Source organism: Brachyistius frenatus, unplaced genomic scaffold (genome assembly GCF_029030835.1).
Source record: "Brachyistius frenatus isolate BFR_SWC_R1_liver_20210118 unplaced genomic scaffold, ASM2903083v1 Contig_18, whole genome shotgun sequence".
In the NCBI taxonomy this organism is placed as follows: domain Eukaryota; kingdom Metazoa; phylum Chordata; class Actinopteri; family Embiotocidae; genus Brachyistius; species Brachyistius frenatus.
Window position 1 is genome coordinate 906,697 of NW_027210617.1, and position 144,179 is coordinate 1,050,875.

The 144,179-nt window shown below is 40.0% G+C and overlaps 1 protein-coding gene across 33 annotated transcripts; it reads left to right on the forward strand.

Moving 5' to 3' along the window:
• The first annotated feature begins 12,415 nt into the window (after positions 1 to 12,415).
• Positions 12,416 to 109,013, forward strand: adgrl2a (adhesion G protein-coupled receptor L2a). Of its 33 annotated transcripts, none has more exons than XM_069694703.1 (27): positions 12,417 to 13,292; positions 32,947 to 33,120; positions 51,902 to 52,115; positions 64,082 to 64,191; positions 69,932 to 69,946; positions 71,047 to 71,847; positions 82,958 to 83,254; positions 83,896 to 83,999; positions 84,725 to 84,910; positions 85,556 to 85,594; positions 87,556 to 87,739; positions 88,421 to 88,543; positions 89,048 to 89,253; positions 89,905 to 90,078; positions 90,870 to 91,079; positions 91,857 to 92,077; positions 92,694 to 92,760; positions 96,701 to 96,792; positions 98,840 to 98,884; positions 99,191 to 99,217; positions 99,978 to 100,146; positions 100,371 to 100,499; positions 101,239 to 101,335; positions 103,020 to 103,148; positions 104,453 to 104,470; positions 105,747 to 105,799; positions 106,427 to 106,516. In XM_069694703.1, exons 2-26 carry the CDS (start codon positions 33,045 to 33,047, stop codon positions 105,782 to 105,784), a joined length of 3,771 nt encoding a protein of 1,256 aa, XP_069550804.1. In that variant the 5' UTR covers positions 12,417 to 13,292; positions 32,947 to 33,044; the 3' UTR covers positions 105,785 to 105,799; positions 106,427 to 106,516. The 33 variants fall into 33 exon arrangements, with proteins under 33 accessions (XP_069550810.1, XP_069550811.1, XP_069550808.1 ...); XM_069694704.1 differs by having other exon boundaries at positions 105,747 to 105,785; XM_069694702.1 differs by having other exon boundaries at positions 104,453 to 104,504; positions 105,747 to 105,785; positions 106,427 to 106,449.
• The last annotated feature ends 35,166 nt before the right edge of the window (positions 109,014 to 144,179 follow it).

A 144,179-nucleotide genomic window follows, 5' to 3' on the forward strand; every position in this document is an offset into this window, starting at 1 on the left:
CTTATCTGACACCAAGGGGCAAATTTGAGATGGTCCAATACCAGCTTAACCAATACACACCAGTGCACTCAAGTGAAATGGCAGCTGACTCCCACCTCTCAGGAGATGTCTTATCATATTGCTCCTCACTTTAAACAAACTACAAGTTTGTGAGGATTTAGAACGGCTTCAGCACAGGCATGTGACGAAGCATGAAGGCATGTGTTAGAGAGGATTTGTGATGATTAAAAAAAAGACCCTCAGAGATCCAACTTAATTTTAAAGTAAGTTCCAGCTAATTCAAAAAGATAAACACAAACAATGGTTTCTTTTTTCAACAAGGCAGACAGACGCACAAGGCCCAGACATTGTTGTGATAATTAAACGTGAACCCACAAAGTTTAATTACATTTTTCACAGAACAAACTGCTCCGGTGACTTGTGGTGATAGGATCCAGGTGGACCTTATGAAAATGTGAGAGAGGTCTTGAGTGATGAGGGGTCATGTGAAGATGTGCAGTCGTGACCAAAAACAAACCACGTCTGGAGAGAAACAGGAAACACAAATAAATATTTAAGTGGAAGTCGGCTCCTCTGTCATCTGGAGACGAGGTTTCTTTACTCGTGGCTTCTGAAGTGACAAGGTGTGAATTCTTCGATTTGATGACCTGCACTTGAGCCTCTCTGCTTTTGTTTAGTTAGCCTCTTTTGCCGTATTCGCATTCCACGTCTCATTTTCTAAAGCCGTACGCTGATGAGAATGAAGTTTACACTTTTACCATGCCAGGGTGCTTTTAACTGTCATTGTTGCCAGTAGAACAAATGTGGTGTTATAGCAGCTTTATTGTTACAGGTTAAGATTTCATGACCGCTGGTGGGCCGGCTTCTGGGATCCTAAAGCGTCAACTGTCAGCTCCAAAGCAAACACAGCCGACTCCAAGACGGAAAGGAAAAAGGAAACAAAGCACAAATCCAGAGTTCACTGCACCGAGAAAACCACTAGCAAATGAATACGTATGACATGAGCCAGGGACCCCCTCTTCTGGTTGTTTCCCAGCCACTCTTAAAGTTTAACAAAAGTGAACAAAAAAAAGAAAAGGATCCTCACCGACTGATGTCGCAGTTTGTAATTTTACGGACAAAGAACTTTTTACTGTGCTCTATCCATTCTATTATGTTGGGCACCATGAGATGTGGCATTTACATGAGAAATGGGACTGGTGGTGAGTCTGGGCTCCATCTCACAGTTAGCTGTCTGTCTAATCCAATCTACTGCAATGGTGCTGGCATTGCAGTACCAAGGCTGCAGCAGCAGGGGTCTGCTTTGTGAGGAGAGGAAGGGTGTTATAATTTTGAGACCCCCAAACCATAGAGAGGTCAACGGCTTTGCTTTTCTGGCTTCCTCTCGCTGTGTCGACATGAGGCATGAGATCGACTGCCATAGTGAATTCAAAGGCAGGGTTATCTTTGAATCAGTTGGGAATTGGACAAATAGCAAACAAAACGCATTGGAGTGGATTTTCCTCCATTCTTAGTAGTGATGTAATTTTGTACTTTGTGAAGCAACAAACAGGCTGTCAGCGAACAAGAACATTTTTATCTTGGACAAGTGGAAGCCTATTCAAATAAGACTTTCCTGTTTCCTCTCACTCATTTCTACACACAGAGTGGAGACAAAAACATAAATATTTACTAAGTTCTCAGAGACAAATTTAAGATACAATTGCTTGCTGTCAGGTCTCCACCCATCGCAGTCCTCCCCCAATCTGCTGCACATCTTCAGATGGAGTTGTAATGTTTGGGTGCTGGAAACGTTTGAGAAGAGTCCTCACCTCATTGTTCCCAACACAACAGCTGTGACTTAATGAGTCCATTCCAGTGCTCACCCTTTGCCCAAGTCTGAGCCGCTTCCACTGCCGCCTCCTCATTGACCACATGACCATTGTCGTCAAGGTATTCACTAGGTCTTAATGGTAAGACACACAAGAATGCAGCAGTGGCTGAGCCTTTGCCACCTCGGGGAGATGGTGGGAAAGCTGCTGAACTCAATTCCATCAGCTTATGTTTACCATGACAAACCAGTGACCTACAGGTTCACTCTAGTAATTTGGGGAGAACCTCCCACACAGATATATTCACCCATCTTTCTCATTGCAACTCCATTTAATCTGCCTTTTTTTCTCTCTATGTAGCCTAACAAGGACATTTACACACACACACACACACACACACACACACACACACACACACACACACACACACACACACACACACACACACACACACCAAAAAAAAATCAGACACTAACGCTGGTTCAAAACTGCAGTTGTTATTTTCATTTTGAGAGCTAACAGTGTCTGAAATGGAAAAGTTTGACACCCTCCTTCAACATGGACAAAATAACAAGGATGAAATTATTGGCTGTTTTTCTGTCAACAACATATTATTACTCCCCAAAATGCACTAGTTTTTTAAGTGAAGCTGGGTTCTCTCTGATCTCTGTGGCGGCAGTTTGTGGAAAGTTGAAAAGGAGTGAGACGTGATGCAGTACAAACCTTCAGCCTGGCAAGCGATGTTAGGATGTTGCCATAGCTATTGAGATGAAATCCACAAGTAGTTGTTTAATTAAATCCAGCCTCTTTTGTAGATTTGACAGTGAGTAGGGTGGCGACAATGGGGAGCCATAATATTAAAAGTCCATCATTAGACAGTTCTTGTGGAACCGTGCGAGTAAATTTATTTTATTTCCACAGTAAAGCGGTTTGACTGAGACTGCTGGAAACAGGCTTTTCACAAATAAATTATTCACACAGATGTGGTGATCTTGGTTCATAACAGGATTGCAAAACAGCCTTACATGATCATAAACCCTTCTTACTGTCTCTAATTCCACGCTCACTTCAGCATAGTTATGCTTATGTTACAAGGCTAATCATGTGGAGTGTTCAGTACCAGTTTATCCTTGGGGGGGGGAAAGTGTGCCTGTCAGCCTGCCCAATATGCATACAAAGTGCTGTGCTTCTTTCTTAAGGACTACACAAACACGACTGTATTAGGAGTCAGGAGCAAAGATGATGCTGAAGAGCCTGGAGTTACACACCCTTAACCCCAGGAATAACACAGCATGGAGCTGTCATTCGAGTCAGGTATCATTATCGCGGCAGGTCTGAGTTCCCAGTAAAAAGCTGACACCTTTATGATTTGATTCACTTACGCTGTGAAGTAATTAAAAATGAGGCTGGTATTGGAAAGTCTTGAATATAAAAAGTAGACAGCTGAAATGGTATCATTCATAAATTCTGTATTCCTGTATTTTGAAATGGCTCCATCCAGTAAATCTATATGTTTCAACTCATACTGTATATACAGTACAATATGCATTAAAATATATCAGTTACATGAACAGTAGTCCTACCAGCATGCTTAAATGACAAGCTCATGATTACCTTTTTTAAGAGATTTTAATAGATATCATTATGTGACTTTGTATCACACCAACATTTTCAGAAATCGTACTGTGAACTGAATTTCAGTCACGTGTCCTCCATACATACTCTGAATTAGCTCGGCATGTTTGACCCTGGACATGAACCTTAGGAAGGAAAAGCTTTTTGAAAACCAGTTGGACCAAATCTATGAGAACCTTCCCCCCATCCTGAGGTCTTCCTTGGGGTGTGTGTGGGGAGGTGTTTGAGGGGGGGGGGGGGGTTGCACTTCTCCCCATGTCTTCCACTCATCTCCTGGAAATGCCATGCAAAGTGAATGACATGATATTAAAGCACTTCCTCATCAAGATTGAAAAGCGTACATTCTTTTTTTGCCTGCAAGCAGTCAATTATTTGACAAGTACACATAATGAACAATGCAAGACTAGTCGGAATTTAATCAAAAGGCAGAGACAGGGGCCCAGTGCAGATGGGAAATGATTAACACAGTTAATCAAACATCCCAGCGTTAGGTTAAACATGGCAAGCCTATCCCATCATCTGAAATATGGATGGGATCCATTGCACATTTCCATTTTTCCATTTCCTTTAGCCTGTGGAACATTTTATGCATTTATTACGCTGACCCCTATTTATTCTACTTCTTTCATAAAGGTATTTATGTCAGTCCTCGCAGTGCTGACTAATTTGTTCTTTATGGTGAACCTGAATGCAAACAAATTTTAGGTAGCTTTGCAGGAATGTTCAACTGCAGTCTCATCCAAGTGATATTTTTGTAAAGGTTTTTTGGTTCTTTTTCTTCGGGCTCTGCTATTGATAATATTTGTGAAAGAAAAAAACAAACACCCACACAGTTTGTAACTCAGGCTCTCAAGAGAAAATTCAATGTATCGAGCAGGTCAAAGCATAATAGGTGAGAAACTGTACAGACACTGAAACTTTTAGCTTTTTTTCTGCATCAGTTAGAGAGAAACTCAAAAAAAAAGGTCAACTTTAACACATGTAGCCTACCTCACCATGCCACACTTTGAGTAATGGACTTTGAGTACTTCATTGGAGGTACTTCAACTTTACTTTAATGTTTTCATTTACTTTATACGTCTACTCCTCTGAAATGCGCAAGGACATATTGTGCTTGTTAACTTCTACTTCTACTTTGCAGATTAAGATTTTAAAGACAAAATGTACTGTACCATGAGCTAACAAATATTACACCTTTTATTAATTCACTCTCCTATAGATTACAGCAGTATTTATTAGTGTGTAAAAAAGTACACAAAACTGTCCCTTTGGGGAACATTTAATACTCTGACCAACAGTAAATGCTACTTACGCAGTACAGTTATACATCAAGCACATTTTCTTAATAACACAGAGTACTTTTACTTCCAGTGCAGTGCCTTTATTTGTATTTAAATGATTTATATTGCAGTATATCAATTTATCTTTAATGTTAATGCTTCTTCCACCACTGCACACTGGTATATTTGTTGTATACCAGTTCATTGAAGTCTTGTCTGGTACAATTAAAACAAATCAGGTTTGCAAGTTTTAACTCTCAGGTGTGCAGTGACGGAACTTTTGTAAACCTTCGATATATCTCTATTTTGCAAACTAACAGAAAAGTCTGGAACAACGACTATTGTTTCTTTCCCACTTTACCATGCAACAATAATTAGCCATGATTACAAAGTATCTCTTGAGAAATTGGGACAGAACAATTTAGTTCATTGTCCTCAGAAATTAGAGTTGCCCTTCCTTTCCTTGTCTTTTCCCCCTATTGGATTCATCTGTTCTTTAGTGTGCCAGGAAGAACACACCACTAATCAAGCAAACTGTTTGAGTGGTTTGGAAAGATTTCATTCGGACTAATTTGGCTTAATAAACGGTTGTGTCAAATGATTGTTACGGCTGCAGTTCCAGGCCTATTAAAGAATATGTATTAAAGGATATGCTTTTGGTATTGGCAACATTTACATACGACCTTGCACATTTTGCACACAGCTTGTGTTCCTTGAAGCGTGTGGCTGAAAACACACCTTTAAAAAAAAGTAATCAGACATCAAACAAGAGCAATTTGTTTAGTCAAGTTTTGACTTATTGAAAAACCTTCAACAATTGTTGTTGACTTTGTAATATATTTAAGCATCTACAGCAATAGCCAGCATCAATTTGGTAATTTTGTATGCCTTGGTGAGCAGCCTCTGTATTTAGAACAGTAATGTTTTATGGAAATAAGCTATATGTATTTAAAACTTATAATTGTGTTCCTTTATACTGGCACAAAGCAGTTACTTTTAAATTAGTAGAATTAATCGGAATGCAAAATTGAAGAGAGGAATGTCTGTCCACAATGATGAATGCTTAAGTAAGATTTTGCTTCAATTAAAATTTCAGGCAATTATTCTAAAAGATTATTGACCTCTGAAGGGACTGGTGAGGTCACGTATTTTCCTCTGTCTTTGCAATATAGTGTTCATCTTCATTAGAGAGAACAATTGCAGGCGTTTTCTGCTCATGCTGGACGGTATTAACGGCGACAGATTATCCTCTGCACAGTTCACTAATGAAGTTGATTTATATTATTGTCTGTCCAGGTAAAGGGAGATTCTGAAGCATTGTCTTCGCACTGACCTGCTCCTCCTCTTCATCAGTGTTTTTGACATTTTCTTGTCCCCTCAGCAGACACAGGAAAGTCATCTTTGTACCGGTGTGATCACTGAATAGCTGTTTTGTTCTGTCATTTCCATTTAGTTTTAGACTGAGAACTGGCCACTGCTGTCTGGTCCAGTTTTATTGGAAGTTAATGCAACCACCTTACTAGTCCTATCAGTCCATTAAATAGGTCACTGTTAACCCCAATCGTCTAACTGTCAACGGTTCAACGGAAACTGAGGAGCCCGTGTAGGATTTTAAGGCTATCCCTTGTGTACACAGTATGATTCATTCAACACAGTATTTACCTATTATTATTCAGTCATCATACCGCCAGTTATAAAAGGTGTATACACCACCTTCCCACCTTGTCCACACATGGTTTTGAGTAGTAGCCCTTTTTATGTATCATTATTTTATTTTTCTATTGAAATGTTCCAAAACCGCATGTTTTAAACATGTTTTATTTTTTCCACCCATCTCTTAGAGCTATTTAATTTGGTTGCTTTATTCTCTAATGTTTCAAAGGAAGAAAGCATGCTCGGAAATGCTAATTTGTTTGTCCAGTGACCTCAATCCCTCTCCTATGTCATATATTGTGTGTGTAAGAAAAATATTTGTACTGGGGCTAATCACAGTTATGTAATGCTGTTGTTTAACCCTAACCTGTTATATGTTGTTGTCACCCCCATAGCTATACTTCAGACTGGGCAAACTGCACCTACAATGCAACCTCAAGTGATAATAGTTATTATGATGAGAGCAAACAAGCAAGTCAGATAAGAGTGAGTGAAAATGTTCGCATAGCGAGGAGATTGGTGGCGTTTGGATGGATCACACACAGGACTTTAACCTTGCCAACTGTTTTTTATTGCCTGTGTTAAAAACGAAACTCAATGTTGACTTATTTCAAATAACGTGAATAAAGTACTTATTTGAATCCAAACCATGATCTTTTCTTAAAACTATATAATTTTGGTGCACAAACCAAACTGTGACCATGTCACAATGCTTGCTTATTATTGATATATAAACTTTTGATACATCTGGCGCCGGTTCTCTCTTACAGGCTGTGTTGTTGATAACGGCCTTCTGACCGACTAAAAGGTGGAGCAGGGCCTTACTAGCCATATCTATAGTCCAAATGACAACTGATAAGAGCCATTTAATGGCCTGATAACATTTGAAGTAGGTGATGCAATTCTAGATGTTGCACAAGATTGTTGTGCAATATGTAAAAGTTAATCCTGCAATTAAGCATTCTTTATTTATGTATTTGCTAAACTGAACCAGACATGTTTTGTGTTTATCATCTGATTAATAGCCTTAATGCAATTTCCAAACACATTGAGTCCTGCACTTTTATTGCTGCAGATATTTGGGGATATATTTATTGACTTTAAATCTACAATTAAAAAAAAAAATTGATGCCAAAACAAATTTTGTACAGTTCCTTGGAAATTTGGAAAGTGAAAAAATATCACAGATGTTCTCTGTTGTTGAAGAAGTGTGTTTTGAAATTGTAATAAATCTACATGATGAATTATAATTGTGATAACAACAATTGTGCTTGACAGAGAACCTTTGGTTTCAAATCTGTTGCAGTCATGAATAAATGGATTTTTCTTTCAACCAAGTCATTTCAAAGTTTAGAAAGCATTCGCTGGGTTCACAGTGCAAAATGCTACATCTTTGTGCTTGAAAAATATGTCCACATTTACACAACACAGAGTACCATACGGTAAAGTGAAGCAAATTGGAACTGCTGGCCTCTGCTGAACCATATTACTGGTGACCATATATCATTTTTTATAGGTCACAAGTGAAGCACATCTGTTTCCACTTGGCTAAGTTTCCATATAAAACATTTGAATAGAGATGCTTCACCTTGTGTCTGTTGCTGCCCTGTGCTTGTTTAAACCAACATGTGTCTCATACATCAAACCCCAGAAAGAGCAAAAGGCTATTCTGTATCAGAGAGTGTATTTTTGAAAAGGTTTGATTACCGAACAAAGTTTAAAGGGTGCTAAGATACTTTCATGTTTACACCATGACACAGCTTGCTTTAAAATGATTTGTTTACATAGTGTGGTCTTTTAAAAGTCAACTCATTTGACAGTTGTGCAAGCCAGAGACCAACATGCCCACACTGGACCTTGCTTTTTTCAAATTTGATCTCAAAGCCCCTCATGTGTTTGACTTCTTTTTAATTGCTTCCTGTCTGCTGAGTCAATTATAAGTCCCAGGCTGGGGGGCTGACTATGGCAGCATTTTTTGAGCAGACCGAGTGATTGAATAACGGAAATTTGAGCAGAATGATGACATCATTGGTTGTAACTTGATAATATTTTTACTACTTGCTAAACTGCAAAATATAAATGTCAACGTGCACTCTAGTTTTACAAACATATTGCTGGGTAATGTCAACACTGTTTCCAGTTTTCTGGCATCTCCTATGATACAATTTTTAATCTTAAAGCATAACTTTTAAAGAGAATTTGTCATGCAAACAATAACATGTTAATATTAAAGTATTGGTAAAATTCTTCATAAATAAAGCCTATTGAATAAAGGCAGGGTTCAGTTGTCCTATCATGTCAAAATCAATTTAAGCAAGACAAAGAACCATATTTCAGTAGGATCTAAATTATATATAAATGATCAAATCATTGAATTACAGATTGAAATTCTGCACAACTGAGAAACTACTTTGTAAAACCAAATTTCCATTATACACTAGACAACCTCAGTTTTTAAGACATCTTTATAATCCCTGTTGCTTCCTTAAATAAGCTCTGTGCCTAGTTCAACCAGTGCAGAAACAGGGCAGCTCCGCAAGGTGCTGCAGACATGAGGTCAAAGCTCCAAGTTGCATGGTTGCCCATGGCTACATAAATATTAACCGAGGCTCCACTGTGTAGGGAGACCTTCTTGACTATGAGTCTACTCCAAGAGTCTGATATCCAAGGAGACCGCTGAAGCCAACTTGACAAAATTGATGAGAGAATACGGAGTCAGGAGGAGTTTCACTTGATTTGGAACAGATTCATGCAAACGAAGCAGGGAAAGAAACACCACCAGTTCACAGTTCACATACTTGAAGTTTCCCTTTGAACTTTTCATCTAAAGTGGTTGGAAGAGATGTGACGAGAAGAAAAAAGGAAGCGCGACCCATTTTGGATCGCTAAAGCTGATGCTTTTATCTGCACTTTACTCTGACCAATTAAGTAAGAGAAAAAGTCCATGAGTGAGTTTAAATATGCAAAGCTAAACTTGTAATCTCCTCCTTCTGCTACTGAGAGTAATCGCAAAAACACTGTCAACACGTCCTCACATCACAGCCTCTGCTGTAGTCTAGTCCCATCACTATTTCAACTGTAAGATGATGGATGAATTGTTTTGAGTGTCACAAGCCCTGTAAAATGACTGGTTTCCAGTCAGAATTTGATCATTTAGGTCCAGTAACATTTGGAAAGTCTTGAAGAGCCCTACAGTTGAATTATTTTATCCACAATCAAGTAAGCACAGGGATAAAATAAAAAGTTATCTGGCTCAGACGGTGGAAGTCACATGCTCCTCCCATCGAGCATGCCCCGTTTGCATTCATCCAGCCCGCACGGGAATGTATCACCAGACACCAAGTTTAAAAACTCTGTAGACTGTGACATGAAGAGGGATTTGGCGGGTGGTGGCAGACTTTTTCCACATTTTGAACTCATTTGGTGAAGGCTTAAATAAAACAAACTTCTGTTTACATGTAAAACTATAGTTTAAATGATGGGGAAAATAGGCTTTGATTTTTTTTTTTTTTTTTTTGTCACTTCAGTAACAAAAGTAAACTCTGCTGATTTAATAATTCCATTGCTAGTTTTATTTATTCATTAATTTCATACTAAGTGCAGTGAGGAGAAAAAAAGTTCAAATTTGGTTTGACCTCCTGTTACCTGTAAAACAGCAGCAGTTGTTGCAGGTACACTTTGACACCGTTTGTTAAGGTAGTTGGCAGACAGGTTGTTCTGAGCCTCTTGGTGAACTTGGCACAGTTTTTCTGTGGATTCCGGCTGTCTCAGCTCCTTCTGTTTCTTCATGTAACCCCAGACTGACTACATGATGTTGAGATCAGGCCTGTGTGGAGGTCATGTCAGCTATTGCAGGGCTTCTATCTCTTCTTGTCAAAGACGATAAGTCTTTATCACTCTGGCTGTATGTTTCAGATCACTGTCATGCTGCAAAATGAATTTAGGACCAATCAGACGCCTCGCTGATGGCATTCTGTGATTGAGTAAGAATGTAAACACCTAAAACAACCTAATACACAGTACACAGTACTGTATGTGATTGTCAACCCATGTAAAATGTAATGAAATACGATTTAAAAAAAGATCAAAAACACTTAATGAACAGATGATTGAGTGATGGAGCTGAGACACAGCTTTTTGAATTGTGCTCTGGAGCGTACAACCTGGCCAAATCTTGGTCCGCCGTCATGAAAGGACGCAGATTTGTCGGGGTCAGCAGCGGTCTTGTGACTGGTCATGTGTGCCTGAGATGTCAATCATGTGCAAATATTTTGGGAAAGAACCAATAAGCATTGTTAGGTGAACAATTGAAGGTTAAGAGGCAGTCCTGGAACCACATGGGAAATGGGGCGACATGTTTGCTCTCACCATGGATGACTGAGGTCTGTCTGAAGCATCTGCAATCATTTTCAACTGATATGAAAATAGGAAAACACTCCAGTTACATCTTTACTGTGCTGCAAACATTTTTCATTTACCGTGTTGGCTAAGGATACATAAGTACTTAAAAAAAAAAAAATAAGCTTTAATAATTCTTCTCTGGTTTCTCACCTGCATGCTTTTGTGCTGCATGTGTATAAGAGCCATCAGTTATCCTGCAACATTTGGTGAGTGATTATGTGCAATATTGTACCACCTTTTCAAGATATGATTGCATCACAGTTTATCATAACAGTTGCACGTGAACAATTTATGTGCACCTGCTGTGTCTCCTTAAAGAAATGGCTGCATGAGCTCCAGAGAGCTCTATAATTAGAGAAATAAGTATGATTGATGTGTGGTTCAAGCTAATATTCTTGTCTTGTTTATGTTTTTATGTAGTGATTTTTACATTTCAGTGAATTGTGTACATTCAGACAAAAACCAATATAAGTCTAATGCCCTCTGTTGACTATCTGAGGAAACATTTAAATCAGTCCATATATAAATGGCAGTTTAAGATGTTTTTCTGCAGCCACAGACACCACATGTGTTTTTAGTCTGGGCTTATAAATAAACATTTCTCCAGATATGGATGCCTGTCAGTGGGTGACCTTTTATTACATCTGTTTTCTCTCCCCTTTTTTTTATTTTTTGTGCCTCACAGAAACGGCTATATTATTATGTAAAATTATGCTTATGAAAACAGAAGTCTGCCCCTCTCCTGCGTTCACCTTCACCTGGCAAGCATGACTCAACTTCACATTACCCCATAGCGGGTGAAAGGCAGTTTTTATTGAAGCCAGGTGTGTACCCACATTCTGCCTGATGTTTTCTGGACAGAGTTATGGACACATCATAACATGTTTAGAGTCTTCACAAAATGGCAAAATAAAACATGAATAATTGTGCATGTTTTGGTTATTCTTAGAGGTTCTGGTATAAAGATAAAGGCCCTAATCATATAAAGAAAAAATAACAGCTGCGTTGATCATTAGATTTCCTACCGAGCAGAATTATATATTTTTCAAGTTTTCATAAAAATTGAAATTACATATCGGAGCTCAGCTTCATTTCAAAAGGAATTCCCCCCCAGAAATCCTGTGCAAGAGGAACTGTAATCACCTGCGTTATACATATAGTGAATACAAATTGTGGATCACCAACGTAACATGCTGCATACAGTAAGGAGTGCAGGGGTCAAAACCACAGCAGCCTGACAAAACTCCCTCAGCTGCTGAATGGCGTCATGAATCATGTAGAATACAACTATGATGAAAAAAAAAAAAAAAAAAAAAAAAACTGAGAAGAGTTTCTCGGTTTGAAAAACTGCTTGGCACTGTACACACACACACACACACACACACACACACACACGGCCGTGCACACCAGCAGCAGCTTGACCACTGCTGCTCGGGCCAGTGTGCTCTCCTGTGGGGCCGGTTAGAGTGAGGGGTCTTGCCTGTACTTCCATGTTCCTTTTGATGCTAGGTAGAATTACAGTAGAATGAGTCCTCTGTCATTGGTTGAATAGGCTGCACTGCCTACTGTGACAAAGCATGGGCCTCTCATACCCAAAAGAAAGGCAGTGTTGCATCTTGAAACAGAAAACGGGGCCAAAATTAAAGGAGCATATAGCCTATTGATAACCTCCTTCCTGTCTCTATAATGTAGTTGAATCTTCCCTTAGTGTGGAAAAAAAAAAAAAGCTGTGCTGATCCTGCCGGGCATGATAATAAGTTGATGTGATTAGTCTCTCGCTCAGGTCTAGACTCCGAGTCCTCGTGGATCGGCACTCCATGTCAGGTTTTAGTGGAGTCCTGGGCTCAGACAGCTCCTGCAGACTGCAGCCTGCTCTCCACTGCACTGGCGCTGTTTACTGGAAGCCCGCTCCGCGCTGCTTCCACCAAGTGTCTCAACACTCTGAGCGGGATCTTTTCCAGAGGCGAGCCGCTGAAACTTGCCCAGCCTCCACAGTCTCGTTGAGAGGAGCCAGGAGAGCAGCGTCGGCGGCTAAAGTTGCAGTGACGGTCTTCGTTTTCTCCAGTTCATCAGACACTGAAAAGCCACACTCTTGTCTGTCTTGTCCCTCTCGGTCACTCAGTCTTCTTTGGTCCCCGAGCTCCGCGTCTCTTCTTGTTTGTTGTTGCCGCTCCGGGAAGTGAAGGCGCACGGGAGCGTCGAGAAACACATAAGCCGTTCCGAGGGCGCATGAGGTGTTGATGAGTTAGGACTGAGCAACACCTTGCATGCCATGGAAGTGTGCGCCCGGTGCAGGGGAATGTACGGGCTGAGAGGGGGACCTGCCGCCTGATAGCCAGCCGCTGTCCCAGATACGGGGAGCATGCCTCAGACCTGCAGACTCACTCTCTTCGCTGCAGAGGACTTCCTCCCATCAGACTGTCTGTCCACAATCTGACATTTTTACTATTCCCATTTGCTCCTCACTGACTTCGTTTTAGCCTTTGTTTGGCTTCACTGCTTTTCAAGAAAGGTAAGACTAGTTGAATTTTTTTTTTCTTGTGTAGTCTCATCGCCGCTTTATTAATCCGACCATAAACAGGAGGTTAAGTTCATGTGGAGTGCAGCAACTTTTCATTTCTTTCTTCGTCACGTTTTTTTTGTTGTTGTTGCTTTCGGGGCTCATTTTAATCGACATCAGTCAGGTTTTACAGCTACTTTTTCAAAAAAAAGAAACAAATTCAGATTTTTATCAGAGCAAACATTATGAAGTGTGAACAATGAGTGACTCTTTAAAAGTACTTGTTCTGATTTAAATCGTCCGACGGGTGCCGTGCTTAATTGAAAAGTGGTTTAATCAAAACATAGGCAGATGTGGATCGATTTGTTCGGCTGAATGGAAACTTTTTTTTTTTAGGTGTGGTGGGGGAGCAGCGCGTTTATGTGAACCAGAACATATAAAAGCAGCATTTAATTGGAATTTCTGCCTCCAAAGTTGAGATGGAGTTTGGTGGTGCTGCTGGTCACCGAGGCTTTTAAATCCACTGCTGGTCTTGTTGGTTTGAATGGGGATTTTTGCTGGAAGCTGTGACCTGAGGAGCGATGTCGGTGTGACTCCTGTGAGCGTTCACACACTAATCCATTTTAATTGGGGTTCGGCTAGTTTGTCCAAAAGAAAAATGAAAGGTAGGAAAAAAAAAAAAAAAATCTGTGGAGCCTCGCCTACCAATGAAATAATTAGTTTTGGTCAGAGATGGGTTGTGATGCAATGTACTCCCAGCGTGGAAAGTGACGTGGAAATCAATCAAAGGCAGAAATAAAAATGAAAACATAAATAAGAGGGGGCCTTATTCGGCTGCTTAAACTTAACTCAAACCCAGTCGGCGCAGAGTGGCAGTAAAATTAGATCCTTTTACTGCACATGTATTATTTAGGCTTACCGATTCCGAACGTCTCTTGTCAAGCATGTGTTAAAAGAGAAGGCAGCAGCAGCAGCGGACGCGCACATGCGGCGCGGTGTGCCTCTGTCTTGCTTGAGAAGCATACAGCGGCCAGCCGGTGATGCATGGCAGCCTGGAGCAGAGCAGCAATCTTCACTGATCGATCAGTGGATTGGGATAAATTTAGCTCTAGTCTTCCCATGCCCTCTCCTTCTTTTTATTTTGAAATTTTTTTTTTGGTTGAGGATCTGATCTTAAGAGAGAAAGCTACAAATTCCTGCCTGGATTAGGGTCAATGAATGTGCTTACAGTCTGTGTTTAGTCTTTAATATCTCTGGACAACACATTTATCATGGCTGTTCACAACTGAAATATAGTGTAACTCTAAACGTGTGACATTTGTTAATTTTTTAAAAATATTTTAATCTAAAGATTTAAATGATGTCTATTGAAAGGGACACAACCTTTTCTGAGACTATATTCTTGAGGTGCAATACTATATTCTTGAGGTGCATGTCCATGGAGGATGAAGTGGTTTTTATCTTCCTCATCCTACAAAGCAAAGTGATTGTTCAGTTATTTGGGAATAACTGTTGAGTCTTCAGGCATGTGTGCAGAAAAATAGGTTAATATGTTATTTCATAAGACTGCAGGAGCGTCACTCCTCCTTCAAGCCTTTTTATTGGGGAACTCCATTTTCACGTGTTTGTGCATTAAAAAAAAAAATGCTTGAATTAATGCAAGTGCAAATTCCAGCTGTTTGGAAGGAACATATTAGCATATCAAAGTGGTCAGAGCCTCTTACACAATCGAAGGAGTTGTATTTTCTGCCACTGGTTTTGGCTGAGCCTGAAAGGCTTCAGAAGGAGTGTGTGAGCTGCTGTAAAACTAAAAGACTTGTTTCTTCCCTCTATTCTTGTAAGCAGGTCCGTATGACATCTTGTGTATAACATAATCTCACTTGTATTTGTTTGTGTGGGAGAATAAGCCAAAGCTTTCTCAAAGCAAGGTAACTATGCATTGACTCACAAAGAGTAAATAGTGTAATGCGGAGGAAAAAACATTTGGTTCGTGTAACAAAAACACAACAGAAAATTAAAAATTCCTCAACATGTATTGCAAATGATTACTTTTTGGAATTCTGTAAAAACAGAGGCAAAATTGTATTGTTGTTTAGTCGGCGTTTAAAAAACAGGTCCGTCTCCACTCACTAGAAATAATGTGATCCACTTGTGAATGCGTTTTAAAGAAGGGAACTGTCTTCTCGGATGTCTTGTTGCTTTATATCTTTCGGCCGAGCCATGCCATTATGAGCATTTTACCAGTGAGTCTAGCACGAGAGTACCTTTTTCACTCTATAGGCTTGTTTCAGTGGAAGTGCGTCCGGTTTCAAAGAACTGCAGCAGCTCTTGATCTGCCAGAGCACCAGATTGCCTCTCTTTGCTCGTTCTTTCAGATCAATACAGCCCACCATACTTCTATATGGGTTTGAAGGAGACAAAAGTGCCACATATCACTCTCCTCTGAACTTTATATATCATACGGAACGCGAGACTCTCGAGCCAGTGAGCGTGAATGGGTGTGAATGCATCAGAATTTGGGACATTACGGATTGTTGCTTCATTTTCTGCTAGGATGTTTCCCCTCAGAACAGCAGCTGGGATTTTGTACTGTCTATGGATATTGGACTCAGATCATAACGCAGGTTTCATTGCCTCTCCAGATTTTTAAATTATAACAAAAAGCTAGGCAGTTCCGCTCTGGCTTTATTAAGGTAATTTGTTATTGATTTAATTCAATACGAGCGTGCACACACTGACCAGTGGCAACGTTTGCTCACTTTGTTTTTGTGTCGCATTCTCTCGCAAGCGTGGATATGAGCCTGTTGTCTGTGTGTGTGTGCAGCAGTTGGCGAGTCAATATGACTGATTTTAAAGGTTGCTTTGTGGCTGAATGGATTGTTTGTGCCAGCATTACACTATACCGCTGCTGTGTTTTTATCCACGGTGAACACCCCCAGATTCGAGCTCATCTTTTTTTGTCATCTTTTTTTGTCATCACATTCTTTGTTAGCCAACAGCGTGTGAGGAACGACGACCAATTTCAGATTGCAGTTCTTACAAATGATGCGTTAGCTGCTCCATAGCGGAATAAGGGAAATGGAGGAGGCTGTGAGTGTTTCAGTAGAAGAGGATTGCAGAGAGTTAAAGCGTTTAGATTTACATCCCATCGTTTATTTGGCGTGTAAATTGTGGGTTTGTGTTTTGCAATCTTTTCTCTTGCTAAACCACCTACATGGAGCCATACTGTGAGGATAACTGCTCACCATTAAAGGGAATAAACAAGGCTGTAAAAGAAAGCTATAGCAAATTTGATGTAACGTGCAGGCCTTTGGTGGGCCAGAATACCTCCCCTTTCATGACTGATTTTATTTTACGATTGGCAATCAGTAAAACGCTGTGCGCCAGTGTGTTCCCCTCCCTGCCATTTTGAGAAACATTTGTTTCCACTTGCCAAAGGCCTCTGGTGCAGCGGGGGATTCGGTGCCCCTGAAATGGCAGGTGAAACTTTCTGCTTGCCTAAATAATTTCCTGGCAGAACATTACTCTGCAAGTACATAGGCGGTGGAAAGTAAGGCTCAATTCAAACTCCGATGACAAGAAACAACATGGATATTAGCCGATGTCTCTCACATGGTTCTCTGTGCACTGGTTAAGTGGCAGCTTCCCTGAGCTTATCTGGCATCTCTTTTTTCCAATGTGTCAGTCATTTCATGCTCCTCTGAAAGGTGTTTGGAAGAAAACTAAGTGCAAAGTACAAAACTGGGTCATAAAAACTCCTGTCCTCTGGTCATAAAATGATTGGCTGTAACGTCCTGGGTTCTGATCGCAGAAAACGTATTTGACATTCTGTTGAAAACGCTACATGGGCTGTGGTGTGTGCTATTAGCAGTGTGTGTGTTTAGGGCACTCCTAAGACAAGTGAAAGAAATGTTTGACAGCATACTATTGAGGGGAATAAATACTTGATAGCATGGTGGGATTTCTTAAATATTTTTTACAAACAAAAATTCTAGTCATTACATTTTGATTTCATTTAAGATGGCAAAATTACAAACACATTTCAAGTAATAGAATGAAATAATTAAAAATAAAATCCATTTAATTTCATACTTGAGAGTTATTTTCATTTTTTCCTTTAATTTGTTACATTTGTTCTCACTATGATTTAACGAAGATTAAGGATATTGACAACACACACAGACAGACAGACAGACACAGACAGACAGACAGACAGACAGACAGACAGACAGACACCGACCCTGTCTCATTCTTTGTGCTATGTGAACAGGACTTGTCCTTATCTGTGCACAGCTGCAACACTATTTGGGAAAATATTCAATTTCTGTGTGACAGAGGAGAACCTGGGAGGCAAGGCTCTAAGCAAACAGCAGTTATTGCGGCTCTGCCATAGCAGCAGAGAGCAAGGCCTGGCTGGGAGAGAAGGGGGATCTGCGGACGTCTGCCAGGGGAAGGAGTAATGTCTCGGCTGGATTATAGGAGAGCGAAGCACATCCACACTTAAAAGCCCCCTTTCCAACAAGACAGGGCTGTTATTTAGGGATGGTGTGGGTAAACATGCCAGAGCAATATATTTCCTCCATATAGGCTGCTCCTGTCCTTGACAATTGTGACTCACTTCAAGTGAGACATTTTTTTCTCTCCATATCTTTTTTTCTAAATAATTTCATGTTGGGATGTGGGCGTCCTTCAGTAGATTCAGACTGACATTCTTCCAGACAAGAACAAAACTGTTCAACATTTGAATATCATTTAACTTTGGTTCAAGAGGAAGTGCTTCTTTTTTCCATTCGTTGTTCTGGGGCTGTATTTTAGATCAGTCAAATGATTTACATCCCTCTTGTGTCAACTTGCATGCTATTTAGCAGTTAAGCGAACTGTGATACTCTCAAAGAAAACTGTAAGAGAGCAGAAACATTACACTCAACAGCCCATCCTCCAATGGATAAAAATTCAACAAACAGGTAATGAAAATATATTTTCCTTGTGTGATGTACCGAGAGTTAATTCAGAAAATTACAGTAGATGCGCATCTAGATTGAAGGCTGTTTAATGCAGTTTAAAAAGCAACATTAATTTAAAGTGATCAAATAAACCAAACAATAAAGTCAGAAAATAGCAAGTAAATAGACTCCCAAACACAATGTCCTGGCTAATTTTCAATTAATATTCTGCCAGCCCCATATAACAACAATGTTTTTTTTAAAGTATACACATGAATGTATATTTTATTCTATATGCTTATCCTGTTATTTGTTTGATTTGGAAGTCTGAGGCTTTGATAAATAATATTTTATTGTAGAGCTCTTAGTTGGAACGTGTGGAAGCTTTGTTCTCGTAGTGTAGTTGCCAAGTCAGATGGAGTTGAGCGTCTGGTCTGGGAGTTTCAGAGGAATATCACAGGCGTGGTAAGTTGCTAAAAACTAAGCTAATCAACAAAATAATGCTCAATTGCTACCGTGCCAGAGACATCAAACACTGCCGGGGTTGAAAAAACAATCAAATTATCTCTTAATGATTGCTCACGCTGACACACGAGTGCTCGTGAGTTGGTGCTGTTACTAGGCGACATATGTGAGGAAAAGTTGTGTGGCTGCTCGCTCATAAATTGTGTGTACATTTTACTAGACGACACGGATATCTATCATCACCTGTAATGAAAACAATTTGATCTTATTGTGTGTTTTTTGGCATCGAAACAAAGACGACTATTAGTCTATTAATTTCCTGCAGTGAATCATGAATCCTGCTGCTTTTATCCCCGCAGTACCCTCCATGTGTGGTCCTCAAATTTTTTTTTCTATTTCCTCTCCAAACTATAGTTTGGCCCCAGTGCCTGCTCTCTCTCTCTCTCTCTCTCTCTCTCTCTCTCTCTCTCTCTTTCTCCCCCTCTTCTCCTCCCTCCTCCCTCTCTTTCTCTTTCTTTCTCTCTCTCTCTACGTAGATAATGTCTCTGCAAATGATTTAACCGCCCTCGTTGAGGCTCCTTCCAGTAATTGAACAAGCAGACACTGGGTGCTTTACAGGAAAACAATAGTCATATTATCTCAGATCTCCAACTACTCTGAGATTCAACAAAACACGGCGTTGGACTGGACTTTGCGGACTATACTTCGAGACTCTGAATTCAGGAAAACAATCAGGTTTGCTATCTCTCCTAAAAAAAAAAAAAAAAAAAAAAAAAAGCCATGACAAAATGGGCGCCATTGTGTTTTTGAGCTTGATATATTGAAAGTGTAGCATGATTGGATTGCATGTCTGGCAGGATTCACATGGGGGTAGAGTGCAGCCCTGGGTGGTGCTTGGTTGACTTAGGAAGCATGCTTGCAGAGAGGCTTGGCAATAATTAATCAGAAAAGATTTTTGACAAACTGACCATGCTTATAGCAAGAATTTGTGCAAAATGTATGATAATTATATAATTAGATGTCTGTAGAATTATTATTGAATTACATATGTTAAATTCAATATTATTATTATTATCATATAAATCCCTGGCCCGATCCTCCATATTTCAGCATGATTGCTTAAGGTTGGAATTGTTTTGTTTTTGGCAGAGCACGGCGAGCTTTGATTGTGTTGCTGTGGAGCAGAATTGACCTTGTGTGTCAGAATGAGCTTTTTCTGCGCGTTGTTTCATACAGAGCACTGTAAGACTGAAATGGCCTTAGGAGGAGTTGTTCTTGACAGAGATGCATTGTTTCAGGCAGCCAATAAACCACTGCACTGAGTGGCTACATCTGTGAACCTCATCTTGACTACAGTGTGGGGCTAGCAACAACACGGCAACTGTCACAGCTGCACCTGCTGCTGTCTCAGTACAGAGCCTCCCTCTCTGTTACCCACATAACCGCATCACTCTTTTCTCCGTGACAAGCCAGAGGCGATGGTCTCTGTTTGGGTCAACTGGAGAGAAGCTTTTTGGGAAAACATTTGAAAACAGAGGACAAAATGTCAGTCCCGAAAAGAGATGTTAAAATAAAATTTCTGCCCTGAGGGCTAGGATTTGGTGTCGTTGTGGAGCTTCGGTATAAAATTCTGTCTGTAAAACATAGTGCGGTTTAAGAGTGCTGTCTTAGTAAAACCTGAGTGGTCATTTGTCAGCTACAGTAACGGTCTGGGGTATGATATAACAGCAAGTTGTCGCTCCGTAATAATGTAAATGATGAATACAGATAAATGCAGCTGACTCTTCTGTACACACACACCGCCCTGCTTGTGTATCGAGGCCATTCAGAAGATGATCTGATCAGCTAAGAAGAGATTCAGGAGTATTAACGGCTTTCAAATCTCATATGTACTCGAATTTGCTGTGCTGCTGTTAAACGTCACAGAGCTGGGATCTCGTACAGGAATACACAAGCAAACCTCCACGCTTTGCTTGTTTCAGCGAGTACCTGAAAGGAAAAACAATAAGCAAGACATATTTAGCAGAAAATGACTACTGAATCAATTTTACATGATAACATTCTGTCTCAGAAAAAAAAAAAAGATTCTTGGAGGGGAACAATGCCGAGAGGTTTTTCAGCCAGGAGAAGTGATGCAACATGTCCACTTTCCTGCCAAACTGAACTTAGGAGTGTGAAAAGCAAAGCAGGGACACGAGGAGCGGGGCTGACGTGAATGCAGATAGTGTGGGATTAACACAGGGAAAGATTGAGCGACAGTGGCCGGTGACTTCTCTTTACAGCTTTGCTTGTACAGCTGTGCCAGCCCTGGCATTCACTGCTGCCTGTTAGATCCAACTCCTCCTCCACTGCTGTGGGGGTGAGCTAATGAACATCTTAAATACTGCAGATAAGTTGCTCCTCAACGTGCGTGCGTGTGTCGATGGAGACGTCAAATTATTCATGTATTTATAATGAAATTTGGAATGCTTCGTATTGACACCTCGCTACGTCTCTGTGCTGATTTGATCTTTTTGGCATTTGCACAGGAAAAACCATACAGGCTGCCCTAATAATTCATCATGCCTCCTTCTAAATGAGGTGTGAGGCGGCTCTGCTGGTGTGAATTCTGCTATAAATCACACATACCCTGACTGCTTTATCCATTAGACCAACCTGTTTGTCTAATTCAGCAACCAGCAAACTGGTTTTAGGAATGCCGAAGAGTGTGAGAACTGCAGCTTTTCCTACATCTGCTCTGTTATCACTGACAGTGACATGTGGAGAAACAAGAAGAAATGGAACATGTAATGACAATAAAATCTTAGCAGCACACACACTGTCGGCACGACTTCAATATTTAAGGCTAATATCAAAACGTTTAGTAGACACGTATGAGTATGACGGTAAAATATTTAATTTCCTGTCAAGACTAGGTGTCTCCAAAATGTCAGCTAATCTAATTTATCTAATCTGGTGTGTTTTAAATGGTTAATGAAGCTTAAGAAATAAGACAACCTTCTCAGATCATAAAGAGTCACTTAATCCTACTTAATCAAATCTGGAAATATGTGATGTTTGTAGTCCAATGAAAAGCCAGCAATTTACATTTTTCACGTTTTCTCAAATACCAATTTTTTTAAATAAAGGTTTTATTTTTTGGACACTGCCCAGTTACACCGTTACTCACTTAAAGAAAAAACAATTCTAGAATATGCTTTATTTAGATCATTTACATTTTTTTTGGACAGTTTCATGCAAACTTTATTTGGGGATATTTTAGACCTGCTGGTCGTCATCGGCCTAAAAAAAAAAGGCCATAAAATGCCACAAGCCGACATCGGCCACCTAATGTAATTTTTTTTTATCTTAATCGAAAGTATACCTCTGCTTTTGCTCTCATCCGAGCTTTAAAGCGAACATATGTTTATTTTCTCATAAATCACCCAGTGCACAAATCAAAGCAAGGTTAACTGATGACCAGACAGAAAGCTCTGAGTAAGCTGCACAAATTCTCAAGTACTGCATCTGTGCCCGACAACACGTTTCATTTTTAGCTTCAGCATCAGCAGCTGAACCAATGTGATGAGTGCTATTCTGTAATAGTTGATAGAAATGGGAGCAAAAACACGCTGTGTAAAGGGGACAGTCAGATGGGGGGAGATGGTGGGGGGCCAAAACGGGTGCATTTTTGTCATTGCAAAAAGTAGAGCTAGTGGCATTTCCGTCATTCATCAGCCCGAGCTGATTACTAGTGAGTCTGGAGTGAGCTGACAGGATGCGGCTCCTGCAGCCATTACCATCAGAAATAGGTCCAGCAGGCTTGAGGGTAGGCGAGGAGCTGCAGCTCAAAGAGGCCGAGACCTGCCTAAAGGACAGAAAAGTTTTCTCTGTGGTCCCCGATAACATCTCACTGAGTACATCGAGGCCTGGTGGTATATTTTGTTTAGATAGTTAGCTCGGTTTTAAAAGACCTCCCTGACAGGAACATTTGCACTTTAAATGGCGGTGATGAAATGGAGCCACCAGACACTGAAGCTGAATCTAACAATCAGCGAGAGATGTGAATGTTGCAGACGCCGCAACGCCTCCTCACTTTACACTTTACTGCAAGGGCCAAAAAAAGGGATCTTTTATTCTCTAACCTGAAAAGGCTCTTAGGCTCCTGTGCATAATGTTTGCAGTCCAGCGGAGGGAGGGGGTGTGCAGACGTTACTCAGGGACAGTGAGGACATTTTCTGAAGTCACTGCCATGGCGCTTTTTCAGGTGCACACTTGGTATTTGAACTTTTAATAGAAGTTAAAAATTTTGCACCAAGACAGAAATGTTTAATGAAGCTTTCATAACCTGATCCGTACAACTGGAGCATGCAGTGATAGCCCCAAACTACCGTGCTAATTGTCGCTGAAGATATTTTGGTGTATAACATGGATGGATGACAGCGAGGGAAAGTATTCACAGGACAGGACTGAATGTTTATCAGCTGTAGACAAAGATATCTCCTTTGAAGCTGCACTATATCCCTGTTTTAACTTCTTGTTGTGAGTCACAGTTTTTTTTTAATGTTTGGTCGCTTTTCAGTTAATCATGCAAATCATGACAGGGCCGCTGCATGTCTCGATTTTTCATTTTCACATCTTAAGTCATTAAGTCCTTAATATGTCCATTTGTTTTCAGAGTGTTGAAAAGCATATAAACGCTGTTCACAGTGAGGAGTGTTAGGTTCAACCTGCCAAGTCAACCCGCGCTTAACTGCTGCTTTTCCATGTTTTACAATGACTAACTTTTCCTTAAATTCACCGTCGATTGCAAAACATTGCAAATTACAACTCTTACTTACTAAGAAAGTGGTGTGTTACATTTAAGGCCGCGATTTGTCATCTACTTTAAAAGGACAGTATTAGTTGTGTAAAAAGCTGTTTTCACATTTGTAAAGTTTATTTTATTTTCTGACAGCCATTCTATACAATACTATTCTTGTTGATTATGTTAACAGAAACACATCAAATTCATGATATAATCATAAATCTTTCACCTACGCAGCTCAGTTCATTTTGTCGAAATGTTGTTAAGAAACTACGTCCCTGCCGACTCCTGTTGTGGTTCAGAGGAGAATTTTCCTCCACACCAAGAGCCCTTGTCAGAGTATTACCTTCTCTTTCACCATGGGACTTTGTTATCACACTCACTTCATATTCATAGTGAGTGTCATTCTCCTGTCATTATTTTGTATAACTTAGAACTGTAGCAATTACACTTCAGTGGATTACCTACGCAGACAGATGCAGATTAAGATCTCTTCATACTACCTTCAGTGCCGCGGTTCAAAGGTACGACCCGCTCCGCAATCCGCTATCGTTTGGCGGACCGCAGAATTGGTCAACCTCTCAGAGTTTGTTTGGGAATTTGAATCCCTTTGGTATTCAAAACAGGAGGGCCCTATGACAGGGAGATAATTTCCCAGTGAATGTTTTATCGCGGTCCGCTTGACAGTCTCCTGCATCTGCCTGCTCGCTCGCTCTCCTTGTCTCTTTAGATTCCCTGACTTTGGTCCAGTTATTCAGACGGAAAAAAAACACAAAAAAGAAAGCTCTGTTTGTCGCATCCCCGCCCACCTCCTCCTTTTTTTTTTTTTTTTGTTATCACAAAAGAGCAAACACATATTAAACATACACAAGGTGCAGAGGCAGTGATTGCTGTATCTGCTGTCCTGCGGTGGGTGGCAGGGGACGATAACATAAGCCACGGACCCATTTACATAATTTTTTTTAATCATATCACACCTGAATTGTGGTCAGTTGGGAGTGGGAGGGGATATTCTTGAATACATGGAACATTTACTGTTTAATCATCCTTCTCCTCTGGTATGCCATATGTTTGGACTAAGGCAAAGTTACAGCCGCACCTCTCATCTGCTTAATGTAAACTAAGTGTTTCCTCGATGACATCTCTCATCCAAAACTGTAGTGGAAAGTTTTTCTCTTATTTGAAAATCTCCTTAACCCTCTCTCTCTGATCTATTGTACAGTGAGCAGGCAGGAGCGAGAACCTATAGCACCTTAGTTATTAGCAGTTGGGGAGATGGAATGAGCCAATCTGAGCTTGTTTGCATCACAATCCCCCTCACAGTGCTGATGTTATGCAAATGAGCAGCGAGGAGAAAAGCTCAGCCCCAAAACTGTCCACTCTCTTTCACAGCTGAAGGTGGGGAGAGGGCAAGGACTAGTGACACTGCAACTGCATGAGAAAACCTAATGAAGCCGCCTGAAAAATCTAAGCAACTTAAATTACTCACTTGTGTCATGTTGCTGTGTAAGAATAGATGCTTTCCTTTTTTTTTCCTTTTTTTTTTTATCCTCTACAGCTTTATTCCTGTTTCATTTTTTTTATTGAGAATATGTTTTATGTTATTGTGCAGCAGAGCGTGTAAAGCATTCATTTCTGTGCAGCGGCAAAATGCCTTTTAGACATTTTCTGTGTCTTTGGAGGGAAAAAAAAGGCCAATATACCTTCATCAGGTTTAACAAGCACCATTACCTGTCAGGGCAGTACTGAAGGAAGATTTAGGGCTGACAAGTGATTGCATTCAGGGAAGACTACACCCACTTCTTTTGTCTGCGCTTCCTGACGAGACACAGCGCTATACCTTGTTTTAGCTTGACATACGCCGCTTCCCCTGTCTGACAAAGGCACTCATGCCATCTTTTAGATTGAAAATAGATACGGCAGCCCTGGGATAGAAATGTGCTTGGATGAAGTGGGCTACAGTAGATCCACTCCAACGCTGAAATAATTTGTATAGTATTGCTTTTGCTGTCAGGCCCTTGTGCTGTTTTCTATTTTAGTGACGACTGAGATTATGCAGTGGCCCTTATTTTGGCTGAGTCTGACCTTCCTCTGAGCCACAGAAAAGGTTAAAAGCCTCAATTAGACACAGAGCCAAGGTTAGCCACATGATGCACAATGCCTCTCATCTAAAAGAATTAGCACCCTTCAAAAATCTAAACATCCCCGCTCCAGAAACACAATCACTGCTTTCCAAGCTTGTGCTTTTTTAAGATTTTTAAGTGTCTCTCCTGATGCTTTCTTCCACAGCTGAAGGGAACTTGTGTTACGAATGCACAATGCAATGATAAGGTAAAAGCTTGTATTGAGACATTGTTAAATATACGAGTCACAAAGGAGGAGATGTAGCTCAACAAGCAAAGTAAACAAAGAAGAGAAGGATTTCTGAGCTTTTTAAACAATTGAGATGTGGAATTTAGCAAAATGGGCAATGACTCAATATTGGGATTGTGCATTCAGTGTAAGCTAAGGATTTACTTAGTGACACATCTTTCATTGAAGGTGGAGTTAAAACATTCCCCCAAAGATAATTGCACTGCTTCTCTTTTGTTTCTGGATGCTAAGATGAGAAAAGACAGATAAATGGCTTATTTTCCCACTTGCTCTCCTTCCATTTTAAATGTGTTTCTCACAAGTCATCTTCTCCGTTACCTTCTTCATGTTTTGTGTTGCTGCCCACTGCCTTAAAAATTAATCATCCTGTTTAATAACGCCTCACGATCACAGTGCATTATTGATGCTGGGGTCCTTAATTTAAGGATGGAGTTTTTTTTTTTTTTTTTTTTTTTAAACCATTCAGCTGCTCATTTTAAGGTGTGCGTGTGTGTGTGTGTGTGTGTGTGTGTGTGTGTGCGTGTGCGTGTGTGTGTGTGTGTGTGTGTGTGTGTGGGAGGGGGATGTGGGGGGGGGGTCACAAAAGCTGCTTACTGGTGCATATCCGAGTAGATACAGCACATTATTATCGTAGACTAAAAACTGGGCCCTGTGCATCCAAAGGGTCCTGGTCCCTGTTCTGCAAAAAAATACGTTGTTTTAGATGAGTGGTGACACGCACACACATTGAGTGTGCATGCCTCCATGTTTTTGTCTCCACTGCTTGACTTTGCTTTGCCACATTGCATTATTTTTGCACAAACAGAACAATGAGCAACTTGTGCTGAAACTGAGATGATGAGTTTAGGAAAGTGTCTTGGCCAAATGCCGAGCTCACTTTGTATAATCCCTGATTTGTTTGACTAATTTTGCCATGGCAAGCCGGATCACTCAATAAATTTGTCTTTTATGAGGCTTTAATGTGCTTTCCAGACATCAGCCCCACAAAGTATTTATGTGCACATACTAATGGCATTGGGTTTCTGGACAGTATACATTACATATTGCATGTGTTCTGTGTATTTCAAGGTGAATCATGCCGTGTCAAGGACTTATTGGACTTGATTGGCAGGTACTATCACCATGATATGTCCATATAATGGCAGGGCTCCCATTCCTGACCTACCTATTTATCTTGCTGTATTAATGTCAGCCTATTAATTCCTAAGCAGAGGAACATTTGGCAAAGACACCGTTTAACAGCCCTGGCTGAATCATTCTTATCTCAGCAGACCTGAAAGGAATAGTTTTGTGCTATCAGCAAGTGGAAATGACATTTTGAAATTTCATTCGAGATAACCCACTTCACTTCCCAGTAGAACATCAAAATTAGAACAAAAAAATGTATGGAACCTGTATTAAAACTTTGTTACCATGGCAAATCATCTGGCTATAATCCATCTGGACAGACAGGTGTAGGTATCTTTCACCGCTAATATGATTTTTGTTGCATTGCTAAAGTGATTATGAGGCTATGGATTTAATATATATTCAAGCAGAGGGCGATAGCACCAGAGTGTCCAGCAATGCAGTTAAAACAATTTCATGGGAGCTCATAAAAACACATTAGATATTGACGTTCTTAAATTAGGAACTCTTCACTGATAAATATGAGTCTCTTACATTTAAAACTGCGCCGGAGTTTTTTTTGTTTTGACAGTGTGTCCATTTTTTTTTTTTTTTTAATGTCTCTGTGACTGTATTGATGCCCTGCAGCATTCCAGGTTTTGGCTCTGATTGCTTTATTTAGTAGCCATATGTCCTGACCAGTGGGGGAGTACTCTAATCGATTAATTGAGTGGCTTATAAAAATGATGAATGGTGCGAACACTAAGAACAATGAGCATGACGAGCACCGCTTAGGTCACACGCTCTGCTTCTCTTGCTTGCGGCTGTATGCATCAGAGCTCGGTTATGATTAATTTAATTCAAACATTATGATTCAAAAATTCTAAAACAATTGTTTTTATGTGCTCTCTGATGATAAAGTGGGTTTGATCATACTGGGGAAATTTTAAGTAACTTTAAAGCCTCCTTTACAGTCTAACTAAGACTAGGACATTTGTTATTGTAATTCGCTTTGGATAAAAGCGTCAGCTAAATGAAATGTAATGTAATGTAGTATTCAGACATCTATGGCTTTAATAGGTTTATTGTCTTGAATAATATTTTTCATTAAAAAAAAAAAAAACCTTTGCTTTGTTTTCAAACATCGACTACCCCCTCCATCACCCACCTCTCGCTTTGCAGTCCTGTTGCGCAGCATGCATGTTTGACCTTGTATTTCACTGGCTTAACTCCTGTCAGGGTCAGGAACTGCGTTTGGGGCACCAGCAGTCACACAGTGTTTGGTTGGGTGTCATTCAGATCCTCTGGCCCTGTGCTGCTCTCAATCATTCCCTCAGCAGAAAGGGGTCAGCCTCTGATTCCTCTCTGCCCCATATCTGACTCAGTGGGGCTTCTAACTCATCTGATCATCAGCCCAATCTCTCCGCTCGGGAGTGCAAATTTGCGGATTTACGCTTGCAAATTGCACATCTTCAGCAGTGTCAAAGCAGGAACGCAATCGCTTTTGGGAATATATTTCCTCCACAGCTGAGTATTCTCTGACTGTCCCCAGGTAGTTCAGGTTTTTTCCCTCAAATCAGCCAAGAGAAACAGAGATAACAGGAGTCTTACAGTATATATGAATTCACGTATGAGCATACTGTTAGGAAAACCCAATAGAAACCAAATGTATTTCCCCCATTCAACATGTGGTGGTCTGTTGGTTGTGATTTACATTTCAGTGAATCTCTGGCCCCATATTTCCCCTCCTTTGCATCCCTGTGATGTTCTGTGACAATTAACATCCCAACTCTTTTTGGAGGTTTGTTGAAAGCTCAGGGGCTAATTCAAGGGTCAAGCAAGACTTGCAAGCTGTCAGTCTTTTATTGTAACTGGAGTCCCCTCCCCCACTCAGGTTCTTTATTCTGGGTCCCCCCTCATTCTCCCGGACCTTGTTTTGTAGAATGGCCCAAGTCTTCTTCTATTCTCCCGTGGCCCTCTAACAGCCAGAGAGAGACAACCAGGAGCTTTGTCTAAGAAGGCCGCCATTCTTTCACATCTGCCTCTTGTTTTCAGACCCCCGCTGCATTTAAATTTCAAACTGTCCTTTTCAATCAGCCCTCCTCCCCTCCCTCCTAATAACCCCCTTCCTCCCAGTTACTAAGCCTTTTATTTTCTTTCTTAAGAAGACCAACTGCTCCTGCAATTCCCAATTTTGTCACTCAGTTGTTGATTATAAAGCATTCTGTTGTATTGCGAGTATATCAGGGACACATATGTTTAAATCCTCTGGGGCTTCTCCATTTCTCAGAGTACTTAAACATCTGTCTGCAATGACTTCATATTTAGCCAAAACAGTGCGATGCCTGTTGACATTTTAGCAATCTGTGCTTAACAATCACACAACATTGCCTCGGTCATGTGCTTCCTGAATCAGAATGTTGATGATAATTCTATTCATCATCTGTGCAGCTCCGCATATAAAATGGCAGACTTCACAACAACAAAACGTTGTTACAGATGCAAAAACCTGTTCCGAGATCACATCGAAGTCAAGGGCTGTTGAAGGAAACAGCCCAGGTATGATCGCCGGCGGTTTCGAAGCGGAGCGAGAGAAGAGAACGCTCCAGCTGAAAGGGGAGACCTCCGCACGTTTAATGAGGAGAACGGCAGTCAGACGGTCTCCCTCCAGTCTGCGCCTTTGGTGTCTCAGCATGTTAAACACTCACAGCATGATACAAAATATATTAAAGTATAGGACTGTTATCATCGATTTACAGAACACCCATCCCTGTGTACTAGGGATCTACATTTTTTTTTCTCCGTGGCGGGGGGTCTCAACCGCCTCCGAGGCATAACTGTTTAAAGGCATCTTGTCTTTGTCTTCACATTCTGACACAGGAGGTCTGTTGGGCGTGCTGCCTCTTTTTTACACTAAGCAATGATGACAAGGAGGGAAGAATCATCATATTGACTCAATGCTGCTATCGCAGGCTGAGACTTCAAATAGTCTTACACACAAATATACTAAAATCCAGGTTTTTAACAGGTTCTGCAAGTAATTAATGAAATGGCAGGGTACATTGTATTTGCAAAAACGGAGGATTAAAATACTATCCAAGTTAATAGTTTAGGCAATATGATGTGAGAGAAGACTTTTAAGTGTTCTTAAAGCGAGTTTAAACAAGTTTTGGGTGCAGCAGTTATTACAGCGTTAATCTCAACAGTGAAGAGAAATCGGTGTATTTACAAATACTTCGATAATTCAGTTACGACCAGCGTAAGGCAGTACACCAATTGCTGTGCTTATCAGACCTTAACCAGGTTATGTTCTTCGCGTCAAGGTCGTGAGCCGAGCGAAGGCCCCGCACCAGTCTTTGAAATTGCACTTGGCACGTATATCCAACAGTTTCTGTGTTTTAAGTCTGTGCACGCACATCAGAGGTCACGGAGTGAACCAGATGCAAAGTGGGACTGAATTTGATAAAAGAGTGACAGGGCTTGGGATGGTGGGAAAATAAAACTCATTTTTTAGAGTGACAGTGAAACGGATTTAATGTTACAACGAACACCTCAAGGGTTAGAGCCTGTGTGAATCTGCTCTGTAAAACGATCTTTAAAAACACCAAACATGTCTCTCCATTTTACTCTTGGGTTTCTCTTTTCAATTAGAATATAGGCTCACACATTTTGTTGTTAAACACCCAAGTAAATTATGTGTATATTTTTAGGGAACCTGTGAATGAGCTAAACACCTTAGTAAAACTTATTTTAATCAGAATTTTCTCAGTGCGTTACTTTCTTCATGACAACATAACACGTGAATGGGATTATTGTTCTTCACATCTCAGCACATGTGAATGTATTAGTCCTCTCAGCATTGTCTTTTTTCCCTAGTGGACAAAATAGTAAGAGCTAAGACTTTGTGCGTATGTATGAAGATCCTTAAGCCTCTATGCTCTTTATACAGCTTTATTGTGGAGACAATCAGCTTAAGGTCTCATTATACTGTATGGACCCTGAGTGGAAGCTGATTATACGTCGCCACTTGCCTGATAAATTTAATTGGTGCCACATGCACTGATAAAAAAACAAGGGTTAGGGTTTTGTTAGAATGCAATGTGTTTGGTCTGTGATCAACTTTCATTTGTCATGTCTCATGACTGCATATTATTCCATTGAAACTAAATACACTGTGGCCGCATGTGTTCTGCTCCTGTTAACCTCTTTTAAATGACTCTAAAATTAGAGGTCTCAGGTGAGGCACAATGTCATCGTAGATGAGCTGATTATGGCAGGTTTAATTATAACTTTGTTTGCTAATGTGTGCGCGCTGCATGTTTTCCCGGTGATGAATTATTACACTGTCTGAGATCTCAGACAAAATAGATCAAAGACCCTTCAGGCCGTGGATATTCTCCAGTGTGGAGGAGGCAGCCGATGCTGATTTGTGCAGCTCTGAATGCACATGACACACAGAATTCCTCACCGTCTTTTCAGCTGAGCTTTCTTGTTAGGCTCTAGTATGATGGATAACATTCAGTCCCCTGAATCTTAACAAACAATTGCAGGCAGCCGACACGGGGGAAAAAAAAAAGGAAGGTCGTTTTTGAATGTGCTAAAAAGAAGAAAAAGAAAAACAGTCTCTAATGGGGTCCTATGTGCCTTGTTGCCGGAGTGATGCCATATCCCATGGTGAATGTGCTAATGGTTCATGGGAGTGAGAGGACTGAGCTTAGCCCGGTAGTGTAAACACACAGACAAAAGGGAGCTGTTAGTAGTGTGAAACGCATGCCTAGGCACGCAGGTAGGCATTGGGTTTCAACCTACACCGCTCCAGTACTATATCCATGACAGGGAGGAGGCCATTTGTCTTTGTAGCGAAAGAGAGCAAAAACAAACATTCAAACTGGTACTACAGAGACGGGAATGGATGAGGTGGGGAGACAGGAATTCTGGTTTGGAGAGATGTGGGGGGGTGGGAGGCTGCAGAGATAAGGTGGTTTGTGGTCAGTCACAACAGAGAGAAGTCACCATTTGCTTGGAAGTGTTTGTTTGGTGAGGGCGCGGGGGTGTAAAGACACACAAAATACCTGCCAAATAGAAGTACTGTTATTTTTGAACCTCTGCTTAAGAAGAAGTGCAACTCAAGTGTATCTATAATGCAAAATGTACGCAGGTAAATGTCACTGAACTACATAGATGTTCCCGAAATTATTCTCCACATACTGTAAAATATATGATGTTTAACTGGGCATGTAAACTTGTTCTATGTTCTCCAAGTTATTATAATGGGTAATTCTAACATAGTTAGTTTTAACATGTCCACCATGTGGTGGCCCAGTTTTGACGCAGTGTCCCTCTGCAGTTATTTAGTTCTTGATGCAACTCCTCTGAAGAGTCAACTGACTTTTTACGTTAGTTCATAGCTTTTGATGCACAGCGGAGAGTTAATTTCTGAAATGACAAGTCTCTGTACATGACAGTCAAATTACTGCTATTGATCAACATGCACGTAAAATCCCTACTGAGATGACCCTTTGTGCTATGGGACAGTAAAAAAATTATAACATTTAAAAAAGGTTAAAAGGTATGTATATGCAGGTAGAGAAAATATAATTAGACACAGCACTGATCAGTTTAGCATCAATTGGCTGCAGGTCACAAGGAGAAGGACAGGATGGGCCTCATCTGTTTGATGACTGCGCCGGTCCCACTTCGCCCCCACTCTGCCAGGGAAATGGTTAGCATTGAGCTGCCATTAAGGGATTTCCCTTCTCCGGATTATTGACCTTCTGGGCTTATTTTAGTGGTGTGCGTAGGTTTGTTGCATTTCACAGCTTAAATGTTTGTCACATTTTTGCTGTGGAACCTACACGTTGCATCAAGTGCCTTGTGACACGGGTGCTACAGGGTGAATTCCTCTGTGAAATCACACAGGGACAGAGCACACATGTGGAATAAATTTCCTCGCTGAAGTGAACGTCTCTTTTTTTTTTGGTCTGCTCTGCAGGTGCGAGGATCAATGATGAGCTTCTCTGAGACCAGTTGGCTTGGACTTTTCTAATCCAAACCTGTTAGTCACAACACAAACCATCAAAACCAGGCACCATGGCATGTTCCCTGTGGAAACTACACACCCTCTGCTGGTTTCTCATCACTCTAGCCCAAGTACACTCCACAGAGGGTAAGTATATATGAAATAGCTGTCTTTGTTTTCTCTAAAAACACAGTGATTTGTTATCATGCCAGTAGTACTTTTGAATAAGTGTTGTTTCAAGCTTACTGAAAGACATTGCCCGATTCCCCCCCTCCCCCCATTTTTCGCTGTTGTCTTATTTAGGAATATAGCATGATCACTGAAATAGTGACTCAAGCCAAATCTGCTCCTCTGAGTGCAGGCACTGCTTGTGTAAGTAATGCAGCTAGGAGGACAGTGGGCACAGGCGGATGGGGGATAATCTTGAGTGGTTTCATTAGTTGGTAAATTGTGATTTGTCTGAGATTTTCTGCTTGAAAGCGTCAGTTGCTCCCAGTGGCATCAGAGCTGGATCCATTTGTAAAGTCCTCACTAAAATGCTCCCTCTCATAGCAAGCACACGCAGATTTCACACCTCGAAAAATATAAAGCTTGAATGTGGTTTAATCACACTGCATTTAGTTTCGATTAAATCACTCTCAGCTGTATCGTAATTGCAAGATTTATGGGTCCAAGCCGTATCTCATAAACTGTATCCTGGACATATCAGTGTTTAATCAAAAGATGAGAGGTGTATTACCCAAGATGATTTTATGTTTGATGATTGGATTTAGAATAAACCAAAGTTGGCATCTTTTTAGTGCTACGTAAGAAGCGCCATTACAGATTTTGGTTAATCGCTGCCAACTGTTGAAGCTCTAGCCAACTGTTCACACTACCTGCTTTATTTGTTTTTTAAAAACTCAATAATGTTGGATTGCTGATTCAAGTTTGCAAGGTAATGATTTTTAAGATGCCTAATTTACACGGTAGCAAGTCACACAGGCCCAGTATGTAAGACTGTATGTGTTTCATCTGGGTTTGATTTGAGCTTTCACATAAGAAATATGAAACTTGCAGCTGTACATATTCATATGTTTTCTGGAAATGTCAGCACTTCGATAAAACATGTTCACCTGGCGCTCCACAGGCCTTGTTTGCAAGGTAGGAAAGGAGAATGGCATCTTGATGCTACACGAACGAATGTTCAAGGTACATCTACCGAAGGGGGTGTGATAGGGTTAACTTTACATGTTGTGAGAGTCCATACTGACTGGCCTCTTCATGTAGTTCAGAGGCGACACTTCTAAACCCTCCTCAGGCAAACAGAGAGAGTAAGAAAGCGTAGTACGCAAGGAATGCTCCCTCCAAACCAGGGGAAAGAACAGGTTAACACCACAGAGGAATAAGCTCGGTTATTATTATGACATTTGTCACTCACCTTTTCCTCTTCTTGGTTTGCATTCCCCCTCCCTCCCCCACCACCTTCCCGTTTGACATCTCAGTCAGAGATCAGCCCAGAAACAGTTCATTACAAACAATATCCCCAAGTAAACATGCTTCATTAAACTGACTCTGCCCCTAATATCTTTTTAATGCATTTTTATAATTGAATTAAATGGGTTAGTCGAATGCTGTAAATAGTTTAAAGTTATTTACTTCCTGGGTTTTTTTGCATCTGAAGGAAGAGATGCGTATACGCACAGCAAAGACTGACACTGTTGAAGGATTGTGAGCCTCTCTGACCTCCTTCTATATACGATACATGTCTCATTCTCCACATTTCACTCCACTGGTTAGACTCGTGTCCACAAGTGTGTCTGTTTGTTCAGCTGACTCACTGCCAAGGCTTTCATCTCCCATTTTCCATATTTACTTCACATATTTACCCCGAAAAAATGTCTTCTATGCATCTGCAACCCCAACAGCCCAGTCAGTGGCATTAGTTTCTGAAATTGATTTGTCTTATTATTTTAATTACATTATATATATATCATATATATATGATATATTAATATGATGATTATATGATATATATATATATATATATATATATATATATATATATATATTATATATATATATACACATACATATATATATCATATATATGATGATATATATGTGTATATATATCATATACATATGTATATAATATATATAAAATATATATGTGTATGATATATCTATATCTATATCTATATATATATATATATATATATATGATGTTGTAAATATCAAAGGAACCCTGAGGCATAGAGCTTTTAAAAGCTCATTTATATGGAATTAATCGTGTTATGCTCTGTTGTGTTACATTATGGTTGATGTAAGAAATCTATATAGTAGTAATGATGATGTAATTTATCCTCTTCTTGTTCCTTTTGTAAAAACATAGTCTTCAAATGCAATATTGTTTAGAGTCAAGGTACTACTGCTACAATTATAATAGTGTTTTTTTTTTAAATTTATAATGACTTTTAAATTTTGTGATCGTTTGAAAATCTCAGAACACAAACTTAAAGCAGTGCTCATGCACCGTGTCTGTCATTATACAAAAATCCAAAGGCTTTGTTATGACATAGATACTGTGATCACTCATAAGGATGTGAGTCCAAATATTGTCTGATATTTTAGTTATGATACAGAATTCAAACATTTTCTCAGTTTTTCTTAAAGGGTCTACAGTCTTGCTTCAGTTACATCAAAAGAAGCAGTGCTCAACCCGTTAAGACAGTTTTATAATATCCACTGGTTCTGAGTCCCAAAGTGAAACAACAGGAAGAATGGACTTAATAAAAACATCAAGGTATCTGATGTATTGATTTTGACTGATGTTCCTAAATCTGCCTCTTGAAGTTCCCCAAATTTACGGAAGTGAAATACTGAATTGTTAGACTGCACTTTTTAAGCAAGATTTATGTTTCACATGGGGCCAATGGGAGTGCTGCCACAGATACCTGCAGCACAGGTTTTGATTTATAGTTGAGTGTCAAGTTTCACCAATTGATATTCAATGCTGGATGCATGTTTTGGTGATCAGGCTGTGTTGTGTCTTGTATTTCCCCCAGTAATTGTGTTTACATTCATTTCATTTGCTATGTGATACAGAGCGAGGATGATCTACACACAATGTAGATGGCGCTGTTTAATTTCTCTGTGTCCCATTACTGAATAAGAGAATACCACTGTGCAGTCGCTCTGCTCGTGTTCATCCATTCATACAGGGGGACGATCGCAATGAGCAGCTGGTTAGCAGTTTGGCTTTTTTAGATATTTCTTACTGAAAAGAAAGTTGCTTCTGTCTTTAACTTCCTTTATGTTGTCTTCAGCCTCTACGAACTTGACCAGCAGCAGAAACACACTGGACTAATATTTAATCATTTTATTAGTTGCCACAGTGTTGTTCTTCAGAATGCTTAGTTGTCAGTCAAAAATAAACGGACAAAAAGGTTTTATATATACCAACTTCGCTAAACAATGAGCAGTTTTGCAAAGGATTTGCTGTATATGAAAGCAGTGAAATTGAGTAGTAATCAATACCCGACGCACTTATTTACTGACTGATTTTGATACAGATGACTTTTTAAAGGCAGGTGAGATAGGTTAGGAAGTAACAGAAATCTCTGTCAATCTTTGTGTCTCTGTTTATATCCTTGATATTGTTTTACATCAACACAAGTTTTCCCTCTAGCATTCAAGGGATATTCTTGAAGCAGCAGTTTTATTTCCTTTTGTCCTACTGGTGTCCCCCATGTGAATGTCACCATAGCAACGCACCAGAAATGAGGTGAGGGTGTAATTTTAAGAAGCAATAATATATTTTGTAAAAAACAGTAATGATTTACCCTTGGAAGATGTGATTATAGTGGCCCACATGTCTTCCAAAATAATTTAGTCAAGTCTGGTGGGGTTGAAAGGATTTGTATGTGTCAGTGTCCGAATAACAATTCACACTTAGGAAAAAACACTTACCTGCAGAGAAAGTGGATCAGCTTGTGTAAGGACTGATGTACACAATATAATCTTTCACATTCAAATCGTTTTGTTGTTAATCTTTTCCATGTGTTTACACTGCTGCATGCTCCTGTGTGTGTAACAAGCAGAGTGCATGCATGTTGTGCACCCGCCCATGTAGGCGCATGTTACTTTCCTAATAGAGTGGCCTTAAAATAACAGTATAATACTGCGTCATTGACTGTAGAAATCAGAAATCACTTTCTGCTGCCTCGAGATAGCGATACAACAACCATCCAACTGATGTTCATGATAACCGGCCGAAGGATTCTTCTTGTTCAACACTTGTGCTGATCACTCATTGATGTCAGATTAAAGTACACAATAAACAGAAATTAAGACACAGGAGTGAGTTGATTTTCCAACCCAACGATAATCAAGATTTATTATTAAAAAAAAAAAAATCTATTACATTTTCATAAGAATGGACAACATGTTTTGGAAACTCAACATTCTTATACCCTTCTTTCAGAGACTCCTCCTTTGGCCTACAGCCTGACTAAAACCTTCGCCAAACAGTATTTCTCCAGCTGAAACCAGACAATACAGGATCAGGCATTCTACTGTAGTCTAATTTCCAACTCTTTCCCAAAATGAAATTATTTTTCCAAAAAGCCCTTTTACATATCCCAAGAGGGACATGTGTCACTGACACTTCTTGAGAAGTTAAAAAAAAAAAAGCACTTTTACCAAATTTACACCCAACTTGTACCAAAACAATATTGTTTATCATCATTTGAGGCAGCTCCACCTGCCTCTGCGTGGATACACTCACTGACTTGGAATTCATGATTATCAAACTTGGATGTTGTTATAATTAAGGGTCACTCATGCACTAAGTTTAATTATTGGCTTGAACATTCTCAATATGTGCTCTTTAACTCTCCTACACTGACCACACCTCACTTAAAGACCAACATGCCTATAGGCGCTCAGACAGGTGCAGGTACTCCAGCTATTTAAACAACGTGGGTGCTGAAAGGCAAAGATAACAACTGTTCCAGTCTGAAACAAGCAAAGACACTTGCGTTGTACTTGGAGGCACTTTACACGGGTTGTAAAATAGGGACCAAATGTCAATTATAAAAGTAAAATATGACACAAGCAAAACAATGTTAACGAACCCATGAGGATTTTATGTAACAATAATTCAACAAATATTTTCTCAAGATTGCCTGTTGTCCTTCCATTAAATATAAAAGCTGTAATTCAGGGGTGCAACTTGTGTGAACAAGCCTGAATTTCTGTTCCCTCCACACACCCTGAAACCACATCATTGTTTCTCCTCAAGACTTGACATGTTTGAAGTACTCAGTATTTCTCAAGGGTAACAGGGAAGGGCACCTTTAAAAGTCCTCTTATTGTAACCCTGTGAAAGGGAAAGAGAAGAGACTTAAAGCCTTCATCTCAAAGTCAATGGAGTGAAATAGACAATCAAGGTGTTCTGAAATGTAATTACATGAAGTAAAAGCCCAGGGCTTAATGTGAGCCAGAACCTGCAAGGACAGGATCTAGCAACTCCCAGTGCTGGGCCACCACCTCTTGCATCTGGTTGGCCTTTTCTAAGCTTGTTATTTTAAAAACAAAAATAGAAATACTTTCTCTCTCTCGTAAGTATTTGTGGGACCATGGGCAGCAGACCTGGTCTTTTAAAGTACTCGTTTGTGCCAGGGTGTCATGTCCATGGAAAAAGAATAGTACCTCTCTGCGTCGGCACACTCCTGCTCCCTGATCACTTTATTTGGTATTTAACCCTTTGAAAAGTTTGGCCCATAACTAATTAGTTAATAGAAACAAATACTTTCTTAGGTAATAATTGTATGAAACACTTATTTGCTTTTATTAAGCTAAGTTTTTTTTTTTTTATAGCTTCCAAATTACTTAATGTTGGAAGCAGCACTAAAACTATAAAGGCTAAAGGGATGAATTTGTCTTTTGTCTTGTGCGTTTTAAGCAACTTTTGTTGGTTTTGTCTTTCTACCTCCCGCTTGATGTCATCCTGGTTGTTTGTGGCAGGCTGAGGAATCTAGCTTCCTGTGGAGCCAGGGAGGCGTGGGGTCTGTGTACGAAGGCCCACCATGCTGTCATGTCTCTTTCATCGCCAGCCAGGCTTGGCCAATAAGGAGATAAGGAGACAATGACTGGGAGAGCAAGCAATGGCAAGGTGTAACCACAGCCCCCGGGTCTCCTCCCTGCCGAGTACTTCAAATCCTCATTAGGATTTTCAGCAAAGGAAGGAGGGATTTTCTGGATTAGGGCTTTGTCACAGCTGGCTCCAGGTTGGTGTTTGTCATGCAAGAGCATAGCGGAGCTCTGACATCTTGCCACCCTCCACCCTCCCTCCCACCCAAACAGAGACGCTCCCTTCACCTGGCTACTGAGGCAGTTAAAAGATGTTCCAATAACCCCAAATCTATGAAGCTCATAATTATTAACTCGCTGCCCTTGCCAAAGGTTTCTAACAGCCTTCTAGTGGCCTGTGTTGGGTGTCTGTGGGTTTGGGCTGCTGCCTCAGCATTCTTCTTAATGGTTATTTATGCAGATATAACCTTGAGAAGCATCATTAGTTTCTTGTTTGCTGTCGCCATTCATAACTCGCGCTCGGATCTCGGCCGTGACACGGATGCGGCAGTTCAGACAGGACACACAATGCCTTGTTTCAACCTCAGTTACTCTCCTCCATGTGTCAATTGTGGCAGGACCACTAAATTGTATTTCATGAGGCCATTTGTCTTATAATTTCTCACTTGTTTCAAGGGTCCTATGTGTGTTTCCTCTTAAACCTGGGCACAGGTTTTTTTTCTCTGTTGCATGGATACGGCCATTTGTTTAATTAAGTCATGAGTCTTGCAGATTTTTCACACAAAACAACAGGAGTGTGCTTCTTGACATGTTGCCCAGCCTCTAACACAGTCTTTAATTGGGTTTCAGACTTGTCTGGGAGAGTGGTTCAGCGTGACAGAGCCTCAGACTTAGTGTGAAACCCACCTTCTCCCATCATTCTCAGTGCTGATCTTTGCGGATAATGGGCATTCACACGGGTCCCACGAGACCCTCGTTGGGTGGGATCTCACGCACCCTAGATTAGTCATCTACCCGCATGTTCCTATCTGCCTTGTATTTTACCGTTATGCTTTGTCTCACTTTGTTCTTGCCCAGGTAAAATCATGTGGGTACCTAACAAGTATATCCCAGACAATCTACAAAACATGTTCTGATAACCCATCCAGTCTCTTCTCTGAATCCCAAATATGAGAAAACAAACACAACTTATCAATCTCCAGTGCAGTGGTCTATAACTTTAAACTGATTATTCATGGGACATTTATTGTTTTGTGCTTTTGTTCCTTGTCTCTGATCTGACCGTGGCAGATGTGACTAGCAGTATATGGGCATCTTTTTATAAGCAGGTTTCAATTTGTCAGAGATATGCTTCTATTTTAAAAGTTGTGTTTTCATTTGCTCCTGAGTTTTAGATTTGTTGCTAGTGTCTTATACTCGGGGTGGGCTGCAGGATGTGAAGCTTAAGGCTCTGGTATATGCAGCAAAAACAACATGTGTATCGAGAGAAGACCTAAAGCTACCTGTATGATAACAGAAATAGAACAGGCTCTTTAGGTCTTTAATATTTTTGTGTTGCTAGAGCCTGTGTAGTGGACATCAAGGACGGCAGGCAGACCTCACGCAAGGACTGCTGATGAAGTGCTGCCTGGAAGGGGCGGATGAGGAGAATGTTTTTGATTATCCAGTGTAGATGGTATTTCAAACAGGAACCAGCATGTACACCTCGCGCCAGACAAATGAACCAGCTCAGCTGGTCAAAGGGCAAATGTAGCTTTGTTTCCTGTTTGCTACTGTAATGCTGTGGAATTTTAAGATGATTAGACTGCAGCATTCAGGTCACATGGAGTGCAGCATGGCAATGTTCACTTGTTCACTTCCTATTCATGAAGACTTGAGCTTTTTCTGTAAATTAGAGGTTGATGCCAGCTGTTATGAATGGACTTCTACCGTACACTCTCCGCAAGGTGAATTATATGTATTTATCAATGTGAGCAATTTAGTCCCACTGCATCCTCTGATTTCAACAACTAAGGAATGAATGCATCAAAGTGGTCTTGAACTGCTATTTGTGAAATCGTTGACTCGTGCCTCTTCCATAAAAAGCTGTAAACAACAACAATCTGCAGGTGTTCAAGGGGTAGGTAATCACGTTTTCATTGTGAGGACACTGTTTGAAAGGCATGTTCATGGGAAAGTGTGGTAAGGTTTTGGATGTCATGCAAAGAAAACTGATTGCAGGACATGTAATGATAGAGAACATAATATATCCGAAGGCATATGATTTCACAGATTTTACAGTTCACTCTCAAGAGTCAGATGTATGATATCCGTGCTTGCCCTGAGTGGAATCCTCTTTGTCCTCTTGCTTTCATTCCTGATTTAGAGCAGCCATAAATCCTCTTGTAAACGAGGGGTGGTGAAACTACGCCCATAAATATAAAGGATTTAGAACCAGGACCTTTTAGAAGGAGCTCTGAATGCCCATTTATGAAGCTTGTTAACTTAGAGTTTCACTGCTACGTGCAGTATTTTTTCCTCTATCATTCAAAGTCCTTGTCGTCCTCTCTTTATTGTGAAGCTGCTGGCTGCTTGACCACAGGCTGCTAAAACTATGCTGCAGTCATTAACGAAGTTGTTTAGCTCATTGCCCATTTTTGTAGGTCCTCATTTAGAGTGAAGCAGTCTTGACATGTTGGTTTACTTGCTGTCAAACTTAACACATGCCAGGTCAGGCCATTTGTGCTCTGTCTGCTCACAACGACTTGACCCCATGTGACTCAGCTTTTGACCTTGTGAGTCATTATGAGCCCAGAGTGTGTTTGCATGTCAAGGGCTGGGGCCTCTGATTTTAAGCCCCATTCTTGAGTAAATGATGGGCTGATAAAATAGTAATTAAAGACAGACTTACCCCTGTGGAAATATTACATTTTGAATCAACACCTCTTAGTGTATATATAAGTGTGTCTTTTATGATACTGACAGTTCAGCTGGACTGTTGCCTCTTGCCTAATAGTTGCTCTTGTAATCTAATTTCCATCACACACACACCCTCCCTCGAAGTCCCCAAATTATTTTTAAATAGCCATCAAGCAATGATTTACTCCGATAAGCATGAGAGACATCTGATAATTCCTTAAACAAGAACTTCAAAGTGCCCCTGCTGTCACGTGTGAGGGCTGGAAACAGATGGGGCAGTGAGAATGTTGGGAAACAGGCTTAGTCTATGGATTTGATTCAGATGAGCTTAATCCACATCTGAAAATGTCTTAAAAAAGTATTCTTTTGAATGCTATTACAATCAGTTCACTGGAAGAAATACTACATATAAGATGAAAGGTCATCAAGAGCATATTCAGCCTCTGGATTATTATGAATAGTGCCCAATAAATTCTTGATAAATTCAGCAAAATTGTATCTTAATTTACTTTTCAACTATCATAAAATGTAATCTTTGGACTACAGGAAACGAAACTATTGTTTGCCTTGTGTTGCATTTGTGAGATAAATACTCCGTAGGTGTGTGCAGTGTAACTTTGAGTGAGGTTAATATGTCTTGAGTAGAATAGCATTGTGTCACATGACAATCTGCCTAACCTGGAAGGCGGCAAGTATGCGGCCCAGTCTGAATAAGAGCTGCATAAAGAATTCCGTTGGACCAGCAGTCATGTCATCAGGGCATGACTACCCTGTTGGTCAGGGAATTTAAATGCCAGGTGGGGGTCAGTGGAAGCACTAGCTGAATAATGTGGCACAAATGCATACACATGAGAGGCGAGTCTTGGGAAGAGGAACCACTGCTGTGGTCTACTTGCGGAAGTGCACTTTGGGAATGCAAACCAAGCAGATGGACCCTTCTCATTTGTGTGTACTGCCACTGGTGACCCATTGGGAAATGCTTCTTTATTGAATCGAGGAGCATCAAACGCTTCATTGGAGCAGAGAAGGAAGTCTGGGCTACCCAGTGTATCTCAGTCCATTTTTTTCATTACTTGTAATGGAAACTGTGGAAATTATATAGACCAAAGTTGACATGCACATAGCAAATCCAGTCTGTTGCTAAATATATATACATATATACATATTTATATGACTCACATCCTTATCACATTTAAACTATGGATCATTTGATATCATCCGAAACATTGTCACTGATAAAATAATGAGGTCGAAAGAGCTCGCTGCAGCTAAAAGGCACCATGACTCTGTGCAGGGATCTACCTTATATCATTCTGAGGAATGACTCATCGAATCGGTCCAACACTAATCAAAGAAAGCACTTTAAAGTGCTGTCATTTCTTTTAAATTGCACAGTCACAGCTCAGATTATTCAGGAAAATCTTTCATTCTGCATCATTTATTAATTTAGTGTATATTTGGAGGATGTTTAAGTCTTGAATCTTTCAAATTTGCATTGAATTTACCTCAACAATGTCAAAATAAAATGGATAAAACACCCTGACCTCTCTTTGATAATCTCAAAATGTATTGTAATTTACCATTAAAATCTACCAGTGACAGTTTGTTAGGGACCATAAGACCAAATTTTACCATTTGATGGTCATCACAGCAGTTTCATTACCAGAAGATGTCCTTGCTTTTTGGAGTGACCTAAAAAGCTTTTTCTCTCTCACACTACACACACACACACACACACACACACACACACACACACACACACACACACACACACACACACACACACACACACACACACACACACACACACACACACACACACACACACACACACACACACACACACACACACACACACACACTGCCTGGCCCCAGGGCTATCCGATATTAGACAGTGAGATGACACTGCGTGCTTGTGCGAGTGCAGTCAGCCGACATGTGCAGATGATGTGAAGTCAATAATGCATTATGAAAAGAAAAAAAAGGATTTATGACCTTGATGAGCCCCATAGAGCTTAATTAGGCCTTAAGGTTGATTTACATACAAGTGTACATGGAATTTGATGAGACTGTGTTTTCCCGCTGGTGCAGGGCATTTTCATTTTGTCTGGCAGCAACACTCGATGTCTCGCATTTGTTCAAATTCTCATGGATTAGAAAAAAAAAAAAAAATCCCGTAAAAACATAAACCTTGCTTGGCTGCTACTCTCTCCAAGTGTCCATGTTTTTTCTGAACACAGTAAAATTGTCAAGTACTAAGCTACAGGATCATATTTCTTTCCTGTGCAATGATGGCATTTCCTGTGCAGGCTTATGTGTCTACAAGTGCTGGTTGGAGATGAGGAATAAACTAAATGGAAAAAAAAGTCTCTGACAGGGTAAATTTCTAAACACCTAAACCAAAAGGAGAGAAAAAAAATGCTCTTTTTCATAGTGTCTATTCAGAGAGAAATGACAAGATCTTTTTCAGTCATGTACCTATATCAAAGATGCTCCTGATAGCCCCCCTGCTGTTGCTATGGAAGTAGCGGAGATGTAAATGAACTGGAGTGAACTGGATGGTGGAGAATACAAATGAGGTTGAAATGCCCATTTTCCTGCTGCTTTTGCCTCTTCTTCTCCCAATATCTTTCTCTGTTCCTGTCTCCCTCTCTCTGTGCAAGTTGATTTCAAAGCCCGAGCACTAACCCGTATTGCACATATTTCAACACTACATATTGTAAGATGGGACTTTTTTTAAAAATGTATATTTATATTCAAATCAGAATGGCTCCTGATCTTTTAAACAAGACCACGATGGGTTTGTGCAAATTCCTTTTTTTCAGCCTGGCTCTGTGTATCGTGCTGATGGATTGATGAAATAAGAATAGAAAAATCAATGGTTTTCCCCCCACAGATGATAGTCTCTGATATAAATAAGAGCTACGATGTCATGTCAGTGTATTCTATGCCACATACGTCATAGTTTCAGCATCAATTCTCAAAGTGTTTAATAATCCACAGATGTTACGGGCTGAATTACAGAGAAGACCTCAACATATGCAACTGCTGTTAGCCGTGCCCAAGAATGACGTCAGCTTTCAACATGCAGAGCGGAAAAAACAGGAACACAGTCTTGAGCTAAAGTTAATGTGAAGAAATTCAAAAGAATGTTAATATCTGTCAAAGCAGAAGTGTAATTCTTCTTCACAATGGCCACACAGAGTCAGCAGTCTGCCTTATGCCCTGCTGTTTGCAGGATATATGCAATATTTTCTTTCTTCTACTCCCCTGCGTGGACCTGACTTCTTAAGAATACATGCTGTTGTAAAGGATATCTCTGGATTATAGAATCAGCACTGTGGGAAGAGTCTTGACTTAAAGGTTTCTTTTCCTTCACAGACTTCCTTTGCTTGTACCATAGATAGGAGAGAGGGGTGGCAGAACCTGGAGGACTCAAGCTGTGTCTCCTGTGGCTCCAAGCTAATGCTATAGGCCACACTTTTCTTTTACCCAAAATCCCCCCAGCAAGCGACCTTGTCGTCTCAGGAGCGCAGAATAATGGTAGGCCGAGCAGAGATGCTAGTTAATTTACAAGCAGCTGTTTAGCTCTCATCAGAGCAGCGAGGAAAATCAAAGGGATGCGTTAACGGTAGACGACAAGCATCGGGAGCGTCCTCGTCACACTTCTCATTGGCTCTCGACAGAAAAATTATCTGGTTTCACATCAAAATAATCTGGAGACCTCTTTTGTGCTCCGGGCACAATGATGACAGCGTGAGTGGCTGAATGGGCCTTTTGATCAGCCTCTGCTTTGCCCCTGGACTAACTGTGGAAGCATGTGTAACTCAAGTTGCAAAGGGCCATTTTAATATGAAAACCATTTACTGGATGTGAGATAGCTCTGATGAAAAGCAGAATAGTTCCTCTGTCATGTGTGCTGTATAATCAGAGCTAGGCAACAGTGAAATCATTTTATTTCACTGGGAGAGACTCAAGTTTGTTGGCCTGATTAAATATGCAGCTCTTTCAGGGGCTGCATATTGTCTGTCTTTAGTATCCGTGTCCCTCTGGGTTTGATCGTGTAACGTCTAGCTACGTCGGATCACATGGTAGACCGTCTCTACATGGGTGAAGAAGATCCTAATGACTCCTCATTTCTGTGAAATAGGAAGACATTTTGTTCATTACCTCTGCTTCAGTGACACTCATACCCTACCAGATGGTCACTTTCCAATTGATTTGGCTCATCTGTGAGAAAAAAAAATTAATTAAAACATTACCGCGCCAAAAAGACGGTGCATAATGGGTGTACCTTACATGTGGGGATTTCTCGCACTTCTTCAGCTGCAAATTCTGTATGGGCCTAATGTCATTGCAAAGGTTACACGTGGTAGTAAATGCCACCCTGGGAAGCTTTAAATAGAGGTTTGTCATTGGTGTAATCAAGTGCTATAAACCATGGAAATACAGGTCCAGTGCACCAATCAAATTCAATTACCAGCGTGTTGTAACATTTACAATGAGCATGTTTCAAAATGTTGAGTGACTCGCATGTTTTTTTTTTGTTTTTTTTTTAAAGGCAAACACATGATCCTAATGTTCACTTGTTGATTGTAAAATATAAAGTGATTCCAAAGCTTACAATCTAATTTCGGTCTGTGTAAAAAAAGAGTAGTGTAACTGAATGATTTGCTTGTGTATAATGGCAGTAATCATTGCTCAGTTCAGTGATTGCTACAGAGCTGATGTTGGGGAAAAGCTTTTCTTGTGGTGGTGGGCGGGATTGGTGAGTGACCAGAATGCCTGATTAGGAAGTGTGTCAACAAGGCCATGATAAGGGTCTGGTCAGTAATGTCTCTGCTGCACAACGTTGCCATGGTCACCGGATTGAGCTTTCCATATTTTATTTCCAATGACTGTGCCTTTATTCTTTGCTTCCTGCTGTTTAATTAGTGCAGAGGTTGAAAAACTGCCCCTTTTAGGTGTTGGATGAATCGACATCTCTCTCTCCAGCACGTGATGGTTTGCATGCACTGTCACAGCGTCAAAGTACACCCAAGCTAATGAAATAATATCTCATATTTCGATATGTCTAAAGTGTGCTACCTGTGAAAAGAGAGGATTCTCTTTGATTTTCAACTCCTAAACGTGTATGTATTACGCACACACAAAACACAACCCAGTTTGACTGTTATCAGACTATTGAATAGGCGGTTCATCGATGCACATCCGTTCCAAGCTGGGCTAACGGGTTCACTGAACAACAACACGTTCGACCATTGAGCAGTACCAGGGATAGGCGTACTGGACCTTTGTCATCATGGTAACAATAACAAACACACGGTTAAGTCAGTGACGTGGTTGCAGTTTGGTAAAGCACCAAAACTACTTGGTTAAGTTTAAGAAAAGGTTATGGTGTGGGTTCAAATTAGTAGGCGTAAGTTACGCATTACGTGAGTTTAATAGATTGCTAATTTTGCTTATTTTAAGTTACGTATGCAAGTTAATGTACGTAGGTAACTTAAAATAAGACAAGGTTGACTTTTGTTTTCACACGTGACACTAACCGCAGTCTCTTGGATAAAAATCCTATGTTCAATCCACCGAACCAACCTCAACCTACATCCCAACGCAGACCTCGTCACACTTCATGCTTTGTCAGTTGACTTGCTTCTTTGCTCCCGTCGTATTTACTACGGCCTCTAGAGGTCACTGTAGATGTAACCTTATGGCCTACTAGTAGGTGCAGTTTCCCCAGTCTTAACTCTGGATCAATGAAATAAATGGGTGATGAAGCCTTCCTAAACATTACCAGTAGCTTTAGTAGGCCCCTACTAGCCATTTTATTTGTGAAAGATCTGTGATAAAAACTGCCTGTTCAATAGTCTGATAATCACTGTAAAATGAGCACAACTAATAATTCCTCTCAGTTGCAGTGCTGTTGGTCTGATTTTGCATCTGTGCATCACTGGTGTACACCATGAGTGGTGCCATTTTGTTTTTATATCTTTGTAGAAAGCTCAGAGGTCCCTGAAACACAATATACCAATGAGTTTTCTCAGCTACTCCAATTAACTGTTGAGCTTTTTCTAGATGGGATTTTAGAAGATCAGGAAAAGTGCAGAGGAACACCAAAGCAAATTGCTTAACAAACTCAATATTTAAACATGCACTAAACATACATTGATATTCTCCAGTTGTTTTACTGGTACCATATGGAAAGTAAATAATTTTCATATCATGCATTCCCTGAATAATTATGCTAATGACCCCATGAGCAAAATAATGATTACTTTTCTGGCTCATTTGAATAATGAAATTATTTAGTTAAGTGAGACAGTAAGTACTGGATTTGTTTATGTTAGATTCACAGTGATCATATTATTCTGCTGTAATTGCAATGTATGATCGATGGTGTTTTGGTTTCTTCATATTATCTGTATGAAAACAGACAAAGAGGATTGATTTGAAGTAGTCAAACAAACCATCCATCATGCAATAGAATAGAACTGAAACGAAATAATATAAAAACAGAAGATTGTGATATGTGAGCACAGCAGTGTATATTTTTTTTTCTTTAGCTTTTTGTGACCGTATTGGCCAATATTTGGAAGTTATTTTTTGACCTTGCTGGAACACACCACCACAGTGTAAAATGTATATGTTCAGATCACATTTTCTGAAGAATCGTCCAAGAAAATTACAAACAGGATAAAAAAAAAAAAGGTAGTGAGCTAAACCTAAATGAAATGAAATGATTTCCCAAAGCATCAGAAAATAGAGTGGCATTTTACACATTTAATTGTAGGTCTTGGAATAAGGACTGGGATATGTTGCACTGAAATGTATTTACTGTCCTATGCGGTGTCCCTGTATTGATTCGACTGTGTGACTCGTCGCCCCATGAACCAAAAATACCATCTGACACCAGGGTGAGAAAGTAGTTCAGCCCCAGGCCTAATCAATGGGGAGAGGCTTTTGGAGGTTGTTTGCGACCTGGCTTTTGGTCCATGATGCACACACCCAGCTGGTGAATAAAGTGCGCTTAAAGGATGGCAATTTTGGTCAAGATCCAGAAATTTGAACATGAAAATGTACCATTATCACAGAGCCTGTCATCAGCGTGGTTGAAAGGTTCCTAGTGTATTTCTGCAGGAATATTTCTGTGTTCTTGAGCATACATTTATTTCCTCATTGCCGCCGTCTCCGTTTTCCTATTTAAGCAGAGAGACTGCATCAGCTCTGAATCATAAAACCAGAGGCAGAGGTTGTAAAGGCTGCGCAGAGTGATTTAAGTGTTTTAACAGTGTTCTTGGGATACACAGCATCAGCGGGATTGGCTGTGGATTTGAAGAACAAACTCGGAGGTCTTACACATGGCCAAAAGAACAGATCACTTCCAGCCACAAAGTTGCCCAGTGCAAGTTAATGTATCCCACCCAACCATACGTAACTGCCATCAAATTGTTCCATTTGAAGTCTATGTGACCTCTACAGTAAGACAAGCCAGACTCAAGTCCAGTCTTGGCAAGTTAGTAGGAACATTTTTTTTATTTATTGAATATATAAGACTTGTATGATTATACATTTATATGCTGTATTATTAGATATATTGTATAACATACTGTAGAACAGCTGTTGATTAGCAAAGTATGTAATTTCCTTGTCATTGTGTAGATTTTCAGTTCCCATCTTATGTATTTTACAATGATTTTATGTCTCTCAGTTGCACCATGTGTAGACCATTTGAAAGCTGTCTTGTTTTCCTTTGATAAGACAACTGATGAGAGAAAAGCAATAGATGAGTCTCCATTATACATCTGCCATTTTTATGTCATGGTTTGCATCAAAAAAATTGTAATGTGGCGTTGAGTGATGTTTTATGTAGATTATTGTAGTTACCAAATATTGTATTGCAGTCATTTGACAAAGCTATGCTGGAGCGCATTGACATGAAGTCAAGATTGGCTGTCAAATCCTGATCCTAACATGTTGTATTTTCATTTATACCACTTGGGCTTTTTCTCTCAAGCCAACATCTGTGATAAATTGTTTATCACCTTAAGCGTTTCTTTTAGACTCTAGAGAGAAAGAGGCTGCAAACCTGAAATACAGCTGAAACCTATCATGTTTGAAAGCCTTTACTTTTTCATGTCTATTGGTCACATGAGAAAGTTTGCTGTCAAAAAGCGCAAGTAGAGGAAAAAAGAGCCTTCCCTGATGATTGTATGCTCCCAAACAAATAAAGTCTTATAGAGGTTAGATAGGCCAGGGCAACTGCCCTCCTCCACACAGATATCCTTTGTTCACCCCGAGCTCTTCATCGAGCATTTCAGAAGTACGACTTTCACCTGATTGGTGCACAAACAGAGGATCAGGCAATACAAACTGACATTTATCTTCCTTTGTAAAATACCACAAGAGCATTTCCAGGCGAGGCGCACAATACAGAATGCTAATCCCGCCACTGTAGCTTAACATTTAATCAGACAAAGATAATTGTATTGGTAGTTAATTGATGAAGCATTCAATAGGGTAAAATGAACTCAGCCTTTCTTGGCCGACTTAGTCAGCGGCTTTAAGTAAACTGCCACCAAACAAAATATATCTTGCAAAACGCTCATATGGATCTGTCCGACTTGCCCAGGAGCCAAACAAATTAGTGCATGAGAAGTAGTAAGAACATTATTTTCTCCCACGACTGTGAACTAAACCTCATTAGGGGAATTGAGCTTTTGGAGACACTAACAGCACAGCCATCAACCACGTTGTAGGTAGTGACACTGTTAATTTAAGACCTCAAGGGCGTCACGGTGGTGCAGTGGTTAGCACTGTCACCTCACAGCAAAAAAGGTTCCGGGTTCGAATCCGGTCCTGGGCCTTTCTGTGCGGAGTTTGCATGTTCTCCCTGTGCTTGCGTGGGTTCTCTCCGGGTTCTCCGGCTTCCTCCCATCATCCAAAAACATGCACCTCAGGTCAGGTTACCTGGCGCCACACTAGTGGCAGCCTGCTGCAGCATCTCCCCCCTGAAAGCCCCCCTGCTGGAGTGAAGAAATTTCCCCTCGGGGATTAATAAAGTGTATAAAATCAAAATCAAAGGGATGACCAAATCACCACTAGATGCACAGAGGAGAAACTGGCAATCTTTATAAACTCTGTCAACAAAAAGCTGCTCTTACAAAAAAAAAAAAACATATATGGATTGGTATAGTTTATGTAGTTCACTCTTAGTTTAAGTATGGCTTTTGGCATTGTTCATATTTACAGAGCCATACTATTGATTTTTGCTTTCTATTTTTCCCTACCCCCTCACCCTCCCTGACAAACACTCACACACGCACATATTCACAAACTTGTCTTTTTTTCTAGCCTCCCTATAGCCCTCCCTTCGATTGTTAGCGCTGCAAAGTGGATTGAATTACACTCATGTTGTCATTCTTGTTGTTCTTTTTCATTTTGGGTGGAAAAAAAATGAGCATTGCAAGTAAACCACAAGTCGCCAGTGATAGACTCTGCAATGACAGTCCTTTGCCATATTGAAATGAATCACAAGACAGTAGTGACTTTGAAAAAACCCATTTTGTAATGTTTTTTTTTTCTTTTCTTAACCATCACATCAACTGTTACATTTTGATTTTGGTATTGTGTCAGTGTGCTTCCATAGATGGTCATGAGGGAGTAAAAGCCTCCAGACATTTAAGCCAACAAACTAGACTTTAATGACAATTATCGATTTATTTTTTTCAGGACCAGTTAAGGCACAAGGTTGACATACTAACACCATTAGCTCCCTGGTGCAGTTGAGATCTGAAATGTTCATTCAATATACTGATGTATGTCAGGCTAGCAATCCTAGCCAGGAGTTTTGCTCTATCGTGTGTCCTCTGCCTTTCCTAGCATCTTCCTCACTACAGCTCCACATCTCCCTTCGATTTGCACTGACAGAGCTCTTTCTCCCTCTCTTCTCCCGCAGGGTTTAGTCGTGCTGCCCTGCCATTTGGCTTAGTACGGAGAGAGCTGTCTTGTGAGGGTTACCCCATCGATCTGCGGTGTCCAGGAAGTGATGTCATAATGATCGAAAGTGCCAACTATGGCCGAACAGATGACAAGATCTGCGACGCCGACCCCTTCCAGATGGAGAACATCAACTGCTATCTTCCAGACGCCTACAAGATCATGTCACAAAGGTAAAACTGCTGACATCTCTGTGCAGTGCCAAAAAAAAAATATATTTCAAAATCGGGGATCTGGCAAAGTTACAGGACCCTTAGAACATTATTGACAGGGCACAGTAACAGCTCCATTGTTCTGGAGCACTGTTGACCCTTTTATTTTTTTCTGGTTGCCCTCGTCGGCATCCATTTTTCCTAAAAAAAAAAAAAAAAAAAGAAATCCTCTGCATTCCTTGTGTTTGAAGTAAAATCTTCTACCGAGGGGAAAAAAACAAGCTCACTGTTTGGATCAATTTGCTCGATCGAAAATAGCAAAATTAAATGCAAGTGTGAGATAAAAAAAAAGAAAAGGGTAACAGTAGCATGTCAGCATCAATAACCCACAAGACATTAACGCACCAATACTTAGACTGCTAATCCTGAACAAAAGAAAATTAGAAACTTCATCAGGACTTCAGAGGTGAACAGAGAGCAGATTAACAAACAAAACAACAACCAGAGCCAAAAAGTACAACAAATTCACATCACAAATCAACTTTTCGACAGCGTTCTCAAAAACAAAACTGTTCTTTCCTTTTTCATTTGACACCACTGACAAACTGCTGATCCGATCCGGCTTGCAGGAGGTAATTCCTCTGTCCATTGTAATTTCGGCTGATATATACATTACGTTGCAAATGTGCGATCTAGATTAAGTATGCCAACATTAGTCGATCAGTGTTAGCTTTATTTGCCGTATTAGTGAGGCTGAGCTACTTGCTCTTAGCAAAATCCTTTTAATGTGCTCCTTTGTGTGTGTGCGTGCGTGTGACACAAAGCAGTACAAGGATAAAGAACAAAATATATGTAACAAATTGCTCAGGTTCGACTACAATATTGAAGTAGTGCGTACATATGACAACATTAATGATACTAATAGCAGTATTAATAATACTTATAATGAGTACTTTCTAATTGGATACTTTAAGTACATTGATACGATGTCTGGACATTGATGCATGTAAAAAGTTGATTGCAGGACATTTAATTGTCATATGGTATGACTACTTCCGTGAATGTTCTGGATACTTCCTCCACTACTGGTATTTCCTTAACTTCAACAAACTGATCTTCTGTATTGGCTCTTTGGTAAATTCTGTTGATAAGATTAAAGCAGGCTGTTGGCAGGATTGACTCAAAGATGCTCCATATTTCCTAAATTCCCTCTGATTGACAGTGCTCCTTTCGGCACCTAATGTTGTTTTAGTTTTAGTCTTTTGACAAAAATGTGTATTCATTTTTTGTTTATCTGCTAGTTTTAACAACAAACATGAGACATTTGGGTTTAACTTTTACATTTATAATTTATATATTTCCCCAAGTATTTGACTCTGTAGCTGTCGCCATCTTTGTGTACAATTACCATAGTCACTTGTTTTATTTTCATGTACTACAAGGTTACTGTTAAAAGGCTCAGTATCCCTCTCCTCAGCAGTGATACAACAGACCCTCCTTAAGGAAATCACATTAACATTATCATTTCCAGACTGACTGTTTCATGTCACAATGGTAAAAGAAAATTTGTAGAAGAGTTTAGTTCATAAATCTGTTTCTTCCAAGAACCGTCTGATAACATTACTGATGGAAACATAATGTAATAATGTAAGGTGCTCCTTATTTACAGCAGTCCAATAAGTCAAACAGATAAATCTATATGAATAAAACAAACGTGTAACTGGAGTATCTGTGATTCCACATAAACTGCTGGTCACTGAAGAATACTTTGCATTAAAACAGTGTTTACTTTATCAGTACATTTCTCCATAATTTTAATTTAGTTTTTATTTGTTGACAAAAAAAAAAAACAAAAAAAAACATCTAAAACATTTCTTTGTTTTCATCTTGAAATATTTCATTTTGTTCACTTCTATTGTTAAAAATAGGCTGTCAATGTATATTTTCTACCATAGTTTTTGTAGATGAAAATAACACTGCTGATTGATCACTGACTGTACAGATGTCCCGCATTTCAAAGCTACTGTCCCTCCGGCTATCACTGACACGGAAAGACAAACCAACGGAGGTGCATGCACTTGCACACAAGCATGCAAACTCAGTAGGGTTCCTCCAAGAAACACTGTATACATGAGACTTAATACATGAGGCCAGTTGTCACATAGGGGATGCCATCGGAGCCAAAGTGCACAGGATGGAATGACATATGACTGCCACAGAGAGAGATATTGGACGGTATGAGACCGTCAGCAACTCTGGCGAGCCGCCGTGGGAAATAAAAAAATAATGAAATAAAACAGTCGAGCCCTTGTATTCAGGGGGTTTATTGTCACGTCCTATTTGATGAAGTCAGATAGCTGACTCACATTGTCTGTCTTGAAAGGCTGCAGCCCGCCTGCTCCCTGCTTGTGGCCCTGTGTATTACGCTGCCCTCAGCCTCGCTCACACAAAAACAGCCCACTGAAGCACAAATACTAACCCAGCAGGAGCCTGACAACAAATCCAAAACAGTCTCTTCGAAACGCTCTCCGCCAGTGTCTCAGTGACTCGGGTTCATTCCTAATATGCATATCCTGAGAGTGCCAGAGTCCGTAGTTCAGATGTTATTTTAAATGCATTTTTAGTATTCCGATGTCGGTGCTGAGCTATTATACTCAGAGCAGAGAGGAATCTGTGCACTTTAAGAGAAATCTGTGACATAAGAGGTCTCTCTGGTACACGAGTTCAAAAAATAACCTCACGAGTTTGCATCTGATAGTGCATGAAGAAGTAAAAAATAAAAAACAAGCAATAAAAAAAAAAAAAACTGAAAGCTTATATTTGCATAATGTGCCATATGTAGATTGTTTTCGTCATTGTGCAGGCTCTAGTGAGATATCACTATGGAAATGTGAGCGCACATTAATTCATTATTATTTAAGTGAGTAAGAGTCATAGATTTTATTTCTTAAATTCTTAATCAAGTCATGAATCGAGTCCTGAAAGTAGATTCCCTGACAGCTTGACAAATGCCCAGGATTGCACATGGACCTAATCAGTGATCCTTTGTCTCGTGTCTGTTCATTTACAGGAATAAACTAAAATAGGAAGCAAATGTAATGAAAGAATGTCCCCGCTGTCAGAATTAATCATCCTCAAATGAGAAATGTGATTTTTTTTTTTGCCTATTTGGAATTCAGAGTTTGTCTCATTGTTGTGAGGACTGAGCCCGTCACTTCACCACAAGTCCAAACTGTGGTCCGTCCTCCGGCTCCTGCAGAGGCAGCTGAGATTTTCCTTATGTGGAACAATTCACTGCGCACACACTGTATATGGAAAAAAAATGAATGTATTTGTTACTATACAGCGTCCATCAATCAAAGGATTGAAGAGCCAAAAATATTTGTCGCCATAATTGCTCTGGTCTACTAATTTAAGTGTGTAGGAAACATCACATTAGCACTTGCGTGAAAAACTGTGTTCACTTTTAAACATCTGAAATTGATGTGGCCCTGAAGTGTGGAGAATTGGATTGAGGCTTCACTGAGTTTGATAGATCCTGTTGGCACTCCAAGTTGTTTTTATATCTAGCTGGCATATTATATTCATGAGCACAATGATTTTATGAAAATAGCCTTAGGACTGTTGTGGCTCAATTAGAACATTCAGCTGCAAGCAATTAGTCGACTCAAGTAGGTAATAATCTGTACAGGAATTTTTCACGTGGACACCTCCCCAGCAGATGTGAAACTATATGGCAGTACAGTTTGAAATAATTAATTAATTGATACTAATAATCAGTGACGTGATTTCTATTTCTTTTTAGGATTTTTGTTTCTAATAATTCCGTTTCCTCGTCTGCGCTGATGATAATAATAATTACGGCAAACACATTCTCACCCCACAGATAACATCCACAAAATTAAAACTGTCATTTGAGTGTATTTAAATAGTATTCTGTAATGCATTTAGTTATGCATGCGCTCACCATCTGCTGCATGGTTGGCATTTATTTAAGTCTTATCTCAGTAGGAAGCGTAGCTAAAACGAAGGTGACTTGGACTCACAATTTTTACTAAAAATGACATATTGAGATATACAATATGAATAAGTGGCTTCCATCTATTGATTATTCTTTGACTAATGAGCTTCATTGTGAGTATTCAATAACAAGGTCATTGATTGCTGTAACGTAACATGGTTGGTTCCTGCCATGCCGGTGGATCATGGGTTTTCTAAGGAGAGTATCATTGACAAGAGTGATCAATGCAGATAGCTCTCTAACACAGAAGATTAAATTAATCAGCGGGATTACTGGACGACCACGAGTTAGACTGAGTTGAGTCGTTAATAATTATCATGGAAATTATTATTACCAGCCAACTTTTTTTTTTTTTAAATGATCTGTTTTTTTGATGACATATTAACAGCTTGAGTGCGACAGATTTTTTACAAACATTATGATGTTCATTAGGGAGATTACAGCAGCTTTGTTGTGTTAAAATGAGTAGTATTAGCATGTAATCAGCTGTATCCTCCAAGTTCTTGTCAATAGATGTGAGACAGTTCTGGAGACTAAATGATGCTACTTACACTATTTATATCAGTGACAGGTCTGCTTGCAAGGCTCTCCGAGGAGCTGCATTGTTGCCGGCTGACAGCACACCGCCTTGTTCTTCTTCTCTGTACATACGGTGTTTGTGTTTATTTAAAGCACAGCGGATTAAGATTTCATAAAGATCCAGATTCAGCCGGGGCGTTTCAGAGGGGTGTGCAAAAGTTCATGAGGCATGAAACTGCTCTCTAACCAATTGGTGATGATGATGCTAAATACAAAATAAAATGTATGAACAGTCAGCAGTGATTCTCATCAACCAAACAACTGCTTATACTGGAATTAAATTCCATTAAATGTTAGAGAAGTAGATTCACCAACACACACGTTACATCATGTAAAATTATTGTGGCAGTAATATATTGTGTGCACCTTTTTTGTGTTTTCTATGCTGCTGTGACGACTAAATTTCCCCACTGTGGGATTAATAATATCTAAATCTAATCTAATCTAATTTTTTTTTTTTACTGTAATCTTCAATCAGATTTTGCTGTTATCATTATCTGAATGTATTAGACAATTTTGCTCAATGAAGCAAACTGATTGTTTTAGGGCAGTTTTTTTTTATTTAAATCATTATTATTATAAATGTGACCCTGTATATTGATTTTTGTTGTATTTAATTTCATGAATTAACCAGTTAGGGTCAGGGTAATTTGATCCATAAACAGGGTGAGTTTCCAGAAAATGCACGATATCATGATGCGTAGTCACATTCATACTGCAATATAAAATCATAAATACCAATGTAAGAACTTTTCTCCGTATTACCCACTCTTGTTAGTATTAATAGTATCAATAATCTGTGACATGCAGTTTTCTTCAACAAAGTTTTTTTTAAATATACCTTTTATAATTTACAATCTGTAAATAATATTGTTAAAACCTGTGCAGTGCCTGGATTTTCAGATAAATTCTCTACAAACTTGCTCTGAAGTATCACAGTCTGTTTGTGTTAAAAAAAAAAAATTAAAAAAAAGGTCACAAACTGTTTTGACAAAAATGTGACATTGAATGAAAGAGGATTACATTTGATATTTCTGACTTGGATTTACAGAAAAATAACCTTTTCCTGCACAAAGTGATCTGAATGAACTGTCAACTATAAAATAGAGAATATTTGTTTGAATAAGAATCATCCCTTCCAAGCCAGTATTTCCGGTAGCTGTTGAAGCTTTGACTGTGTGTGGAGAGATCTCCATGTGATGTGCAGGGTTTTTTTCAGTTTTTTTGAAAACTCATCATGCTTGAGAGTGAGCAGCCTTTTTATTGTATTGAAATGTGGAGTCTGAGTCGATCACTTCAAGACATTAACATTGTTGTTTTTAAATCCATTCCCGTGCAGCTTTGTCTTCATGCTTGGGTGTTCAAGCTCGGCATTGTGTCGTTTTGTAAAGGTCACATTTCGACCAGCAGAAGGTCACAGTAGTATTTCCATTGACTTTTGTGGCACAATGATATACCTTTTCTGGTTTAAAAATCAATAGGCGAGATGGACGGATGCGAGTCAGACAGCCTTCCCCCTAACTCCTTCAAGAGCCTGGAATCCCCCCGTGGAGCACCATTGGCAGCTCCAGTAAATATAGCACGAACACAAGCATATGACAGTAATTACAAGTTTCTGGGATGTCGTACCCAGTTATTGGGTCAGACCTTAAGTTGAAAGCAGGATGCTAATGGTTAATTTCTAACGACCTATTTCCTGAAACAATATTGGGCCACCCCCTTAGAAAATGGTCCAAATATACTGATACTGGAAGTGATTACTTATAAAGTGTGTGTGTGTGTGTGTGTGTGTGTGTGTGTGTGTGTGTGTGTGTGTGTGTGTGTGTGTGTGTGTGTGTGTGTGTGTGTGTGTGTGTGTGTGTGTGTGTGTGTGTGTGTGTGTAGAGGATGTGTGTGTGTGTGTGTGTTGTGTCCTGTTTGCAACAGATTGTTTCTTTTGCTGCCATTTCGTGGCCCTGGAAATGATTTAATTTTTCAGTGGCCTCTCTGCTATCAACAGGCTTGCCTCTTGAGAGAGATGTCTGCCTTGATAATTGTGCCATGAACCTCATCAGCATTTCAGATGAAATGGAGCTAGACGGGTCACTTTGAGTTTAAGAGACGCTAATTTGATTGAAATTCAAACTGGGAGCACTAGGAAGTAGATTGTGCCTTTTTCTGTAATGTGCTCCCCTCACTCATGTCACTTCTCTCCTCCAGTTAGACAGCGATTGTTTTCTCTTCTGCTGCTATTTTTTATATTGCGAATTACAAATGGCTGCTTAGGCTTGCCGAGTGTTGAGGGATAGAAAATTGAGAAGTGGCAAAACAATCCAGGATTCCACAATTACGGGGCATTGTACCCTTTGTGTAAACTGCGCAGGTTACATGATGTTTCACGAGAAACTTCAAATGGGTTTAAACCACCAGTAACCTCAGTAACTTCACAGGTTCAGTTTGGAAGCTTTGAATTCAAGGATTTAAATCTATTTACAAATATTGTTTGTTTTAACATGAATATATATGAAATAATTCTATACTTAACATGCGAACTAGAGATTAAGATGTTTGAACTGTGAAGCTAATGTTCTTTGCATTAAAAACAATCAAGTTTTAACCATGTTACATTTCATGTAGCAAAATAAGCCATCCCATGCCTCAGCATTTCCAGCTTTTTGGAACAACAGTGACAGACTGACAGTCTCAAAAACATGGATTCAGACAGGCAGAGTTTCATACATCACAAACCTAAAGAACCAATGCCATTAAGTTGCAGGGTTGGGCTTTCCGTAACATCAGGCTGCAGGCGAGTGGCAGATGGGTGGGTGGAGATAGAGGTGGGAACTATTTCCATTTTCATCGCAAGTATTAAATGAAGGCAACGGTGTCAAATTACATCTATGCCAGTTTTAGACATAGGGGAATGAATTTATGATGATTTAATTGATGCAAGGACAGGAACTTTAAACAAGTGTAACCAAGCTCTCAAAACACTATTTTTTTTAATTTCCCTCACACGTATCCTGGAATTTCTGTTGTGCAATTTTTTTGTTATTCATTGGCTGATTTATTTTGATATTAAATTGATGATTCGCGAATTGATTTAAAATACAATTTTTTTTTTTTTAAAACAGTATAGCAGCTGACTGAATTATGACCTTAGAGTTGCGGCTTGACTAAAAAAGCTGAACTGATTAAAATGACATTGTGTCAGTTGAGAGATGGATTTGTGAAAAACATCTGAAATACAGTTCTACAGTATTTAAGCCAAAGAAACACTTTTTACTATATTTGATAGAAATGTTGCACAGTTTGTAATTTTCTGACTTGAGGCAATTTATTATTAAATTAGCACATTATCTTCATGTCCAATTATTCCTCTGACATGCTTTATGATAGCGGTGGAAAAGGTTAAATTGCATGTGGATACATGGTATCAGGAGTGCCATCAGTTACACCTTGTTGGCATCTTATTGCACACCATCCCACTATCAGCAGGGAGTACTCATTTTTAAAAGAGATTTGCATCAAATCCAAGCAACATTTTCTATGACACTCTAATTGTACTGATGTGTGCCGCTCTCAAAAGGTCAGAGATGTGAGAGGATTACATTTGGAATACTTCAGAGTGATTACCAGGCCGGTGGGAGAAATGGAGGCAATCAAAGCAGAATGAAGCTCCATGTTGCACTTATTTTAAGGAAAGAATTGTGTTACTTTTATTTTTGTCATTTTGGTACTATTTAGATCATTTTATTTTTCTAAATATTATCAGATTCTTTTTCTCTATTTTTTGATAATTAAAAATTTCTAAATAATTGTAGACATAGCTCCATCTATTTGCTGTAAAGCTTTTTGATTTTAGCCTATGACCCCTTGTCCTATGCACCAGGTCATACTAAGAGTTCAGAGTACTGTTCAATGTTTCATTGTATTATTTAATTTGTTTTATTTTCTATCAGGTCTTAACAGGCCAGGATTTGGTTAAAGCATGGATCTTTTAGACATATTTCCACCCAAAGAATGTGAACACACCTCTTTTCATTCAGATGAATTTGTATACTTTTCTTGATAAGAACTAAAACAGACACATCACCAAACAATTAGATAATACACCTGCTGAAAAAAGCTCCAACTTTCTTGCCTCAAAATTACTTTATATCAAGCTCCTTTTCCACACATTATTCTTTCTCTTGCATTACAAGTTAAATAAATGGGTTCTCTTTCCACTTTTGCTTCAGTGAAATCCAGTTAAGCAATCAAGGTATTTATAGAAGAAGAATGTTTCACTCTGGAGGAAAGTGGAGAAAAGCTTCCTTTGACTTAATATTCATTATGTACATGATTAATTACTTCATAGCCTCAGACTATCAAAAGATAGTCAGATATATCATATTTTACATGTATTTAATTAGTGTGCACTTTGAGACCTGTGCCCTGGCAAACCCCAATTCTGAACTTTTTATGGGAGGAATTTCAATTACATGCTCTCTTTCAAAATGAGGGCTAAGACTATGCATAGAAGAAGTCATTTGGGCTTTTTCAATTGGTCTCAGGAGATGCCCGAGGTTTCACAGATGAGATGGGAATCAGAGTCACAATCCCATAGATCAGGGCCCCCCCTGCTCCACTGCTCTAAAATTAGGGCAATATATCAGAAGCAGCTATCAACACTTATGTCAACATTGTTTCAAAAGAAATATGAGGTTTTTTTTTTAGTGCTTATGTACTGTTGTTTAATACATTTGCCTGAGTAATGGTGGCAGGTCTGTGTCTCATTAGTGTCACAAATTTTATTTTTGATGTCATTCTCTTTCATATGCCTAATATAAACTAGACATTCATTTCCCAGTCTCATTGGAATCTGGTAGATAAAGCACCGTAATTTATATTGCTCCTGCATGATATGCTTATGCATGAGCAAAGGAGACAGAATCATCAAAGTGACCATATAATATATGGAAAGTGCTGCAGATTCATGAAATATTGCCCACAAAAGCAAGCAGCATATTATGGTCCCAGCATGAGGCGCATGTTTTTAATTCCAAAACAGTAAATTAATTTCCATAAGAACAACTACAATACGCTGATATTTTCATCTGTTATCACACGTGGAGGTCATTATTAAAGGGAAATGCCCCTTGAGATCTCCACTAAACACTGATGCACAGTCTGATATGGATGCAAATATCTGTGTATGCTGTGTGATACGAGGTGGTGTTTACGAAAAGAAAAGAAACTCTCTTGTTTCTTTTGGTAAAATTAGGAAAGTGAACGCTTTTACCGATTGTTAGAAATAGCGTAGGAGGAACAGGGACATGCACTGCTAATGTACTTTTGTGAAGAAAAAAAAAATGTGTGTGGCTGTGTTCCCTGCTGTTATTGTGATTTTGTGCATTTTTCATCAGAACACAGCAGCAATATAAGTTTCTGGATTCTGGGTTTTGGCTGTAAACCACAACATCCTGCATACATTCATGATATTCAGCTAAGACATGGTTGTTTTCATTCCAAAACCAAAACAGCAGCAATTTCCAGCCCCCTGCATCCGTTCATAGCTGTGCACCTCAATGGCAACCAACCCTACCCTGTTCCGCTGCACTACCTAATATTATATTAATGACATTTGAGCACAGAGCAGTGATTACTTCTGCAGCCCCAAAAACAAAGGCAAAGCCCAAAGCACAACACAATGCGACCAGTAATACATTTTCCAATGATCTGCTGTAAATGGGCACACTGGTCTGTGATAAGAAGAAACAAATATTATCTCTGGGCCCTGCTAAATCAGCAGAACAGAGTTATTGATCGGGCTCCTCACATAGCCAATAGAATTTTAAGTCCCCTTGGTAGCAAAGACGGCTTGCTCTGGGTATTGATGTCATTATCGTGATTTCAGTGCAGCAAGAGGGTGGTCACCTGCAACTCCCTGAACCTCAGAGCACAGCACAGGCTCATTTACAATGGCTGCTCTCCAGATGTTGATGGCAGAGACCGAAATTCACTTCTGACACTGCAAAAAGCTAGTGGAATGAAGAACAAAATGCCTATATATGAAATCAGATTTTTTTTTTTTTCATGAACAAGTAAAACTTCTAGTATAACCTGCATGTGATTTGTAATATCTATAAATATATCTATGAACAGATCATCTTAAATTGAATCCTGTAAAAGTGCACCATAATGAGACACATTTTGCAATACACTGAAAATGGTATTTATTTATTTAATTTTGAAAAATACCCTGATTGAATTTCTAAAATTTTTGAAGCTACAGAGATCATTAATGAGACCTTTGATGGCATTTTGGGGGCCTCGTCTAGCTGCTCAGCATGTAGACCAATTCAGAGCAGGAGCAAGCTCAAATCAATGTCAGGACATTGGAGTGAAACACACACAGGTTGTTCATCAGTATTGTTGGGGGGTAAATTCCAAGATCACATGAAGTCCCAATGCAGTCATTCTCCAATATGTATCAGGCTTCATTTGTTTCCTCTGACATTTGTTGTTATATTGATTCATGCTGTTTATGTACAAATAATTTGATGCCAGATTTCACTTTATTCACAGAGTTTTAATTGCAAGAGAGCAGTTATATGTTTAACAACCTGCACCGTAACATAATTGTGACTGGTTCCAGTACAAATATTTTTCTGGACGCCTCCCCTTGCCCTAAACGCCCAAACAGGAGTGCACACTCATGCGCACACACGTACACACATTTAGCCTGTGCTGCTTACTTCTTGTTCATTTGATGAAGAGCTTATTTGAGCAAGGTCATTGGACAAACAAAGAACAATCAAATCAAAAAATCCAAAGTGATGGGTATAAATAATAAACTTTTTATTATTATTTCTATTAAACACAGCCATCAAAATCATTTCAATTCTAGTTATGTTGTTACCGGGCTATTTTGACAATTTAATTGGATTAAAACTGGTAGGATCACATTTAAAGAACAGATTGTATGTCAGATTGATTTCTAAAACTCTGAATTTAATAAATTGTTGACCAGTTACTGACCAAACAGGTAATAATGTATTATGATAAGGAAAACTACCTCACGCAGAGGCTTTTTGGATTCTTTCCTTGGCCTCACACACCTTCAGACAGATTATGCAATCTTCTGTAAAAGACATACAGAATAGTACAGAGCACAAAGGACCTCTTTTACACCATGAGACCCAATAGACCAGCGCTAAGTGAAAAGCAATGGAGTTGGCTGTGACTTTATTGCTAGTAGATTTAATAGGATTGTTACATCATGACACCAGTTCAGTATTATTTTTGCCGTCTGTTGCTCCATTCACTTCTTTGTTGGGGAATTTTAATATTTCGAAGAGGCTGGCATTATGGTATTCAGGCACAAAAGTAATTATTTCTTCTCTGTTGTTTTTTTTCTTGTCAGATGCAACAATCGGACCCAGTGCATTGTGATCACGGGTTCAGACGTCTTCCCCGACCCCTGCCCAGGGACCTACAAGTACCTGGAGGTCCAGTATGAGTGTGTGCCCTACAGTAAGTAATACCCTTCTGTCATGAATTGAAAACCCTCCTCCACCTTTTACCCTCCTACCCATCCTTTTCTCTACCCTCAGTCTTTCTTCTGTGTCTTACCATATCCTGTCCCATTTCTTCCCTGCCTTGTCCAGATAGCCTGTTCTCTCCGTCTGCAACACCTTCCAGCAACCTTTTCCCTGTCTCTTCTTCCATCTGTCACACTATTAACTTTTCATGAAATATGACCTGTAAAACCCTTTAGTCCTCTTCTGCACTGCGCTTATTATTGATGTGCTCACCGTATTCCAGCGGATCGACGTGCCTGGTTATGAGGTAGCAGAGAAGAGGGAGGGCAGAGGAAGTTGTGCTCACTCTCTGTGATGGCAAGCGAGCGTTTCATTACTCAAGTCTTCTACAGAGAAGTCTATCAGGCAAAAAGCAAAGCTCACCTTGATGGCTTAATATACATTCACACAACAGGTGTTGAAATATGTTAACAGATGTTTCATTATGTAACAGAACAGAATGGCTCCACTCGTAAGTCAACAAGGTAATATTTCATCTAAAGAGATAGTGTTAACATTTTGTCTGTTCCTCTGATGGTAAAATATTCATTGCCATTCAGCTCCCAAACAATCTTTAGATTGCCCTTTGTATTAAAATTCCCCTTTGTCCTTTAAGCTGCCATGCTCATTTGCAATTTGTGAAGGAAATTCCCCCGTGTAACCTTTACGAACTGATTAATGACAAAGATTTAGATGAATTGCCAGAATCACTAATCAGGTGGAACTGAAATAATTAGAGTGGGAGTGATAGGGTGATAGTATTTGGCAGCTCTTGTAGTTTTAAATGAGTATTTTGTAGACTAAAGTCTTTAGATGGCGTTCAGGTTATGAATGAGCTGAAACAGGAAATTCACGCCCAAAATATAAATAATGCACAATTTTTCTGCAGCTCTTTCCATTCCTACTTAACATGTCTGTTCTACATTGCTCATTACCAGTATACCTGTCCAAGCTGCTCCCCTTAGTGTTGAATCAGAATGCATTAGTGAACATCATTAGATGGTGAAACTCATTACATCTTAAAGGTTAACCTCTCTGAGGCTTTGAGGACCTGTAATTAAAGATGGAATAAGCAATAATGGGTGTTTGAGTCCAACTTAGTGAGTGAAGACTAATCCTGTAGCTTTTACTTCCTAACTGCTTGTGTTGGTGCTTTTTTTCTCTCTCTCTCTCTCTCTCTCTACTTGCCTTATAGTTAAGTAAAGTATTGATCCTATGTCTCGCTGTGTTACCTCAAACCTTAATAGTAGGATTAGCCTCAAGGTGCACTCATGTCCACCCGCTGTTATGATTGTCTTTTGCCATCGTCTTTTGCCTCAAGGAAACAGTCGAGACCGCTGTAGTGTGGGGAAAAACAAACTTCTGCCCAAGGACTCTCAAAGTCTAGCAAATAGAAATACGAACAGGTCCTCACTTCACTCTAAGCAGTTTCAAAACATGCATCTCTGTAGCCCCGTCTTTTTGCTTCTCAAGGTCCATGCCCAACCAGAATAGGACCAAGAACACAGAATGTTTCCTATCGCAACTGCCCTGGTAAGTGTTTAGTGTTCTCCCAGTTTGATTCAGCCCACACAAGCCCAGTCCAGCCTTTCCTGCTCAAGCCCTGACTGTGAACTGCGATAGATTTTGATTTATACACAAGTTCCCTGTTTTGTTGTTTCCCTCTTACCAATCCTCTGTCTCCTCTCCCCCGAAATATAATCCATATACGCCACATAATTTTGTACAATCAAGACTAATACAGAGATAAGCAAACATAGGGGAAGATTTACTGAGCTTTTCCATGCCAGAGCAAACTCTTAGCACAGTTTTCTAGTTTTCAGATGGAATAGATTATATGCCAAATACCAAGATTTGTGATTAAAAACATTGCAGTGGCCCAGGAGCTTAGGATCCCATGGATTTGTTGGGATACAAGACTTGAGAAGATGTTTTGCAAGATAATGTATTAAATCCCCCATTAAGCTGATCAATGACGGGACCACAGACAGTGTCCTCATTTTTACCAGGAACTTACTGCTCCTCAAAATCTTTGTTTTCCTTTTTTTTTTTTTTTTTTTTTTTTGCCACCGACTGAATTTATTTAGTTCATTCATTCTATTGTCTAAGCTTTTGCTTAGTCACACACACAATTTGGGATTTTTCACTTCCACGGTGCAAGTGGCCTTTTGCAACAAGTTGCCTACATTTCCAGCATTTCCATCCTTTTGGCTTTTTAATTTGGTTCTTGTCATGAACTGCCCTCATTAGTAACATTATCTTCATATTCCAGCCAAGGATGTAAATTTCGCCCTCACCTGGCACTGAGCCACCCTCTGAATTGGCTCCTGTTTGAATGGAGCAGCGATGTTTCTTTATTAAGACTGTTCTCAGCAAGCTATTTTGCAATTGTTTAAAAAAAGAAAAGAAAACAGTTGCCTCCCCTATTCTGCCTCGTAAAAGTGCCAAGTTGTGCCAGTGGGCATAAACAGGCCTGATTGCTAATATTTTCATTTTCATCACATGCTAATGCCAGTAAACGCTCAGCTCTATGTGACAGTGATGGCCAGATTATGAAAATGAGTGTTGGGTCCTTTTTGGTGTTTTTGTTTACCCCTCCTACTCCCACCCTTCCCCTTATTTATTTAATTTAGTTTATGTATTGCTTTAATTTAATTTAACACTGGAGCACTTAACTGTCTGCAGTTGACAGCAGACATCCATCTATATCAAGATGGAAGACCAGATTATTAACGGTGATTATTAATGGTCGTCACAATTGAATTAGTAGTAGTTCATAGAAAGTATGTAACATCTGCTGCAAGTTTAGGTTCTTGGGATTAATGTGGGCTGGGATGTGTCTCATGTTTGTTTTCATGTTGCTGTATAGAAACTGACTGACTCTCTTCCCTTCCCTGTGCAATCTGCAGGAAACCTCCTCGGCTATCTGACTCACTCTCTTCATCCACTGACCGATTTCTCATTACACTGATGGCTATTTTCTATTCTTACATTTCTACTAACGTCATCAGGTCTTCGGTCGTTTGTTCTCCTTTTCTTTCCAGATTTCCTTCACGCTTTGTCTATCTGTCCTCTTTTCTGTTGTTTTGTGGCCGAGGCAGCTTCTGAGAACATTTGTTAATTTGTTTTTGCTTCTTATCCATATTTGATCTCTTAGTCAGGTGCAACACACTGGAATTTCTTCTGCAGAAAGGAGCACATTCATTTATGGATCCTTCTCTTGTTTCCAGTTGTAGTTTTTGTGCCACTGAAGCCTCGGTCAGACTCAAAAGCTACTGACAGATTACTATTGTGACATGAACAGGAACTAATTGGAGCAAGAGGGTTGCAGGATTCAAAGAAAATAAATCAGATTTATGATGGCTCACATTACCCCATGTTGCAAACTGGCCCAAAATGTACATATTGATCCTTGCAGGCCTTCTGTGGGTTTTGAAGCCAGGAATCTGAGAAAGACGGACAAAAACCAATAGAAATGTAGATCTAGGGCAAAAAAAATTGACGTATGCAGCCTGCGACATTATCATCTACACCAGTAGTCAGTTATTATATTATATTATTGAAAGAATAGATTTCAAAGTGATAACAGATAGCAGTGTGCCAGAATCAGGCCATATTAGTAATACTGACGTTTTATCTCCAAATTAGTTTCATGACAATTAAATAAAAGATATTAGCTTCAAAGTAGTTGATCATTCTTTTTTGTCATTCCGTTTTTTCTTAATTTTTTTGAACACATAGTTGTAAATATCAGTGAATTTATTTATCTCTAATGCCCAACTTTGTTGCCTCACACATCAATGTTCTAATCCAATCCCATAGTCTGACCCAGGCTTCAGACTAACCTGAGAAAAATGTATATTATCCTGTACTATGAATCAATGTAAACTTGTTGTGGTAGTTAGAAATAAGCTGTTGTTTTCCATGCAAAGCTAAAACATGTGGCATTCTTTTTTTTTTTTACTTTTTAAGTCTTGTAATATGTTTTATTGGCCACTGACATCTCAGATTAATGGACTGGAAAAAGTTTTTTAGCACAGTAGCATTCAGAATGTCCTGTTTGAATGTGCCCGTGTTGGCTAATTTATGGCAGCTAAATCTACTCAGCAACTTATTTAAAGTCTTGTGGAATATACTGTATAATTAAATGCATTTTTCAGCAGTGAGTGCACAAAAGCTATAGTCATGTATTTTGTAACAATTGATAACCTACTTCACTGGGCCACAATTAGGTCATTTTTCTGTGTCTGTGGCTTCATCATTTTAAAAGTGGTAAAATAACCCAAATGTGTTTCAAAGAGACTTTTGTAGATATAAGGCAGGTGTTACTGGATCATAAAATGACATCTTTATTGAATTAGGAACTTTAAAAAAAATAAAATAATGCAACAATGTATGTAGTATCTATATATGACCTTTTTTTTTTATATAAAGGAGAACAAATTAATACTTTTTTTTTTTTAAACAAAATTGAGCATGATTTGTGGTGGTGGGTGGATTAAAAGAGCCACAGTTTGGCTTTACTCTGGTTTTGGTTGGAAAGTCCAACCAGAGTAAAATTACCTGAAGCTACATAAATAAAATGTATGCCGTAAATCACATATCACTTCTGTAGTATTTAGAGGATAGGGCTAGAGTGCCGTTGAGTCTCAGAAAATGTACTCTTTAATCAATAATCACTTTTACAATATTTACAACTTATACCTGTTGCCCTATCAGAATTGTTTTGCTATTTATCAAGGCAAAGTTGAGACTGTCCTCCTCCAAAAGAAACATCCATCGGTCTTTTATGCTAGCAGCTTATTATGACCCACAGTTATGTTTTAAAGTTAAGCAACCTTTAGCGGTCGTATAAATAACAACAAAACAACAATCTGGTTTCCCGGAGAAGTGCAGATCCAGCTCGGATGATATCGATGTACTGTTTGTAAATGGAAATACATGTACATGGAAAACCATGTTAAGATGGAGGAGGTTTGGCTGAATGTTTAGATACAACAGCAGACATGAGTGGAGGAGACCGATGTCCACATCCTGTTTTGAACTATTCGGTTTTTTTTAAACCGTATTTACTGTTGCCATGACAGCAAAGGCTGCCTTTTTTTTTTTTTAAAGAAGTATTACCTTTATCGCCGAACACAGTTTGAGTCATCCTTTTAACCCAAACCATTATATTTCTCTGACCCTAATTAATTGTTTTTTTGTGCCGAAACCTAACCGGAGGCGCTGAATAATAAAACACTCCTGTGTTTCATGTTTGAAGGTAGGAACAACCAAACTAATATGGTTGTATGGATTGGAAAATTTGAAATGAAATGTCCTTCACTTGTGGAGGCCAGACATTGAACTACAATGAACTTGCCATCGATGGTAGTACATATTCAATCCAAATAAAAAAAATCGTATACAAATCCACCCACCACTCTGCTTTAAACCATTAATGACAGTTGGTGATGATCACAAATGTGATCAGACCCTTTTCTGTGTTCTAATCGAACCCTTTTTCTCGGACAGAACCTTGGCAGCTGTGTCATCTTTCTCACTAATTTCCTGCTTTATTAGGTGTAGCCGTCTTTTTCCATGTCTCATAACATGTTTCTGCATATGTGATCGTAGCGATGACAGTTAATTCATATTAATCTCTTTTTTTCCCCTTGCACCCCTTTCATTCTCTCTTCCAACGCTTAAAATAGAAGTGGAGCAAAAAGGTAAATAACAGACACGATCCAAACCCTAGCTCCTTGTTTTGTGGCATCTGGTTGTAAATCTACCTATTTTCCCATGGTGGCCTCTACAAACGCATTGCAGACGTTATCGTCAGGACCCCCCACCCCCAACTGTAATTTTGACGGCCAGTGTAGAGTTACAAGGGAAGCGAAGCTGGCCATAAAAAAGACAGCACACAAGCAGCCAAAAGATGTAAATGGGGGTGTATTGGCTGCAGTCCATAGGGTCTTCCTCCTCTCATTCTCTCTGGGTGCTTTTGCTACTCAGCAGAATCTCATATTGCTTGGCTTCTAAACCCTTTTCCATAGCATGCCATGGTAACAGTGTTTCTTGGCCCTCGTTTCAAGCTATTGCTTTCTACTGTCCCTTTTCTGTCCAAGACCCCCCTTTTCTCCCCATTATTCTCACCTGAACACTTGCTGCTCTTTCCTCTGTTGATTCTTATGCCTCCTATGCCTCAGAGCAACAACCAAAACACCTCAAGAGACCCTTACTGAAAGTAAAAAAAAAAAAAATGTTTAATGGTTGTGATATTTGCACCACTTGGTAATGACAAGCTGCTCAGGTCTAGAAAAGGTGGTGTTACTGAGACACATCTAAGTACACACATTTTGCAGACTCCGCTGACTTCTGCTCTCTCATAACTTCTCCCGTCTGTTGCCAAGTGACTTTAGTTGGCTGCATTTTTTTTGTTTACAGGACCAATTGTTTTGTTAAGTTTTGTTTCTGTTCTGTTTCCCCTCATTTGTGTTCTACTCAACAGTACATGTCTATGAGGCCAATCTTCTTTTTGTTTCAGACTACTTTATATATTTAAACATTATGCTTAATAACGTTTCTATTTCTTTTTTTCTTTCTATGCACAAAACCAAAATCCTTATACTGCTTGTGAATATTGGCTATAGCTGTTAGTTGTGTTTTGGCCACTCGTTGATATGTGTTTGTACCCACTCCTATTGGACAACCTGTAAAACAAAGCGAAGACGTTAGAGATCATATCGGTATTTTTTTTTTTTTTTTTTTTTTTTTTTCACATTTTAATCAGTGTCATTTTCTCATTCTACTCTTCTCCCACTACTAGTTTTTCTTTGTCCCGGGACTCTGAAAGCTGTTGGTGAGCCTTCCTTTCTATTTGAAGCGGAGCAACAAGCCGGTGCCTGGTGCAAAGACCCACTGCAAGCCGGTGACAAAGTCTACTTCATGCCTTGGACTCCATATAGGACAGACACTCTTATCGAATATTCCTCCCTGGATGACTTCCAAAATGCCCGGCAAACCATCACCTACAAGCTGCCTCACCGGGTGGATGGGACCGGATTTGTGGTCTACGACGGGGCCGTGTTTTTCAACAAGGAGCGTACCCGCAACATCGTGAAGTTTGACCTGCGGACTCGAATCAAAAGTGGCGAGGCCATCATCAATAACGCCAATTACCACGACACGTCGCCCTACAAGTGGGGAGGTAAAACAGACATTGACCTGGCGGTGGATGAGAACGGGCTGTGGGTGATCTACGCCACCGAGCAGAACAACGGCATGATGGTAATCAGCCAGTTAAACCCCTACACGCTGCGATTCGAGGCTACCTGGGACACGGCCTACGATAAGCGCTCAGCTTCCAATGCCTTCATGGTTTGTGGAGTACTGTATGTTGTCCGCTCCACCTATGAAGACAATGAAAGTGAGGTCAGCAAGAGCCTGATCGATTACATTTACAATACCAAACAGAACCGTGGGGAATACGTTGATATCCACTTTCCCAACCAGTACCAGTACATCGCAGCTGTGGATTATAATCCGCGAGACAATCAGCTCTATGTGTGGAATAACTTTTATATCCTGAGGTACAATCTGGAGTTTGGCCCACCTGATCCAGCACATGGTAAGAACCCATTGCCCCAATAATTTCTTTTGCAGACAATAATGTTAAATTGCATTGCTAAGATTGTGATTTTAGTTGCTGTCAAGTGCACTTTGATATTCCTTTGGTATTCCCCATCTACGTGTCAAGTGTCACAGCTGACTGATTTTTAATTTAGAATCTAATATGTGCTAGATATGTTACGGGAAGGTTTAGAGTGCAGGAAAGCATCTCTAGGGTGGTGCTGGGGGGCGGGGGTGAAGTGAGCGGGACTCTGTGGTAAACAACACCTCGAAGCCAGTTACCATATCATAAGGGATCAGTATCTTGGGGATTTGGGGAGGTTTACCATCCGGGCGTTCCCTGAGTCCTTGGTGCTAAGGCTCCAGGGATCCCTGCTAGCATATTCCTTTTTTTTTTTTTTAGAGCGAGACAGATATACTCTTACCTCTGGAAATATACATGCCCGGACAGGTGCAAAGTCTGGCCTGGGGCAAGGTTAGATCATTCCCCCAGTGATGCTGAAACTCCAAATCTCCATCAACCCTTAAAAAGAGAGTGGAAAAAATGTGCTCTGTACCCCGAGTGTAAGGATTCAAGATTCTTCCTAAGAGAGAAGGAGATGGAAGACACAAGGAAGAAGGATCACTCATCCAGAGTCACATCAGCCGTGTATGTTTTTAATTTGGCTGTCAAGAGCTGAGCGGAGGCTAGCCTGGGCATGTGATAGTCCTTACATTGAGAATATAATAACAGTAATTATCCTAATCCCCTCCACACCCAGAGTCCTAAATCCACGTAATGCTCAAAGCAGCCAGTGATGAGCCAAAGAGGTCAGACAACTTTTCCACAGATTATCCAAGAGCTCAATATTTATTAATGTGTTCTCTCCTCCACTTTGGTATTGATAGGACGTGGGCCAGGGTGGCTAAATTGAGTTCAGCGAGTGGAACAGTCTGGTCAGACTAAGAAAGTGCTTTACTGTGACAAAGAATGTAGTCCAGGTCTGAAAGCAGAGGTAATATGCAAAAGGTTTACAGAGTAGAATACAGCAACAATCACACAAGGAACAAGATAAGAAGTGTCTTCTCTCTATATTTTAACCTCTGAATAACATGTTTAAAGTGTTGCCACTGCAAATAAGACAGATAACAAGGCAGTTTTAGTTAAATAATTGAATATGACAAGTAAATTTAGCGCACTCGAAGAATAAGCCACAGTCAAAATATCTTTTTTTTTTTTCTTTTTTTTTTAAACTTTCGTCATGCCCCCAAATTATTTCACACAATCACAGGAAGAAATAGGAAATTAGCTGATTTTAACCAGTGCCTTAAATTTGTTAAACATGTTTTTTCATGCCCCTATGTGTTTACAAACAGTAAACTGATTATGAAACAGCTGAGCAACAGCCTTTATTTTGCAGCACAGCTGATATAGACTCTTTAGAATAAGCTGTGTATAAACAGGGTGCACGCTCAATTGACTTATTCATTTTTTGAATGGACACTGATTACCAGTAGCAAAACCAGCGACTTTAAAAGGATATGCCCTGAAATAAGACTACATTCCTGTTATTTGTGTGCGTTGTGCCGGTGTGTATAAGAAACACACATAACAAGTGTGTTTATTCACACACTCAGGCCCCCCAAGCATCCAAAGAAGCCCACTTCCCCTCCTGTTGAGTATATTTAGAAACATGCAGTACCTGACATACTGTATTTGCTCCTTAGGGCTTCTGTATTCACACATCTTTATTTTAATGTCAACAAGGACTGTGCTCTCTCCCACTGACAAATGAGATGTGATCCTGGCCCTGCTGCTGACTAATATATGTTGAGTTACAGTCGATGAGTGCGAGGGAGAATGGTCCAGGATGATCATCAAAATGTCAATAAACTTGTCCTCCCACATGGCTGATGTTGACACATAAATGATGGCACTTTTTTTCTGCTTGTCACAGGACGCTCTCTCTCTGATACCTCGCTGCTCGTTTCGGTCCTTGCTTCACTAGACACTGAAATGACCTATCACAATGCTTTTGTGGTGTTAAAAGTTGATGGTATGCATTTTGATCAGTGCCAACAAAAAGCAGACTAAAAATGAAAAGAACATTTCAGCTTTGCTCGAACTCCAACTATCTCAAGCACATGTAATGGCTTAGCACACAAACACACAGCCCAGTTTGTAACGGAGCATAGCTAATTAACCCCTCGACACTTACCATCCTGAATATCATGAAAAATCTGCCACTGTATTTTGAATGCTATTGGCTCATTCTGAAACAAGCCTGACAAACTGCACATCAAACACTTCAAACAGACACCAATACCCACAGCAACAATACTCCAGGTTTGTACATAACTGTAAGTGTGCGTACATAGCAAAACAGTATTTTCAGTTATTTATAGGGGCACATACTTATCATATCACCATTTGCTGTACACTATTTTTGCCCTAAGCAAAATGCCTTCAAGTTTTCCCTCTTTTTCAGTAAAAAAAAAAAAAAAGAGGGGGAATGTTAAGAAGCCAAAAATGTAGAAGCAAGAAATGTGTTCATTTTTGGGCTTTTTTTCTTCAAAGGAAAAAAACAGATCTGCAGGTTTTTAATTTTCCTCTTTCAGATTTTTCTCCTTCAATTGAATTTCAAAGAATGCATACAGCTGTGCACTACTCTTCCTACTTCCTTTCTCCCTGTATCTCTCAAGTGCACAAACAACGGCGTCACTTGATTCGCTCTGTCATGGAATGCAGAACATCAAAGTGATGTTGAGACCCCGTGCTACAGACAGTTGGGTTCTTGTCAAGTCCTATAACATCGCTCATGTAGAGACGTGATCATCTCTTGTAGGATTATAGGGAAGTGGATGGGGTCACATCCAACAAGCAGCTCCACTGGAAGTAGACATAAAATGGGTCAGTAAGTCTCTCTCTTGGCTTTGACCAACAGCTCCATAATCCTTTGATTTAACTGCGGCTCCGTGCACATTTTCCTTCTTGCATATAGGAGCCCATAAAAAGACATTCTTTTGTCGCGTCTTGTCAGATGATTAAATTGATTTAAGTGAGGTATTCTCAGAGAAAACTCACAATGCACTCATTTCTATGGACAGTTCATTCAAGCCAAGCTCTGATATGTGGCCTCAAACCACTGAGTAAGCATCTTTATAGCTTATTTTTTACCAAAAAACAGTATGAACAAACAGACTCGATGGGACACAGGTGAGCTTTGGAAACATTTTATCTATCCCGTGTTGCTAAATCACCACTGTAAAAGCCCCCAGTGCTGCACTTAACACCCACACCAACCAAGACCTCCTCTTTAATTGTTCAAATGTCAATACATTTGCATACAGTTTCAATCTTTGCTGCAGCCTCAAATTTTACATTTGCGAGTGGGGATCGTAAGAAAGAAAATGACCCAATTTGTTTAAAATTATAAGGTGCGGTTCGATGTCGCGACTTGCCAATTAGCTCACAAAACTCTGCATGTGGTCACAACAATGTAGTTGTGTGTTGTGAAAAGTGCTTCACATTGCAAAAATGCTCAGCTGTTACAGATGCATGTGACTCATGTGCATTAGCAATCGCCCTAGAGAGCTTACCTCTTACAGTCTGATGAATATACATCTTTCTAATAAGCACCACCATGATTCATTCCTGTCTTCTGCGGCGCTTCCATAGAGGTCAACTTGTGCCTGGCAACATTTAGAGAGAAAACAAGGAGAGCCAGAAAGAGAGATGGATACTTTCAAAGTCCACATTAAGCTTTCACAGCTGTCCGCCGTGCTCAGGTAAAATGGCTTCTTTCTCCTACATGCTCACCAGTGGTAGGAGCAGGTATCAGGGTGTGTTAAAAATGGCCAATTTGTTTGTTTGCCTGAACAACAATCCTCCCTCTCCCCGGCCCCCTGTCAACTGCCCAAGTGGACACAGCGATGTGAAAGGAGAGGATATTGATGTGGAAAATCACCCTTTTTGGTTTTGTTTTCTTGTCCTCCTGTCATTCTCCATCCCATTCTCCCCTTCTCATTGTCACCTCCATCTTATTGTTTCTCTCTTTCATTATCTCTCGATTGCGTTCAGTTTTGCGGTTTCTGTCTGTCTTTCTCCTTTTACTCGCCCTCTTTGTCTTATATTTGTTTATGCTCTTTTTACCTGCAGACACCTATTTGTCTTCAAGTCCTCCTCCTCCTCCTCCGTGATTGCTCATGAGCAGAGCCTTACATCGGGATGTTTGCGTTTCTTTGCAAGCATGCATCTGTTTGATTTCCCTCCTGAAGTCCGGCGAAAGCCTCGGTCAGTCTGCTCAAATAATTCCTAGTGAGAGCAGTGCACACTAAATGACAGGATTTAAGTAAATCCTTAGCTCTGCCTCCGGGAAACTGTACACACGCAAAAGGAAAAAGATAATGAAGATGAAGATCAGGGATCACACGCTGTTCACTTTTTCATATCAGAAGTAATTGTTTTTTGGAACAGCTTTATGGGTAACAAAGTTTTCATTTAAGGGATTTGAAATGATGATTTGGGTTGTTTTTTTTAGCATGACCTTAATTTTCTCTTAGTTTAAATTTCATCTACTTTGAATTGATCCAGACGTCTTGACAAGTGGAGTGTCCTCAACCACCTATATGAGTGGAAGTCCTTCCCTGTTGACCTGATCTCCTGTTGGCTCCTGTCAGGATCACACTAACTCTGACTGACTGCTCAAGCAAAAGACTGCCAAGACCAGACCAAATCAAACACCTCTCTGTACAGTCTGCAGCAATATTTCAGAATCTGTGTAAAAATACCCCAAGGTGAGCTGAGGCCTGCATGCTTGTATCATAGTTGGGACAGCTTAAATCAGCAAGTTGCTTATTTTATTATTAACAATCCTTAAACCTCAGAATTTCTCGCTCACTGGTGTTTTGAACTGTGTAAGCTCAGAGGATATTTTACTAGTAAGGCACCATTGGGGTGTGTATCTTTAGTTAAAGGTCTCCTTCTTTACTATTGGACTATAAGACCACCCTATATGCCAGCTTCAATCCTTTATTTCCCCCCCATGTAGCTTTTTAAAAAACGTTTAGTTATTGTATTTACATCACGGCCGCTGGTCTCATTCTTGGTTACGATATCGGGGTGAATTTAACTGGGCTGATAAAAAGGAGAAATTCTGCTATGGGGATTTATAGTCTTGTTCACAGTGTCTCTGATTCTACGTTGTGGGATAATACCTAAACCCCCCAGTGTAGGGTGGCAATAAAAGCTATTCAGCACATGAGGTCAGTGGGTCACCTGTTCCCTCTGAAATCGGATCATGATCTTTTGCTGCTCCTTCAGTGCCAAACATCGTAAAGACATCCGGGCCAGTTGCTGCAAGATAAGGAAGACCGCCTTCACTTCTTATCCGAAAACACACCTCAACATATTGTTTTCTCACACCCCCAACCTGCTAGTTATCACTTGCTTTGCAACGTCTCACCCGCTGATGTTAAACTACTGTACACAGTGCGGCCAAATGATCTCCACTGACAGCTTACAAGTATGTGGGCAACAGCAAACCCGAGGTTATGATTTAGAGCGTCACAAAGAGTTGTTTTACATAAAAGGGGTGGGGGGGGGTGATTATGGTTACACTGAGTCCTATAGCCGAGGGGATCCACAGTCTCTTGTTTGATTACAGTCTTGACTGTGAGACAGGGCGTATTAAAAGAATTATTACTCAGACGTCACAATAGTCCCCCCATCACTAACTGACACACGCCTTTGAGGAGATTTATTTCACACAGGCCCGATTATTGTGTCTTTGGGAGTCTGTGTTTCTCTGCGCCGATGTGGGTTTACATGGGTTTGTGTGTTGCAGAACTTGTGCACACATGCTTGTGAATGTGTATCCGTTCACAAGTGTGTATGTCCACCCCAAAATAGACACCCTCCTGTGTGCAAGGCGTTACATGCCAGTCTGCTCAGCACACTTAGAGTTAATGCTTTAAATTTGAGGCACGTACAGTACAAAAAGCTGCAGGGAGGAGAAAAAAAAAAAAGAAGAAGCAGGCGTTAGTCTGGCAGCTGCTATGTTGCTTCTCTATACTTTGGTGTCATTTTGTGTATACGCACATGTGTTTATACGCATGTATAACAGGCTCGCCTGTGTCCTTATGAATCAATGCATCTGTTCTGTTGGAAATAGACATATTGGAGACAGCAGTAAATAACATAATCCAACTATTAGGTTTTGTTCCTTAAGACATGGATGTGTACAGTACACACCTCACAAGGACATGACTCGTGGGAAATTATATGAATTTTCACTCAGCTCTCTTCATATTTACTGCTGATACACAAGCAATCATACGCCGTGTTCCCCTCCATAGCGACAAATGCAGCGGAGAGCGAAAGACGTGTAATCCAATTTCCTTTGTGTATTATTGTTATTATTGGTAGATATCGAGATGCATCACAAACATGTTATAAATCATCACGCCATTTCATACTCAAGAGCAGCTCCATTTCCATATGAACTTAGATGCAAGGCTGCATCCAGAAATGATTGAGTGAAATGCTATGTTTGAAACGGAGGCATTTCAGCAGCATTAGCACAGAGAATTATTTCCACATTTTTTTCACAGTGCAACTCCTTATTTCAATTAACCTGTGCTCTGTGTCGAATGACATAAAAGCAGAGGGGGTATTCATTTATTTCCTATCCACCAGATTATCTTGGTGCCTTCACAAAGCCCAAACATGGCCCCCTTTTTGATGGCAGGAACAGACCTTGTATTGTTTGAGGTTTCATTGGCTTGTTAACTTTTGCTATTTCTTTTAGGATGTAATTACCACCAAGGGGAGATGTTTCAGTGTACAACAGACACAAGTCTTTTACCTTAACACAAAGTAAGTCTCCCACAAAAATGTGAAGAAAGAGGTAAACGTTTCTAAGCGGGCTCATTTCACATCAGCATGAGCTTCTTCTATGAGAGAGCAGGAGATACAGGAGGGGGTGAGTGAGATTTAGTAACTCGTTCAACTTTATATGGGGCAAATTAGCTAAAACAAGTGCTAACTGTGTGCTCTCTTACCATTTTCCCAGTACGCATAAGATAAACAGCACCTGATAACGGGTATGAAACATTATCCTGATGAACAACCATGCGGAGCCTACTGAAAGTGAGGCCATTAAACATAATATAAAAGATACACACGCTGTCGGTTTTCATTTGTCACCTCGGCATGAATACCCGAGTCCTGGTAAAGTCTAATCTGAGCTCTGTGAGTGTGTATGTCTGTGTGTGTTTGTGAGCGTGGGTGTTATGTGTGTGTGTGTGTGTGTGTGTGTGTGTGTGTGTGTGTGTGTGTGTGTGTGTGTGTGTGTGTGTGTGTGTGTGTGTGTGTGTGTGTGTGTGTGTGTGTGTGTGTGTGTGTGTGTGTGTGTTCCTGAGTGCTTACATGTATGCATATGCTCTGACAGCACTCGACAGGCATTGCTCCTCTCCTGGATTCCCTTCTCATTGTCTGTCATCAATCCCAGACCTGTAACCCCAGTGGTAATAACAGACCCACTGAGATACATTCAAGTGCAACAATGTGTGGGTGTTGAATCACACAAAAGAGGTTATGAATAAGTCTGTCCTGACTATTGGCAGTGCTTTGGAGAATATCATTCCATGCACTCACACTCTATGACAGCTAATTGAAGCCTCCCCTTGGGCTGAGTGCAGCAGAGACATAATAATCAAGGATCCTGTCCTGATTTCGCTATATAGCCCAAACGTGGGATTTGCTTCTTCTGTCATAATCAAAGGAATATTGCACAGGGAAAGTATTCAGTAGTGTCAGATGATGATTACCACAGCAGAAAACAGAAGTATCTGGTCCATGTTACGAATCAAAAGAAAGACATGGAGAAAGGCGTCTGCAGCACCAACCAACAGATCAATACCTATCCCTCAGTCTCTACTTATAAATGTATCCACTTAGACATCTTTGTGAAGAAGTGACTACCTGAGAGGAGTGTCCATTTTAATACTTGTGGGTTAATTCCGCCTAGCTTTCATTGGATTGAATTAGACCAAGCCATGGCATAAAGGTAATAAGATTATTGTGTTGCTGGCAGGATTACGGGCCGACACGCTATGTACACAGGAACAGCAGTGGTCAAAGAGGCGGCATTGTTTATGCACGGATCTCTCTGGGAAGTATAGCCTACATTCACATTAGCCTTTGTTTGACACAGGAAAGAGGATTAGTTTGCATCATAAACATGACATGAACCTGCCCCCCCCCCCCCCCCCACCCCCACCCGCAACAGGATTATTTTAGCCCTTTCATATAATATGGCCTCATATTATTACTCATTAATGAATCTCTTTAAAGTACAGCTGCATTTATATGATGGTGCACACTCAGAATATAGCAATATCTAGCAATACCAGCACAGCTTGTTTTGTTTTGTTTTGTTTTTTTTTCTCATGCAATGCAGACATTTTCAAATCCACCACACAGCTCTTCTCCAAAGCCATGCAATTTGCAATGGGGGAATTCCTGTCAAATGAAAAGCTTCTGGTGGGTCAAACCCATCAGTTATTAATTGAGTTTTACTTACATTATCTCACCAGTTTCTCCATTGATAGCAGGTGGCAACAAAATATGAAAAAAAAAAAAAAAAAAAAATTCCAAAGAGATTTAATTGTACATGTTGTAACTGGAGCATTGAGATCAACTTCCCAGCCAGCTATGACAAGCAACCCTGTTGAACGAGGGATGTTGACAAGATACAGTTGTTAGCTGACATGCTAAAGGAATGTGTTTGGATTACACAGATGCCTCTGTGATTTATTGGCTGTAGTCGTGAGCCCTTTATCTTAAATCATGCTGCTTTACAGCGATTCATTTTCATTTGATTTCTGTCTGGATTCGAAACCCACCCACCCACCCATGGAGACCGGGATGTTATCGTTATCATCTTTCATACTTTGGAAATGAGACACTTTTAAAGGGCCCCACAGTTTCTTGGGAACGTTGTGGAAGTCCGCCAAGCAACTTGGAGCCCAGATGTTTAAAAATAAACAATCCTAATAATTTATACACTTTGTGAACACACTTTCATTTCAACAGTACATGCTGTAGTGTGTATACTTAACCAGAAATTTGCATCGCTACATCTTTTTGGTGACAATTGCTTTCACCTCTGAGTCTTCTCAGTGAGTCATGAAAAAACAAGGGTTATAGCAATGAAAGGGTATTGGTGCAGAATAGAGACAGGCATTTCTCCCAGCCAGCTAAATGCTAGTGCTGAAAGGACACTAAGCACAGGTTGTCTCTCAACCGCTGTGACAAGCTGTGCAGCCGAGAATTTCACTGTGTTGAGTAAAAGGATACAGGTAGGGGAGGAGGGAGAGAAGAGGAGGAGGAGGCTGAGGTGAAGCCAGCCAGTCAAATCTGCCTTCAGCTCAGTGTCAAGACAGCCAGTCAGCTGTGTACACCTTCGTGCTTGTGTGTGTGTGTGTGCGTTCTTAGTTCTCTCGCCCCCAACAGGAGGGAGCACACAGAGTCATCTCCTCTGGTAAATAGAGCCTAATTCACCACAGGTAGCAGCCAGCCTCAAAGGCGATTTCCCTTCAGCTCAACTGTGCTGAAGCCTCTCATCCACACCGTGGGGCCCATGGTGATAGTAGCAGTGGTGTGTGTTGGGTAGGGTTGGGGGTTGCTATCAGCCAGACCCATTATCCAATGGAGGCAATAGATATGGAGGTGTTGCTGCCTGGAGTCTGGCTGCCTCTCCTCCAATCCACCGGAAGACAGAAACTGTCTTCTCCTTCTCCAGTGTGGCCCCATTGTTTCTGAATTTTCCTGTCATCATCCTCTAAGTGTGCCCATATTTTCCACCATCCCCCTCCACTGTCTTTGTTTCCCGTTTCCTGCGTCTACCCCTCACTCCCTCCTCTCTTTGACTTTCTGTTTCCTTCTCTCTCTTTCTGGTCCATGTTTTCACTACTGGTTGTAGCGCTAAGAACGACTGCTCAAGTCAAGCAGTGTAACAGCACCTCTTCACATTCTCTGCATGCTCTACAGGCAGCCTAATGGAGGAAATCAAAGTACTCAAATGCGATTAGATTCAGTATGCACATTGCATTCCAATCAGAGCTCCTTTGATTGATATAGCTTATCCTTTTGAATTCAGCCAACAAATATTTTTTTGAGATTGGTTATGCTTTGTTTTTGCACTTGGTGGTGTGGAGGAGATTTATATCAAACAGTTAGTGTTTATCAACATTTCATCTATGCAACTCCCTTATGTTCGACTTTTATGAAATGTAATTATAGTGTTACTTATACTCCTCTTGTGAATCACATGAAAAATGTCTTCATAGTTTTCCCTCAGTGGCTCATGTTAAATGTAAGGACTGCACTATTTTCTCTTTTCCCAGGTCTGAAATTTATTGTTTTTGCCTGGGGCATTGCATGAATTACTGCACACCTGCTTTATCAGCGTATGAGTTGTATAGGGAGAAACAACTGTGGCTACACATACTGGTTCTGTGTTGCTCCAGTGAAATTTAATCAGCCATGCCACAAAATCTCCCAGGCAAGAATGATTGCCAGGCAGAGGATGTTACTGTAATTATTGTCTTGTTCGCTTCAGACTGAGTGCCTTGGATAAGCCATAGTCAACGAGAAAGCAAATACGCTTGTTGCACAAAGCACTTAGCAGCAATTTACACAACAGGGTACTTGGATTTATAAGCATTACAGTGTTGAACATGTTGAGGGAAAAAAAAAAGTGGAATGTTACTTACAGGGGGCACTGCTAAGGTTTTGTGGTACATGACAACATCTGCCCAGCAGAAGGTCAAGCTTTGAAAACCTGCCAGTGTTCTTAGGAAGTACTTGATATACTTCACATTATGCCCACCAGGGGTGCCACACTAATGAACTGACCTCAAACTGCAACCACTATCATTTGGTTAGTATTTTTCATTCACCGCGCTGCAACGTGTTTCCATAAGACTGACAAATATGTGTCCCAGTGAGAATCAAACCTCATAAGTCATGGAAGTGTTTGTTGTTTCCCTTCTGGACTGCAAACATCACAAAACAATGCTCCACTCAAACATAATACCTCTTTACTCTGTGTCTCTCTCTGCAGCACCACCACTGTCAGAAGTCACCACGTCCCTTCAGCCTCAGAGAACTACAACCACCACTACAACAACCACAGTGCACTGGGGTGTGGCCAATACCACCACCACAACAGGGCCCAAGGAGGGCAGCAGGGGAGCGGCCAAGCCACCTCCTGTGATTCCACAGACTACCTCCCCTCCACCCCTGGAGTCCTTCCCTTTACCTGAGCGCTTCTGCAAGGCCACTGAGAAAAGAGACATAACGTGGCCTCAGACCCAGAGGGGCATGCTGGTGGAGCGACCTTGTCCAAAGGGAACACGAGGTAAACAGAGCTCGCTTTCACCTCAGGGCCGTGTGCATGCTGTGTTCTGTATGACCTCCAGCACGTGGAGTTTGTTAGATCTGTCTGATACTTTTGAATACAGGGATCTTTTTCTTTTTTTTTTTTTTTTTTAAATCCATATGGGGCATCAGTTTAAGTAGGTGTTTTAGGGAATCAAGGATGATTTTAGCTGTCATTCAGTGTCGAAACATGATTAAGCAATCTGTAACGGCAGAGGAGCGGGCTCCGTTGTTTCTCCCGGAGCTTGCGTGCAGACGTGCATTCCTCATTTGATTGTGTGTGAAATTGTGTTAGTACTCTCAGAGTTCATCAGACAGGGTGCTAATCAGGGAAAAAAACTGCACTTTTGTACCGAAAAAGACATCAGTTGATGAAAATATGTTCAGTAAATTCTTCACAACGTTCCTACAAAGCGAAAAAAAATCCGACAACTGTCTGAGCTGATGTTTCTATGTGCATGCACTTCTTCTATGTTATATAAATGATGAACTTGCTCGTGTGCATTTTCCTCCTTTGATCTCTATTCGTGTCCTTTGTTTTCCTGTGAACTCCTTTTTGGGAAACTCAATTTAATTTGACTTGATTTAACTTGACTATTCTCTTCTTGTTTTCCCTGTTAGGCACAGCGTCTTATTTATGTGTCCTTTCCACTGGGGACTGGCACCCGAAGGGCCCTGATCTCAGCAACTGTACCTCCCACTGGGTCAACCAAGTAGCCCAGAAGGTTTGTATGAGCTGTGCCTGACTGTTTTCCTCCTAATTCGAATGTGTGTCTCGAAAACATTGAAAGGGGGTGGACAAAGTCATGGAAAGACATACTTGTGAGGGACTTAAATAAGATTGCAGCAAATCTGGGTCAGATTATCTTGAAAGCAGCATTTCTCTGCTCTGACAGAGCAGGACTGATGTGTCCTGTGTGTTTTCAGAGGACAACTGAAAAGACTGCAAGCATCTGTATTCAAATTACAGGTACATCAGTCAACTGCAAAATTATATTTAAAGGAAAATTATGACACAAACTACATAAAAGTGAAAACCAGAAATATGTATGAAAGGCATATGCTGCATACAGGAGCAGAATACTAATGCTATTACAAAATGATTAATGTGACCCAACTTTGTAGAGGTGGTTATCATTTTCTTCAGGTTGAATAACTTTGATAAGAAATGGTAATATTTTCTACTGTCTGTATAATGTGTGCCATAGTTCTAACAGCTGATATTGCAAAGAGGTCTATTTGGGTTATTTTCTGTTACTTCCCACATAGTAAAACACTGCTACCACAGCACTGTCTCCTGCGTGCCGAAAACATTAGACCTCCTTCTCATAAGAGGGATTTCAAGGACTCATTCAAGTGTGATTTGACGTTAGAAACAGGGCTGTAAAGATCCCCGCAAGTCTGTCGTCTTGTATTCTCGTGAACATTATTCACTCTCTTCCCCCCGCAGATCCGCAGCGGTGAAAATGCAGCTAACTTGGCCAACGAGTTAGCCAAGCACACCAAAGGCCCCATCTTTGCCGGGGATGTCAGCTCCTCGGTGCGCCTGATGGAGCAGCTGGTGGACATCCTGGATGCACAGCTGCAGGAGCTCAGACCCAGCGAGAAGGATTCGGCAGGACGGAGTTTCAATAAGGTAGCCACATCCACCAAAAAAGAAAACGAACATCAACAACAACAAAAAAAACGCACCATATAAAGGAACATATTAACTCCATTTTCTCATCAATTTGCTGTTGTTTAATAGAGAGTTTACAGTCAGAGTTTACTAACAAGTTAATAGTTGTTTTTTGTTTATAAAATTGCAGAATTTCATTTTCTCCCTCAAATTAAGTCAGTAGTCTGCCTTTCTGTCTCATTCATTTTCAAGTTCAGGCAGGCAGGAAGACAGACAAAACCAAAACAGAAAAGCAGTTATAATATTTTAAACTCTGACAAAAGGCAGACATTTGACAGTAGTTGTAGATTTATTGTGATGGCGTCAATATGGCTGTACTAATCGTAATATATGTGTCAGGTGAGTGTAAACAGAAAATAGAGCATGTCATGATTATAAGCCAGAGAGCTGTTACTCTTAGACCTGCAGGTAAACATGTCAGTGGCACTCGAGACTCACCGGTATCACACCAGGCGATGGAGAGTGGCTCATTCTGTCATGAATTAGTTAGTTCTCGGACGTGCCTTGTTTCTACAGATCCTTTACTCAAACTCATGAACTTGTGCAAATTACATGTCTCAATTTTGTATCTGTTCTTTTTTTTTTCTTTTCTAATAAAAAAAGCTTCAAAAACGAGAAAGGACATGCAGGGCATACATGAAGGTACTGAAGCAATGCTTCTGCCCACTCTGCTTGCTGCTGTCCCCTCTATTCCTGTACTACTGTATATGCCCTCGCCCAAGTTCAGCAGCATGTACCCTCTGCACTGTCATGTACTCCCTCCTCCCTGTGCTTCCTGCTTTTTTGAGTAATTGCTTTACACACAGCCACAATCGTACTCAAAGTGCTTTCTAAGTCACAGAGAAGTCATCTCCATTCACCGAGGTGGCTTCTTTTCGTCAATGTGTATGTCTGTGTGTTTTTTTTCTCCCCTCTATGCGTTGACAGCTATGGTGTATTTTTGTTATTCATTTCGTTTTTTCCCCTATTGTATGTTTATTGTGTTTACTCGAGGTTGCACGCCTGGATGCAAAGCACCACAATTCAAGCAAACATCCTGTACTTACATCCATCTCATTATTCATTTAAGGAGTCACTGCTCTGTTACAGGTTTTTGCTCTTTCTTATGGGAGCGCACTTCACTATACAATGAATTCACTTGTTCACATGTGATTTATTAAAACCTTTTTTTTTATTATTTCCAAGGACCATCACCTGGCCTTTTACTGCTTGTTAAGTAAAACTGATGGCCTTTGTTTCACAAGGACACAGGTTTTAGGTCATTTGTTTCATAAATTAAAAGTGCAACTCTAGCTCTATCTGGTTAATAGGGTTAATGCAGGTCAAACTACTGTATATTTTTTCGTTGTTTTTTTTTCCTCAAATGCTGTCACGGGCCTCAGTTCAAACATCACAGTGTTTTGGCTGTATATATCCCTCCACCATTAGGGACACCAATGTCCTCCACCTGCCACCAAAGTCACCCCCCTTTAAATCCAGACCTCTCCTTCGGGACAGTATTAAAATGGATCCAGCTAATTAGCCAGTCAACGGCCGTGCGCTCATGTAGGAAGCACGGAAAAGAAAAATAACACATGTATGTAAACCACTCCCCAAGTCACATCATCCTTTTGTTTTCTAATGTCACAATATGTGGATCTGAACTCTGAGATAGTGGCAGTGTTAGAGGGGTTGTGTCGATGGAAATTACAACATTTATTTGACTAATGACAGTGCGAGAGGATCTGGGACAGGGATCGTTGACTCAGCAGTATCTGACATCTGCCATGCTTGACGCAATATCACATTAGCTTTCCCCCACCCTCTCCGCCAGCCGTCGCCAACATTGATTACCCGATTAGACACATTGATTTGATTATTTCCCGAAGAAAACTCGGCATTGTCTGGATCCTGCGCCCAATTTATCTTTCGTCCCTCCTGAGCTTTTAGGTGACAAAAACTGTGAGGCTGGAAAATCTTTGCATTCAGGAAACAGTTAATCTAAACAGTTTAATATGTTGTACACATCTCAGGGCGACTGAAAGATTTATTGTAAAGTATTTGAAAATGTTAAAGAACAGGAAAGTTGCTACATGCTGTACGCTGAACTTTGTAATTAGAGAGTTTTAATTGAGATCAGCTTTTGGTGCTTTGACTTCCATCAGGCCATCTCTTAATATCCTGTTATCGGACAGACCTAATAGGCTCAATAGCGTGACCCTAAGTGTCTGCCTTGATGTAGCGTCCTTGAAAATGAAACTCAATCCCCACCATCAATGATGCGACTGCTCATCTCTCTCAGCAGCTCCTCCTTCATGGTCAATACAGTTTAAAAATTCTGTCTTTATTATTCAGTAAATGTCTCTAATTAATTGTGCCTGTCATGTATACAATTAAGGAATTCATGTCCTTTTAGTTTTATAATTTTTTTTCTCATGTTCATTTTAATTCCTACAGATGTGATGCTTCGGCACTGCATTTCATTCATTCATTCATTTCAGTGTCTGCATGTCACTGCTAATGCCTGCAAACAAACTCCTTTTTTTCGGAGGTACTCAAGTGTCTCTTTTTCTTTTTTTGTTTGTTTCTTTGTGCGTTTGTTTTGGTTGTCTACTTTGACACAGGCCATTGTGGACACGGTAGATAACCTTTTGCGACCGGAGGCGCTGAAGTCCTGGCAGGACATGAACAGCACTGAGCAAACTCACGCAGCCACCATGTTACTGGATACTCTGGAGGAAGGGGCCTTCGTCCTTGCTGACAACCTCATGGAACCTGCTATTGTCAAAGTTCCTGCAGATAATATAAGTGAGTAAAGCAGAGTTTGTGGTGAGCGAAAGGCAAGCGTTCATGATTGATGCTAGCTCAGTTAATTTGATTACGTTCAGCTCATTGAAAGAGTAACCCTGTGATAGGAAAACAAGGCCGCCTCATAAAAAAGGACTTTGTTTTCATAATAAGCGTTTAAACCTCAGGGGAATAGGAAAACAACGCATATTAGGTTTAACGAGTCGCTTACTGACAAAGTGATGAATATCAGACAATTAAATAGACTGGATTCTCTGATTGCGCACGCTTACTTTATAAATGTATGCGTCTAGACCTTGTAACTCTATACATTAATGTGAACATTAGCCTGCTGTGGAGTCAGAAAACGCACATTGTTTATCCTCTGCTTTCCCTCATTTTTTTTTCCAGCTGATAGACCACATAAGGAGGACTTTTTGTTGGTTGTTTTTTTCAACACTGTTTTATTCACATTATGCAGAGCCTCACTTTGTGATTGATGTTTTTATTTTGTATCCTACTGTCACTAAGATTTAGTGTTTAAACTGTAACTGTGTGGAAGAATGTCATGAACAAAGCTCCAACTTAAAAAATGTCACTCCCTTTTATTTTTGTGCATCCAAGTCAAATACTCTGCAATGACCGATATCCTTTCCTCATCTTTCTTTACCAACCCATCCTCTGCCTCTCTGCACCTGGCAGTCCTGGATGTGTACGTCCTCAGCACTGATGGCCAGGTCCAGGATTTTAAATTTCCACAATCCAGCAAGGGCGGGATCTCAATCCAGCTATCAGCCAATACTGTCAAGCTGAACAGTCGGAATGGTAAGCTAAAAAAAAAAAAAAAAGAGAGAGAAACTTGGTCAAATTAAATCTGAGACAATCAAAGGGATAATTCAGTGTGTAACATACTGTAAAACGTTTTCGCATCATGTGTTCCTGTTCTTGTTGTTTTATTGAAATGTGAAGTGTATGTGTGTGTGTTGGGGGGGAGATGGGGAACTGTAGAAGCACAAGAGAGCAGTTCATCTCAAAAAGCCCCTAAGCCCTATGATTCAACTGAAAAATAAGAGGCCACTTGTAAAAGCTTTCAGACATGATCTCTCACTTATCTTTCTCTCATTCATTCAGGTCATTTGCTGAATATTTTAAATTCAATTACTCTGAAATAAATTGGAGTGTTGAAATATTTGTGGTCCTCTTGTCTTCTAGTAGTCTGCATATTTGTCACCACATTTTGTTTTATTCATACATTGTTTAAATTGTTCCGCTTACTTCATTTTATTTTTTCCCCTCCTCTTCCCTTTATTTCTGCCTTTTGGTCGACAGGAGTTGCCAAGCTGGTTTTTGTGCTCTACAAAAACCTGAGCCAGTTCCTCAGCACGGAAAACGCCACCATTAAGATGGCCAACGAGGCTTACGGCCGCAATGTGTCGGTGGCCGTCAATTCCGACATCATCGCCGCCTCAATCAACAAGGAGTCCAGCCGCGTATTCATTAATGACCCGGTGATTTTTACCCTGGAGCACATTGATGTGAGTCTCACTGCTGGAATGAATGGAGAGGTCATATTAAAAAACACCAGAAGGGAACATCCAGAGTAGACGGAGATCTGCCATTTGAATTGTAAATGTCTGGCTAGGTCAGTCGGCAGTTTATTTAAGTCACTGAACATCAAATTAAAGGAGTCTTTAGAACCTAAGTGAATTCTTAATGAAAACTAATTCTTTAATCAACATTGGGATATAAATGATACCCATTTTCTTTTATAGTGAGGGAAATTAACTCCTAGATTAGCCCTACAATCTAGGATGAAATTACTGGAGCACCAATTATCTTTCGTCTTTTAAAGTTGTCACTAGAGTTCCCATAGGACCATGCGTGACTCCATTCTTTATCAGAGAAACTGTGCAATTCCAAAGACATGCCGTCAAACAATTATGCTTCTCTGTTATTAAGGCCTCGTATATCCAACCATGCCTCGGTTGATTTGGCAAGCATGTGCCAAATGAGATACAACATATGAATTGCTTCATGAGAGCTGTGAAGCGAAAAATCCTCATCCATATCAGTGCAGAAAAATACTTTGTATGAGTAGGGGGTAAATGGCCTCTGTGTTCTACATGTGCTTCAATTTTAGGAAGTCAATTATTTGGACACTTAACCATATCTCTTGTTATCTGCAGATGGAGCACTACTTCAACTCCAATTGCTCCTTCTGGAATTACTCTGAGAGGAGTATGATGGGCTACTGGTCCACCCAAGGCTGCAAACTCCTGGACTCCAATAAGACACACACCACCTGCTCATGCAGCCATCTCACCAACTTTGCCATCCTCATGGCACACCGAGAAATTACAGTATGTCATTTCATATTTTAGATTCATCTCTAACTCACACCGTTTATGTGGTATTTAAGACTTTTGTGTGCATTGTGATTAGACCCATAACATTTTGGTTTCTGGTTTTCAATATCACCTTTACAGGATCGCAATGATCCCAATAAGGTTCAGAGAGGAGACACATTTATTCTGATGCTGCAGTGTGTGTTTTCAATCCATTGCCTCTTTCATTAGCTGTTTAATGTAAAATTCAAAATGACACCGGATCTTGTGCCTGTAAGCAAAAAAACGAGGTTGCAAGGTACAAAGATGTTTGTTTTGAAGGATATTGTCAAAGCCTGCATATGAGGCAATATCAATTTTACAGTCAGAATGAAATAAAAAGAAAACGTAATTTTGTATAAAAGAAAAAAACATTTTAACCAGTCATCATTCAGATATATCTTGAGACCACTCGAGGATACAGAGGTATTTACATATGGTATATTTTTGTCTCTGTGACATATACATGGGACAGAAACATAGTCCTTAAAAAAGTTGGGTCATGTTCTGCTCTGAGTCAGGGTTTGTTTTTCAGTTCCATAAGCTTATGTTGCAGTGTAAATAAAATAAGTACTATTTTTAGTTTCTCATTTATTATAAGATTCAAAGGGGGGATTAGTACTTTTGACAAGATTATCTATGATTTAATCTGACGTAAAATGCTTCCATCTGTCCTCACAGAGCTGAAAAAATGTTAGCTTCTTTCTCTTCACAAGCCTGTTTAGTTATTTTGCTATTTTTCTTATTTTCTTTCTTATTTTCTCCAGAACATCGGAGTGTATGACGAGCTGGTCCTGACCGTCATCACCCGTGTCGGCATCGTGGTGTCCCTCGTCTGCCTCACCATCAGCATCTTCACCTTCTGCTTCTTCCGGGGCCTGCAGAGCGATCGCAACACCATCCACAAGAACCTGTGCATTAATCTCTTCCTCGCAGAGTTAATATTCCTAATTGGTATCAATATGACGGAACCCAGGGTAAGCTGAAACGATTTCACCCTATTGATTTGGTTTTGATTCATTGCCTTTCACTTTATCTCCTCCCAGCCCCAAAACAAAGGACCCTTTCAGAGTGAAATGGATGAGACTTTAAGCATTGTTTGTTTCTAACCTCCCCTGCTTGTCCCTGACATGACATGAGTGGGACAGCACCATTAATATAGATTACTAAGGGGACATGTCTTCCTCTTGACAGGTCTTTTTTCCTCTTTCCCTTAGAGTTGCTATGGCTGAGCCTGCATCCATACCATTTTTAACCTTTTTTTTTTTTTTTTTTTCCAACCTGCACTTTCACTTCAGTCTCCAGAGTCACACATTTTTTTTCTGCATACAGCTGAGAATCAAAGCTGCCAACGCTGAGCTGTATGATTAAATCTATTAACTCTAACCTCACAATGTGAATGGCATTTAAATCACTACTGTGCTGGTGGAGCGCTAAAACCTGTGCATAGTCAGAGCCCATGTGGTAAATGAATATTCATCAGCATTTTTCATCAGTTTCACTGATATATGTTCGGCTGAGTGAGAGGCAGAAACAGTGAATATCACCTTTTCAGTGGGTTTTAATTAAAGATGATATACAATTTTCAATAAAGAAAGTGCCTTCTAGACACTGCTTGGCCTGTTTAAATCATCATTGATCTACAAGTTAATCTAATAACTCTTGACATTTTTTTTACATGTATAAAACTGTAACTGTATCCTTTGTCCTTGAGTCCTTATTCTTTGTCTAAATGAGTTGTGGTTGCATCTCAGATTGGATGTGCAATCATTGCGGGGATCCTCCATTTCTTCTTCCTGGCTTCGTTCTCCTGGATGTGTCTTGAGGGGGTCCAGCTCTACCTCATGCTCGTGGAGGTCTTCGAGAGCGAATACTCCCGGAAAAAGTACTACTACGTGTCTGGTTACCTCTTCCCTGCCATCGTTGTGGGAGTCTCCGCAGCTATCGACTACAGGAGCTACGGGACTAAGAAAGCGTAGGTGCAGCTCTTGTAAATGCAGAGCAGACATGCTGGATGCTACAATGTGTGGGCTCACCTGCCGTGTCTGTGTGTGGCACGTTTTGAAAATAAATCTCATCGTTTTTGCCAGCACCTTATGTGTCTCCCTGGAGATTATACCAAAACATTTGAGCTCCTTTTGCCAGGGATGGGCAGCTGTTCAATTTTTTATGTCATTTGAAAGTGGCTGACAGACTCAACACTGTGGTTTCAGGGGAGACGCAGCTACATTAATGCCTTTCTGCTCAAAGACCCTCCTGTGACCTCTTGTTTGTAAATGCTCTCTTAAAGAGAAGAGCACTGTGCAGAAAAACCTTTTACGTAGATTAATGGCCATATCTCAGCTAAGACTCGGTTATTACGTGGGGCTACTTGGGGTCCTCTCGCTGTTTGGTTCAACTGTATTAATGTTCAACCTGTGAAAGTGCTCCAAGTTAAACATTGATAAAAAATAATGGAGACTAAATTACACATTCAATGTCATTAGTCAAAGCTACCAAAATTAATTTAATTACATTAGTATTAGGCTGCAGGAGCATTTTATTTTTGCAGTGTGCTGCTCAAAGCTTAAGTGTGTATTTCTTTGTCACAGGTGCTGGCTAAGTGTGGATAATCATTTCATATGGAGCTTTATAGGACCTGTCACCTTTATCATCATGGTAAGCTGTTTTATTTTCCTCTGAATACGTAGACTGACAGAGTGAGGAAGGGACTGAGAGGGGGAGATGAAAGAGATGCGGCAGAAAGATAAAGAAAGTGAGATGGTTGAAGTGAAGGGGGCAAGTCAGCAGGATTTTTTTGCTCCGAATCTCTTCAGTGATGACAGGTTAATTTTGCGCCAAAGACAGATTTTGAGGCATCCAACAATTCCCTCTGCCTCTCAGCACCTGACAAGGATCAGGAGTTGATGGCGTACTTTAACCTCACGTTTACACAGCACCACATTACAGACATGACCTAATGGTCTTTAATTTACACGTCTTTTGATAAAAGGAAGAAAATATTCAAACTTGTCACGAGGTGTGCATTTTACAGCACACATTGTTGGATGGCAATGTTCGAGTTTATAGCTCCGTTTCTCCTCGGCTGCATCCGCCTCCTTGTGTGTTTGTCTGCTTGTAGTAAAATAGCAGATGACAGTGTCAGCGAGAAGAAAAGCAAAGGCACCTCTCTGTTTGGTCAAGGACTATCCAGGGTGAAGGACATATAGCATATCATATTGACATATGTCCCATTGAGGCATGCAATTATTTACTGGTCATGACATTATTATCTCCCGCTCCATCAGAGAGGCTCAGAAGAATGAGACCTCAGGGAGTCTTACTTCCCTGCACGAGGAAAAAAAAAAAAAAGAGGAAATAGCAGGTGGTATTCCTCACATATATCCTCTCAGCCTACCGCACCATGTATTGCTTTGCCCTCGTGCACACCAAGGGATGAGGAAGCTCTGCAAACTTGTCTTGCTGCTGTGCAGGGAGGATGGGTGGTATTTGTTCAGTACTGTGTTCATTATCCCGCCTAATGGTTGGTACTGTGTCTACAGATGCAGTGACCTCTGTTGAACATCAAGCTGACACTGAAAATATACTAGAGCGAAGGGCCAGCCATGTCAAATTCCAACGAGTCTCTACACACCATCGGCCGACTGCTAGGAGCTTTCTAAGTAAAGATACAGTACAGCTCTTTGTCTGTGTGGTAGGAGAATAAATAAAAGATCAATCTGCTCACTGGACTACATTTCACAGTTTTCTCCAAGACGGACGTTGTCACTCCATGCAGTGTTTACAAATGGAAAAGGAAGTGCACAGAGGACCCGACAAGGGTCTGTGTCGGATTGAAACGTCTCTGAGTAAATGCTGAAATACCTGTTTCTTGTTTTCATTGATTTTTTTTTTTTATTTTCCCTCTCCACACCCGCTTTGAACGTGTGAGCTTATAATTGAGGAGAAGCTAACATTGTATTAAAACAAACGTACATTTCTCCCTGTCTCAGCAAAAGCTCTGTCAGCCACACAGGAATTTGTTTCCTTTTCCCTAAATTGGGCCCTCATTGTTTTCCAATCGAGTGTTGCTCTCGTAATGATTTGCATGAAAAATATGTCTGCAGTGGAAATGATGCTCAGGATCCCGGCGGTGATGACCGGAGAGATAGAATTATGACCCTGTGAGGAGCTAATGTATTGTAGCAGAGCTAATGTGTGACAGGAATGAGGTTTTGTTCCACCGGCTCCGGCTTCGCACACTGCTCCTCTGATTCCGTGCAACAATTGACTCAACAAGACAAAGTACTGTGGAAAGGGGCGTCTCAGGGGAGCGTGCAGGAGCAAGGTTTGTCTGCACCATCCGTGACCCTGGTTTCTCTACAAATTGGCTTTGTCCTTGTCAATGAGAGAGAGGGATAGAAGGTGAAAAGGCACATGAGCAAGAGGAAAAAGAGAGAAAACGGTGCTGCTGTGGCTTATGTCTGGATCCCCACGTGCCACCCAAACCATGTTTGTGCCAAGTAGTGCTGGTTTTGACATACTGTAAGGTGGTCTAGTTTGTTTGATTTTTATTCTTTTATTTCTTCTCCTGTGCCTGAAATTATTCTTTTTTTTGCTCCAGGCTGAAACGGCTCCTAAATACTGACTCAAAACAAAACCAAGAGCAGGCATTTAGATCCTTGTTCTTAGGAAGAGGTTGCCCTGTCTCTGGGCACAGGAGGTATTAGCTCCATGAAAGAAGAACATGGAAGTAATGACTGGTGGGGGGAGCCATTAGTATGCTTGAGATAGCTTCAACACAAGGCCTTTTGGATCATGACACGTCGCGAGCAGTTCTTATCATCTGGACAGCTCCATCTGCACCTTTAATATTTTATCCCCAGCAGTTCATTTGGAGTTCAGTGTGTACACACACAGTCCACTTCAGAAAAAGCTTTCTCCTCAGTCCCAGTGTGGCGAGGTGCTTCTGCATGGCTTGCAGTGATGATTCAGAGACAGAGTGAAGGATAGAGGCAAGGCAGCTCCACTGTAGCACAAGGGATCCCCCGGGAAGGGCTGCGAAAGCATGTCAGTGGGGGTGGGAACATGTGCCATGCTGCTAGGTTACTTTAAAGTACTGTGTCCCTCTCCTCTGTCTCATTGGATCCATGTCACCACTCCAGGCTGTGTGAAAGGGTTTTTCAAAAGTCCTCGCCCTCCTGTCCCGCCCCCCATCCCCCCACTGTCTGACTCATGCAGGCAGCTGACAGAAATAATGGCTGATAGCTGCGAAACAAAACATAGTTTCAGTGCCGTCTGTGATATAAAAGAAGGTTCACGATTTTGCTCTCGCTCTTTCTCACTGGGTTTTTTCTTTTTTTGCAGTCGTCCCTCCCTTTCTTTTAGAGCCTGGCTTATTGTGCGCGGCTCCATGAGTTGATTGCATGTGGTGGGGTGATGTATTGATCACAGGCAGTCTTTTGATAGCACTGTGCACCAGAACACGGAGAATTTCTGCTCCACAATGAATGGCTGTGGTCTGGGTCCAGCTCACAAAGGTCCCTCGCATTATTTGTCTCCACTTTCCGTTTGCCAGTGTTTTGGTGTTCTAAAGGCAACACAATAACACTGTTTGAGAGGCTTTCCTGGGGAAAAAAAAAAAAAAAACTTCTGTCGTTGAAAAAACATTGTTTTGTTTTTTTTGTTACTCGCATGCCACTGATACAGTCGTGTATGAATATTTGTCTGCTGTATTTTTTTTCTTCGATATGCTCTATTGGAGACAAGCATCTAAATTTTTCTCTCTTAGATATCGCTTGACATTATTTATACATGCCTGGTTTGCAGTACAAGCACAGTTTGGTTCATGTGCGGTGAGTGCGTGTACATGCTGTGTCAGGAACTAGTTTGCTCCAGAATAAATGTTTTTGAAGTAAATTATTTGGAGGGCCTCCTCGCTCGACCATCCAGCCTTTGTGCTTCTAAATCACAGTATTGATTTTTAAGGTACCAAATAAATGTGCTCAGAAACACAGCACATAGTATCCGTGTCTCAGCCTGATGTGTGCCACTGGCTCCCTTAAGATTTAATACGTTAAAACAAGCAAGCAAATGCCTGCTCCTTCTCCTTCTCCCCTTCTCTTCCTCCCTCTCCTTTCATCTGGCCACACACAAGAATCAAACAAAATATATTATGTTCCCGCAAGCCTTTTTTGCAGCTGGTTATACCTTTATAATATTTCACTATGTGCATAAAATGATATGCAGTTGTTTTGTACAACAAGAGGCTCTCTTATTTCTCCTGCTACTTTTCATTCCCAGTCCGGCAGCCTGCTGCTGTGTGGCTGTTTCTTTTTTTTTTTTTTTTTTTTTTTTTTTTTTTTAACAGTGATGGATTTTAATGCATTTCCATGCTCTTATTGATATAGAATGACACAAAATTTGGCGCCAGTCGGCCCGTCTGAGACTAGCTGGAACGATAGATGTTTATTGGATTAGTCTGTGGACATGCAGAGAGTTGAAGGCTCTCCTCTTTTAATACTTAGAGACAAATTAACAGTTTTTTCTCTGTCCACTACAGTATATCTTCCGTCATACATCTTCATGTATTAACACTGCCATTACTCTGTTTTGACAGCTCAATCTCATCTTCCTGGTGATCACAATGTACAAAATGGTGAAGCACTCTACCACCCTGAAACCAGACTCTAGCCGACTGGAGAATATAAAGTAAGTGAAGCATCAGACGCTGATATCCCGTATTCTCCTTCTCATCAGTAATATATAATACTGCTGCCATTCTCCTACTTCCCTTTCAAAAACTATTTTACACTTGTGGTAAATGTTTTCTACTTCCCCTACTAACAGGTTTCAGTCTTGGACTAGCAAGTAACAAAAAATATATTTCCTTTTTTTGAGGCTCAATTTTTGAAAGTATCCAAATCAGATGGATTTATTATTTTGACTGAAATGTAACAGTTTTTTTTTTTTAATTATTCTTCAAAGTGTCATGATAAGTACTCCTACTTTGTGTGTCGTCTTTTTTGTGCCTTTGTTGTGTTGCTCCAAACCGCCAGCCGCAGAATTGCACTGGCATGACACACATCACTCTTAAGGCTGCAGCTTAACTGTGGACTGTTCTCTCTGGTAGGGTGGGGTACAGCACAACAGCTACCATGTGTGTTTGCCACTGGAACATGTCAAACCCTTTTTTATAGATCCCAGCTTCGGATCTCAGACAGAAAAGAAAAAAACCATTCCAAACACAGTCGCCACCACCCGACCATCCCCCTTCCAGTTGAGGCTTTCCGAGTCACCTCAACATTTTACTGTTGAGAAGAAAAGCAATATTTTCTGAAGTCCTAATTGTTTTTTTGTTGTTGTTATTTTTTTCACTTGTGTTGTACAACCAATATCTATTGTCATTTACAGCAGACTGAATTTCTTCCATTTAGGATCCTTTTGGTTGCAGCAGTGCATTCACATGTCACTTGAGTAACTAAAAACTTGTAACTAGTTAAATGTAATTAAATAAAAAAAAAAACACATGTAATTGTAATCAGTTACAGTTACTAAGAAAAAATATGTGATCTTGATAAAACAATTATATGTTGAATATAATATTAATTCTGTTGCTTTAAATCTTTTCACTGTGCAGGAATACGCTCATATCCAGACAGTCTCCATTCATTTGGCAGTATGCACTTAAATTCTGATCATTGTTTCTGATAGGTGTTGTTTGACTTCACACTGCCTCTCATCTGCCAATCAAATCAGTTGGCATTGTTGTAACCATCTGTGCCGAGGCAGCCGGCCATGTAGACAAAGAGGTCTTTCAAAAAAATTCAGGAATCGTTATCAAAAAACTGTGAACAGTACAAGCCATGTTGATAGTTCTGTCGTGACTCTGGATGGAGTTGGCCTAAAGATAGATGGTGGTTTGAGGTTCTGGGATATAAATGTCCTTCACTGCAGTCAGTTGTGATCTACATACGTGTGATTTGTTTTGGTGGTTGTACTTTAAAATCAAAACATTTCAATCTTAATTCAAGTTATATAAAGAACTTTTAATGAAACTTTGACAGTAACCAGAGAGGATTTCTGACGGGAGGTTTACCCTTCAGATGTATTGCCTGGTTTAAAACATTTGTTAGAAATGTAATTAAAACGTAATTAAATGTAACAAGTTTGATGGGGTAAATGAAATAGTTAAATAATATTTTGAACAGGGTTAATCCGTAACCTGTTAGATTTCAAAAGTAACCCTCCCAACACTGCACCATTATGTGATTATGTGTTTCCACTTCCCCACTGTGCTGCAACTATTTTTGCCCAGTGTTTGTTATTTTTCATTTTTTCCTAATGAATGTGTGCAACATTACAGCACTGTGGTAGAACCGCAATCAGGGAGAGCAGTCAGAAAAGGGCTTATTTAGACTTCCTAGTTTATTTGAGATTGACTACTCCCTTATCAAGGCGACCACAACAGAACACGTTTACCAAACATTGTGGTATTCAGATTGGTGTGCATTTTGTTCCTGGATGTTTGAAATTATTTCTCTCAAACTTGTTTACACTGCCGAAATTCACTGTGTATTAACAGCTGTTTTTCCATGTGCTCATTTTCTTTGTGTTCTTTGTGCCAAAGTTTGGTCTCCAAGTCAGTATAGCACATTGCTCATTGCATGTTGCATGTGAAGGCAAAGTTAACGCGCACCCTGTCCTCTCTTTTTCTCCGATCATTCTCCTCCTCTCTCTGTTCTGCGATCCACACCAGTAATTATCGCGTTTGTGACGGCTACTATAATACAGATTTGCCTGGGTAAGCTTTTACAATACACCTCAGATGATTTTACCCACACAACACCACCCACACATATAGTCGCAAAAATGTAAATTCCACCACAGAGAATGTGCCCTGACCAAATGCTTTACATCGAATTTTCTGATTGAATCATCAACAGCAAAACATAAAGTCTCAGCTCTTGTTAGACACGTGATTTCCTTGCCTCCCGTGATTACCCTTGAATCAAAGTTGACGATATCTTACTCAAATGCCGACTAACCCACGCTGTTATGCGCTCTAATCTAATTGTGTTTCTCTCTTCCTGCCTATCATGCTCTCTAGCTATGAAGATAATAAACGGTTTATCAAGTAAGAACATGTTACCCAGAAGTCTCCTCTTCAGCTTATAGTTTATTCTCTCAACTCTCTTTTATTCTTTCCTTCCTTTTTCCCCTCTTTCCCCTCTTTCTGTCTTTATCTTTCTTTCGCCAGCTCATCCTTTCCCAAACTGCAGCTTCAAAGCTGTCACTATCCTTGTGACTGGTCACTCTCACCGTGTCCATCATCTTGAAATCCAGTGTTGTTGTTATTGTCGTGTGTTTGAACATTGAACTGTGGCCGCTGTTGGTGTGTGAAGGCTCTTCAGGACCTTCACACACGAAGCGATGAATTTTCCTTGAACTCTTTCCACGTCTGCCTCGTTCTCCAGTTCTGATAACACACTCACTAGATACATATTTGGTATATTATAGTAGTTTTAAACATGCTGTGCTTTTCTAATTATGCTGTTTGGTATGTTCTAACACATTAAAAGTTATTTGCAGAAAAACAGGTCAAGGCTTCCTTCTAGCCTGTTTGAAGGCAGGAACTGCATGAGTTTTGGCTGACAGTGTGTGAGGATGGAGGGGTGGGGACATGTGGTGAAGGGGCTGCGAGGATGACATACGTGTTTTTGTCATTTTATTATTTCACTTGGTTTACGGCTTCTTTCAAAGTTTTCATTGTGACTGAATTGGGCAATCAAAAATTCCAGTCTTTATTTTGTCTCCGAACATTACTCATGTTTAATTTGTCCTCTCCTTGTTTTTTCTCTTGTGTTTTTTTTTTCTTTTTTTTTTCTGTTCCTCAGATCCTGGGTCATGGGTGCTTTTGCTCTGCTTTGCCTGCTGGGTCTCACGTGGTCCTTCGGTCTCTTCTTCATCAGCGAGGCCTCAATCGTCATGGCGTACCTTTTCACCATATTCAACACCTTCCAAGGAATGTTTATCTTCATTTTCCACTGCCTTCTCCAGAAAAAAGTAAGTTCTTTGTCCTCCGCAGTGCTCAAACGCAGTGATTTTCCTTACAAGGTGAAAGGAATGGGAATTTTGAGCAGTCAAGGCTGAACCTTAACTCCACAATGCTGAATTCACAGAGCACCGCATGCTGATATAAAGAACAAACACTGCTTGCTTTGGGATCTTGGCTAAGTCATATGTAAAGTCAACATTGTATGTAAACACTCGGCTGTTTGCTCATGCAGGTCCGCAAAGAGTACAGCAAGTGCTTCCGCCACACGTACTGCTGCGGAGGGCTGCCAACTGAGAGCTCGCACGGCTCTGCAAAGACTTCCACCACACGGACCAGCGCACGCTACTCCTCCGGTACACAGGTAGAGCAGCAACTTCGCTCAGTCAAAGACTCACCGAGTGCCACAAAAACAGAAGAACACAGTGTTTCGCGCACTCATCATACAGCTCATTTCCATCGTTCTGAAGCCCAAAGTTTAAACACTTGCTCAGGAGAACGTACTTTCATCATGAGTGTGTAAGTATTGCACACAAAAAAATGCACATTCTGCATTTTCAAGTCTGAGGTAGATCAGGAGACACAAAGTTTCCACATTTTACAAGCAGCATCTGCTGTACTGCATGAGTACCTTTCTTCTGTTCTGCCCCCTTTAGCACTTGCTTTTATCTTTTTTCTCACTAACGTCATGTGCATGGGAAATAGTATTGCATCAAAGGCACATTTTACTGCAGGGGGAGCCAGAATTTCTAAAAAAAAAACAACAACATAGGTGTGTGCTGTATCCCCTTCTTACTAAAGGCTAATAGGCCTTCAGAGACGATACCACCAGGTCTACTATGATGTAGATAAAAATCCCCATCACACTTTAACCTCCAGCTACATTCAAAGGAGTTAAGTCTGGAGCGGAAGTTGACTTGCGTAAAATTAGCTTTAAAAGACAGGCAGAAAGGATTACTACTGCCTTTGCCTCACTGGACATTAGTAGGCATGTGAGGAGTGATGGAGACTATAGTATGTACATACAAAATAAATGAAAGTTGATCTGAAAGGTGAGTGGGCTTGTTTAAAGTCCTAATGAATGTCCCTTGTTGACCTGACAGAGTCGTATCAGGAGAATGTGGAATGACACCGTAAGAAAGCAATCTGAGTCCTCCTTTATCTCAGGTGACATCAACAGCACCTCTACCCTTAACCAAGGTCAGTTCACACCTCATTTCTCTCCACATGCACACCTTTGCACACATTTCATCATCCAGCTAAAAAAAAAACTCCTTCAAGTTTCAATGATCTCACCAGCATGGTCTTTCTCTGGTAATCGTAATAAATGCTTTCAGCTTGAAAAGACAGAGCAGTGCGGTTTAAAAAAAGAAAAAAACGATTTAGGCCTTTAGTGTAGTCTCCCTTTTCTGCCAGCAAAGGATTACAAAAATCCATCCTCAAATACTCTGTGCGCTGTCATTCTGGCCGGTAACGTCAGTCTCAAATCGGGGCAAGGCTGAAAGAATGTTTTTTATTTAAGTGCTGGCTGTCCAAAGTTCATACCTAGGCTCAGGGGAAACGGAGACAAAACATGAGGGGGGAAAAAATAAAGTTTTATTTTCGGAAAATCTTAACATGCAGGAAAAGGCCATTTGTTGCCTGGCATATAAGGTGACCTCTGTTACTTTACAAGGGGATTTATGAGAGAGGGAGCAAAAAAAAAAAAAAAAACTGTCATTTATTATTTAGCTTGAGCACAAATATGATGATGAGTAGATGATGTTCAACTCTGGCTGACCTGGAGTGCTTAGTGTGTTGTTCGGCTTTCTGCTACCTCTGAAATGGCTTTCCAAGCATGCGAGGGGGAAAGAGGGTTTACACCAAGGTAGTTTAACGCCACGCCTTCCTCTCCCCTCCTCTGACTCCTGTCGCTGCGGCTCTTTGCCTTCTCTTTCTTTTTTTTGCTGTCACTTCCCACAAGGTAAAACATTACGCCTTGGGCTTTGAAGCACATTTTACCTTGCTGATACATCAGTAACAATATAGGAATCGGGCGGGGTTTTTTTTCCGTACAGTACCATTTTCTGGAGATGTTAATGTAAAGGGTGGATATTGATCACTCTGGGGTGTAGTAGCGTCGTTACCCCTGGAGAGTCGGTGCACTGAAGGAGGGCGATATCTCCTAGAAGCAAGTCCCTGTCATTAAAAACATCCCTGGAGACCTCTCAACATGACAGATGGCATTTAACACAGGTGATGAATGGCAACGGAAATACATTAGATCCTTAAAACACACTTCAAGCTGGGGGGGAAAAAATAAAATGGAGATGAGGTTTTTTTGAAGAAAATTACTGATTTTGAGCCTTAATAAAAAAAAAATAATTTTTTTTTTTTTTAAATGACGTGAAAACTTGGAAGGATTTTCCTTTCTCTTAAATTTGGACTAGGTTCAAACAGCAAAACCTTAACCTGCATAATCACAGAAACACAGGATGCTATTTAAAAAAAAAAATAATGCTCAAGATAGTAAGTAAATATGACTTAGGAAAAACTCTGATGCAATAATGAGCACAGTAGGTTGAAAACTCGGTGGGTTGGAAATTTCTTGCAGCACGCAAAACAAATGAACTGGGCGGCCAGCAGCAGAAGGCCAGCGAAAAGTAGAATATTTTTGGCACATGCAGATTTAGCTGGTTTCTTGCTTCTCCCTGGTTGCCTCTCAAACTTCATTCTGCATTCACTACTTTAAAATAAACAGCCTACTTTCAGATTTTGGCATACACCCACCACATGCCTCAAGACAAACCTGCTGAAGATTTTCTTCATTTCTTTTTTTCCATGACACTATCAATCACTGTCTACTGCCAAACTTATATGCTCCTCTTCTGTCTTGCCACTCCAGGAATGACCGGGAATTATCTACTAACAAATCCTCTTCTGCGGCCACAAGGCACTAACAACCCTTATAACACCTTACTGGCTGAGACAGTCGTATGTAACACCCCCACGGCTCCAGTGTTTAACTCGCCAGGTGTGCTTACTTAATACTTTCACCTGCATTCTGTCTTTGTCTCCTCTCTTTACCTCCTCTCTGTCTCTCCTTCTTCGTCTCTTCAGTTGACTATACAGCAGGCCAAATGAAAAGCAGGATGTTCTGCAGTATCACCTTTCCTTCTGAATCACTGTCTCCCAAATCCTTGATACACTACTTATTGTGTGTGTGTGTGTGTGTGTTTGTCGCGCATAGACCGTATACATTGTGTGTGTGTGTCTGTGTGTGAAGATACACACGCGTTTTCATGCACGACAGAGATCATTGCGGTTTGCCTCTATCCAGCCTCTGTGTTCTCGTATGTCTCTTATCCAAACTCTAAACGGGACATAATGATTTAAGATGGGAAAGAGATACTACATGTTCTGCCTGGAGATAATGTAAACAATGGTGTAGACCTGAAGCCGTAGAATAAACTGCATGATTATTAAGATTTATTCCCCTGAATGTATTAGGTGATTTGTTCATTTTTTTTATGCTTTTGCGGGAGTTTTCTCCTTAGAACACATTAAACTGCAAACACAGTCTATATACAGGGTTCCCACAGGTCAGGGAATTTCAGGGATATATCAATTTATTTTAAAACTCTTTTCCAGACAGCGAAAGTCAGGGAATTTGATCATTTTTTTTGTGCCAAGTCATGGAATATCAGAAAATTATGTTTGCATATTAAAATTTTAGTTGACATTTATCAAAATGTTATATTTTCCATTTAGCTATAACATTAGTTAGCTAGTTATTGTCAATGTGGATGTTTTGCAGCATTAGTGGTCACTGACTAAAATGTAGGTTATTAGGTTGCAAACTAATTACCATTATTGTTAGATAATTTTGTTGCCTCTGCAACAAGTATGTTGACATGTATTTAAATTCTTTCAATACCGGTGCAAACGGAGTACCATGTGCCAGCCGTTTTTTTTGTTTGTTTTGTTTTGTTTTTTAACAGAAAAGTCATTGTTTCTTGTCTGGCAGCTTTTTTTTTTCCTGTTCATTATAGGTCGTGTAATTTCAGCTTTTTAGTCAGTGAAAGTCAGGTTGATTTAGAGTGGAAACCCTGTACGTAGCATTACATTACACTATGCATAGATGGATAGATTTTATAGAGTATTTGGTAAAAGATAATACAATACATTGAAAAATCACAATATCTCAATTGCACATGACATTTAAGCATATATCACACTGTAAAGACTGTGCTGTGATTATATGTGTTATTCACTTTCGAAACTGAAATGGCATTTTTTTGTCATGTTTTGTGCTTTTCCCCCTGTGCTTCCCTCTAGTGACCTACAGAGAGACAAGTATGGGAGTAAAACTTAACTTTGCCTATCAAATGTAAATTTTTTTCAGCATGCTTATTTAAAACAACCAAACCCCCCTGGCACAATCACTGGTTTACTTTAGGCCATTAACACACACTCAGTGAGCAAGTGGTTCACAAAATTATCCAATCAAATTCTCCTCTAATCGGAAAATAAAATAAAAAGATTCTTTAAGTCATTTAAAGTAATCTTCCTGATCTGACAGATTTCTCGCAAATCCCCATTACTCTGCTTTTCTCTCTTCTGCTTAATTAGTGGTTTTAACAAACCAAAATTGTGTTGCTTTTTTTCTGTTTGAAAGAAGCTTTTATTTGAATGGTTTCTTTTCCTTTTTTTTTTTTTTTTTTTCCTTTTCTTCTTTTCTTTTTTCTTTTTTCTTTTCTTCCCAAATGTCTGTCCTCATGTGGCACTCAGCAGTTTCAGTGTCCAGTAGTATTCTCCTCGCACCTTTCCGGACAACACCTGTCTGGTCACTAAATTACCTCCGAGCAGGCATAAATACATGGATGTCATGGCCGCAGCTGTTCAGTTTCCCTTACTTTCTTTTTTTTTTCTTTTTTTCTATGACTTTTTCTTTTTTTCAATTTCACCTAATTTCTAATTAGTTCTGCAACTTTAATACACCTTTAATACACCTAGAATCACAATCAGTCCTCTCTTTTTTTGGACATTGACAAACATTACCATAAATTATTGCAGGTGCCTCCATCTTAATTTTTACATGTTATTCTACAAGGAGGCAAGATAGATAGCAGAGCACATTTTTGCCTTATCTCCTCTCTCAATCATAGCAAAACTAATATTTATCCTTTCTGCTGCTGCTTTCCATGACCTCCATGCTTTCAAAAATTCCTAACATGACTGCGTCTGACCTCTGCAGCGGCTGTGTTTTCTTGAGCTGTTCTGCTAGTGTCTAGGGTCTCACTGGGAACTGTTTCTGTGACGGATGCCAAGTGCCGGGCTGCGGGCAAGCTTTGACCTTTGCCAGCTTTGGGTACACAAGCTGCCAACTAATGGACAGCAAGTGTACCAACACAATGTCAATTCAAAAAAACAAAACAAAACAAAAATCCACAAAAAAGTCGCTGTTGGCATTTAATTCATAACAGTAAAAGCTGTTTAATGCTTGTTTATTTCATTTGCTGAACCCTTGCTCTTGCTAAGTTGCAGTTAAGACCTTTACTTTACATTTTGTTGTTCTTTTGAGTGATTCTTCATGTTACAATAAATCATTTTACTTTCTTTTGTACATCAGCTGCTCTTAGACCAGATAGACTGAGCAGACAGACATGATGTGAGTTGTCTAAAGTGAGTCTTTTCACCTGCTGTGTGTGGTGATGGTGGAGTGCTGCTTGTGGGCTCCCCTTGTAGTGAGAGCAAAGATGGCTGTCCCATGTTGAAACAATAATTCTTTCCCTTTTCTGTCTATGTCATCTTTTCCCATCTCCGTCCTTTTTGTTACCTCAGCACATCCAACCTATTAGTTGCTAGAAAACCTTTAAATGTTGTAGCTTGCCCGTTTGTGGCTTCATACTTGTGGACATCTACTTTTGCCCGGTGTGTTGTGATGGTGATTACTGTTTCAGTTTGTTTCTTAATGTTGTTTGGGATCTTTTTCATAGCTTTGTCACGTTTTGTGGCAGACTTTAACGCACAATGCCCAGTTTGTTTTAAAGCAATTTTGGAAAGGGAAAGTCAAAATGTATCTACGAGAAAGTAAAATGATTTCTCATTGCGAATAATGCATGCCTCTGTTTTGTATGTTAAGGATTGTGCCCAACTAACAGATTTTATGGCATGGCTTAATTTGACTTCAGTTTTCTACGTGAAACTGCATCCTAAACAGCATTAAACTTGTTCCTAACTAGTTCCTTCCCTTCATGGTTATTGGTGTCAACTAATGTAAAATCTCCTCACGTTTTCCTTTCTTTCCAGGGCACTCACTGAACAATGTGGTGAGGGATACAAGTGCAATGGATACTCTACCGCTAAATGGTAACTTTAATAATAGCTACTCGCTCCGCAATGGGGACTTTGGCGACAGTGTGCAGGTAGTAGACTGCGGCCTCAGTCTGGACGACGCTGCCTTCGAGAAAATGATCATCTCTGAGCTAGTACACAACAACCTGCGTGCCTGTAACAAAAGCCACCAACAGCAACAGCAGCAGCACCACAGTTTACATCATCCTCCCCACCACCAGCAGCCGCCACAATACCACCATCACCACCGCACGGAGCGGGCTCCGCCCAAGGTGACGGTGGTAGGTGGCAGCAGCAGCGAAGATGACGCTATCGTAGCTGATGCTTCGTCTTTGGTCCACGTGGGTGACACAGTGGGCCTCGAGCTGCACCATCAGCAGGAGCTAGAGGCACCGCTCATCCCCCAGCGGACTCACTCGCTTCTGTATGCACCCCAGAAGAAGGTGAGGACCGATGGGGGAGTGGAAACCTTTGTCAGCCAGCTGACACCCACCAACCCCGACGATAGTCTGCAGTCCCCCAACAGAGACTCCTTGTACACTAGTATGCCTAATCTGAAAGACTCTCCGTACCCTGAGAGCAGTCCCGATGTTGTGGAGGACCTGTCCCCCTCCAAGAGGAGCGAGAACGAGGACGTTTACTACAAGAGCATGCCTAATTTAGGGGGCGGCCACCAGCTCCAAGCCTATTACCAGATAGGCCGAGGGAGCAGTGATGGTTACATTATTCCCATTACTAAAGAGGGCTGCATACCTGAAGGCGACGTACGAGAAGGACAAATGCAGTTAGTGACAAGCCTTTAAATGTATTTAAATCATCCCCAATCTCTTCCTGCCCTTCTGCAGCCCTGACCCCTTGAAGGACACACTAGTGGGGGGAAATGAAGTGTTTGTTTTATTTTTGAAGAGAGCCTAGAAGTCCCGTCAAATAACGTACACTAGCCATTTACAAACCTCCCCTCCCCCATCTGCATCGCCATTGCCTTCTCCCCAAACATGCCACTCTTCCTTCTCTCCCTTCAGACCAATAGACTCAGAGCACAGCAATGGCAGTGCATAGTTTAAATGAAACTGTACATAAAATGCAGAGTCAAATTTCAGTTTTAAGAGACAAGCCAACTATGTATTTAAATGTGCTGCTGCTGTTGAATAATTGAGAAAATTTTAAGGTATGAAAATAAAAAATAAAAAAAGCAAAAAAATTAAAAAGAAGAAAAACATTACTGGCTACATCCAATCAGCAATTTCCCAGTCAAAAGGTTGTACATACACTCCCCAACATCCTAGTTGAAGCCTGTTTTTTTTATTGTAAACAAAAAGACACCCCTTGACCGGGACATGGACATGTTTGTAAAATGTTCCTGATCAGACTGTTGGAGAAGGAATATAAGGTCCTGGTCGCTTTCCATCACCATGAAGTTTGGATTGTATAACCACTAGCAATCAAGCCCCTGGCCTTATATTTTCTCAACTGTACCTTGAACTGTTGTCAAGGAAAATGGCTAAAATATATATTTTGTTGTATTGCTAGTGTAAAATAAAAAATCATGGGAAACCATAAATATGAAGAAACCTTTTAATTGCAAAATTTAACGTTTGAGAGACTATTGTGTAGAAGTTGCACATATGTTATACAGTGTGTTTATGGTTCCAACACTTCATTCATGGTAGTATGTTTGAACGTAAAGGCTTATAAAAAGAAAGGAGTCAGCAAATTACAAAGATGCATTATCACTTTTTCCACTTGTGAACAGTGTTTTTTGCTTAATGAGTTCCATTGATATCGCCCATTGAAATATGTTTATTTGACTTTGCCAAAGTGGCATTACTTTAGTAGAATGGGAATGCAAAACCCAGTTAAGGTGATTTATGCATTGCACAGTTTTTTTGTGTAATTCTGATTGAAATAGATCTTTTTAACGGTCGTGGCAGAGTGATGGGCAAGCGCAACCGAAATGAGACAGATTTTTGACAATAAAGTTTCTATCATAAATGTAGTTCTTCCGCTTGGGTTTGGATATTTTATTTATTAAAATCTTTCCAAAAAATAAATGGGAAATGTGTGAATATTTTCCAGCACTGGTATACATGCTGTACTGTAGCTCATGTTTTTTATGTAAACATGTTACCAAGGGGCTCATCACTTAAGACTGATGTAAAGTTCAACACTTGTTTAACAAATAAAATAAATGTGAGATTTTTTGTCAAATGCCAGTTGCTTTTTAATGGTTTGTGTTTTTGGTGCTATTTGAGAAAACAGGTTGAATTATTTTGCTATGGACAAAATACACTTTTGACTCAGGTTAATAAGTAAGATCCCGAGCATCTTGAAAGGCAAATTGGTGAATTTATTTTGTAGAGGATTTATTTGCTTTTTGTTCTGCTAAGTCTTCAATCGCTGCACAGTAGAGAGATCTCATTCCACCGTATGTGTTAGAGAAGCCAAATCTTTCCATGTGATTCAAATATGAGAAACTCAGGTAGGAAAATTGCATTGTAAATGTTCCTCTGTGTGGTTGTAACACTAATAAAGGTTCAAAAATGATACTGGTTCAAAGCATTGTCCACTTAGTATATTATTGAATGAGCACTAGATTGGGCACCATTAAAGGGCCTGGCACTGCAGAAATCTTGTAGTAAGATGTTGGCTTTAATGCTGTGTGGGAGTGGAAATGTGTCCACAGACCTAACAAGGGGTCAATGTTACACTTGGCTGCGGTTGTAGAAATATATTATACATAATATGTCCGGGTATGACACATATTTGGTCTAATTAATATCTGCTGCTGCTGAAGCCCATAGTCAGTTCCCGTATGGTTTATGCCTCAGGTAATGCTAATTTATGGAGCATTTTAATCTGACACCAGTTGAGGCAGAGTGACAGCTCTCAGCAGGGTAGCTGGAAATTGCACTGTTTACCATTTGGCATTGAAGGAAATGACTCAGAACTTAGCAAAAATGCACTTTTTGTCAGTGCATATGATGCAGTGTGGGCTGCGTGTTGTTTTGACTTTTTCAACAATTATGTGACATTTTGAGCAATTATCTGAGGCTTCAAATTGTCCTAGAGGAATTATGTTCTTTTTTTTATGATGTCTTGTGCAGACCCCTTGAATGTCAGTTTGGAATCAAGTGTTGAGGTGATTGTTCAAATTGCAGGCACAATGACATGCATAATAATGAGGGAAATAAATCATATTGATTTCTATTCTAAACAACCAGCACCATTTTATGTGTTGAAGAGCCCTACAGTTATAAAGGATAATTTACATGTATTTTTTAAAATACTCATTTTAATGATTACAAATATTATAGATGAGATATTTTGTTAGACAGTAACAAACTGTAAATTGTAATAAAAGTAAATATAAAGCAACAATTAATGTTAACAAATAAGATGAGAGGGCTAATCCCACACTTACACCAGGAAAACACCCTCTTGTGTGCACAATGCCTCAGAAAACCTCACATAAGTTATTGCAGGAAACACCAAAGGCAATGCCTTGTTAAAAGTTATTCTAATCTGCAAATTTGTCTCTCTTCATTGACTCCCTTGGCATAAATCACCCCTGGAGACACTTCTCACCAGCTTTTACAGTTTACCTGGAACAGAAAGGACAACTCTTCAGCGCAGGGCTCTGTATAAACTAAAATAAAATCCACATTATCAGCAGTTTCACTTTTTAATGGTGTCATAAGTCATTGTCTTCAAAATCAGGCAAGCAAATAATCGCCAACCTTTTCTCTATCCTCTCTGTGAATGCTGTTTGTTTATCCTAACACGGTGACCTTACACACGGATTCACTTTGTGGGTAAGTAGGTTTATTTTCATTATTAGGGCAGGGAAATATGATCTTGGATTGACTATTTGTCTGTGACAGAGAATGTGGGTTCCGCACCCTCAAGCTTTGCGTGTGGCCTTCTCTCCATGCTTGAGCCTCTCTAATTCCCTGTCTTTTGCTTAGGGAGAGACTCGCCCTTTGTCAAACATTGATTCAAAAGTAGGCCAGGAGCTGAGGGGCTGAGAGCTCAGTTCCTCCCACAGAGGAGCGAGTCGGCCCCTGGAAACAGGTAGAGAATGCTGTCAGCAGAATCTTAGTGAAACTGCTAAAGACGGATGTGTTGTTGACTATACAGAGACATGAGACTAATGTGTGACCAAACATGGATAACTGAGATTGTCAAGTCAAGATAACTTTCAAGATCTAAGGATTTCTGTTGGATATGATGCAATGGCATGAAAGAGATTTTCCTGTTGATGAAAGATTTTGTGTGTGTTTTTTCCAAATCCCAGAATGCACTGAAGGTCTGGTGCATGCCCCCCCCCCCTGGGAGATGGAAAACAATGAAGGTTTTGCTAAAACCACTTGGTATTATGGTCACAGAGAGACTGAAGAAACATTTGATTAACGAATCATCAATTAAAGATTAACTGTAATGATCTTCATCAGCCTAAATAATGATGTGCTTCTTTAATTCACACCACTTCTGCGACTTTGTAAATACACATCACCACATTAACAAACAAAATAAAGTGTTTATATGTATCTTGTAGGTCACCAACTTAAATAATACTAGTATTTTGTTCAAATTAGAGCATGCTCTAACTGTTCTTGCAAGTCTACATTCATGTATTTGTTGCAAGTTCAGTTTAAGAAGTTCATTTTAAAAACCTTTTGGGATTTCTCTGAGGTTATCAATAGCCACTGCAATAGCTGCTGCAGCAGGGACTCCTGTTAACGGAAAACACTGCCAATTATAGATGCCATCACCATGGATGAAAGCAATTGTATACAAGCAAAGGGAAACCTCTGAAGCCACAAACAGTAACTGGCAGCGCAAAAGTAACTTCCCAAACTCTTGAAGTCAAAGGGGACCCTTTAACTGCTTACTCTTTTCTTCCCCCAGCCTCTTTTGTCCTGTCCCCAACTTCAAATGTGCAGATTTGCGGCCCATGGGCGACTTAGATCCGGTCCCGTCGAGGTGAAAAATCCAATTAACCTGCAGCTCCAGCTGCCTTCGTTATAATCCCCTCCCATAATTATGAAATTACTAGATGCAGGATTTCAAATGAAAAAAGGATGAGAGCGACTGGCTTAGAAAAAAAAGGTGAAATAAACCATTCCACTCTGCCAATATACAGAGTTCCCATTCACCTCAAGGAGGAATAGTTAATTCCTATGACTGGATTTGAAGGTGAGAACTGCAGAAGCCCTTGTAATCAGAATAAGAAACATCCTAACAAAAACATCTATCTATAGACTCCTTCATGTGATTTATTTAGACATTTGAAGTGAGTAGAAATACATCATCTGTCTAGACTACTCATGGAAACATTTCGATAAACATCAGCAACATTGTGATTTTAAATCTCTGGTGGGACAAATATTTACTAATAGAAAAATTGTAGAATTTTTTTTTAAACCCATATGAAAATAAAAAAAAACAGGTTCCGGCTTCCGTATTGATGGAGATATAGATCATTTTAATTATAGTTTTCGAGTACAACTACAACATAAAATCGAAGTGGCAAGTCTCGCGAGAGCTTGTTAAGAGCCAAGGGTCAGGGGGTCGTGTCGTATTGCAGTGAACTTTCTACGTGAAGCTAGCTAGCGTGCTTGAGTGGAGCACGAGAAGGTTTCATGTATGTCAGCGTAAACAACTGCAAACTCCAACGAAGACCGACAAACGTGCTATGGCCATATGCCGTGGGAAATAAATAGAAGCGGAATAACTGCGAGTATAACTTGCACGGTAGCTCTAATGACTACAGGGAGGATTAGGACTAAGACGGAATAGTTGTGGAGCCTATGACCCACAGCAGTAGGAGCAACCCCTCGACCCTGAGCTGCAGCAGATCCACCGCTGCCCTCCTCTGTCTGCCAGTCAGCCAGTGGTGGACCGAGGCGCCATATGCTGGGCAATACCTTGATGAAAAGCACAGACTGTCGCTGGACCATGCGTCTTGTTTTGCCTGCAGACACGTTGCTCAAGGAGGGCCGCGGGTGTTACCCGTGACAGGTTTTAGCACCCGACTTAAAGCTACGCAGTCATCCCATAGACACGATGTCAGTACTGGACAAATGGAGGCATAGTCTGAATTCAAGTTGAGGAGGGAGAGTGGGTCAAAAAGTACGCAATGCACTCAGCAAGGGACGTTTAAAATGTCTAAACATGGACAATATGCGGTCCTTGATGTGCAGGAAATCGCGGATGTTTTTTTGTTTTTTTTTACCATGAATAACAACAACAGTTGTTTTGTCCTGCTTTGACAGATGTGCCATCTATCGGTGTGTTCATTCAAGTGTGTGTGTGTGTGTGTGTGTGTGTGTGTGTGTGTGTGTGTGTGTGTGTGTGTGTGTGTGTGTGTGTGTGTGTGTTTTTGCTTGCTTGCAGTGGGGTGGTGAGATTAAGTGCCAAAGCATACCCACTATCAAAAGTCAACAATCGCCACTGTGGACATATAGTCTGCCTTAGACCATAGTAACGCTATATATCTTGTGTTGTTTACTTATTTTTTAAATTTGACTGGCAATTCAGTGAGAAAATCCTGGCGCCACACATGGCTGTCTAACAAGAACAAAACTGAAAATAGGTCTCAATTCTGTAGGAGAAATAATTCTACAAATAATTAAGTATATATATATATTAAAAAATATATAATATACATGATGATGATTATACTTCTGTTATTATTAATAGTAATAATAATATTCACATTCTTGTCCTCAGTCTTTGACGCAGTTTGTCAGGAATATTTCGGACTAATGCATGCAGCACATTACATTTCAAATGTCCAGTTACCGCAGAGTTTAATAAATAATATAACACAATATTCTTATGTAATGCTATGACTTCTCACGTTGTTTTTTTTCGGTTGTCAGCAACAATGCATTCCTCCCGTCTTGTGTTCAGCTACTTCACAGCAGAGAGACTCCATCTCATCAGTAAATCTAATATTCGTCTGATAAACTCATTGGCACTCGCCGGAGGCAAGCCTCGAGCAATAACTACAGAATCTCCTGCTGTGTACAAGCTCCTGCAGGCCAATATAGATAACTCCCACTCACAAGACACCTACTGTATGCTGAGTCTCATGCAAAATCATCTATTATACTGCTGCATTCACACAGCATCAACATCTCTATTCATCATTTGGCAAGAGGAGAAGGAATATGTAGCGACTTAATGGCCACTCACCTACCCTATTTGGTTCTAGAGGATACTTAAGAAGAAAATAGTGTAGGTGGGACAACTACTTCCATCTTTATACTCAAAGCACTGCTGTTATTGTAATAACACAGACATGAGGAGACACACATTTACTATAACTCTTAAATTGGAGTGGGTTTTGCAATCTCATATATCCAAACAAAACCTCACAACAGAGACAGAAGTTTACTTTTTCTCATGTTATTGTGCGAGCAGGAGGGTGGATGAGACAAAAGAAAGAGTCCTTCAACAGAAAAACAAGGACTTAATGATCAATGTGTATCTATCAGCAGCTTTTTCTTCTGTCAAGGAAACAGTGCACTGGCAGCCTTCAAAAAAACCAAAAACAAGTGATACTTAAGAAAGTTATCAAAAAGAAACCACCACAAACCCCCTTCAGTTTGTGCTCAGAAACTGAAGCAAAAGTCCTAATTTGAAGGTCACTTTTCAGGTTTAAAGCATCAGTGAAACACTTCAGATTTTCTCTGCTCTCTACAGTATCTTCTCTCTGATTTAGTCAAACTGAAAGGAATCAATAATATGGAAAACTTGCTCATGTGCTCCAGGAACAAAATGAGAGTTGACGAAAAAAATTATTTCCAGAAAGAACATGCTAATAACGGCATGCTATAATGTCAGGCTCTGATGAAAACATTTAACAACATATATTAATTTGTAATTGTTGGTGGAATATATAGTGAAAATAGCATTCAATTTCCTGGGCCTTGTGCCTTTTGTATAATTGATAAATACAGGGAAAACAGTTGTAACCTTGAGTATCGCTGTGCATTGCCACTGAATATTGATTCAGAGTTTCCTTGCTGGTGGCGAATGTGCAGGGAGACTATGAAGAGAAGATATAAAATATATTATGAATGTCTCAGTTGGATTGTAGTTTCTCATTGAGATTCAAAGGGGGCTTTGCGGACGAACCTTGTCATGCTAATCCTGGGCAAGTGGTCCCACAGGGTGCTCGCAACTGTGTGCGAGCGTATATCTCGAAGAACATTTTGTGTGTGAGTGATCTCTTTTCGATTACCTGCGCTGCCTTTGTGTTGTCATTGTCCTATTTGTGTAGTAGTTTGTCTCAGTCAATAGCTGGTTAAGACAATGCACAGCTTGCTCCACTTCTCTTCTCTGTTAAAAGAGAATAGAAATACAAGCACATATAATTTTTTGTTGTTGTTGCAATTATTGACTCTATTCAACAAATGTTAAAATGCACTAACACATCCCCTTGTTTATTATATACTTTGGGTCGAGCTCACTTGTTTTATTATTGAATAATCAACAAGTTCACATGTTCAAATGTAATTATAGGCAGACCGAAGGCAATGAAACGGCAACAGATAAACCCATCTGATAAAAACACAAGAATATACAGTAGGCCAGATAATGTTATGTTTGCTGAACTGCAGGTCAGTTTCAATATAGCATGAGTGAAGTGTTGTGAGGTCTAATCTGATTTCATTTTATTAGAATGAGAATGCATTTCTAGGAATCAGTGGCACTTTTTTGATTCCTATCAACAGTTTACTTCACCCATGGCCAGTGACAGCACACAGCACCGCTTTGTTGGCTGGCTATTTGTAAATACATATTTGACTGACAGGACTGTACATTTGATTTGAATAACCAAGATGGGAAAACAAAAATAAAATGGCATCAAATTTTAATCATCATAGAAGATCTTGTACTCTGAACCAAGCCTGAAATGAAAAATAAAACTGTCAGCCAAGTTTCCACATATGTTGAAAAAAAAAAAAGTGTTTTTTACACATTATTTTGAAAGTGGTAGTATGGTGCTACAGAGTAATATTACTATACTGTGCCTTTGTTTCATCAGCAGAGGAAAGCCCTGAAATCTTTCCACAGTACATTTCTTAGCCGATGGAATTACTGGCATGACCTTTAAAGCCTTCTCTTTAAACTTCTTGTGTCTGATGGCTTACAAACGACAATAATATGTCTTGTCAATCATGTCAATTACATCTCCAATTCAATGGATCGCGTTGCAGATAGGAAGGGAGAAAAGCATTATGTTGACTGAAAAAGGGAAGACAAGCAAATAATGCTATGTGAGCCGGGGTTTCATATCTCCAACAATCAAAAATAGATTTAAATGATCAGATTGTCTCATGTCAGGCATGCTTCCGCCCTCCGAGCCGTTTTTCTGTTAATACAGGAGGCTGAATTGCTTTGAGCTTATTTGTGATAATCACAGTATTGACACTCAGCTCGATGAATGGGGCCTATTCCGTGTTCTTGCAGAAGCCCTGGAAATAGACTTTTAATATGAATGTATTTCAATAACGCTTAGTGTAATGGAATATGGTGGCACTGCCACTTGATTGATTAGTTTCACCCTTTATGTAGAGCTCAAGTCTGGCCGACACTGCGGATGTCCTAAGTGGAATATCAGTTTAATGACAGGCTGGGGCCCGACTTTGTAATTCAATGCACAAGCCTACAGTGCAGTGTAATCATTATGGCAAATTGTCGTTTTGTTGTCTGTCTTGTGGGGGCCTACAATATTTCCTCCCTGCACATGTACTGTTAAAATGTGGTAAAGCAGAGCCAGGGGGATTCTAACAGATGCTGAATGGTTGTTTTGTCGTGAGTACATCAGGGCTCTTCAGCTTGAAGGTGATATCAAGTAGGAACCACATTACGACTCACTTTGATGTTATAGCTTACAGCTGTGACAGGCAGATCAGTGAAATTAGATCTTCAGCTGATATTTGGAGGAACCACAGGATGGCCATGTTTGTTGTGTTTTAAATTCTGTTGGTTCAATGCAACTTGGAAGAAACTAAAGTTTAAGATGTATATGGACACTGCAGGCCATTTTAAAGAGATTAATTGGTACAGAGAAGAAACAACACATGCATAAAAGACTAAGAGTACATTTGCACTAAGCCAAGCACATTTGAAAAACTTTTTTTTTCTCTCTCTTTAGCCCTGCTATCACACTAAAACAGTATCTAAACTATAAAATGCTACCTTGGCGTTTCAGTATGTACAAGGTAAACTGAACTTTTCCAAAACAATGATATAAACCAGCCCAGGGAGGGTCAGAGACTGTGTGGCTGTAAAGTCATGCAAGTGCTTCTAATCTCCATGATCACATTTTACATGACTGTTTTTCCAATTACACAGCAAGGCTTATTGCACTTATCCTTGTGTTAATTTTGTCAGATGAAACTGCAATCATAACATGATCATTTGATCAGGTGTCTCCCTCCGTACCAGATGTTAGCTGTGATTCACAGTTTTGTCGATGGCTAGCTGAAAAGAGGGTTGAAGAAGAAAAGATTTCTCTTGTTCAGGTGTTTCACTGTGAGCAGACGTCTCTACTGAAACAACCTGGAGCTGCTATTGTGGATAAAAGTTATTTCCTCACAAAACCTGCATTTAAAAAAACTAGACACCGCAGTGTACTTGTAGCCCAACAAATCACTTTTTGGTTCAGTAGGCAGACAAGAGAGTAAGCACTTGAATTCCAGAGGCCCCCCCAGGCCAAAAAAAACAGATACCATCACTGCCCACTCTGGCTAACTGCAAACTCTGCATTCAGTCACTTTAGATGGGGTCATTTCAATGCACCTCTGCCAATCTTATTCTCACTTTAAGTTTGTAGTGCTGCTGATGCCTTGTTGAGATTTGTTTTTGGATGTAAAAGCTACACCACTTATATTTGTATTCAGAGGGCAGCTTCGGTGTCTGCGGGGCCTGTCTGTATGTGGTCAGTGTGCCAGCCGCATTGCAGAACAACCAGATGCAGAGACGCACAAGTGAAACCGAAGCCACAGCCACGGTATCAACATGTGTCATCTGGATAGACGTGTCAATTTAAGTGTGCCGCATGCAATGTGTTGTGCCGCGAGCTGCACTCCCTGCATTAATTTCCTGTTGTCTGAGTTCAAAGTGTTTGTCACCCGGTGTCAGTCACATCGCCGATTCCTCTCTCGCTGCTCGGGGACCTCGCCGCAGTTGCAAGAAATGTTGTTTTCCCTTAACAGTACACTGGGTCACTTGGTCGATAGTGGCCGAGGTCCGCTGGGGTCAGGACGGCTGACAGGGGTGCCCACTGTCACCACCGGATGATAAAATGCTCCAAGGATTCGCAACGAGTCTCTGAATGCTACCAGAGAAAGGAAAGATGTAGAGACAGATGAGTGAGGAAAGAGGTAAAAGGTGATGCTACACAGTAGAGTGGGTGGAGGTAGGAAGCCGTCGAGTCAGGCAGAATTTCTCCTTCGCAGAAGTTTTAACTCGGCTGTGATCAATATATAATGACCGCTTGAAAGTGTAAGGCCGGTGGACAAACTAGATGGCTGGACAAAACAAAGGTCCACTTGATTAAAACAGCACTGCAGATTAACCAGGCCCTCTGTACATATTTGCTCAGAAGCATTAATCAGCAGCAGATAAACTACTCTGAATAATAAGCGAGGTGATTATACCGCACTGAAATGCTGCTCTTGTTCATGATTCTGGGCATGAGCTGGCTTACAAGCCACTTGTTGGTTGAAAGTGATATAACAACACCAATTGTGAAACACAATAGTAAATCAGTGAGCAATCAGTGTGTTTTATTTACTTAAAATGTTGCTCCTCCCCAGAAAACATATTTGATTAATGGCTTTGACACCTGCAAGAATTCAGATTGCTCAAAGAATTATGCCAAAGAACAACATGTTAGTATTTGGTTTAGTGCGTGCTGAATTTTAAATTAATTGACAAAAAGCTGAATCAGAAATACTTCATTGATTCCTGGGAGGAAATTGGGTCTTGTTACAGTTGCTCACATTGTAGAATCAAGATATATTTAAGCATAGAGAGGTTATGGGAAAAAAGAAAATACAAAGCAATACATGCATTATACTATAATAACTAGAAAAATAGGAGACAAAAGAAATATGTAAAACAACAGTATGTGCACCGTACCACAATATACAGTATGAAAATGATTTAGAGAAGTGAGATCAGTAAATGTGTTTGAATGTAAGAACAGCATAAATGAGAAAATGTGTTAAAATACACTGTACATCACACCATATAAGTGCACTGTTAGTGCAGTAAATATGTTTCGCACTGTTTAATTGGTCCATAAAATGATTGTGCTTTGAAGTCAGAATTTTTTACTTGAAAATATAAATCAATTATAAATAAGTACGGGGTTGAGAAGCTGTTGACAGAGGTGAAAATAAGTCCAAGAATGTTTGACACTGAGGGAGGAGATGAAAACTTTGATGGCCACAGGCAGGAATGACTTCCCGTGGTGCTGTGGTGCATCTCGGTGGAATGAGTCTTGCACTGAATGTACTCCTATGTCAAATACTGTCATGAACTTAGATTTTTCTTTTTCTTTTTCTTTTTCTTTCTCCACATAAATCTCTTGAGTGTGCTGCAAAGTTGATATCCATGATATCTCGTGTTCCAAATAGATAGGGTGTTTTAGCAGCATCGCAGACTGATTGTCACGGTACGATTTATGAAATTTGCTATTTTCTTAATTTCTTGATTGTTACTAATAACAAGGAGCACTTTCAATCTAATCAGGCTTTTTTTCTTCTTAGCCACAGAAAAATGCTTCACTGATGACAGTCAGTATTATGAATTACTGTGTGTTCACATTTATCCATCCAGCTTCCCCACAACTCGTTATCTTTTAAAAAACAATGCAAGCAAATTTTCAGTGAAGGTAACAAACAGTAAATAAAACCAGCCTCTGACAGCAGCCTCAAGACAATTTTCTGTTAACAGTTCAAATCTGCCAGCATCACAAACCTGACAACCGCAGAAAAAGTATTGACTCATAATATCTGTATAATTGGCAGTGATTTGCAATCTGACACCTCTCTGTGCTAGTTGCTGTTTGACAATGGACATGATAATGAAAAGGTATCATTTTAGCGCATCCTGTAATTAGCCTCATGAATATATATTGGTTTGTTAGTTTTCCAGCATCTCAGATTTTCACCTTTACATCTAATCAACACCCTCAGCAGCAACTCAGTGTTATTAAGCCACAACCCAGTAGAGGAAAAATGCTGACTGATCCTTTCGTAGTAACACCCCATTCCTCTGCATACAAAAATGACTCTTTTTTTTTCATTTTTTTTTTTCATAAAAAGTAAGCCAAATCTTTCAAAGATCAAATTGACTGACTGACGGGCAGGAGACAGTGTCATTTTTCTCTCATACTGATTGACAATGATCATCTTAAATCCTCCTCACAGGATTGCAGTGCTCAAAGTATTGGAGATAAGTACTAATTGGGGTCATATACTTCACTCCTAATTCCCCAGTCTTTACAATATTGTATGCATGGTATCACGAGTCTGCTCACAGTCAATCTGAAGGATCCATTACATCAATTAGAAAAAGCTGACAGCAGTCAATTAATATTACAACAGCCGTGTGGTGGGCAAGTGCATATGTCTGTCTTAAAACTGTTTGCAAATGGAAGTATTAGCAGGGATTAGGAAATTAATCTTGTAACAGTGCAAGCAGGTGACACTGAGCCCAACCAAGTCATTGCTAGAACATTTTAACTGGTCATAGTGGATTAGAGGGAAAAGTTACTCTCACAGGCCTGCTTCAGTGTTTCCGTGTGCTTGGCACAAAACCTTTTCTGTCCTTTTTTCCTGTGATGCAAATGTGATGTGTGAAAGGCCCAAAGGTTTCGCAATTAGTATTCAATCACTGTTTCATAAACGCTTTGTGTGATATTTTCACATTTCCATATACTTCAGGTGGGTGGACAGTTACCTGGCACTGGGAATGAATTCTGACCAATGAGGTAAAAATATAATCTCAGCCCAGGAAGATTAAATGCTAAAATTGACTAATATCACTTCCTGTTTTAAGCCAGAGGTAACAATATCCAACCTGGCTGTGTTTGGCTGTATCTCTGTGAGGACCAATGACTTATAAACCAATAGAGTAAAAATATTTTTGGTTTACGTTCAAAAGTGTACAGTATAAATTTGTGCTAGGAGAATTTTATCTGGCTGTCTTGATTTGAAACTTGTGTTAAAATGTAAGCTATCCTGTCCGCTAGCAGCGCAAATATCCGACGCCAAGAAAAGCACCAATGTGTCAACAGAGGCAAGAAAGAAGAAGACTGTTTGGCTGTGTCTCAATTAACATATTTCCATTAGTACACTTACATGTTGTACACTACTTGTTAGTCCACTCGCTTTGTGTGTGACTTTCGACTCACCACAAACGACAAGATTAACATTTGAATTCATCAACTGAAAATGTATATTTTTTGTGCATACAATAAAAAAAAAATTGCTAGCTTCTATCTAACAGCAAATCAAGTGACACTTATTGAAAAATAAAGACTTTTGTGAAGATGTGTACAAATTGCATTTGTGTAGTGTGTTCATGCAACAGCTGCAGCTTCCTTCGACACTCATTTCAGTAGTTTGAAAATAGGTTGGTGGTCCCTCTCCTTTTGCCACGTAGCCATGATGGCGACTGTTGAGGATGAGAAGTGTCCAGTGTTTTTCTGCTTTGTGATTCCATCCTGTGATTTTTGGAGTTTTTTATGGACAAAAGAGAGCTAAGGGCTTCTCTTGGCTGTCAATGACCATTTTGTAGATATTAATGCTTTTGTGTTGCTTACTTTTTAAATGGACTAATCTGTCACTGTAGGTCACTGAAATAGTTTGTGGCTAAAAACTTTAAATACTCAAATTAAAACCAAAAGGACTGCATCAGATCTTTAAATGGGCAGTTCTGTACAGATGTGTCTGTACGTGGCAGCACCTCAGTAGAAGAGGTTGACAGTGACTCCAAAAAATATATATATTTACTCCGCATCACTTATCTACACAATCCCATAGATCTCGCCCTCTCAACTGCTCCAGGTAGCTCCTGTGGTCATTCACCTTTGCCCTCTTTGTGTTCAAAACGTCCAGATACTCCTCTATCTCTAAATCACTGTCTTTTTTATATCTGAACTGGCTACATGTCTTCCTCGATACTGTAGCTCCAAGCAAACCATGCACAAAAACATTGCTGGAACTCACACTACAGAAGCAAAATCATTCTAAAAGAAAACAAGCTTAAGTGAAAGCACGAACTCTGGAATCATTACATTTCTGTTTATTTTATTCAGCGCAGCCATTTAAGGTATTGAAAGGAACTACTGCTTAGACTGACATCCAGGCTAATCACACTATTGAGCACAGCTTTACACTGTTAACAGAAACATAAACGTAACAACCAGAAACTATGACTCTGGGTAAGTAGAATTTTTTTTTTACAATTCTTCAATATCAACATTTTTCCGGAAAGGCTGCAGTTAAGAGGGATAGAGCTGAGGTTCAGGAGACCATACATGCAGACATTTATACCTGAAATGTTCTGAAAATCTCAAGGATATGTGTCAGCTATATTACTTAAAAAAAAATAAAAAAAATAATAAAAATATCACACGTGGCATGCTTTGAGTTGCATTGTTGAATGGCACTCGCCACTCGCAAATACCGTGCTGCTTCCAAAATGTGATGCTGAAGAAAGAATGTAGCCATGTCCTCATTACCATATTAATAAAAACACGAGTATGTGCATGTGAGCCTGTGTTTGGAGCAGTCACAGATCACAGATGAGCAGGGAGGATCGGGTCACCGCGAGCCCACAGAGAAAAGTGAAGAGGGGAAAGTGTGTGTGTGTGTGTGTGTGTGTGTGTGTGGGGGGGGGGGGGGCGAATGTTTGAAATGAAATGTCATTGTGTTTCACCTTCATTAGCCAGAGTTGCCACATGTGCCTCAGTGTACTTAACCACCTCAGTTGCTGCGTTGCATAATGACAAAGTGCAGTAAAACCAGGGTGAAACAGGGTGACGCTCGCCTTGGGAGGGAGTGACTGCAGGAGAATATCATTCCCCATCAGTCATTTATTAGCCGTTTTATCACTGCTGTCACAGGGCAGAGAAACGACTAACTGGTTCTTGTAGTTTTCATGTTGTGAATCAACCTCAAGGATCAAGGTCACAGTATATTTGCTGCAGTAAAACAGGTTGACATAATAAGCAGCACATTGGTCTGGACAAAGATTCAAAATGTGACATGATTAATTGGGTTACAGAGATGTTACAGTGACTCAGTGATCAACACTGTTGCCTCACAAACTAAGATCTGAATCGTTTCTGTGTGTAATCGTTTTTTCTGTGTGCACTGATACTACAAACACGCATCGTCCTGGTGGAATTGGCAAATAGCTTGTAGGTGTGACTTTAAAAGTGTTTAGTCTGTTTTAGGTGTTAGATCTGCGATCTGATGCGTGTTCCTTCTTCTGTCTCAGCTTGGATTCAGATGGAGGTGCGCAAAAGACAAAAGCAGGTACAGAAAATGGATTAATCAAAGGATGGTTGTAGTTTTCTCTTGACTTCCTGTTTGCAAGTGCAGACACTTCAAATGTGTGCAAAATCCCTGCTTCTAAATTTAATTACTGCATGTCTCATGTTTGACTTCTTTACTGAATATATTTCTGCCTTTTGGACACTGGCAGCATATTGTTACGTGCATCAACATCAACTCAACTTACATTTGGAGAAACATATACATTTTTTCAACATTAAAGATACCATTTGGATGGTACAAAAGCTGAATCATCAAGTTGTTTAGTGGTAAAGATGCACTCCATTGGGAGATGTTCATTAAACTGCACCGTCACTCTGTGGCCTGTTGCCCTTGGCAAATTATGTTATCATTATCTTTAATGGACAGAGTCATGCTGAATGGGATATCAAACCATTTAACATTAGCACAACAACAAATTGGAAGTCACCTGTCAGTTTTTATTTAAGTAAGAGGACATTGAAAGTCTTGCAGTATAACAACAGATTAGACTCTGAATCAGTTTGAACACGTTCTCGTTCGAGCTTGTTTTCTTTTGAGAAATGATAACCCCTTCAAAAGCTGTACATTTCTATTTAACCGCCGCATTTGTGAAGATGGCTTTTCTTCTGCCAGCAGCTTGTGTTACAAAGTACCTCACCAATGTGTCAGTGTACCTGGGAAAATATCATCATTATTAAAATGTGTCACTTTATGACACTTGGATGCTTGAGCAATATGGAGCTGTCACATGCTGCGATGCGTTTTGTTGACTGACCAATATGAAGATCCTGAAATCTCTTTAGTCACTTTAGGTTGGGCATCACCACAGGGCAAGGTAGATTACACTTTAAGAAAAACAGATCACTGACAGGAAAACAATAAACATTTTCAATTCAATTCAATTTTATTTGTATAGCGCCAAATCACAACACAGGTTATTTCATGGCGCTTAACACATTGAAGTCATTACAGCAGAACTTTACAACATTATGCAGAGAAACCCAACAATTCAACAATTCCCACATAAGCTAGGAGGGGAAAAAAACTCCTCTTTAAGGGAGAAAAAGCTCCAACAGAGGGAAGGAAAAACTCCCTCTTAACAGGAAGAAACCTCCGACAGAACCAGGCTCAGAGGTGGGCGTAGCCATCGGCCTCGACCAGTTGGGGTGAGAGGAAAGCAGAGAGAGAAAAGGACAGCATAGAGATACAAGATATGAACTGTTGGTGGGGCTGACAATCGCAGAGCAGAGGCATGCAGCTCCATGGCCGGGACATCAATTGAAGTCCATCAAGATAAACATAAAAAAGACATGAATGAGATAAATGAATTAGGCGAGACTGAAGCAAGCAGCTATGACAACAATAAAAGAGGCATCAAGTCATTGAGATGACTTTAAGATACAGACATGTTTAATGAGGAGCCCCAGCTTTTCCTTTTTGTATATTTATTCATCCTTTTTTTTTTTTTTTTATGGCGTAGCGTTTTATTGCTGCAGCTGTTGTTTTCCATGTCATTTGTATTAAGGAATGAGGAAGCATCCTCTGCCATCATTGGAAACACTGACACTACTGTGATATATAATCCCTGTGAATAATTTGCAAAACATTCAATCTCTCTTTCCGTGTTGAAGATAGGCTGATATAAACCTCCTCATTTAAGACGGCCCGTGGGATGCTTTGGACAGAATCTCTTTCAACACAGTCGCTGTGGGCTGCAGGCACGGTCGGCTGCTCTGGACTTGTTAGAGCATAGTCATTAGTTGTTAACTTTACTTGAAAAAAAATCTGTCCGTTGGCAAAGTTATATTCTCTGCCATTATACAAGTAAGGCTTTTCACTTGCATCTGGGCCATGCTTCATGAAACTGTAATAAGACGTGTATTTCAAAATGACATGGAAATGTTTGCGTGGACAGATATGCAGACCTCGTCCTCAAGCTGCTCGGTGGGTTTTTCTTTATTTGCATTGCTGCATAGATAAATCACTTGACACCTTTATAGTTTGTGCTACGGACTACAGAGAATTGCTTTTTCTGGAGGAATGCAGTACCTTTGTGTACATAACCACATGCTAGTCGATTTATCATCAGACAGTAATTTAAGTAATTAGGGCAGTTATAAATCTAATTTAAAAAAAAAAAAAAAAAAGGTTCAGGGACAATTGTGCTATTCAATAGTAGTTCAAACAGTGTTTTATTCAGAGTACAGTCATATCAGCAGGGCATAGATGACATTCATCCTCAGCTTTGTAGCATTTTTCTCGAGTTGGAGGTGTGATGTTTGCATCATTAGAAAAAACGAATTGTGAAGTTTGCGTTGGTTCCAGCTCTGTTTCAAACACAGAACACATGCACGTCTCCTATTCTGGCAAATATGTAAACATATTTTTTCTTCACTAAAGTGCAATAGCACAACAGCTCAAGGGTTGTTTCAAATGTTCCCTTTTTTTTTCCTACCCTATATTTTGGAGGCAATTCGCAGATACAACAGTCCCGATCTCCTCTGAGGCGTGCCCCAGATGAAACAAAGCATACACCTCAATAGGTCTCCATGGGACTGGCGGCTATCTGACTGGCTCTTGGAAGATTGACAAGTGAGCATTATTTTTCAGAGGAAAGTGGCAGGCAGTCCCTTATGTGATATAGAGGCATGTGAAGGGCTGCTCTCTATCTTTCTCTCTATGTGTCTTTCATGTTTTTTTTTTTTAACACCTCTGCTATTCAAGCAGGCCTCTGAGCATTTAAATGATCAGAATTCTGCAGCATGGCTGTCTGCCCCCGTGCTGTCAAATTTGGACGGATATGTTTCAGCAAGTGAGAGAGGTAGACATGGACGGTACACGTATACTACACAGAGTCGTACACACACACACACACACACACACACACACACACACACACACACACACACACACACACACACACACACACACACACACACACACACACACACACACACACACACACACACACACACACTTGCCCACACGTCCAGCGTCGCTTCTCCAGACAGGCAAACGCCTCTCAGCATACCCGGCAGTTGAGCCGGGCAGAAAAGTGGAAAAATGTGCTCCTCAGTGGAGATGCAGTCAATCATACAGCTGTCCAAAACCAGCAGCTATCTTTTCAGTTCGAGACTAGAGGGCCAAAGGCCAGAGTCTTTTTGTTGAACTTCCATTCATTCGTCAACTATAAGTCTGGAGCGAATAGCCTTTTATCATTCAGTGTTTTACAGGAAATAATAGCCCTCCAGAGTATTCTTTTCCCACTTCAAGATTCAAAATTACTATGTTCAGTGCTATATTTTTTTTAGATGGTGCTTTATTGGTTTGAGGATAGCACACCAAATGAAAATAGTTAAAATGGAAATCAAACATTTCCAGAGACAAACATGGTCTGTTTTGAAGCTTTGTGATTTGTGATGCTCATCCTGTATCTCGTGTTGCAGTGGGTCAAGACAGAGCCCTAAAAACCTACTCTCTATGTACAGTATCAGTGCTTTTCAAGAACACATGCGACTATACCCAAAATTAGATGGTCAATTGTATCTTCGCACACTACGGTCCCAATTGTACATTACAGCCATATGACATAAAACAATGTAAATATGTACATGGATCTTAACTGGTAGCGTTTGGATATTGCTGAGCGCAGATGTCATTGTCAACACAGACTGATTAAAGCTGATAAGAAAATAAATAAGCCACAGGCAGTCATTGTTATTGACAACACCATAGTGTGCCTCTAGTGAGCCCAAGCTTGCCAATTTTCTGGGGAAAAAAACAAAAAGCACAATTTAGTCAGCAAGGCTAGATCTGTGTACAGGCCTGCCTGCTGGCACTGAGGGGAATATGGCTTCCTCCCGTGCTTTCATTGCTCATCATTTGAATAAAACATGTTTATGTTACTATGCTAAGTAGTGGCAGGAACTCATTTTAAGTGGTAATGATCTGTCTCGATTTGGAGTAAATAAGAGACTTGTGAAAAATTAACATTGACAGAAAGCTGGACCACATCAATAGAGCAGGTGTCACCTTTCAACATTTAACCATTATAGAAGCGATGTCAATAAGCAGAAAGGACTACAAGTGTCCACACATTTTAAAGCGAATGCATTGAATGTTTATCCCCCAAAAAAAGTCCTGGAAGGCACTCTTCTGTGAAATGCAACTAATATGATTTAACACGCAAGAAGTCCAGTTGTTTTTGTTTCTTTTCAAGTGAGGAGGGGGAACAGAGAAGTCTGCCTTTTCCTACAGTGCATACATTAGTCTGAACAGAACTGCCTGGTGAAAAGTAGATACGTTTGTTGCGTGCTGGGCTGCAGCCAAAACTGATCGATCTGTAAATGTTGTCATTTGGGTGATTTATCTGGAGGCAGCCATTTTTGTCTGTATTTTTTAAATTATTTTTGAAATACCTTAATGAAATCTAGGACATCTTTCATATCTCGCCTGGCTGAATTCAATTCTGGCAAATGTAACACTGACCTGAGATGGTAGAGTGCATTTCAGTTTATTAGTAAGTCTTTTCAAATTGTATCTCATGCATAGTAATCTCAATTAGCATATCATCTAAAATATTGCAGTGAAGTTTAGGTGCAAAGCTGATGGCAGAGAGCAATGCCACGGTTAAATTTGCTCCAAATGTGAGCCTGGTCTTGAGCTGACCCTGTCAGCTGGACGGATGTTAATAAATCGCCACAGAGCAATTTTTCCATATCAAGATTTGAGGTTTTTGCTGGTCAGCAAAACACATGTCTGCTTAGGCTGAGCAATGTCAGAACCTGCTGTCTATGCCCCTCGCAAACAGACCGGAAAAAATTGACATATTGGTCACAAATAGTTTCATCTGCCGGCTAAATCCAATATCCCCAGATATCTCTGGGAATCATCCGTCTCACCGTGTGCGCGGGATTCTGAAGAGACCTTAGAGTCCCGAAGCAGGATATGTGAGCATTATGATGGCTATGATACACAACATTGACATTCTGAAAACAGCCTGTTCTTTGGATTTTCACAGGGGTGAAATTGAACAAATCAAATACACTGTATCTTGACAGTAATCTAAATCCTCAGAGCCCTTTTCAAACTATTTGGATATAAGATGCATCGCTAACTTTCTGCAGGAGTGCCTCCACATGTCATGCTGCTCACTTTGACCCATTGAAACTATGTAAAGGGAGAGATTGAGTTTTATTTGGTGGAAAAGTTCAGCTTTGTGGGTGAGTTGCATCTTCTTCTGAAGTTTAGGAGTTAAAGTCCCACGACGTTAATGGCTCTGAATTTGTTAGACTTAAGTACACAAGGAGTACATTTTCTTGCACAAGCCTAATGCAACCAAGTGTTAGGTTTCAGATCCATCGTAATGATTGTTGGCGGAGTTTAGGATAGGGAACAGCTGTAGGCTCCCCATGTGTGCCCAACTAGCTAGCAAAGTATGTGTGTGGGAAATATATGCAAACACGAAGGATCTTTTCCCTGCCGGCTGGCAAAAATGTCCTTCACAGAGTGTAATTCACAGATAGCCCACAAAGGAAGCAAGGTCTGACATGACTAATCTCCTAATTCTCTGACAAATAGATAATGTGTGGCACACACTGTAAAGAGGAAGTTAGAGTACAAAGGCATTCCGTTAGCTTTAGTGTTGCATAGATGAGGACTATAATTGTCTTTTTTTTTTTCCCCTGTTTCGAAAGGATAAGTGGCATCTAAGGCCACATTGGTCTATGCAAGACGCAGCAAAACATCTTTGGACAAGGTCGCTTGGAACAACAGTCCACAGAAGTAACTTTGAGGACACTGCACTGAGGGATGCGGCATTTGCGATGAGTCCTCTAAAATTGGGGGGAAATTGCAAAGACCTAAATCCATAAGAAGTGGTGTTTTCCACATTTTATTTAAGACTCTCAACATGGAACACTTCTTTGTTAGAAGATCAAAGACTTGCTGCTAATTAATACTGTTTTCAGAGGTGTACTTTACCTGGATGAAAGGCTTCAGAATTTTAAGCTTGTTTTATGAGGGATGGAAATACATTCAAAATAAGTAGCACAACCATGTGTACTGGTAATAAAAAAATGTTAAAAAAACATCTGTTTAAAGGCAAAAGTAGAACTGCCTTCCAAAAAAGTAGCATCATAAGTTAAGTATGGCTGAGTGAAAAGCACTGTAATAGAAAGATTTAAAAAAAAAAAAAAAATGTTTAACCTGCATTAGCCAGGCCAGCAGTGTATCTTTTACATGTGGTGCGCCACCACTTTGCTCCAAACTAAAATATCTCAACAAAAGAAAGGATTGAAATTTTGTACACACATTTGTGATCCCCAGATGACGAATTCTAATTTGTTTGGTGATACACTTGAAGTTTGTGATTGAAATGGTGGCGTCGGAGTGAAGAAATCCAAGGATGCCGTCGTGGGTGACAACGCAGTGATGTTTATTGACAGCAGCTCGATTGAGGAGAGAGGTCACAGTGTGCAAGTGCTCTCTCCCCTCACTCTCACATAGTTCCAGTTATACAGAACTAAATTCTTCCAGATAAGGACAATTTAGATGGTGTTGGACTATTTTTGCCCAGCTAGGAATGATCCAGACTGCCTCCAGTCTAAGTATAAATAATCAATCTTGAACTGTCAGTTCATAAGGTCGGGCTGCCCCAATGCAGACATTTACCCCACCTGCATCAGGGAATCAGACGAGTCTCGGAGAGTTTAAGGCCTGAACAATAGAATTGTCCTTGTGATTTTGAGTTTTTACAACTTTGAATGGATGCCATGGACATTTGGTAGAATTTGAATTGTACATTGATCCACACATTTTTTGATCTAGTAACATCAAGTCAAATTTTTGATTTGTCCAATACTTTGATTTATGACCAAAAATCAGCAGGATTAACAACATTCCCATCAGCCCCAGTTATACTTTATATTTAGTCCTTGCTGGTTTAGTACACCAAGACCCTAAAGCAAGATGTTTAACATACTAAACATGACACCTTCTTAACATAAGTATGTCAGTGGTACATCCTCACAAAGTAACCAGCAGAGCTGTTGACTCTTAAACGGTATCCTAAATCCATGCTACATATGAATCTTGATAGTTTAGTGTTTTAGCAGTTACTATACAAATGCTTTACCTTTTTATACAAAAAACAAATGATACAATACGTGTGACATCGGATGTCAATCAAGCTGCAACTTTGGAATATTATCGCAAATTAGGTTTCACAAAAAGGCATTAAAATGTTTTTCCACCATTTAATACTCATACTTTTTTCGCGCGGTGCCAAATTTTGTTACTTTTGTCGCACCGACCGAATTGCTTCAACACTGTCTACTATCAAAAGTTGCCTTGTCACTTGGTACCAGACAACTACGCTACACTCACACTAATACGTTTTCACTTTAAAATGAAAGCTTGAGCTCTTTTTGCTCGGGACTAAATCTCTTCAGTGTCAGTTAGCCACAGAGTTTACCACATGTAGGTTGTACTTGGGCGTCTGCCCGCGAAGATAAACTCACTTGGTCTCGTCAGGTAAATCTTACATTAGGATGCCTTTTTTTACACTACTGAAATTTTTATGAGTTGGAGTAGGGGGCTCCCCTGTTTGCAGCTGGCTAGCTAGTATCTACCGATAGCCTGCAAGGCGTTTTGGAAACACAGATAAAAGGTATCGTCTGAAGATAGCATGAGGCGTTGAGGGAATATTGGTAAACTGCAGCGATGGCCTGCACGTGAGGCGATTAGGGGACTCAAGGTGTTGGTACTGGTATCTAAAATATTTCGAATTATTCCCAGCCTTACTATTATTATTTTTCTTTGTTCATTACATTGTGTTAGAGTAGTGTACATCAACAGCACATTCAAACATCCATCATGTCTGCTTTGCGTATACTTTGTCAATTTTCTAGTCTGAACACACCGCACACCTAAATAATTTAAGATGTTGAAACGTAAGTAACTTTTAGCTACTAAAATGGAACCATTAGGATATTGATACTTTTCCTGAAGGACATATGGATGTTTATGGACACATTGACAGTTATGAGAAGCTATCTCATAATCAGCCATCCCTGTCATACACACAGATTTACTGTATTTACAGCACATACAGAGAAAAATCATACAAGATTGCACAGGCTGTGCAAAGCAGGTGACTCTTCTTCATGACATCAGGCCATGCGGAAAAATCTTTATACAAAAAAAATGCTGTGAGGAGACACATTCATCACCCTCACTGTGCTATCATGTGAGTCGTATGCTGTAAGACTGTAGCAAACAGAAACAACAGGAAGGAAAAAAGCATCTTCAATTTACAGCGGCGCTTCTCCCCTGCTGGGTTTGCATGCACAGCATCAATCCATTCCCAGTAGGAAAATATCACACAGTAAACGTGCACAGAAACAGAGAAACAAACATGTTCAACATACATATCAAAGTTTTCAAACAGTCGCTAATAGAGCCGTGGCTCCCCACGTCTTTTTCTTCCTCTTTTCTTGTTCTCTCTTTCTTTCCCTCTCTGTCTTTCTCCACGTGTGATACGTCAAAGTCTTATTTCCATGTCCTGCGCCACTTTTACTGAAGGCAAACACAGGGCGGTATGTGTTGATGATTGTCAGCAGTGGCCATTTATCATCTGTCAAGCTTCTGTCCTCTGAGGAGGTAAATACAGCCAGTGAATTATGGTTGTTTTAGTCTGCAGGCGGAATCCCACATGACAGCCAGCAGAAGGCCGTGACAAAATCGTTTATGAGGAAATAGTTTATCATGGCCATAGTAAACATTGTCCATCACACATGAGAAGAGCAATGGATCTACAACTTTGACAGAGAGAAACTTGGATCGTAGATGTTTGAGAGGCTGAATTGGAGGCATGAAAGATGTAATTCACTGTGATGGGTGGAAAAAACAACAACACAATCATCATGTTTTTGTTGTGCCTCATTTGTAAAATTTTGGATCCTTCCATGCGAGTCAATATTGCCGTATCTGTCTTGAAAATAAGTACATAGTACTTTTTCACACAGGGCCATGTGGGTTTGGATTTTTTTTTCTCCTTTAATAATAAAAACATTCATTTAAAAACTGCATTTTGTGTTTACTTGTGTTATCTTTGACTAATATTGAAATTTGTTTGATGATCTGAAACATTTAAGTGTGACAGACATGCAAAAAAATAAGAAATCAGGAAGGGGGCAAACACTTTTTCACACCACTGTATATTGAACTTTTTTTTTTCTAAGTTTGTAATTTCTACATATAAAATTACAATCTACAAAGTAACTGGTAACTAAAGCTGTGAAAAACGTACGCTTGCTTTACTTGAGTTAATGCGCTTACACACTGCCTTAGTAAAGCCAGTTAATTACATTCTACCACTGAAATGGTAACAGAGTGGATAAACTCAAAGTAAGCACAGTCTCTCAGTATATACATGCTGTATCACTGTATGACTGTCTGTCGTAGAACCATTTACATTAACATAACAATATCTTTAGCAGCTTACAGTATATCATGTATAGACAGAAGGATTATTTCCAGTAGAGGTTTGCGATGTACGTGACGGGAACAATCATCCAGGCTGTTTCTCAGTCGTATAAGCCACTTTCCTGGTGGAAAGTCTCTGAACGGTTCAGCCAGACGGACGGCGTATTGAAAAACAGGGAAGCGTGGGGGCAGCTGGGCAGGTTCCACACCTCATCCTGCAAAGTGGGCCAATCATTAACAGACCTGACCCTGCTTTTCCTGACCGCAACAGAGTTCTGGCCAGGGATGCACTTCTCTTAGAGCCCTCAGGCGATCCCAGCAAATGGCCCCCAACATATGGAGAGACGTATGTGGCTGAATACTCAGAGTTTTAAATTCAGCGAGGCTTTTCTAAAGCCACTAAATGCCTTGGGGGGCAGTTAACGATGCCACATCACACTTATGGCTCAGGACAGGGCATTAGGAATTTGCAGTTGTCAAATCTAGTAATCCGCTAAATCAGATAGCCAGGGCTGATGTTTGACCCTTAAACTGTTGCCAGCAACATCTGTATGCAGAGGTGGTTGTCATGATAAGACACAATATGGCCCTGTCTAACTAGCCACAGTGAAAGTTGCTGATCAGTCAACCTACAGTACAGAATCGCATAAAAAGTTGTGAAATGACAAGACCTTGATAGGTTTTTCCCTAATCCCCTGTTAGGCACCAATTCAAAATATCTGGGCTCGGATCCAGAGGCTTAAAAATAATGACTCCTGCAGTCCTTCCTTCGCTCACCCAGTTATTTTGGCCTCAAAACATGACTTGCAGTGCCATTTGCTTCAGAAAAACCATGAAAGTCGTCCATTTCTGTTTCGACAGTTCCTCTGATAACGTGTTGAAAATTGGTGCAGACACTGTCAAAGTCTTGAACTGATATTTTAGATGAAGGAATCATTAATGATGATGGAAGCTAATCAGGAGATGACCCGTAAATGTCCAGGTATTGGTAGGCGTGTATGTTTTGGCAAACAGCAAATGGTGTGTTCAGGCGTTTGAACCACTTTATATTCCATTTGGAGAAAAGGACCAGTCATGCATTAAAGAATATCTTGTTACAGTTGCTATTGAAGTGTCTCCACTGCGCAATGCAACTGTCTGAAGTAAAAATTAAAGATCATTTCACAACCTATTTCACTCCATTTTCATAATTGTTTTGTCACATTAATTATTGATAATAAATGTAAAAGCAACTTTTCATTTTTTTTATGTCACCCCTGTTATTGGTCATAGTGAAAGTCAACACAAACACCGACTAGCACCACATGACCAAGGAGCATGAATGGTACTAAGGGGTTTATTAAGGGCTTTTAGTTTGTAAGGGGTTTATTAAGGGCTTTTAGTTTGTATGCAGTACTAAGCAGCAGAACCATACGTCTCATGGCTTCAAACAAATCTGCTTGTGGTTGAATTTATAGTGACACAACTGCAAATACAAGCCAGAGGAGCAGCTTGTAATGCTCTTGGTGGGAATGCAACCAACCAGAGAACTCGTTCATGTTTGTTGAATTTTGGCCTTTTCCCTTTGATATTCCTTTTTCCTGGTTCCCAGTGAAATACACATCAAAATACATTTATTCTCTTTTTACTGTGTATGTATCCCAATGTCTTTTTAAATAACCTCATGTTCATTACACAGAGACAGGATTTTTTTTTTTTTTTTTTTTTTTTTTACTTGAAACCAAAATTGAATCGGCCCTTGGAAGTAAATTTGCTGTGTGGTGAAGTGGATTCATGCTTTGTGATACTGCACCTTCCTGTTTTCCCTAAGGAGACACTGGCCTGGACTCCGGTTAGGAAGCTGTTTGCTGTTTTCAAAATGGGAGCCTAATTTGATTAGACACGACAGCAACTTGCTGTACTTTCACCTGCTGATGCTGTATTCTTAAAAAAAAAAAAAAAAAAATCCTCCCTTGGTGATCAAACAAAATCACCAGAGATATGGTGATTTTTATATCCAGCTACATTTGTACTCTGTTTCAGGAAAATAGATAAGTTAAAGATAGTCTAATTTCAGTTTCTTTTTCTTACAAGCTATTTTTTTCCACACTTGTAAGTTGTTGTTTTCTGCAGTGTGGGCACATTGTGCAATGTGATGTAAACATGCCATAATTTTTCACTAATAAAACATGTTGAAAATAAGATGTCATCAGAGCATAGTGAGCAGTATAAACTTTGATTGTAGCTTTACATGTATATGGTCCACATTTTACAATAAAAAATAAATTATGCAGCTAATGCTTAAAATGTAACCACCAATGTCATCATCCATTGTGATAGTTCACATTACACACTGGTAATGTAGGTAGATATTGCTGTTGTAATATTCACCTTGAAGTTACAACGGTTCTTTTTTTTTTTTTTTTTTTTTTTTAAATCTCCCCTTGACTCTGGAGAACACTTTGCAAATTAAATTTCATCTACTCTCTTGTTTGTTTCCTGTGCTTGCTGGAAGCTCACCTGGGAAATAGCTAGCAAGCTAGTTATTATCATTATAACTGTAAGGCCTGTTTCCCTCATGAGAACTGTCACGGGCAGGCTTATTGTTCATCTTCTGTTAATGGTGATTTAAGCTGTACATTTTACTGGTTTATTGGCATGTATGTAATCCACACCATAAAGAGAACAAAGAGCAACATAGAGAAGTAAAGATAAATAATGTGGAAGTGAAGGGGACCAATGAAACTCTTTAGTGTCACCAAGTAATTAAGACACAGAAGTAAATGTCTCTCTTCTCTCTATTTGTGTGGCGTTTAATTCATGTAACACACCTAATAACATATCCTACAGAACACAAAGGGATTTTATGTAATTATTAGTAACAATATGAAAATATACTGCAGTGAAACCAGAGTAAAAAATATTCTTTAAGTAGACATGGCTGAGTTTGTTTTTAAAGCAAGATGAATAAAAACAATTACAACAAATCAGGGGGTCCAACTAATGATCTGTCCCCTCTTTATTTTTTAATATTGGAATCGTACACGGGTCATAGTAGACTTACACACACGGTTAAGTTTTTCTTGATTCAGCACTGCAGTGACTCCACTGTGCAGTCAGCAGACCTTCTTTTCACGCACCCTGAGGTGCAGCAGCATTTTAAGTTGTGCAGCCACCTTTTTATGCTTTTTCTTACTCTGTGCATTCAAATTTTATATATCTGCTGTGAAACTTTGTCAGCAACTCACAGTCAAGGTAGCATGGATGTTATACATCACCTATGGTTAAAGGTTTTATTATTTTAAAGAAAATAATTTTGAGCACATGCTTTTGGACAAATACTTGTGAAGATATCTTCTGGTGATGTAATGGCACAAAAGGAAATAGAAGATAAACAACTTGCCAGCTCAACTCAGTGTAATTTTCACATCACAAAAGGTGCGGTTCTAGTTTAGCTCTAAGGTTTGTCAACTACTAATCAGAACAGTTGGACAGGAATCCCTCCTGGTTTCGAGTTTATTTTTGGAGTTTCATTTGATGATATGAAGTTGGAGTTATAGTGTATGAAAGCGCCAAAACATCGACAGAGCGAGTATACTGATGCTCCTCGTGCAATCAAAGGTTTTTCATCAGACTCCTCTCTAAACATTGGCATCCCTGAGCAAACCACACAGTGATTAAGAGGAGTCCGCAGTTTTCACTAAGACTTTCAACTGCTGCCAAAAGTTTCAGAATGATCAAGAGAGACATGTTGTTTCTTTCTCTATCTTGATAGATATTCATCAGTCGATGACTGAAATTAGCCCATAACTGCCCGATGATCAACTTTTGACTTGCTTTGCAACCCTTGCTTAATTATAGTGTAGTCATGGAGTGACCATTTTAAAGTCTCACTGATTTTGCAGCTTCTCTGTTTCCTAAAAGAGTTCATGGTATGATACTGTGAGTCCTTTGCTTTTCGTCTTTTAATCATTTTTTTTTAAATTTTTTATTGTCAATAGTTTATGCTGTTTTGTAATTCTTGGCTGCAAATGAACCTTGATGTTATATCACAGAGAACGGATGGTGGATCTGAAACGCTGACATGACTGACAGATAAAAACTGAGCTGAATTATGATTGCAATTTGTGCGCAGGTCGGATGACTAGTCATGGTTGAACATGACCACAAACTGCTCTAAAATTTGACAAAATCCTTCACCGCTCCTACATAAACCAAAAACTAATATAACCCTGTGACCTGATATCGTTGGCCTCCCTCGTCCTGCTGACATTCAGCCAAGATTAATGTAGGGACTCACTTTAATCTGCTTTGTCTGGATAAGAGTGGACTCAGTCGAGCAGGAAAAGACACAAATATAAAAACAGTGTTGGAGGTTCAACATCTTAAATAGGTCTATGTGACAGAAAGAAAGTATGAAATGTGGATTGTATCTTTTAGAAGTCCTTGTCATAAAGGTTTAGTTTTGAACAAACGGAAAGCATCTTGAATTTTTTTCCTAAACCTTTCTTTTTTTGTTTTCGATCATTTTGTGCAGAGCTGGTTGAGTATGTCATGACATATTTTAAATACACATTGCAGGGAAACACAAGCCCTCTAAATGTGTAAAAAATAAACTGCTTTCTTTTAAACAAAGATAGCAACAGCTTTTTATTCAATGCTTTGTTTTACTTTTGATCTGCGCTGCACCTGCAGAACACAAGAAAAATGTCATGAAATCTGATCAATGAGGATTTTTTTTTTTTATCCGTCAGGTGCTTTTTAGTGAAAACAGTTCCGCTAAGTGTTTACTATATAAATAGGGAGCTGATTTATCTGCATTCTGTCAGGTCGGATGCCTTGGCAACTGCAAAATGATTTGCAGTTGCCGAGAACCCTGAAGTTTCTATGTATGAAAACACAAGACATCACTCTGAAATACGCAGGATAAAATAAATGGCATGGTCTTAGACTAATGGCCCCTAACCTGGAATGATGAGCAATCCTCATCAGTCAAGGCCTTGTTGATGAAAGCTGAAGGCTCTGCTAAGAACTTTGCCATTACAGCACGAGGGCCATCTGTCTGCTGAGGCTGATCGAACCCCCAGGACAGGGGTCCCTGCCAGCATGGCTCCGGAGAGGCCTCTGAATAAATGGGTGCAGAAAAGCCAGATAGGATTTATGGTTGAGATAGTAGGAGCCTGGTCAACTGTAAAGGGAAAAAGGAGAACAGATTTGTATCTGTTTATGAGGAGATGGTGCTGAAATTGTCTTGTCAGCAGCAGTAGGTGAAGTGCCGGCAAGCCGCAGGTCTTGGCTGAAAAATGTTCACACAAAGTGATCAATAGATCTTTGATAAGGCTTAACACGACCTTGCATGTGGTTCTTCTGTCAAGTTGTGCATTGGACACACTTGTGTCATCAGGGTTGCTCATTAGAGCGATTCATTCTCAAACTGTGAGATGACCCCACTGTGATGACAACTGAGACACTGGATCTCTACAGTAAAGACTTGGGTTGGGTATCATTCAGAATTTGTTTTATACTGGTACCGATACCTTGACTTTGATACAAGTTCACGAATGATACTTTTATTTTGTTACCAATTTTATAAAATCCATCTTAACACAAAGGAAATTACATTGCATATTATGGGACAAATCTTTAGCTATCATTCAGTTTAGAGGAGGAGAGTGTCACCAATATTTTTTAGCTACTGTTTACAGATGTTGCCTAAATGCCTCACTAACAGATAAAGTTATAGATGTCCTTATTTTTAATTTATTTCTTTTTGCGTATTGCTCAATTTGTCATTAATAGCCTAAAAGTCTGTGTCAATGTGCAGCGCCTTTGTTGTTTTCAAAATGTGCTCTAAAAATTAAATGAAATTGACTTGACTTGGCTTAACCTAAACGCCTCACTTTACGAGATGCTACAATCGACTGATGTTGCCTCAATGCCTCACATGTTATCGGCAGTAGCTAGCTGGCTGGTTAAAACTTTTTAAGTTGTTTTACATAAAAGTATGCAGTGTTTATTTATTTAGGCTGATCACCATTCATCAAATCTGATCAAACTGCACTCATGCAGCTCTGAAGCAAATTAGCAGTGTTTATGTGTGTTGAGCTCTTCAAAAATAATGACTAAGTTGTTTATTCCAAACTGTAACTTTGGACTGTTCAGTCACAAATATTAAAGGACGGCTGCCACAGAGGCCACACCGACATGTCCTTCTTGGTTGAAGCCAGTGTTGCAGCCCTTTGTAAAAGCAAAGATTTGGTAAATAAGTGCAGTGAAGATAAATTGTTCCTGTCACTCAAATTCATTTATCTCTTCAGCCACGGATTTGTTTAATTCCTCATCTACAAAAAGGGGCCTTTCACCATGATGATACCCACCTAACTGGCCAAGATTGTGCCCTCAATTCCACTCATTATCTTCTGGGCTTAGCAAAAAGGGAAGCTATTTTAATGTGTCAGGACTATATTTAATCACTACCATCAGGGAGTTTTCTGAAGACTGAAACAAGTGATATCTAAATCTTTACTTTCTCCTAATGTAGACATTTACAAAATTCCGATTTTACTTAAAGTGAATGCATTTTTCAAAACCGTGGCTGCCAGCAGATTTAGTCAAATAAACATGTCACAACTACATTTGGTCTCAACTGACTCCTTTCTCTAAATAATTACCGAATTCCTTCCAGTGAGGCCTGTTTGCAGCATTTGACATGACACAACCCCTGAAAAGCATCTAATCAGGTTTACCACATTTAAATTAGATAAGTAGGTTTTGTCAGCCACTTAAAGCTTAATATTGTGACTGTTATTTGAGAGACAGTTATTCAAATTCATTCAGTTAAATTCATTTGACTGTCTGGCCAACAGTGACTGCATGGCACAGCATGTTGTTTCCACTAAGTCTGGAAGATCTCAATTTAATGTGCAGTGTTTGCTCAGCCACACAGCAAGAGATTTAATTGGTTCACACATTCCAACATGTAATGCCCCCTACCAGCCAATCAATTAAGACGGTCCCAAGTAGAAATGCCAGAAAAACAAAAGATATGGCTTCTGCTCATGAGTTAGTCATCAGAATCTATTTCAGTCAGGTCTTTCGTGATATTAAGGAAGTGTTGGCAGTATCAACACTGTGGTTTCAATAATGCATAAATCAGGTTTTGTTAATTTACAAATAGGGTAACCAATCAGCTCATGATCCTGCCTTAAGTGTTATGGTGTTACTGTGCCAATTTTGCACATCAAAGTCTGTTTACAGGTCTTGGGGGTTGTAACTGCATGAAACTAGTGAAAAAGTTGTGGCTCTGCTCCTTTTGTGGCTCCAGAGGGAGCATGGAGTTGAAAGAAGTTAGCTTACCAAACCTCTGTAGCCTGCTCCCCATCTCCGCTCGAGGGTAGAGGCTCCAGGCTACATTAGCTGCTAGCATACAGCTACTGGCATAACACACTTAAATCTCCTGACTGAAGTTTTGGCGGGGGAGTTGCATTGTGGGTAATATGCGATTTGAAAAGGAAGGAGAACACATGGAATAAAATAACTTGATATTTATAGCTCTGCTGCATCAGTTAATAACCTTTTTCTTTAATTGTCAATTTTGAGTTGTTTGACGGTGGTAATGTTTTAAGTTATTATCACATGACGAATGACAGATTTCATATCTAGCACAGCTAATACCTGAGCAACAGTGTTGGTCATTGTTACAAACTGTTGTAACAAAGGAAAAGCATTTTCTGATCTGAAGCCAATGTGGTTGAGATGTGACTAAGTGATGTTCAAAACTAATCAGCGTTCGAGAAAGATTGTGTTTAGCTCAAAATAACAAGGTCAAGGTGACGAGGCCTTCCTTCTGTTGATTATAATTAGTCAGCATCTTCATCTTCATCTTTCGTTCTAATACTGCACCTTCAACAACCAGAATTTGCACTGGATCTCTTTCACATTGTCAAGACGGTGACCCTTTAGCTTGAACTTCATTTTGGCGACCAGAGACAAGTTCCAGGGAACCAAATTTAAGTAGGGGCGGTCAGGGATGGTGCTTTTTCAACATGCTGTGAGCGCTGTAACGCATTGTCATGACAGAGTCCAAGTGCCATCACACCGCAGTCCCCGTTGTTTGTGCCGATTGTTTTCTCTTAGATGCCTCAGAAAATCCCAGAAGAACTCGGTGTTGACGATTTGACCCTGCAATACGAATTCATGGTCCACAACCCCACAAATGCTCTTGTTTGGGGTCCTGACCTGATGCGCCTTCTTTGGTCTTGACAGTGACGCTCAGCCACTTTTGAAATGCAAATGCAACTGAAAGCACTTTGGCTGGCTTATTGCTTCATTGCTGTAGGCTTTCTGAAGCATTTCAGAGGTTTGCTAAAAATTTTTTTAGATCCATGTTGAAATTGCAAATGCACACCTACCAGTGGTCACAAAAACGCGTTGAACACAAGTGCAAATGTTTGTCACATGATGTAACTCGGAATACTTACGAAAGTAATTGCTTTCACCTGCTCTAGACACAACAGGAACAGTCTGAACTTTTTGATCAGACCTCGTATTTGTGTTGTGTGATGTTTGGGTATTTCATTCTTTAATATGCACATAGAAAAGACAAAGAAATATAATCAATGTCTTCTGTCAGTCATGAATTAAAATTAAACAAAAACCCACATACAGAACTGTCTATATACAAATGTGTGTATAAATTAAAAGTGTGTTTAATCTTACTAATAATTGCTAATCAACAAATATGCTTTAGACAATATCGTCCTGACAAACACTCTGCTCCATTGCATTTGTGACTTTGTTGAATAAGGAGGTGTAATCTATCAGAACGGAAAGCTTAGTTCCATTTTAAAGGATTATACATATTTTAACACAGGATTTAACTTTGGCTCAGACGGAGGATTAATGCCACACATTTATCTGATACTTCTTAGTCCAACATTTTCCTTCCTGTTATTACAGGCAATTTGTCTAATTGTATCATCTGCTTCATCTGTTATAATGTGGTCATCACAGTTTCAGTTTGCTATGCGTGAGAGCTGGATTTGAGGCCACCTTGGTGGATCACTACACATAGTTTGTTTCTATGATCAATCCCAGAATATTCACTCAGCCAAACTCCAGCTTTACAGCTTCCAGGCTCAATTCGAAGTCCATTTAAAACAGATAATGGTACTTGGCAAAAAAAAGGCCAGGAAGTTATGCAGGTTTGTTTGGTCTAACAGAGCAGTGTCTGTTTGCAGAGATGAAATGTAGGTTGGGGGAATATCGCTTACAGATGTTTACTTTATTGTTCACATCTGTATGATGTGATATTGGGCGTTTTGTGCACTAAAAGAGATTGCTCATGTTTGAGTATTTCAATCTACCGCCTCTGAAGAAACATGTGCTCCTTCACTAGCCTGGGATCAGATTCTAGCAGTTTTCAACTTTCTGAAAATACACTCTGCACATTTAGTGTTTTAAAATTTTTTTTTTTTTTTTTGTACCACAATATGTACAGTGAAACAGTCCCTTAATCCCTCGAAAATGCTGTCGTCTTTCTTCAGAAGTTGCATCACGTATATATAAATGTATCACAGAATTCACATGCAGTAGGTCGACAACAACAAACAATAACTTTACCTTTTTCTCCTCTGCTTATATCCTGCTGTGTTAAAGTTCGGTTCGTCCCACTGTTATGTCAGCCCATTCTCATCCCAGTGTGTCAAATACTGCCAAGAAACTGTGAGATACACACAAAACACCCTGTGGCGCCTCACACGGGGTGCTTTGGGTGTAGGCACCCAAACAACAAGGTTTGGGTTAGGAAACGATTAAACGCTTAAACGTGACACGGTTGCAGTTTGTTTAGATTTAAGCATCTAAACTACTTGGTTAGGTTTAGAAAAACCTCACATCATAGTTTGGGTTCAAATATTTCTGTCACATAATTTACTTTACACACGTTACAGAAATTACATACGTAAGTTTACTTACTTACGTTACTTGAAATAAATCCATTTGACTCTTGCTTACTCATGGACTCGTACACTGGTGTCTTCGGAGAAATTCCAGTGTTTGATCTATCCAACCATCCCCACCTCGTTCCTACACAGACTTTCACTACGTCACTGTTGAATCAAGGTGTCATGGCACCGCAAGGCCACATTCTGCATATTTCTGTGATGCCAGATGCCCCCTGGGAATTAGAATGGGTTGATTGTGCTGGACCCTACATCCTGTTTGAACATGAAACATACCATATCAAATTCAGGAAACAACAGCCCCCTAATGTTGTGACAAAACTGTTTAATGACTTGCTTGTTGCCATTTGTGTTGAGACTTCTGCAATTTAGTATTGTACCTCCAGTTGGGGGATTCACCAGAAACACACTTCCCAAAGCAACATCAACACGGAAGCAGCTGAGACAAAGGTACTGTGACTTTTTCATTCCTTACTACGGGTAAAGCACAGAAAACACAGGATTATAAATTTCCCATAATGCTGAAAAAAAGCCTCTTTCAAACAACAGGCAGAGTGTGACATTGGCAGAATGCCCCTTTAAATTGATAATTCACTCGACATCTATCTTTGATGAATATCTGAATATTGAATGCTGGTGTGGAAAGTTTCGGGGTCTGTTCCTGCAGGACGAGCTTCAGAATTCATGTCGGTGTTTGTGTTTTGATACTCGAAGAGCCAAACATGTAGTTTCTATACAAACATGTAGTTTCACTTTTACCAAAGTCTGACAAAATTCTGCACAGTAACAACTGCAAAACGTGTCCCTGTAGTGTTCATAGCACTTTTTGGATGACATCCCAAGAAATAGAAATAGTTTGAAGTGAATAATAGCAATAATAATTGAAATAAATGTACAATTTATTTGAGAAGAAATATCTCTATTCATAAATTCTACTTAATATGTAATAAAACGATCAAATTCCTTTGACTCTGAAATTTTAAGTTAAGCGTATGTTATGTATTATCAACTATGAACTAACTTATCAACAAATATTTGATTAAAAATACTTAATACTCTGCAGTGACTGTGACACTATTACAAAGTCCAGCGTTCTGTATTAGGTATGCTTCATAAAAAATTCAAAACACTTTCCTAGGCAGTTGTAGCCTGCGGCTCTCAAGGTTTGTCTTTGTAACCATTTGATAATAGTGGTCACACTGTATTGTGTGTCCTTGAGCACCAACAAGGGCGAGAGATTTGTTTCCTGAGTCCATACAGACGCAGAGGAGAAAAAAAAAAAAATATATATATATATATATATATATATATATATCCCGGTAGCAGAATGTCTCTGCAATTGTTTTGAATGACAAGGTTGACAATTCTCCGAGTGCATTATTAAATATTACCTTTGAAAGGAGTGAAAGCGCAATGGCGTAAGACATTTGTTAAAGTGGAGGGTTGAAAGTATATGAAGGTAGCAATAGACATATTTAATATAATCATCTGCCATCCAGGAAGCAGAGAAAATGATTCATACCACCATTACACTATGCAATGAAATGTTATTGGATATATGAAATTCTTATACACATGCACAATATGTAATAGTCTCCGCATTGTAGCCCACTTATTGTATTTGTGTGCACATAATAATTCCACTGTTAACCCTTTCACTATTTGCTACGAGACCAGTTATCATTGGTAACTGATGACTTGCCGAAT

Bases quoted from the DNA above. Each gene is read 5' to 3' on its own strand.
- adgrl2a (XM_069694681.1), top strand. From the start codon at position 33,045: ATGGCATGTTCCCTGTGGAAACTACACACCCTCTGCTGGTTTCTCATC. The intron at 100,147-100,370 runs GTAAGTTCTTTG...TTGCTCATGCAG, and splicing joins ACTGCCTTCTCCAGAAAAAA to GTCCGCAAAGAGTACAGCAA. The intron at 101,336-103,019 runs GTCAGTTCACAC...TTGCCACTCCAG, and splicing joins CACCTCTACCCTTAACCAAG to GAATGACCGGGAATTATCTA.